The 144,179-nt window shown below is 46.3% G+C and overlaps 3 protein-coding genes across 14 annotated transcripts in view; 2 read left to right on the top strand and 1 right to left on the bottom strand.

Moving 5' to 3' along the window:
- Positions 1 to 22,211, top strand: part of LOC123767971 (sulfotransferase 1C4) — a 53,653-nt gene extending 31,442 nt beyond the window's left edge. For all 10 annotated transcript variants that reach the window (XM_045758194.2, XM_069306550.1, XM_045758193.2 and 7 more), the window contains 4 exons: positions 5,552 to 5,678; positions 8,771 to 8,937; positions 11,139 to 11,259; positions 21,616 to 22,211. In XM_045758194.2, coding sequence (XP_045614150.1) covers positions 5,552 to 5,678; positions 8,771 to 8,937; positions 11,139 to 11,259; positions 21,616 to 21,737 — 537 coding nt within the window. In that variant the 3' untranslated portion in view covers positions 21,738 to 22,211. The remainder of the gene's footprint in view (positions 1 to 5,551; positions 5,679 to 8,770; positions 8,938 to 11,138; positions 11,260 to 21,615) is intronic.
- Positions 22,212 to 43,492: 21,281 nt separating this feature from the next.
- LOC138353517 (protein phosphatase 1 regulatory subunit 7-like) lies at positions 43,493 to 46,827 on the bottom strand. The gene is made up of 3 exons (XM_069306502.1): positions 46,739 to 46,827; positions 46,143 to 46,485; positions 43,493 to 43,708 (listed from the first exon to the last, which is right to left on the bottom strand). The coding sequence occupies exons 1-3, from the start codon at positions 46,825 to 46,827 to the stop codon at positions 43,493 to 43,495; spliced, it is 648 nt and encodes a 215-aa protein (XP_069162603.1).
- Positions 46,828 to 58,217: 11,390 nt separating this feature from the next.
- On the top strand, positions 58,218 to 143,554 carry LOC123767970 (sulfotransferase 1C4). Of its 3 annotated transcripts, none has more exons than XM_069306547.1 (8): positions 58,218 to 58,298; positions 81,597 to 81,798; positions 90,967 to 91,112; positions 98,190 to 98,391; positions 105,401 to 105,527; positions 127,652 to 127,818; positions 133,109 to 133,229; positions 138,542 to 143,554. In XM_069306547.1, the coding sequence occupies exons 2-8, from the start codon at positions 81,616 to 81,618 to the stop codon at positions 138,661 to 138,663; spliced, it is 1,068 nt and encodes a 355-aa protein (XP_069162648.1). In that variant the 5' UTR covers positions 58,218 to 58,298; positions 81,597 to 81,615; the 3' UTR covers positions 138,664 to 143,554. The 3 variants fall into 3 exon arrangements, with proteins under 3 accessions (XP_069162648.1, XP_069162649.1, XP_069162647.1); XM_069306548.1 differs by lacking the exon at positions 58,218 to 58,298 and adding an exon at positions 58,413 to 58,651; XM_069306546.1 differs by lacking the exon at positions 58,218 to 58,298 and adding an exon at positions 58,415 to 58,679.
- Positions 143,555 to 144,179: the final 625 nt, after the last annotated feature.

The raw sequence follows: 144,179 nt of genomic DNA, 5'->3' as shown, positions 1-144,179 counted from the left end.
CCCCACACTAGCATGGTCTGTCACCCCCCCACACTAGCATGGTCTGTCACCCCCACACTAGCATGGTCTGTCACCCCCACACTAGCATGGTCTGTCACCCCCCACACTAGCATGGTCTGTCACCCCCACACTAGCATGGTCTGTCACCCCCACACGAGCATGGTCTGTCACCCCCACACTAGCATGGTCTGTCACCCCCACACTAGCATGGTCTGTCACCCCCACACTAGCATGGTCTGTCACCCCCACACTAGCATGGTCTGTCACCCCCACACTAGCATGGTCTGTCACCCCCCACACTAGCATGGTCTGTCACCCCCCACACTAGCATGGTCTGTCACCCCCCACACTAGCATGGTCTGTCACCCCCCACACTAGCATGGTCTGTCGCCCCCCACACTAGCATGGTCTGTCACCCCCCACACTAGCATGGTCTGTCACCCCCCACACTAGCATGGTCTGTCACCCCCCCCCACACTAGCATGGTCAGTCACCCCCCCCCACACTAGCATGGTCTGTCACCCCCCACACTAGCATGGTCTGTCACCCCCACACTAGCATGGTCTGTCACCCCCCCCCCCACACTAGCATGGTCTGTCATCCCCACACTAGCATGGTCTGTCACCCCCCACACTAGCATGGTCTGTCACCCCCCCCCCACACTAGCATGGTCAGTCACCCCCCCCCCACACTAGCATGGTCTGTCACCCCCCACACTAGCATGGTCTGTCGCCCCCCACACTAGCATGGTCTGTCACCCCCCACACTAGCATGGTCTGTCACCCCCCACACTAGCATGGTCTGTCGCCCCCCACACTAGCATGGTCTGTCACCCCCCACACTAGCATGGTCTGTCACCCCCCACACTAGCATGGTCAGTCACCCCCCCCCACACTAGCATGGTCTGTCACCCCCCACACTAGCATGGTCTGTCACCCCCCACACTAGCATGGTCTGTCACCCCCCCCACACTAGCATGGTCAGTCACCCCCCCCCCCACACTAGCATGGTCTGTCACCCCCCACACTAGCATGGTCTGTCATCCCCACACTAGCATGGTCTGTCACCCCCCCCCACACTAGCATGGTCTGTCATCCCCACACTAGCATGGTCTGTCACCCCCCCCCACACTAGCATGGTCTGTCACCCCCACACTAGCATGGTCTGTCACCCCCACACTAGCATGGTCAGTCACCCCCCCCCCACACTAGCATGGTCAGTCACCCCCCCCCACACTAGCATGGTCTGTCACCCCCCCCCCACACTAGCATGGTCAGTCACCCCCCCCCCCACACTAGCATGGTCAGTCACCCCCCCCCCACACTAGCATGGTCTGTCATCCCCACACTAGCATGGTCTGTCATCCCCCACACTAGCATGGTCTGTCACCCCCCACACTAGCATGGTCTGTCACCCCCCACACTAGCATGGTCTGTCACCCCCCACACTAGCATGGTCTGTCACCCCCCACACTAGCATGGTCTGTCACCCCCCACACTAGCATGGTCTGTCACCCCCCACACTAGCATGGTCTGTCACCCCCCACACTAGCATGGTCTGTCACCCCCACACTAGCATGGTCTGTCACCCCCCACACTAGCATGGTCTGTCACCCCCCACACTAGCATGGTCTGTCACCCCCCCCCCCACACTAGCATGGTCTGTCATCCCCACACTAGCATGGTCTGTCACCCCCACACTAGCATGGTCTGTCATCCCCACACTAGCATGGTCAGTCACCCCCCCCACACTAGCATGGTCAGTCACCCCTCCCCCACACTAGCATGGTCTGTCACCCCCCCCCACACTAGCATGGTCTGTCACCCCCCACACTAGCATGGTCTGTCACCCCCCCCCACACTAGCATGGTCTGTCACCCCCCACACTAGCATGGTCTGTCACCCCCCCCCCACACTAGCATGGTCAGTCACCCCCCCCCCACACTAGCATGGTCTGTCACCCCCACACTAGCATGGTCTGTCATCCCCACACTAGCATGGTCAGTCACCCCCACACTAGCATGGTCTGTCACCCCCCACACTAGCATGGTCTGTCACCCCCACACTAGCATGGTCAGTCACCCCCCCCCACACTAGCATGGTCTGTCACCCCCCACACTAGCATGGTCTGTCACCCCCACACTAGCATGGTCAGTCACCCCCACACTAGCATGGTCTGTCACCCCCCCCCCCACACTAGCATGGTCTGTCACCCCCCACACTAGCATGGTCTGTCACCCCCCCCCCACACTAGCATGGTCAGTCACCCCCCCCCACACTAGCATGGTCTGTCACCCCCACACTAGCATGGTCTGTCATCCCCACACTAGCATGGTCAGTCACCCCCACACTAGCATGGTCTGTCACCCCCCACACTAGCATGGTCTGTCACCCCCACACTAGCATGGTCAGTCACCCCCCCCCACACTAGCATGGTCTGTCACCCCCCACACTAGCATGGTCTGTCACCCCCACACTAGCATGGTCAGTCACCCCCACACTAGCATGGTCTGTCACCCCCCACACTAGCATGGTCTGTCACCCCCACACTAGCATGGTCTGTCACCCCCACACTAGCATGGTCTGTCACCCCCCACACTAGCATGGTCTGTCACCCCCACACTAGCATGGTCTGTCACCCCCACACTAGCATGGTCTGTCACCCCCACACTAGCATGGTCTGTCATCCCCACACTAGCATGGTCAGTCACCCCCCCCCACACTAGCATGGTCTGTCACCCCCCACACTAGCATGGTCAGTCACCCCCCCCCCCACACTAGCATGGTCTGTCACCCCCCCCCACACTAGCATGGTCTGTCACCCCCACACTAGCATGGTCAGTCACCCCCCCCCCACACTAGCATGGTCTGTCACCCCCCCCCCACACTAGCATGGTCTGTCACCCCCACACTAGCATGGTCTGTCATCCCCACACTAGCATGGTCTGTCACCCCCACACTAGCATGGTCTGTCACCCCCCCCACACTAGCATGGTCTGTCACCCCCCCCCCACACTAGCATGGTCTGTCACCCCCACACTAGCATGGTCTGTCTCCCCCCACACTAGCATGGTCTGTCACCCCCACACTAGCATGGTCTGTCTCCCCCCACACTAGCATGGTCTGTCACCCCCACACTAGCATGGTCTGTCACCCCCACACTAGCATGGTCTGTCACCCCCCCCCCCCACACTAGCATGGTCTGTCACCCCCCACACTAGCATGGTCAGTCACCCCCCACACTAGCATGGTCTGTCACCCCCCACACTAGCATGGTCTGTCACCCCCCACACTAGCATGGTCTGTCACCCCCCACACTAGCATGGTCTGTCACCCCCCACACTAGCATGGTCTGTCACCCCCACACTAGCATGGTCTGTCACCCCCCACACTAGCATGGTCTGTCACCCCCCACACTAGCATGGTCTGTCACCCCCCACACTAGCATGGTCAGTCACCCCCACACTAGCATGGTCTGTCGGCAGGTATTCTTCATATGTGTGGCAGATATGCAGGTATACTGCCGTATATTCTATGATTATATCCTAGCAATTGATAATACTTCCTAATTAAAAAGAATAATGTTATCAGGGATGATAAATTCTATATCCTAGCTCCTGAAAATACTACTTAATTAAAGCGTATAATGTTGTCAGGGATAATAGATTAATGGATTGTAGACAGCCTAACTTCTGGCTATATTCTACTAATTATACTGGTTCGTAATTGATTACGAAGATCCCGGTTCAAAGAACCATAAAATATGTTGGGAAAATCTATCTCTAGTTTATATGCTAATAAAATAATGTTTAATTCTAATATGCTCGAAGGACCAGAATACTATTCTAAATGAGAGAACCAGTGGCTTATGGATCTCTATGATTAAATGCAATTCAATTCTAAAGATTCTATTATCATGCAATTAATGAACTGTAAATTGTATAAAATTCTAAGGGGCCTCGTAGCCTGGTAGATAGCGCGCAGGACTCGTAATTCTGTGGCGCGGGTTCGATTCCCGCACGAGGCAGAAACAAATGGGCAAAGTTTCTTTCACCCTGAATGTCCCTGTTACCTAGCAGTAAATAGGTACCTGGGAGTTAGTCAGCTGTCACGGGCTGCTTCCTGGGGTGTGTGTGTGTGTGTGGTGTGGAAAAAAAATAGTAGTTAGTAAACAGTTGATTGACAGTTGAGAGGCGGGCCGAAAGAGCAAAGCTCAACCCCCGCAAACACAACTAGGTGAATACATTTGGAGGGGGGGGGGGGGTTATTCTATAAGGTTAGTCTACGTAATGCATGTAATGTATAATAAATTGAATACGTGATAAAAATAAGAAATGCATGTATATAGATTATAAATCATAAATTATACAATGGTTAGTTAAATGCAATGTTTGTCTTCTAGAAACGAGAAAGACAGCTTATCTGTTGAGTAAGTATGACAGTGTGAGTCTCGCAAGTCGTATATCAAGTATGTTTATTGAGACAAGAAAAATATACATCTCAAAGGGATAAGAGTAGCTTAGGCTATATCTACCCCCCTAGAGGGAAACTTATTGTACAGCTACTGGAGGAACCACGTGATCGTGGAAGACGTTGCTGTCTCGCATGCAAATTCAAATTCAAATGTTTATTTAGGTAAAGTACATACATACAAGGGGTGATACAGATATTGATGGATTTATAGATAGAGCTAGTACATACAATGCCTAAAGCCACTATTACGCAAAGTGTTTCGGGCAGGAAAAACACATAAACATGCGTTGGTACTCCAGCTGAAATACAAATATTACGTAAATTCCACTCCAAACCCTAGAATCATTCATTTAATAGTCAATTCTAAATAGATTTGGCGATCTACAGTACACTTACGTAGGATTATATGTTGTCAAACGTCGTCACGACAGGGAAATAACCTAATTAAATTTTAAAGGCCTGTAAAATCACTTAAGGATACTTCTCTTCCCTGCCGAACGTGGTGTCCGTAAATAATTGAAGTTGCAGAATCAGTCTGGAGCCTGTAGGTAGCCAGATGCTCCAAATTTAGACCGATGTCATATACGCCAACTTCAGAACACCTATACAATGGCGGTTCTCGTGCGTCTCTCTCCTTCCTCCTCGGGTGGCGCATGCGCAACAGCTCCCAAAGCTGGGATCCCGAGTATAATAATATGAAGGAAATGGAGTATGACGACTATTTACGTCATAAATAAATGTTTTATACGGCAACAATTATTTTCTCGTAATGCAGTCAATTAATTTAGACGATATTAAATGAACGAAAAAGGATTTAAAGTGGAGATACGGTTTATCATTCTATTCACTAGTACAGTTAATCGTGGCTCTATAAATTAATTAAATTGAAAGTTTAAGTTTTGAAAATCAAAGTGATTGGACTTGTAGTAAAGATTAAGAACCAAAAATCTAGAGTATGGCATATTTCAGTGGAACTATCATAGCATATTAAGAAGCTATGTTGTTCCGTAGAGGTGTTTGCAACCATATTTATTCCTTGATAACCATTTTTCTTGACCAATATGTGGTCCATGCTGCAGGTGGTGTATGTGGCCAGGAACCCCAAGGATGTCTGCATGTCTTACTATCACCACAGTCGTATATTTAACGCCCATGGCTTCGTGGGCTCCTTCAACCAGTTCGTCCAGTTCCTGATTGATGATGACTGTGAGTTCTGTCACCAGTTTATTGTTCTCAGACATGTATTATTTTATTCACATTCATACATGAAACACATTGGACTTTATTATAATGTTTTTGACTTCATAAATCAAGACAGGGTTCAAACTTTATTTATAATTCATATTAGAACTACAATATAGTAACCAGATTAATTCAACCAAAAGTCACAACCTTGATTATCACAACTCAACAGATACATATATATTATACAATCAATATCAAATGATGGAAAGTTCCTCGGCCTATACTTAGACAAGAGACTCAACTTCAGCACCCACATACAACACATAGCCAAGAAAGTCTCAACAACAGTTCGTATACTCTCTAAAATCAGATATTATGTACCTAACTCTGCTCTCCTCTCACTATACTACGAGCTAATCTATCCCTACCTTACATATGGTATCTGTGCATGGGGCTCAACCACTGCAAACTACCTCAAGTCCATCATCACCCAGCAAAAAACTGCTATCAGAACAACAACAAACTCGCTTTTCAGACAACACTCAGCTCCCTTGTTTGTTTAACTCCCTAAACATGATAAACATAACCTCACTTCACACATTCTCTTGTGTCAACTACATTTACAAAACCCTTTTCTTAGCTGCAAACCCTGTTCTGAAACTCTCCTTGGACAGATGTAATAGGACCCATTATCACCACACCAGAAATAAATATCTCTTTGATATCCCCAGAGTCAAACTTAATCTGTGTAAACATTCTTTGCAAATAAAGGGACCCAGTCTATGGAACTCACTCCCTAATGAATTGAAAAGCTGTCAAACATTTGCCTTATTCAAAAATAAAACCAAACTGTTCCTAATTTCATCTTCATACTTTCCTACCTTGTGCTTGAAAGTCGCACTGTATCTAGTGCTACCCAATCCCCCAATATATGTACCAATGCCATACAACTTCACCATTGTAATCATTGTTGTTATCTTATATCATGTTATACACATAGTTTGTTACATTATATCTTACAATAATCCTCAAATTATGCTAAAATGTACCTGTGGAGAATCCTTAAATTTACTTTAATGTTCCTACTTTTTTCTGTCAAATTTCATATATGATGTATTTTTTTATACTTTCTTACAATGAACCTGTAAACATTTTTATAATTTTGCTAGAAATTACCTCCTTAAAACTATATTTTAGATTAAGGACCTGCCCGAAACGCTACGAGTTCTATACAAGAATGTATAACTTCAAGTCTCTGTACTCTCATGAACCCAATGTACCTTCTTGTATATAAATAAATAAATCAGTAAATAAATCAGTAAATAAATAAATAAATAAATAAATAAAAACTTACATATAGGCTGATAATAAACTAAAATAGTCTAATACAAGACACTAACATACAATGACTCAATATGCTTGAAAATGTCCAGAATTTCAGAATGATCAGAAATCTTACTTTCCCAACATTCCGTTAGTGTTAAATGTCCGTTGATGTCCTTGGCAAATCTGATGCCTTTGACATCGCTCATCTTAAATTCAAATTCATATTAAAGTTCAAATGTTTATTTAGGTCACCTGAATAAAATTCAGTTCAGGTACATACATTGAAAATGAGGTGCAAACATAATGTTGGATTTATATATAGAGCTAGTCCATAGAATACCTAAATACTCATAGCGTTTCGGGCAAGGTGTGGGGAAAATAACCCCCTCTTAGACTAAAACTTGATACTAATTGAGATTAAAGTATAAATTTAGTTGAAAAAGGTAAAAAAAAAAAAGGGGGGGGGGAGAAATGGCAGAAATCAGCAATTATACAAGTTGGTCAACAAACAGTATTGTTTGAAAACAGCAAGATTTTGGTTGACATTTAGGGGTAAGGTAGGTTACATGGAGTTAATTAGATAGTACTTAGTTTTTCTCTTAAACTGGTTAAGAGAGGTACAGCCTTTGACATGATTGGGAAGGTCATTCCACATTCTGGGTCCCTTGATTTGTAGAGCATTTCTAGTTTGATTAAGTCGTACTCTTGGAATATCAAATAGGTATTTGTTTGTGGTGTGGTGCCCATGGGTTCTGTTACAACCTTTTAGGAAGCTTTTAAGGTCAGGATTGGCATTACAGTTCAGAGTTTTAAATATATAGAGTACACAGGAGAGAATGTGCAGTGACTTAATATCTAACATATTCAAAGATTTAAGTAGGGGTACCGAGTGATGTCTGGGGCCAGAGTTAGATATTGTCCTAATAGCAGCTTTGTGTTGAGTAATTAGAGGCCGTAAATGATCTTGGGTAGTAGAACCCCAAGCACAAATACCATAGTTGAGATATGGATAGATGAGAGAGTAATAGAGCGTCACCAGGGCAGGGCGGGGTACATAATATCTGATCTTAGAAAGCCAACAGTTTTAGAAACTTTTTTTGCTATATTTAGAATGTGTCCCTGGAAATTCAGCTTGTTATCGATGAGGACACCAAGGAATTTACCATCTACTTTGCTACTAATTTGTATAGTGTTTATTCTTAGGTTAATTTGATTTGAGGATTTATTACCAAACAAAATATAGAAAGTTTTGTCAATGTTAAGGGTGAGTTTGTTAGCAGTTAGCCAAAGATGGACTTTATTTAGTTCAGTATTCACTGTGACATTTAGAGCAAGCGGGTCAGGACTGGAGAAAATGAAAGTTGTATCATCGGCAAATATAATTAGTTTGAGGTGTTGGAAGACATTTGGAAATCATTAATGTAGATTAATGATTCACTTCCAACATGTTTTCAAATACTTGTTCAATTGTCACTTGCTCCCGGTGGTAACTCATAATTTTCTCTATCTTCCTTATTCTTGGTAGACACTAGCATCGGTGTTGCTAGTGAGTTCCCTCCCCCCTGCCCTTGTTGACATAGTAGTGTGAAGCCTCATAAAGTGTTTGTCTGCCGTGTCAACCAATTTTACTCGCACATTTCGTTTCTATCATTGGAGGGAAGAGGGGGATCTTTTGTTGCCAAAATATTTTGCTGAGATTGAGATCATGTAATATTAGGAGCTTAGTTGATGTTGTACATGCTCTGGTGTGTGTCACAATGGTTTACTTTGTTTACTGTTCCTTCCAGTGTTGTACGGTCCATACTTGGAGCACGTACGGGAGGCCTGGGTGAAGCGAGAGCATCCCAACATGCTCTTCCTGTTCTACGAGGACCTCAAGACAGACATTATGGGACAACTGCACAAACTGAACAATTTCCTTGGTACCTCACTCACCCAACACCAGCTACAGCAGGTACGTCACCTCCCTACAGACACCCACTGTCACCTACAGACACCCACTGTCACCTACAGACACCCACTGTCACCTACAGACACCCACTGTCACCTACAGCATCAGTGGGTCTGGGTCTGAATCAGACCCAGAGCATCGGTTGCATCACTACATTGCTCTACAATAAATCACTTGAACTCCAAACCTCTCCTGATATTCTGAAAAAGGCGAGAGTAACCCCAGGGAGGGGGCGCCTCGCCTCACTAAACTAAAGTCGTTCGTCGACTGAAGCTCAATGGGGCTGACGTCTATTCTGGCCTCGATTTCCTGTCAGGATTTTACCCCCGTGGTTATGCCTGCTATGTGTTGGGGCGTTGGCAGGAGTACCAGTACTTCGGGATGCATGCACTTAGGGGTTATCTTCCCTAGGCGCCCAGTAAGTACTTCCCTTGGGTCTCAGGATTATCTTCCCTGGGGCTTTCGGGTTTTCACTTCCGTTTTAAGTGAGTTTAAGTGAAGGGTTACAGCCTTCACTTAAGTTTACAGCCCGCTCGAATGCCCCGGGGCTGCACCGTTTTGGTTTTAGGGACCCGGACTTAGGGGCGTTGGTCGCTTTGACCTTGGTTCAAATGCACCCCCCTGAGTCCTTCCCTTTTTGATGTGGTTCACCCTGTTCCTCCCACCCCCGGCTGCCGGCTCCCAAACGTCTGAGGGTTTCGGAGTCGGAGCGAGGTTATGCTGGAGATGAGACTCGGGGGCAGGAGAGAGATGAAACTTTAGTTGGAGACTGAGATGAATGGGGCAGCTCCAGAGGCTGCCTCATTCGATGAGGGGATGGAGGCCTTACAGCCTGCTTCTCCTACCGAGGCTTCTGGGTCTTACCAGCAGGCTCCCTTCTTTGATGCCTTTCCCTTGGACTCTGGCTTTTGTTCTAGGGTGGAGAACAGCTCTGCCATGGAGTCTGGTTTAGAGTATTCTTGGGCATGGGGGGAGTCTGCTTGGGGCGTTTGGGGCTCCATTCGATCCCTAATTTGATGAAGGAACATTCGAAACAGTTTCAATGGTCCCCCCCCCCCCCCTCCACGTGTTTATTTCCAGGTTCCTTTGGGTTTCACGGCTTCAACTTTCCAGAGGGTTTTCACCTCTCAGATTTTCCCTGCGAGGTTTGGGAGACCCTGGGGACGTACCTGCTGCAAGACTCGGACTTTGCCTCTGTGATGGACCCGGTCTCTTTTTGAGTTCGGTTCCTCTTCTCCGTATTAGGTACATTGTGATGTTCCTGCGTCTTCCTGGCTTGCAGACTGCCACTTCTTTTTGCTTGGGACGTGGCACAGGTTCTGTCATACCCGCACGCTGGATTGGCTGAAGGTTACTACGATATTGCAGGTTTACCTGGAGGGTGCTTTTGAGCACCTCAATGTGTGCCTTTACGCCCCTGTGCTTCCTTGTGAGGTTGACTTGCTCCAGTTGCACGCTCAGGTCCCTTCCCTTTCGGCTGCCTTGGTTGTGGAGGATCTTCGCGCTCGCGTGCATCTGGCTTCGGTCCTGCACTTATTTTCCCTTCTTGAGCTGTCATCGGACTGGCTTGTGGAGGATGTGGAGGCACCGAGTGTCGGGCTATCGTCTGGGACGTTGGCCTCGGCTGCTAGGGCATTGGCGGCATTACTGAAACTGTATGCGTCTATAATCCGGGATGAGGCGTCTCTGTTTTTTGCCTATCGCCTCGCATGTCGACAAGCCGTCTTCACTCTCTTTTGATTCGGCTTGGGCCCTGGCTCTTAGTTTTAGTCTACTTTCTGTCCATTATTATTCTTGGACTCGGATGTTTTTAGAAGGTAGATCCAAAGTGGTGAACGGTATTCATTACAATGAATAAGTAGCTAGGAAACCTAATAGTAAATCAGGTCTTATCTCCTCTAGGGCTTCCAGAGAAAATGAACAATATAATAATATTGTATAATACATTCGAACAGTTAGTCATATTATTCAAGGCAGAAAAGGTTTCATCTTAATGTAAGAAGCTATAGTGATAAAGGTGAGAGTGAAAATAATGGAAGACCAGACAATAATGTGATGAATGTAATAGAGGTGAACCTGCAAGATATAACGTCGTGAAATACAAGAGAGCGTATTAAAGTCTTAATAATCTCATAAGGTTACTTTCACCATTGTATTATTTGTTTGATAATAATTATAACTGGATTATTGCTCGGGCTCCACAGGTAGCTGACTACACAAGCTTCCCAGAGATGCGGAAGAGAGAGGAGAGAAACATAATCAAGGACTTCTCAGAAGAAATCAACATGGAACTGGTTAAAAAACATGGAGGATTCTTCAGGAAGGGTAAGATACAACTTGAACTGGGCGTCATGAAGGTACAAAATAAAGATGAAACAAACTCGAAGTAAATAAAGTTGAGCACTTTTCGGGAAACTTAATAGATTCTTAAGTGACCAGACCTTGCCACTACCTACACCAGGTAACCTGACCTTGCCACTACCTACACCAGGTGACCAGACCCTGCCCCTACCTACACCAGGTGACCAGACCTTGCCACTACCTACACCAGGTGACCTGACCTTGCCTCTACCTACACCAGGCGACCAGACCTTGCCCCTACCTACACCAGGTGACCTGACCCTGCCCCTACCTACACCAGGTGACCAGACCTTGCCACTACCTACACCAGGTGACCTGACCTTGCCACTACCTACACCAGGTGACCTGACCTTGCCACTACCTACACCAGGTGACCAGACCTTGCCACTACCTACACCAGGTGACCTGACCTTGCCCCTACCTACACCAGGTGACCTGACCTTGCCCCTACCTACACCAGGTGACCAGACCTTGCCACTACCTACACCAGGTGACCAGACCCTGCCACTACCTACACCAGGTGACCTGACCTTGCCACTACCTACACCAGGTGACCTGACCTTGCCACTACCTACACCAGGTGACCTGACCTTGCCACTACCTACACCAGGTGACCAGACCCTGCCCCTACCTACACCAGGTGACCAGACCCTGCCACTACCTACACCAGGTGACCTGACCTTGCCACTACCTACACCAGGTGACCTGACCTTGCCACTACCTACACCAGGTGACCTGACCCTGCCACTACCTACACCAGGTGACCTGACCCTGCCACTACCTACACCAGGTGACCAGACCTTGCCACTACCTACACCAGGTGACCTGACCTTGCCACTACCTACACCAGGTGACCTGACCTTGCCACTACCTACACCAGGTGACCTGACCTTGCCACTACCTACACCAGGTGACCTGACCTTGCCACTACCTACACCAGGTGACCTGACCCTGCCACTACCTACACCAGGTGACCTGACCTTGCCCCTACCTACACCAGGTGACCTGACCTTGCCACTACCTACACCAGGTGGCCTGACCTTGCCACTACCTACACCAGGTGACCTGACCTTGCCCCTACCTACACCAGGTGACCTGACCTTGCCACTACCTACACCAGGTGACCTGACCTTGCCCCTACCTACACCAGGTGACCTGACCTTGCCACTACCTACACCAGGTGACCAGACCCTGCCACTACCTACACCAGGTGACCTGACCTTGCCACTACCTACACCAGGTGACCAGACCCTGCCACTACCTACACCAGGTGACCTGACCTTGCCACTACCTACACCAGGTGACCAGACCCTGCCACTACCTACACCAGGTGACCTGACCTTGCCACTACCTACACCAGGTGACCTGACCTTGCCACTACCTACACCAGGTGACCTGACCTTGCCACTACCTACACCAGGTGACCTGACCTTGCCACTACCTACACCAGGTGACTAGACCTTGCCACTACCCAGACCAGGTGACCTGACCTTGCCACTACCTACACCAGGTGACTAGACCTTGCCACTACCTACACCAGGTGACTAGACCTTGCCACTACCTACACCAGGTGACTAGACCTTGCCACTACCCAGACCAGGTGACCTGACCTTGCCACTACCCACACCAGGTGACTAGACCTTGCCACTACCCACACCAGGTGACCAGACCTTGCCACTACCTACACCAGGTGACCTGACCCTGCCACTACCTACACCAGGTGACCTGACCTTGCCAGTACCTACACCAGGTGACTAGACCCTGCCACTACCTACACCAGGTGACCTGACCCTGCCCCTACCTACACCAGGTGACCTGACCCTGCCACTTCCTACACCAGGTGACCTGACCCTGCCCCTACCTACACCAGGTGACCTGACCCAGACGCTGTACTCGAACAGCGCCTAATTCGAACGCTGTTCGAATAATTGGAAATTGTTTGTTCGGCGCTCATAAACACACGTCCCTGAAAAATCAGTGTCCTCGTAAAGTTGAGAGATCTTGAGATGATTTCGGGACTTAGCGTCCTCGCGGCCCGGTCCTCGACCAAGCCTTCCTTTTGTTACACACCCCGAGGAAGCAGCCCGTAGCAGCTGTCTAACTCCCAGGTACCTATTTACTGCTAAGTGAACAGGGGCATGAAGGGTGAAAGAAACTCTGCCCATTTGTTTCCGCCTTCACCGGGAATCGAACCCGGAATCTCAGGACTACGAATCCGAGGCGTTGTCCACTCAGCTGTCAGGCCCCTAGTAGCTATTGTTCAGTACACAACACCACTAGACTTCTGTAAACTTTCTTGTGATTTCATGGATATTATTGTGGGGGAGCCCCGTCGGGTCTGTGAAGCTATCGGACTCATATTAGCTACATCAGTCTGGGGCTTCAGTCATGTGGAGTTCTTATGCCTACCGGGAACCACGAGCCAGAACCTGGTTCCCTCAGAGGCGAAGGGTGCAATGATCTATGAAAACTCCACTCTGAGCGTATATTCATGTTTGTAGGGAGTAGTTTGTCGCTGGAGCGCACGGTGCTGCGTAGCTCACATACCAGCGGCGGCCGTCTCTCTCTCTGGTCTTTTTTCTTCTTTTTTTTTTTGAGATATATACAAGAGTTGTTACATTCTTGTAGAGCCACTAGTACGCGTAGCGTTTCGGGCAGGTCCCTGGAATACGATCCCCGCCGCGAAGAATCGTTTTTTCATCCAAGTACACATTTTACTGTTGCGTTAAACAGAGGCTACAGTTAAGGATTTGCGCCGAGTAAATCCTCCCCGGCCAGGATACGAACCCATGACATAGCGCTCGCGGAACGCCAGGCGAGTGTCTTACCACTACACCACGGAGACTATACTAGTCTTCTGTTGTTGTGGTGCAGTTTCAGGGGTTCTTTTCAATCTTTTTACCTTTTTCCTGCCTGGTGGACGGCTACCGGACTTCCCATTGGGTACGCTTATGTTGGTAGTCCTCCACTCGGCCCACGAGGCTGTTCCTGTCTGACTGAGTTCGAAACCACAAGTCAAAGGCAAGTTTGACTTGAGGTTTACGTTGTGAATATGGTGGCTCGTGTTCTCCCTGGTAACGCAATTGACTGATGAAAAACGAATTCTGATCTCTTACCATAGCGGGTGTCCTTGGGAGGTCGAGATGCTGGCGATAAGCTCCCTATTTTCCATCTCTTTTTAAGGATCAGCGTGGTCAAGCGGTCAGCGTACTAGTTATGCACAGCTGCGCGAACACCTGTGCTCTCTGGGTTCGAGTCTCTTGCAGGGGTTGAGTTCAATGTTTGTTTGTTTATATATATATATATATATATATATATATATATATATATATATATATATATATGTATATATATATATATATATATATATATATATATATATATATATATATATATATATATATGTATATATATATATATATATATATATATATATATATATATATATATATATATATATATTATTTATATGTATATATATATATATATATATATATATATATATATATATATATATATATATATATATATATATTATATATATATATGTCAGATTCAGATTCAGATGTTTATTCAGGTAAGGTATATACATACAAGTGATGTTACATTAATGGATTGATATATAGATAGAGCTAGTACATACAATGCCTAAAGCCACTATTACGCAATGCGTTTCGGGCAAGAAAAACATTAATATCTAGAACTTAATACTAATTGAGCATAAAGAATAAAAAGTGTTGAGAACAAATACAAATAAAGATAAAAAAAAGGGGGGAACATGACTGAAAAAGCAGCACAAATACAATAGGTTGACAAACAGTGTTGATTAAAAAAAAAAAAGAAAATAACAGACATGGGTTGACAATAGAGGAGTGAGGTGGATTACAGGGAATTTATTAGGTAGTGTTTAGTTTTTATCTTAAACTGGTTGAGAGAGGTACAGTCTTTAACATGGTTGGGAAGGTCATTCCACATTCTGGGCCCCTTGATTTGTAGAGCATTTCTAGTTTGATTAAGACGTACTCTAGGAATATCAAAACTGTATTTATTTCTGGTGTGGTGCTCATGGGTTCTGTTACAACCTTCTATGAAGCTTTTAAGATCAGGATTGGCATTATAGTTTAGCGTTTTATATATGTATAATACACATGAGAGAATGTGCAGTGACTTAATATCTAACATATTCAGAGATTTGAGTAGGGGTACCGAGTGATGTCTGGGGCCAGAGTTGGATATTGTTCTAATAGCAGCTTTGTGTTGGGTAATTAGAGGACGTAAGTGATTTTGGGTAGTAGAACCCCAAGCACAAATACCATAGTTGAGATAAGGATAGATAAGGGAGTAATAGAGAGTCACCAGGGCAGGGCGTGGTACATAATATCTGATCTTAGAAAGAATGCCAACAGTTTTTGAAACTTTTTTTGATATATTTAGAATGTGTCCCTGGAAATTCAGCTTGTGGTCAATGAGAATGCCAAGGAATTTGCCATCTAATTTGTTACAAATTTGGGTATTGTTTATTTTGAGATTTATATGACTAGAGGATTTATTGCCAAACAGAATATAGAAAGTTTTGTCAATGTTAAGGGTGAGTTTGTTGGCAGTTAGCCAAAGATGGACTTTATTTAGCTCAGTATTTACTGTGGCATTTAGAGCAAGAGGGTCAGGACTGGAGTAAATGAAGGTTGTGTCGTCAGCAAATAGAATTGGTTTGAGGTGTTGGGAGGCATTTGGAAGGTCATTAATGTAGATGAGAAAGAGGAGAGGGCCAAGTATGCTGCCCTGAGGAACACCAATGTTGATGGGTAGGGTGGGAGAAATTGTATTATTCACAGAAACATATTGGAGCCTGTCAGTAAGGTAGGACTCGAGGTATTGTAGGGAGTGTCCTCTGACTCCATAATGATGTAATTTAAGAAGAAGGTTATGGTGGTTGACAGTATCAAAAGCTTTACGCAGGTCCACAAATAACCCAACAGGGAACTCCTTTTTATCAAGAGCTGTATGAATCGAGTTAAGCATACTAATAAGTGCATCGTTAGTGCTTTTTTTGGGTCTGAAGCCATATTGGCAAGGGCTAAGTATATTGAGTTTGGCTAGATATGAGTAAAGCTGCTTATATATAAGTTTTTCAAAAATTTTTGACAAGTTTGGCAGGATTGATATAGGTCTGTAGTTGTTAACATCTGTGGGGTCACCACATTTGTGGACAGGCGTTACTCTCGCTTTTTTTAGAATATCTGGAAAGGTTTGGAGTTCAAGTGACTTGTTGAAGAGCAATGCAATAGCAGGGGCTAAAGATCTGGAGGCTTTTTTGTAAATTAAAGTTGGTATCTCCTCAAGGGCACCAGACTTGGTTTTAAGGGAAAGGATTATCTCATTGACGTCAATGGAGTTAATAGGCTTTAGGTACAGAGACTGTGGATAGTTACCTGTAAGATAGTCCTTAATGTCAGTACTGGAAGATGGAATATCATTTGCAAGGGATGAACCAATGGAAGAGAAGAACCTATTGAACTCAATAGCAGAATCAGAGGCTGAAAGCTGACCATCGTTATTAGACAGGAGAGTCGGTTTGTTATTTAAAGATTTCTTTGATCCCAATATTTGTGAAATTGTGCTCCAAGTTTGTTTAATGTTGCTCTTTATTTGAGTAAATTTATCTTCGTAGTATTTAGTTTTGGCTCGTCTAATTATCTTAGATAGCAATAATGAGTAATTCTTTGAGAATTCTTTGGAGACAATTCCTAACCTATACTTCTTCTCAAGGTCGTGTTTTTTGTTAATGGATTTCAGTATTCCCTTTGTAAGCCAAGGATTGTTAAGCCTTTTGCTTGTGACTTGTTTTGTAAGCCTAGGACAGTGGGTGTTATAAAGGCTAAGAGTTGTTTGTAGAAAAGATTGCACTGCTAGGTTGATGTCCCCTATGTTACCTAACTCGGACTCCCAGTTGACATTATCAGCAGCAGTTATAAAATTGTTTATAGCAGTTTCATTGTGCAGCCTAAAGCTTAACTCCCTTGTTTCTAGAGGTGGTTTGTTAATGTTAGTTAAGAGAAATGTGGGGTAATGGTCTGTAGTGCTATCGGTGATTATACCTGAAGTAAGCGGAGAGGTTATGTTGGTCCAGATGTGATCTAGAGTCGTGGCAGTGCTATCAGTGATTCTAGTAGGTCTAGTGATTAAGGGTATGAGGAAGCAGGAATTCATACAGTTGAGGAAGCTAACAGCAGTAGGGTGTTCGGGCTCGCAGAGGTCAATATTAAAGTCCCCTGCGATAATTAGGTGGTTTTTGTTCAGTCTGTTATCAAGTATTAGATTTCTAAGGTTTGAGTTGAATTCAGACACATCAGTGTTGGGAATTCTATAGACTGCACCCACAGACAGGACAGACTCGGCACCCTTGACTCTGAAGCTGGCGAAGATATACTCCCCATAGCAGTCTCTAGTTCTAATTTCTTTTAAGCATGTTAGTTCTTGGTGGTAGTAAAGAGCAGTGCCACCACCTCTTTGAAGTTGACGACAGTTGTGAATTGCTGAGTAGTTAGGCATGTTAAAGAGCTGAGTAGTATCCTCTTTCAACCATGTTTCAGTAAGTATAATAAAAGAGAATTTGTTGCCAATAGTTTCAATCAAGGCACTAACATCATCGAAGTGTTTACCTAGGGATCTAACGTTCAAATTGATTACAGAGATATTGTGATTATGAGTTAATACATTGTTTACATCATGTGCTGCAAAATATCTGCAATTTAGATCATTAAAGTGATTATTGTCATAGATAGTGGATAAGAGGTTAAGTTCTGGGTCTATACTTGTCTGCATAAAAAAAGCTGATTGTAGAATCAGAAATAAGTAGAAATAAGCTATAAAATAGGGAAAAATATATACACAATACTGTACAAAACAAACACAAAAGGGGCTTACAGGGGTACAATGGAGTAAGGGAGTATGGCTAGGCTAGGCAACCTAGGCAATTAATGAGATTAAAGAAAAAACATGTAAACATGGACTATACAAAACACAAGATATAGAAATACAAAACAAAAAATATAAGCAAGACTAAGCAATACAAAAAAAACAAATTGAGCAAAAATGATAAAAAAAGAAAAAATGAGGTAGATTGCTTACGAGTACTCTCAGGTACACTAAGTAACAATTTGCAATTTGAGATGCAGGCAAAGCCAGGGGTACAATGGAGTAAGGGAGCATGGCGAGGCTAGGCAACCTTGGTAATAAATGAAATCAAAGAAAAGTTGAATAATAAACATAGGCAAATTTAAGCTAATGATTAATAACTATAGATAGTTCAGTAATGACTGTATAATTAAAAAGACCTGAAGAACTACTTAATACACTCAATGAAATAATTTCGGTAAATGACTAGGTAAGAGTAAGTTAAAAATTAAGTCAGAAAATGAACCAAGGAGACTTAGGATACCTAGCCCCACTAGTTGACAGGGGGTTAATTAAGTTAATTCATTGGGAGTGATAAGGTGAGACAAACCACATGTATGTATATATATAACTAAATACGCACGCGCGTATGTATATATATAACTAAATACGCACGCGCGTATGTATATATATAACTAAATACGCACGCGCGTATGTATATATATATATATATATTATTATATATATTTTATATATATATATAATATGCACACAAACTTGCCTAAACTCATAAGTAAAGTTAACACAACAACTTTTAGACACCACCCGCAGGTAGACTCGAACCTTGACAGCACAGTTGCTTTCCAACAACTGCCATACCTAGTACGCCAATACATGTTGTTGTTGTTGTTGTTTCAGACTTAGCTACTCAGAAGGAAGTGTCCATGTAGCACGGGCTATGGTGAGCCCGTAATTGAGTTTGGTTATACGTGATAACCTTTTTCCTGTGATATTTGGGTCTAAGTTTAAAATGGAGGAGAGGACTTCTCCTTTTTCCCTGCTTATTTATCGCTTCCGTTTTATTGCACTGGTTTTAATCTTGTTTTATTAACATTATCTTGGTGGCGGATGTAGATGCAGAATGCTCACTAATGAGTCCCATTCCTCAACGGCTTTTCTAATCATTGTAGTCGCAGTGGAATGTGCATGTAATGCAGGTGCTGCCGTTGGATTAATGTTGAGTTTGATGCTCAGGGCTTCAGTAGCTTCACATTCCAGTAAGTAGTGCAATAGTGGCGCCTCTGCTTCTGTTTCACAGATGTGACACTCTTTAACTATTGGGTTCATTACCTCCCAGCAGCACTTGTATCCAAGTCTGAGTCTGTGTATGGCTACTGCAATGTCTCTGGATATCTTTTTGCCAGGCTTGAAAGAGTAGTAGCCAGTGGCTTGTTCGTACCATATCGCAGTGGATCTTCCTTCCGCTACTTTGGCTCTGTGGCGACTTTTGATAGTTGGGAATATTTTCTTCTTGATTTGCTCCTTTATCTGTGAGAAACTTGGAGGTATTTGAGCCTGTACAACAGGTAGAGCAGTGGCAGTTTTTGCTAGTGAGTCTGCCTTTTCATTACCATCTATGCCAATGTGACTTGGTATCCAATTTAGGGTGATTAACAGCCCTAGATTATGGGCATCTTTTCCTATATGTTGAATTTCTGTGAGGAGTTGTATATTATCTCTGTGCTGACTGGATAACAATGCCTGGAGCGAAGATTTAGAGTCTGTATGAATGATGACATCATGTAAATTATTCTCAATTGTATAGTTTATTGCCTCCTTCAAGGCACATAATTCTGTTTGCAATGTTGAGCACCCACTATTCATGCTCCAGTAAGCTTCATGGTTGGTAGTGTAAACTGCTGCCCCAGCAGAACCTTTTTCTTGATCAACTGATCCGTCTGTGAAGATGTGAGTCGTTGTCGGTCTTGAGATGGTTTCCATTTGTTGTTCTATTACTTCCTTGAGCCTCTGAGGGTCACATGCTGATTTTTTAACTGGAAATCTTTCAATGATTATCTTTAGATTCGATTCTTCCCATGGAGGAGGCTGTCGAAAGTGTTGATATGGTCTATCTTCCCCTTTGTTTTTAATGGTCCATTTCAGGTCCATTTTCTCTAAAATCTTGACCAGATTATCCATCCATGAGCTTGTTCTATACTGTAGGCTTTTCTGAAAGGATCTCTGTATGCTGTCTTTGACTGACAGTCTGGCGGTTGTTCCAGTAAGTTTTCCTATTATGGCGGCTATCCTTTGTTTCATCCTGTTTTCTAAAGCTGGTAAATTTGTTTCCATTCTAAGGTTCTCTCTACGCGTCCATACAGGTGCTCCCAGCATTGTTCTCAGAGCTTCATTTTGAGATACTTCCAGTGTTTCAAAATGATGCGTTATAATTGTATAATTGTAATAATAGTTATAATTGCGTTAGGTATATACCAGTACGGGGTATAACCTTTCACGGGGTCAGGTGAAAAAATAAGTAAAATAAAGGAAAAAGCAAGGGGTAAATAGGAGACGAAGCACATACAATGATTAATTAGGTGTAATAGGCCTATTATGTTGAACGGTGCCTTCTATGTTGGCATCGTACATATACGGTGCCTTCTATGTTGGCATCGTACATATACGGTGCTTCTATGTTGGCATCGTACATATACGGTGCCTTCTATGTTGGCATCGTACATATACGGTGCCTTCTATGTTGGCATCGTACATATACGGTGCCTTCTATGTTGGCATCGTATACTACACATAAGGGGCATAACTGGCCGACCCTTCACAGTGTTCAAGAGAGAACTGGATAAGCACCTCCAAAGGATACCTGATCAACCAGGCTGTGACTCATACGTCAGGCTGCGAGCAGCCGCGTCTAACAGCCTGGTTGATCAGTCCAGCAACCAGGAGGCCTGGTCGACGACCGGGCCGCGGGGACACTAAGCCCCGGAAGCACCTCAAGGTAACCTCAAGGTAAGGTATCGTTATGTTCCGGACTTGTCCTTACTCTCATGGTGGGTAGAGTAAATAGTTCCGTAATTTGGGTGTTCATGGTAGGTTGTCCTATTTTTATGTGGATTGCTTCAAGAATTTGTAATCTTGCATCTTAGGTTCTGTCTATTATACAAGTTTTTTTATTCAGCATTTCTCTAGTTAGGGTGATGTCATGGGCTTGTCTCATGTGATATCTAGGGGCACCGGATTGAAGATAACAGGTCAAACGCCTCGTCAGCTTGGTCGACGTCATACCTCGACCAAGTATGACGTATATTATACATTCAGATGTATAATATACGTCATATTATCAATCTGAATATTAAAATGTTTACTCAGATTGTCCTGAAGATGAGACCTAATAGTTGTGTGTTACAGGTGAAGTGGGCAACTGGAAGGAACACCTCACAAGTACTCAAGAAGCCAAGATTGATCTGTGGACCATGAAAAATATCCTTAACTTAGGTCTCAAGTTCAAGTACTCAGGCAGCAAAGTTTGATATGTGGACCAGGAAGAACACACTCATTTTGGGCGTGAGGGTGAACAAACATAGATATAAAATTTTATTATTTAAATAAGTAAAATATTTGTAACTACAAGTTTCATGGAATTTATTGCAACTTCGCGGTTGCTAGTAAGATTGTTCTCGGTGTACAGTAGTGCTGGACTGTACAATGTGTGCTGGAACACGGTGATCTACATGTGTGTGTTCTCAAGGCTCATAAATATGGGTCTTGGCGCTGTGTCGAAGCCCCGGAGCCTTTGGAAACAACAGTCGATTTTACTCTATCCGCCAAGAAGCCTGGGACGCATTTATTTTCAGAAATTTGGACAAATACCATGATTGCTAAAAATTTGTTTAAATCTAAATTTATTCATTCATTTATATTTATTTATATTAAAGTGAAGTTATTTAAAATTATTTAGGAATTAACATAAATTGTAGAGTGAACAAAATACATTATACTATTAACAGTATGAGTAATTATACCAATTATCATAATGAAAGGTGGAAATTAAATTTAAAATGGAATTATCAATATTGTAAACTGATTAATATTCAATGTAAATAACAGTAAAATAATGGATACCAAATGTTGATGTAAATTAAAGTTAAATGTAGATGAACATAAATGGAGTTATTCATGAATTGTAGCTTACATAATGAACATTATAACTTTTACAGACTAGCAAATGTTAGAACTTAATTACTTATACTAAATATGACAAAATCAGTTGGCGTTAACATAAGTTGGAAATTGAATAATACGCAATATAGTATAAATGTACAGCAAATGATACCCAATAGGAATATGGGCCAAATGCTGTTTAAGATTCACTACTGGAACAAAAACTTCCAAGTGAGCCCATAGTGATGAAGAAAAATAAACTAAGGCAGTTAACATTATTTACAAATCCACACGAGTCAAATAATAGTGCATGAAACATACATGGAACTTGTTCTAATATCTACAGTACAAATGTGAGCAATGGAAACAAGAATGCTGGAATGAGGAGAGGTCCAGTGGAGCCTCTCCCAGCCAAGCTGACACAGAACCACCATCCCGGCAGGACAGGCAGGAAGCCTAGTGTGAAGGCGGCAGAGTTATGAATTCTTGTTTATTTATTGATTTATTTATATTCATGAAGGTGGGTTGTGAGAGTACACAATATCGGTGTTCTTACATTCTTACAAAGCCACTATTGCTCATAGTGTTTCGGGCAGATCCTTAAGCTAACAAATAAAGGTAAGATTATTAATGGGAACATTGTAGCACAATTTAAGTTTACCATAATTACTACAATATAAGTTGATGTGAGTGATGACACTGGTGAAGTTGCATATCTTAAATAATACTATTGTGGGAGTGGGTAGCACAAAATACAGCGAGAGCTTGAAGCACAAGGTAGGAAACTTAAGAGGATAAAAGTAGGTACTTTTTGTTTTGTTTAATAAACCACGTTAGACAATTTTGTAATTCATTAGGATGCGAGTTCCATAATATGAGTCCTTTTATTTGTATGGAATGTTTGCCTAGATTTACCCCCTCCCTGTCCGGCCGTTGTCGTGGTGAGGGGGCCTTGGTGGGCGGCTGCCGGGGTGTGATACTCTTCGGGGACAGTCCTCTGTCCTCTTGAAGCCTTATGCTCCTGCTGCCGTCTTCACTAATTGTGCTGGATGACTGTTCCCTCTTCCTTATGTTTCATTTTCCTCCCCACCTCTTCTCCTTTCTGATTATTATTTCTCGCCGACTTTTTGCCATTCTTAATCATTCTTTCAGATATCTTCTGTTTTGACGCCTGGTGCTTGGGGAGGCGCACTTTCTCACCCGTAGTACTGTGGTACCCAACGTCGCGAGAGAGGGGACGCTTTTATTGTCAATCTTTGGCTTCGTTGCTGAGCCTGATCTCGACGGACTGACGGATCTTAAGGTTATGATTGCTGAGCGTGTATTCGCGATACACTCCTGGGTGGCCCCGTCTTGTTGGGTGTCCTATCCTTTAAAACACTTTAGCGCCCCGGGGTCGTAAATAAACGACTGGTAAATACAGGTATGTCTATCACAAGGTGAAGTAGCGTCGTAAATTTACGCGCGATTAAAAAATATTTGTATAAAATCCAATTCTCATTCGATTGACTTGGGGATAGTATGAAAATGTTTGCTATTAAATTTCCGTTTTCTCTATTAGGCACATGGCCTATTTGGGAGAGCGGCATTGTACTGTAACTTAGTGGAAAGACTATTGTATTGTTGACACGACGAGTGTAATCGCCCACTTCACACACTCTTGGTGTGAGCCGTGATGATGATTGTACATTTATATGCATATGTCCGTGTAGGGAATTTAATTGCAATCACAGTGATATCAAATTTAACGCTGTAGGACAAGTGTGGAGTTGACAACCCTGAAAAGAATAGAAACATTTCGTCGCTGTTTGGAGCTCACGGCTAGTGATCTATGTAGTTCTTTAGTTTTTGTGCGATTTAACTCATGCTTTGGTGACATATAGATATGTTCTTATAGATCATTCTATTGCGAACACTTTGGTACACAAATGAAATCTGTACATTGAAAATTAAGGTCAGGACAGCGAAAAGAGTATATACTTTTCAGTGTTGCCGCTCGATAACCGGAAAACGTAAAATAAAAAAATAAATAAATAAATTAAAAAAAAAAAAAAAAAAAAAAAATAATAAAAAAAAAAAAAAAAAAAAAAAAAAAATATATAAATAAATAAAACACCTACAAAAAAAATATAAAACCAAAAAACCATTTGTCGTGGCGGCAGAAGTGTAACTACCCTGATGTTTCTAAGATTAGCCTCCTTCAGCCAACTCCATCGGCTCTAGTGCTTTAGGACACCAACAAGGTCACAAACACTAGCCCCCCCAGCCAATGTACTGACAACCCAACATAACACATACGCAAACAAACAACACATACAAAAATGTCAACCCATGGTGGACAGGCCACCGAACTTTCAAACCTCCTCTCTCTCTACACCCGCATCCTCTTCCTGAATTTCATCTCCCCATCCCTCTACCTCCCCCATCCTTTCCATTCCCTATGGACATCAATCCAATCCGGAAAACGTCGAATTCACCTCGCGAAAGTCGAAGTCCGTCCAGTCCAGTGCGTGGAGAGCATGAAAGTGATTTATTAATTGTGGCTCCATGGTGGGTATGGGGGCTTATTCATGGATGAAATTCTTACCTGTTCGTTTATATGCTGATATCTGACCCTCTTTTAACTTCTCAGACTCGTGGGGTGGGCGACCAGACCCCTGAGTCGGACTGTGTTGGAGGGCTGGACTTTTTAGCCCCCGCTACATTGGGCCCAGACCAAGCTGCTTCTCTGACTCTCCCGACTACCCCTCTCTGCTCCCCTTCCATTTCTGTGGCAGGGTTGAGCCCTAAGTCCGCAGTGGTGACCACCTCATCACCTGGAGAGGCTCCTTCTCTCATTGTAACAACTGCACCCTTTACCTCCCCTCTTACTGAGGGTGCTCGACACCATCACCTCCTAGGTTGCATGCGCTCGATTCCTTCCAGTTCTAATATATTACAAGCTTTACTTGGTCCCGCTATATGGACTAAGTATTTTGATCTCAGACCTGTTGATTCTACACGTCCTGATGATTTATTCATCCATAAACACCTAGATGATTCGATGGATACGTTTGTCACTTTTAACCCCCACCCGTACTGGTACACGTGTCGTTGCAGCTCTTTCTCAGGAAGAAGCTGACTGCTTAGCCTCGCTGTCCTGCACTGGGGAGACCCCTGTTCGGATCTCCAAAAATGCCCGATTATAATGCCAGCATTGGCACAGTTATTCTCCCACACCATGTTGCGACTGGTGACAGGGAACTGAAAGACGGCCTTGAGAATATTAAACGTATCCTTGAGGTCCAAGGCCATTCTATACTCTAGATTGATATGGTCTCTCGACCCCCTCGTGGTCGTCATCAGCTTCTTTGCGAAATGAAGATTACTTTTGACAGTAGGTCTCTTCCATCTTCCGTAATTCTTTCTAATGCCAGATGCTCCGTTCCGGAGTACTTCCCCCTCTCCTCACCTCTGCAATAGATGCTGGAGATTTGGGCATAGTCCCTTTAAATGCACAAGTGAGGTGCCTCTATGAGCTTGTGTGGAGACTCAGGTCACTCTAAGACAGAGTGCTCTTCTTCCCAAGCTCACTACATCAATGGAAGTGGCCCTACCTTCTCCCCACCCTGCCTTCTCCCGCGCATGTGTGCACTACAAACTTGAGGAAGCCATCCTCAATTTGAAACATCACGATTATTTATCTTTTCCTGAGGCGAGACGCCAAGTACGCCGTCTTTCCTCTTTCTCTGTCATGTCTTATGCTCATGCATTGCGTTCCACTTCTCGCCCTCTCCCACTTTCTCAGTTTCGCAACCGTTTCCAGGCCTTGGACCTGGACACCTCCACCTCATCTTCTCCTTTGCGTTCTGAGCCAGTGGGACTTCCTACTGGTTCTCCGTCTGGTGTTTCCTTCCTTCCTTCCCAGACTTATGTCCTCTTTTCCTTCTTGCCCAATCCTTATTCTCAGCCTTTCTCCCTGTCTTTCGGCCTTCCACACCGCCTGTCCGATGTGTCCATCCTCTTCCCAGCCATCTTCATGTTGACCGCTTCCGTTCTCCTTCTCCTGTTGAGACTGTCGCCCAGTACATTGTTGCTGGTACATCTGTCTTTTTACGTCCGAAGTTTTTACGTTACAGATTTTATGTCTGTAAGCCTGGCTCCTCTCCTTCTTCCTCCATAGCGGGTAAGAAGGCATCACTCTCTTCCTCACCTTCCAACTCAGACTCTATCTTTGTATTCCCTTCCATTTCAGTGGCAGAGTCCCCTGTCCCGGCTATGGAGGTTCCCTTGGTAACTCTCTCTCGGATGCTGCCCTTCTCTGTTTCTGTCCCCCTCCCCATTATTCCCTTGACCGCCCCTCTCTGATCCCTTCTCCCACTCCGGACTCAGTCCGCCTCTGGTCCGTCCTACTGCTCCCTTGACTCCATCGTCCTTGCTAGATTTACCTATGTCCCATGACCTCAATTTCACTGATCCTGATCCTACTTAGTACACTGTGTTCTTCTTTGCCCTTGTTTCTCCCTTGTTCTCTGTTTCTGTTCTCTCTATTCTTGACAATGTCTATTCTTCAATGGAATATTCGTGGATTTCATGTCAACTTCCACGAACTCCAACTTCGGATAACACAGTTGTCACCACTTTGTGTCTATCTCCAGGAGCCGATGCTTGGCACTCGTCCTGGTCACTTTCCTGGTTATTCCTTTTTCTCACCCCCCCCACACCATGCCGGCTTTTGCTCGGGCCCATAACTCTATTGCTCTCTTGATCCGTCATGATATTCCCTTCGTCCCCCTACTTTTTTCAGTCGCACATTCTGTGTTCTGCGGCCCGTATCTTTGTGAGTAAATGGTATACAGTCTGTTCCATTTTCTTACTCCCAAATGTCCCACTTTCTCTTCCTGATCTTAAACACCTTTTGAACTCCTTACCAGAGCCTGTGCTTCTTTTGGGTGATTTTAACAGTATACACACCCTCCGGGGTGATGCTCTGACAAACACCCGAGGCCGTCTTCTCGAATCAATTGTCCTTTTCTTCTGTCTCTTTTCAATTCTGGTGAAGCCACTCATGTTGACTCCTGTACTCGTACCCTCTCCTGTCTTGATCTTTCTCTCTCCTCGTCTTCTCGTTATTTAGATTTCGCCTGGCGGGTTCTTGATGACCTCCATAACACTGATCATTTCCCCATCCTTGTCACCTTTTTCTCTTTTCATCCTCCCCTCTCCTCTCCTTCCCTAGATGGCGGTTTGCCAAGACTGACTGGAATCTATTCACCCTCCTTGCTACTCTTTCCGACCTTTCCGATGTGCCGCTCCCTCGAACCCTCCACCTTTTTCATGATACCATGTTAGACGCTGCCCTCCTCTGTGTTCCTCGCTCTACCTCCCGGGGCGCGCGGAAGTGCGTTCCCTGGTGGAATACAGACTGTGCTCGAGTTGTCCGCTGTAAGCGTCCAGCCTGGAAGAAACACCGACGCCGAAGGGCGACTGCTTTTTTGTTTTGTTTCGGGAGGCGAGTTTGGAATCACAGGACCACCGTGATCACTACTGTCTTCGCCACCTTGCGCGGTCCCTACAACACCCTCACTCTCGCTTATGCCGTTCTTTGACCTTTACCCTTCCTGTGGGCCCTGTTCTCTCTCACCTCCTACCTCTCTCTGTACGGTTGTCTTGCTTGCTGCGTTCTCTTTCGGTTTGTGTTGCCAATATTTCTCGTGTCGTTCCATCCTTGCCCCCGTGGAAGGCCCCCCTTCCTAAGTTTTGTAAAACCTTGACCCACATGACTAAAGCTTTTACCCCTCCTACAGTTCTAAAATGCCTTTCCCGTGCACACATTTTTTCACACTCCCGCTCCATTTCCGTCTTCACAGATGGGTCCAAGTCTGCGGACGGTGTAGGCTTCTCTGTTTTTTCCTGATCACACCTATATGTGTCGCCTGCCTCGAGAGACTAGCATCTTCACGGCAGAACTGTATACTATTTTGTATGCTCCTTGTCAACTGCTATCTCGCTGTCAATCTTCCTTTGTTGTTGTCGTTGAATCTCGCCGTGCCCTCATGGCTTTGGAGTCCTTTAATCCGGTCCATCCTGTCGTAGTTGAAATTTAACATTGTCTGTTTCTTATCTCCAGCAGATTTAAGACAGTGAACTTTTGCCAGTCATGCTTGATCTGATATTTACCCTTAATGAGTGGGATATAAGGGAAGTTAAGATGGAAGCATCATTGGGAATGAGTGATCACAGTGTATTAAACTTTGATTACCTGGTAGAGCTAGGAATTATCTCCCACAAAAAGAACTAGAAAACAAAAGGCTGGCATACCGAAAGGGAAACTATGAGGAGATGAGAAGTTTCCTAAGGGATACCTTGGGATACAGACCTCAGAGCTAAGTCTGTACAAGACATGATGGACTATGTCACTAAAAGTGTCAGGAGGCAGTAAACAGGTTTATCCCCGCCCAAAAGGAAAAATCCGAGAAGCAAAGGAAGAATCCATGGGCATGTATGGAAGCAAAGGAGCTCAACAAAAGAGCGTGGAGGAACACCCGAAATAAAAGAACACCAGAAAGCAGAGAGAGAGAGAGAGATACCAGAGAACCAGGAACGAGTATGTTAGTGTGAGAAGAGAAGCTGAGAAAATGTATGAAAATGATATAGCTAATAAAGCCAAGACCGAACCAAAGCTACTACACAGTCACATCAGGAGGAAGACAACAGTGAAGGAACAGGTGATGAAACTTAGAACGGGTGAGGACAGGTACACAGACGACAAAGAGCAAAGAGGTGACGTCCTTTGTCCTCATCCTACACGGGTGAGGACAAAGAGGTGTGTGAAGAACTCAACAAGAGGTTCCAGGAGGTCTTCACAATAGAACAAGGTGAGGTCACTGTGCTAGGAGAAAGGGAAGTAAACCAGGCGACCTTGGAAGGGTTCGAAATTTAAAGAGATGAGGTCAAGAGACACCTGTTGGATCTGGACGTGAGAGAGGCTGTTGGCCCGGACGGAATCTCACCATGGGTACTGAAAGAGTGTGCAGAAGCACTTTACTTGCCACTCTCCATAGTGTATAGTAGGTCACTGGAGACGGGAGACCTACCAGAAATATGGAAGACGGATAATGTAGTCCCAATATACAAAAAGGGTGACAGGCAAGAGGGACTGAACTACAGGCCAGTGTCCTTGACTTGTATACCATGCAAGGTGATGGAGAAGATCGCGAGAAAAAACCTGGTAACTCATCTGGAGAGAAGGGACTTAGTGACAAATCGCCAACATGGGTTCAGGGAGGGTAAATCTTGCTTTACAGGCTTAATAGAATTCTACGATCAGGTGACAAAGATTAATCAAGAAAGAGAGGGCTGGGTGGACTGCATTTTCTTGGACTGTCGGAAAGCCTTTGACACAGTAACCCATAGGAGGCTGGTACATAAGCTGGAGAAACAGGCAGGAATAACTGGTAAGGTGCTCCAGTGGATAAGGGAGTACCTAAGAAATAGGAATCAGAGAGTTACAGTGAGGGGTGAGACCTCAAATAGGCGTGAAGTTACCAGTAGAGTCCCACAGGGCTCTGTACTCGGTCCTATCTTGTTTATGATATACGTAAATGATCTCCCAGAGGGTATAGACTCATTCCTCTCAATGTTTGCTGACGATGCCAAAATTATGAGAAGGATTAAGAAAGAGGAGGAGAGCTTGAGGCTTCAAGAAGACCTGGACAAGCTGCAGGAACGGTCGAACAAATAGTTGTTAGAGTTTAACCCAAGCAAATGTAATGTAATGAAGATAGATGTAGGGAGCAGGAGGCCAGATACAAGGTATCATTTGGGGAGATGAAATTCTTTAAGAGTCAGAGAGAGAGAAAGACCTGGGGGTTGATATCACACCAGACCTGTCCCCTGAAGCTCATATCAAGAGAATAACATCAGCGGCATATGCTAAGTTGGCCAACATACGAACGGCCTTTAGAAACTTGTGTAAGGAATCATTCAGAACTTTGTATACGACATGTCAGACCAATTCTGGAGTAGGCAGCTCCAGCATGGAGTCCATATTTAGTCAAGCATAAGACTAAACTGGAAAAGGTTCAAAGGTTTGCGACCAGACTAGTACCTGAACTGAGGGGGTATGAGCTACGAGGAGAGACTACGGGAATTAAACCTCACGTCGCTGGAAGACAGAAGAGTTAGGGGGGACATAATCACCACATACAAGATTCTCAAAGAAATTGATAGGGTAGATAAAGACAGGCTATTTAACACAAGGGGCACACACACTAGGGGACACAGGTGGAAATTGAGTGCCTAAATAGGCCACAGAGTTATTAGAAAGAACTTTTTTAGTGTGAGTAGTTGACAAATAGTATACATTAGGAAGTGAGGTGGTGGAGGCAGACCCTACATACAGTTTCAAGTGTAGATATGATAGATCCTAATAGGCTCAGGAACCTGTACATCAATTGATTGACAGTTGAGAGGCGGGACCAGAGAGCCAGAGCTCAACTCCCGCAAGCACAACTAGGTGAGTACTATGACATAACATTAGATGCTATGGAAGACAAACAAAACGCTGATGTAATTTACACAGATTTCGGAAAAGCCTTTGACAAATGTGACCATGGTGTTATTGCACATAAAATGCTCTCTAAATAAATTATTGGAAAAATAGGCAGATGGATCTACAATTTCCTGACTAACAGAACCCAATGTGTAATAGTCAACAAAATAAAATCCAGCCCATCAACCGTGAAGAGCTCAGTCCCCCAGGGTACTGTGCTTGCTCCAGTACTCAGTCCCCCAGGGTACTGTGCTTGCTCCAGTACTTTTTCTCATCCTCATATCGGACATAGACAAGAACACAACCTATAGCACTGTACCATCACAAGATGACACTAGGATCTTCATGAGAGTAGGCAACATAGAGGACACGGCAAACCTCCAATCAGATGTAGATCAGGTCTTTCTATGGGCTACAGAAAATAATATGGTGTTTAACGAAGATAAGTTCCAGCTCATGCGCTACGGAAAAAATGAAAATATAAAAACGGAAACTACGTAAAAATCGCAGTCAAATCATAACATAGAACGAAAAGGCAATGTAAAGGACCTGGGTGTACTCATGTCGGAAGACCTTACCTTTAAAGAACACAATAAAGTAGCCGTCACAACTGCAAGAAAAATGACAGGTTGGATAACAAGAACTTTTCACACTAGAGATGTTATACCGATGATGATACTTTTCAAAACGCTTGTGCTCTCTAGAGTGGAGTACTGCTGCACAATGACAGCCCCTTTCAAAGCTGGAGAAATTGCTGACCTGGAGAGCGTGCAGAGATCCTTTACTGCTAGAATCCACTCAGTAAAACATCTAAACTATTGGGACCGACTAAAGAGCCTAAATCTGTATTCTCTTGAGCGCAGGCGGGAGAGGTACATAATAATTTACACGTGGAAAATAGTAGAGGGGCTGGTCCCAAACCTGCACACAGAAATAACATCACATGAGACCAGAAGACATGGCAGGATGTGCCGAATACCGCCGTTGAAAAGCAGAGGCGCAACAGGTACTTTGAGAGAGAGCTCTATCAACATCAGAGGCCCGAGACTGTTCAACACGCTTCCACTACACATAAGGGACATAACTGGCCGACCCCTCACAGTGTTCAAGAGAGAACTATCAACATCAGAGGCCCGAGACTGTTCAACACGCTTCCACTACACATAAGGGACATAACTGGCAGACCCCTCACAGTGTTCAAGAGAGAACTATCAACATCAGAGGCCCGAGACTGTTCAACACGCTTCCACTACACATAAGGGACATAACTGGCCGACCCCTCACAGTGTTCAAGAGAGAACTATCAACATCAGAGGCCCGAGACTGTTCAACACGCTTCCACTACACATAAGGGACATAACTGGCAGACCCCTCACAGTGTTCAAGAGAGAACTATCAACATCAGAGGCCCGAGACTGTTCAACACGCTTCCACTACACATAAGGGACATAACTGGCCGACCCCTCACAGTGTTCAAGAGAGAACTATCAACATCAGAGGCCCGAGACTGTTCAACACGCTTCCACTACACATAAGGGACATAACTGGCAGACCCCTCACAGTGTTCAAGAGAGAACTATCAACATCAGAGGCCCGAGACTGTTCAACACGCTTCCACTACACGTAAGGGACATAACTGGCTGACCCCTCACAGTGTTCAAGAGAGAACTATCAACATCAGAGGCCCGAGACTGTTCAACACGCTTCCACTACACATAAGGGACATAACTGGCCGACCCCTCACAGTGTTCAAGAGAGAACTATCAACATCAGAGGCCCGAGACTGTTCAACACGCTTCCACTACACATAAGGGACATAACTGGCTGACCCCTCACAGTGTTCAATAATAATAATAATAATAATAATCCTGACAGGTACTGGCAGGTCCCCCCCAGCTGTCCTGGGGTACTGACAGGTCCCCCCAGCTGTCCTGGGGTACTGACAGGTCCCCCCAGCTGTCCTGGGGTACTGACAGGTCCCCCCAGCTGTCCTGGGGTACTGACAGGTCCCCCCCGCTGTCCTGGGGTACTGACAGGTCCCCCCAGCTGTCCTGGGGTACTGACAGGTCCCCCCCAGCTGTCCTGGGGTACAGACAGGTCCCTCCAGCTGTCCTGGGGTACTGGCAGGTCCCCCAGCTGTCCTGGGGTACTGGCAGGTCCCCCAGCTGTCCTGGGGTACTGGCAGGTCCCCCAGCTGTCCTGGGATACTGGCAGGTCCCCCAGTTGTCCTGGAGTACTGGGAGGTCTCCCCAGCTGTCCTGGGGTACTGACAGGTCCCTCCAGCTGTCCTGGGGTACTGGCAGGTCCCCCAGCTGTCCTGGGGTACTGGCAGGTCCCCCAGCTGTCCTGGGGTACTGGCAGGTCCCCCAGCTGTCCTGGGGTACTGGGAGGTCTCCCCAGCTGTCCTGGGGTACTGACAGGTCCCCCCAGCTGTCCTGAGGTACTGACAGGTCCCCCAGCTGTCCTGGGGTACTGACAGGTCCCCCAGCTGTCCTGGGGTACTGACAGGTCCCCCAGCTGTCCTGGGGTACTGACAGGTCCCCCAGCTGTCCTGGGGTACTGGCAGGTCCCCCAGCTGTCCTGGGAGGTGTCCCCAGCTGACCTGGGGTACTGACAGGTGTCCCCAGCTGTCCTGGGGTACTGACAGGTGTCCCCAGCTGTCCTGGGGTACTGACAGGTGTCCCCAGCTGTCCTGGGGTACTGACAGGTGTCCCCAGCTGTCCTGGGGTACTGACAGGTGTCCCCAGCTGTCCTGGGGTACTGACAGGTGTCCCCAGCTGACCTGGGGTACTGACAGGTGTCCCCAGCTGTCCTGGGGTACTGACAGGTCCCCCAGCTGTCCTGGGGTACTGGTAGGTCCCCCAGCTGTCCTGGGGTACTGACAGGTCCCCCCGCCTGTCCTGGGGTACTGGCAGGTCCCCCAGCTTTCCTGGGGTACTGACAGGTGTCCCCACCTGTCCCGGGGTACTGACAAGTCTCCCCAGCTGTCCTGGGGTACTGACAGGTCCCCCAGCTGTCCTGGGGTACTGACAGGTGTCCCCAGCTGTCCTGGGGTACTGACAGGTGTCCCCAGCTGTCCTGGGGTACTGACAGGTCCCCCAGCTGTCCTGGCGAACTGGCAGGTCTCCCCAGCTGTCCTGGGGTACTGACAGGTCCCCCAGCTGTCCTGGGGTACTGACAGGTCCCCCAGCTGTCCTGGGGTACTGACAGGTCTCCCCAGCTGTCCTGGGTTACTGACAGGTCCACCAGCTGTCCTGGGGTACTGACAGGTGTCCCCAGCTGTCCTGGGGTACTGACAGGTCCCCCAGCTGTCCTGGCGAACTGGCAAGTCTCCCCAGCTGTCCTGGGGTACTGACAGGTCCCCCAGCTGTCCTGGGGTACTGACAGGTCCCCCAGCTGTCCTGGGGTACTGGCAGATCCCCCAGCTGTCCAGGGGTACTGACAGGTCTTCCAGCTGTCCTGGGGTACTGACAGGTCCCTCAGCTGTCCAGGGGTACTGACAGGTCCCCCAGCTGTCCTGGGGTACTGACAGGTCCCTCAGCTGTCCTGGGGTACTGACAGGTCCCCCAGCTGTCCAGGGGTACTGACAGGTCCCCAAGCTGTCCTGGGGTACTGACAGGTCCCCCAGCTGTGCTGGGGTACTGGCAGGTCCCCCAGCTGTCCAGGGGTACTGACAGGTCCCCCAGCTGTCCTGGGGTACTGACAGGTCCCTCAGCTGTCCTGGGGTACTGACAGGTGTCCCCAGCTGTCCTGGGGTACTGACAGGTCCCCCAGCTGTCCTGGGGTATTGACAGGTCCCCCAGCTGTCCTGGGGTACTGACAGGTCCCCCAGCTGTCCTAGGGTACTGACAGGTCCCCCAGCTGTCCTGGGGTATTGACAGGTCCCCCAGCTGTCCTGGAGTACTGACAGGTCCCCCCAGCTGTCCTAGGGTACTGACAGGTCCCCCAGCTGTCCTAGGGTACTGACAGGTCCCCCCAGCTGTCCTGGGGTATTGACAGGTCCCCCAGCTGTCCTGACAGGTCCCCCAGCTGTCCTGGGGTATTGACAGGTCCCCCAGCTGTCCTGGGGTATTGACAGGTCCCCCAGCTGTCCTGGAGTACTGGCAGGTCCCCCAGCTGTCCTGGGGTACTGACAGGTCCCCCCAGCTGTCCTGGGGTACTGACAGGTCCCCCCAGCTGTCCTGGGTTACTGGCAGGTCCCCCAGCTGTCCTGGGGTACTGACACGTCCCCCCAGCTGTCCTGGGGTACTGGCAGGTCCCCCCAGCTGTCCTGGGGTACTGGCAGGTCTCCCCAGCTGTCCTGGGGTACTGACAGATCTCCCCAGCTGTCCTGGGGTACTGGCAGGTCTCCCCAGCTGTCCTGGGGTACTGACAGGTCCCCCAGCTGTCCTGGGGTACTGGCAGGTCCCCCAGCTGTCCTGGGGTACTGGCAGGTCCCCCAGCTGTCCTGGGGTACTGGCAGGTCCCCCCAGCTGTCCTAGGGATACTGACAGGTCCGCCAGCTGTCCTGGGGTACTCACAGGTCCCCCAGCTGTCCTGGGGTACTGACAGGTCCCCCAGCTGTCCTAGGGATACTGACAGGTCCCCCAGCTGTCCTGGGGATACTGACAGGTCCCCCAGCTGTCCTGGGGTACTGACAGGTCCCCCAGCTGTCCTGGGGTACTGACAGGTCCCCCAGCTGTCCTAGGGATACTGACAGGTCCCCCAGCTGTCCTGGGGATACTGACAGGTCCCCCAGCTGTCCTGGGGTACTGACAGGTCCCCCAGCTGTCCTGGGATACTGACAGGTCCCCCCAGCTATCCTGGGGTACAGGCAGGTCCCTCAGCTGTCCTGGGGTACTGACAGGTCCCCTCCAGCTGTCCTGGGGTACTGGCAGGTCCCCCAGCTGTCCTGGGGTACTGGCAGGTCGTCCAGCTGTCCTGGGGTACTGACAGGTGTCCCCAGCTGTCCTGGGGTACTAACAGGTCCCCCTCAGCTGTCCTGTGATACTGACAGGTTCCCCCAGCTGTCCTGTGGTATTGACATGTCCCCCCAGCTGTCCTGGGGTACTGACAGGTCCTCCAGCTGTCCTTGGGTACAGGTATGTCCCCCAGCTGTCCTGGGGTACTGACAGGTCCCTCAGCTGTCCTGGGGTACTGACAGGTCCCTCAGCTGTCCTGGGGTACTGGGAGGTTCCCCCAGCTGTCCAGGGGCACTGACAGGTCCCCCCAGCTGTCCTGGGGGTACTGACAAGTCCTCCCAGCTGTTCTGGGGTACTGACAGGTCCCCCCAGCTGACCTGGGGTACTGGCAGGTCCCCCAAGCTGTCCTGGGGGGCTGACAGGTCCTCTCAGCTGTCCAGGGGTACTGGCAGGTCTCAACAGCTGTCCTGGGGTACTGACAGGTCCCCCAGCTGTCCTGGGGTACTGACAGGTCCTCCCAGCTGTCCTGGGGTACTGACAGGTCCCCCAGGTGTCCTGGGGTACTGACTGGTCCCCCAGCTGTTCTGGGGTACTGACAGGTCCCCCCAGCTGTTCTGGGGTACTGACAGGTGTCCCCAGCTGTCCTGGGGTACTGACGGGTGTCCCCAGCTGTCCTGGGGTTCTGACAGGTCCCCCCAGCTGTCCTGGGGTACTGACAGGTGTCCCCAGCTGTCCTGGGGTACTGACAGGTGTCCCCAGCTGTCCTGGGGTACTGACAGATCCCCCAGCTGTCCTGGGGTACTGACAGGTGTCCCCAGCTGTCCTGGGGTACTGACAGGTGTCCCCAGCTGTCCTGGGGTACTGACAGATCCCCCAGCTGTCCTGGGGTACTGACAGGTCCCCCCAGCTGTCCTGGGGTACTGACAGGTGTCCCCCAGCTGTCCTGGGGTACTGACAGGTGTCCCCAGCTGTCCTGGGGTACTGACAGGTCCCCCAGCTGTTCTGGGGTACTGGCAGGTCTTCCCAGCTGTCCTGGGGTACTGGCAGGTCCCCCAGCTGTCCTGGGAGGTGTCCCCAGCTGACCTGGGGTACTGACAGGTGTCCCCAGCTGTCCTGGGGTACTGACAGGTGTCCCCAGCTGTCCTGGGGTACTGACAGGTGTCCCCAGCTGTCCTGGGGTACTGACAGGTGTCCCCAGCTGTCCTGGGGTACTGACAGGTGTCCCCAGCTGACCTGGGGTACTGACAGGTGTCCCCAGCTGTCCTGGGGTACTGACAGGTCCCCCAGCTGTCCTGGGGTACTGGTAGGTCCCCCAGCTGTCCTGGGGTACTGACAGGTCCCCCCGCCTGTCCTGGGGTACTGGCAGGTCCCCCAGCTTTCCTGGGGTACTGACAGGTGTCCCCACCTGTCCCGGGGTACTGACAAGTCTCCCCAGCTGTCCTGGGGTACTGACAGGTCCCCCAGCTGTCCTGGGGTACTGACAGGTGTCCCCAGCTGTCCTGGGGTACTGACAGGTGTCCCCAGCTGTCCTGGGGTACTGACAGGTCCCCCAGCTGTCCAGGCGAACTGGCAGGTCTCCCCAGCTGTCCTGGGGTACTGACAGGTCCCCCAGCTGTCCTGGGGTACTGACAGGTCCCCCAGCTGTCCTGGGGTACTGACAGGTCTCCCCAGCTGTCCTGGGTTACTGACAGGTTCACCAGCTGTCCTGGGGTACTGACAGGTGTCCCCAGCTGTCCTGGGGTACTGACAGGTCCCCCAGCTGTCCTGGCGAACTGGCAGGTCTCCCCAGCTGTCCTGGGGTACTGACAGGTCCCCCAGCTGTCCTGGGGTACTGACAGGTCCCCCAGCTGTCCTGGGGTACTGGCAGATCCCCCAGCTGTCCAGGGGTACTGACAGGTCTTCCAGCTGTCCTGGGGTACTGACAGGTCCCTCAGCTGTCCAGGGGTACTGACAGGTCCCCCAGCTGTCCTGGGGTACTGACAGGTCCCTCAGCTGTCCTGGGGTACTGACAGGTCTCCCAGCTGTCCAGGGGTACTGACAGGTCCCCCAGCTGTCCTGGGGTACTGACAGGTCCCCCAGCTGTGCTGGGGTACTGGCAGGTCCCCCAGCTGTCCAGGGGTACTGACAGGTCCCCCAGCTGTCCTGGGGTACTGACAGGTCCCTCAGCTGTCCTGGGGTACTGACAGGTGTCCCCAGCTGTCCTGGGGTACTGATAGGTCCCCCAGCTGTCCTGGGGTATTGACAGGTCCCCCAGCTCTCCTGGGGTACTGACAGGTCCCCCAGCTGTCCTAGGGTACTGACAGGTCCCCCAGCTGTCCTGGGGTATTGACAGGTCCCCCAGCTGTCCTGGAGTACTGACAGGTCCCCCCAGCTGTCCAGGGGTACTGACAGGTCCCCCAGCTGTCCTGGGGTATTGACAGGTCCCTCAGCTGTCCTAGGGTACTGACAGGTCCCCCAGCTGTCCTAGGGTACTGACAGGTCCCCCCAGCTGTCCTGGGGTATTGACAGGTCCCCCAGCTGTCCTGACAGGTCCCCCAGCTGTCCTGGGGTATTGACAGGTCCCCCAGCTGTCCTGGGGTATTGACAGGTCCCCCAGCTGTCCTGACAGGTCCCCCAGCTGTCCTGGGGTATTGACAGGTCCCCAGCTGTCCTGGAGTACTGGCAGGTCCCCCAGCTGTCCTGGGGTACTGACAGGTCCCCCCAGCTGTCCTGGGGTACTGACAGGTCCCCCCAGCTGTCCTGGGTTACTGGCAGGTCCCCCAGCTGTCCTGGGGTTCTGACACGTCCCCCCAGCTGTCCTGGGGTACTGGCAGGTCCCCCCAGCTGTCCTGGGGTACTGGCAGGTCTCCCCAGCTGTCCTGGGGTACTGACAGGTCCCCCAGCTGTCCTGGAGTACTGGCAGGTCCCCCAGCTGTCCTGGGGTACTGGCAGGTCTCCCCAGCTGTCCTGGGGTACTGACAGATCTCCCCAGCTGTCCTGGGGTACTGGCAGGTCTCCCCAGCTGTCCTGGGGTATTGACAGGTCCCCCAGCTGTCCTGGGGTACTGGCAGGTCCCCCAGCTGTCCTGGGGTACTGGCAGGTCCCCCAGCTGTCCTGGGGTACTGGCAGGTCCCCCAGCTGTCCTGGGGTACTGACAGGTCCCCCCAGCTGTCCTAGGGATACTGACAGGTCCGCCAGCTGTCCTGGGGTACTCACAGGTCCCCCAGCTGTCCTGGGGTACTGACAGGTCCCCCAGCTGTCCTAGGGATACTGACAGGTCCCCCAGCTGTCCTGGGGATACTGACAGGTCCCCCAGCTGTCCTGGGGTACTGACAGGTCCCCCAGCTGTCCTGGGGTACTGACAGGTCCCCCAGCTGTCCTAGGGATACTGACAGGTCCCCCAGCTGTCCTGGGGATACTGACAGGTCCCCCAGCTGTCCTGGGGTACTGACAGGTCCCCCAGCTGTCCTGGGATACTGACAGGTCCCCCCAGCTATCCTGGGGTACAGGCAGGTCCCTCAGCTGTCCTGGGGTACTGACAGGTCCCCTCCAGCTGTCCTGGGGTACTGGCAGGTCCCCCAGCTGTCCTGGGGTACTGGCAGGTCGTCCAGCTGTCCTGGGGTACTGACAGGTGTCCCCAGCTGTCCTGGGGTACTAACAGGTCCCCCTCAGCTGTCCTGTGATACTGACAGGTTCCCCCAGCTGTCCTGTGGTATTGACATGTCCCCCCAGCTGTCCTGGGGTACTGACAGGTCCTCCAGCTGTCCTTGGGTACAGGTATGTCCCCCAGCTGTCCTGGGGTACTGACAGGTCCCTCAGCTGTCCTGGGGTACTGACAGGTCCCTCAGCTGTCCTGGGGTACTGGGAGGTTCCCCCAGCTGTCCTGGGGCACTGACAGGTCCCCCAGCTGTCCTGGGGGTACTGACAAGTCCTCCCAGCTGTTCTGGGGTACTGACAGGTCCCCCCAGCTGACCTGGGGTACTGGCAGGTCCCCCAAGCTGTCCTGGGGGGCTGACAGGTCCTCTCAGCTGTCCAGGGGTACTGGCAGGTCTCAACAGCTGTCCTGGGGTACTGACAGGTCCCCCAGCTGTCCTGGGGTACTGACAGGTCCTCCCAGCTGTCCTGGGGTACTGACAGGTCCCCCAGGTGTCCTGGGGTACTGACTGGTCCCCCAGCTGTTCTGGGGTACTGACAGGTCCCCCCAGCTGTTCTGGGGTACTGACAGGTGTCCCCAGCTGTCCTGGGGTACTGACGGGTGTCCCCAGCTGTCCTGGGGTACTGACAGGTCCCCCCAGCTGTCCTGGGGTACTGACAGGTGTCCCCAGCTGTCCTGGGGTACTGACAGGTGTCCCCAGCTGTCCTGGGGTACTGACAGATCCCCCAGCTGTCCTGGGGTACTGACAGGTCCCCCCAGCTGTCCTGGGGTACTGACAGGTGTCCCCCAGCTGTCCTGGGGTACTGACAGGTGTCCCCAGCTGTCCTGGGGTACTGACAGGTCCCCCAGCTGTTCTGGGGTACTGGCAGGTCTTCCCAGCTGTCCTGGGGTACTGACAGGTGTCCCCCAGCTGTCCTGGGGTACTGACAGGTCCCCCAGCTGTTCTGGGGTACTGGCAGGTCTTCCCAGCTGTCCTGGGGTACTGACAGGTGTCCCCCAGCTGTCCTGGGGTACTGACAGATCCCCCAGCTGTCCTGGGGTACTGACAGGTCCCCCAGCTGTTCTGGGGTACTGGCAGGTCTTCCCAGCTGTCCTGGGGTACTGACAGGTGTCCCCCAGCTGTCCTGGGGTACTGACAGATCCCCCAGCTGTCCTGGGGTACTGACAGGTCCCCCCAGCTGTTCTGGGGTACTGACAGGTGTCCCCAGCTGTCCTGGGGTACTGACAGGGGACCCTAGCTGTCCTGGGGTACTGACAAGTGTCCCCAGCTGTCCTGGGGTACTGACAGGTGTCCCCAGCTGTCCTGGGGTACTGACAGGTGTCCCCAGCTGTCCTGGGGTACTGACAGGTCCCCCCAGCTGTCCTGGGGTACTGACAGGTGTCCCCAGCTGTCCTGGGGTACTGACAGGTGTCCCCAGCTGTCCTGGGGTACTGACAGGTGTCCCCAGCTGTCCTGGGGTACTGACAGGCCCCCCAGCTGTCCTGGGGTACTGGCAGGTCTCCCCAGCTGTCCTGGGGTACTGACAGGTCCCCCCAGCTGTTCTGGGGTACTGACAGGTCCCCCCAGCTGTCCTGGGGTACTGACAGGTGTCCCCAGCTGTCCTGGGGTACTGGCAGGTCTCCCCAGCTGTCCTGGGGGTACTGGCAGGTCTCCCCAGCTGTCCTGGGGTACTGACAGGTGTCCCCCAGCCAGAACAGAGAATGCTAATATGATGCAGGGATGCTGGGGCGATAGGCTGCCACCTGGCAACTCGGAGTAAACACCGAACAGCAGACGTGGGAGGAGCGGAGTGGCTAGAGATGGGAAAACGTCACCAGACTGAACAACACAGAAGGCGGGACAAGGGACCGTGTAAGGGGATGAACATTGTGAACTTTGCCTGGTGAACTAACTCATGATAACATGAGTGTTGGTAGCAAACAATGCAGTGGGATTTGTCGAATAAACGATTTCAAGTGCAATATTGTGAGAGTAACTTGGTATATTGAACCAAGTAACCAGTATATATATATATAATATATATGAGTTTATATCAAATATACAGTATACAAGTATATAACCAATAGTAGTAGGCATCCATCAGTCTCATGAGGCTATGGAGTTGTGCTCTGGTTGTCGGTCTGGAGTGGCCTCTCTAAGGCATGAAGCCAGGGTAGGGTGATACGGAGGAGAAGCTGTTACCCATGCAGCAGGTCCCTTAATCTCATCCAATATACTGTAGATAACCAAGGGTCCCGGTAGTACAGACGGGGGGCTCGTTTTCGAATGATAATCGAGAATTCCGTGTTCGAATCTTGGGCGGGACAGAAATGGTTGGTCACATTTTCTCCTAGCGTACCTGTTCACCTAACAGTGAGTAGGTACCCAGGAGATAGTCAGTTTGTGATTGTATCCTGGACGGGGTCAGTAATATGACCTTGGGCATGTTAGGCTTACTCGGTGTAAGCCTAACATGTATAAATAACCTAACTGCCTGTCCCCCGAACACAATGAATTATAATTATTAAATATGACTAACAATACACCGAAGAAAGATTATATCATACAAATTAAGTCGAAATCAAAATCAAAATCAAATGTTTATTCAGGTAAAGTACATACATACAAGGTAAGATACAAAAGTTGATGGATTTATAGATAGAGTTAGTACATACAATGCCTAAAGCCACTATTACGCAAAGCGTTTCGGGCAGGAAAAACACTAAGACTAAAACTTAATACTAATTGAGATTAAAGTATAAATTGTGTTGAGAAAATAAAAAAAGGGGGGGAACATGGCAGAAAAAGTAGCAAAAATACAATATATATACAATAAAAGTAGCCAAACAGAATATAGAAAGTTTTGTCAATGTTAAGGGTGAGTTTGTTGGCAGTTAGCCAAAGATGGACTTTATTTAGCTCAGTATTTACTGTGGCATTTAGAGCAAGGGGATCAGGACTGGAGTAAATGAAGGTTGTGTCGTCAGGAAATAGAATTGGTTTGAGGTGTTGGGAGGCATTTGGAAGGTCATTAATGTAGATGAGAAAGAGGAGAGGGCCAAGTATGCTGCCCTGAGGAACACCAATGTTGATGGGTAGGGTGGGAGAAATTGAATTATTCACAGAAACATACTGGAGCCTGTCAGTAAGGTAAGATTTGAGGTATTGCAGGGAGTGTCCTCTGACTCCATAATGATGTAATTTAAGAAAAAGGTTTTGGTGGTTGACAGTGTCAAAAGCCTTACGCAGGTCCACAAATAACCCAACAGGGAACTCATTTTTATCAAGAGCTGTATGAATCAAGTTAATCATACTAATAAGTGCATCGTTAGTGCTTTTATTGGGTCTGAAACCATATTGACAAGAGCTCAGTATATTGTGTTTGGCTAGATAAGAGTAAAGCTGCTTGTTGATTAGTTTTTCAAATATTTTAGACAAGTTAGGCAGAATTTATATCGGTCTGTAGTTGTTAACATCTGTGAGATCACCACATTTGTGGACATGGTAGTTGCACTGCGATGGTTATTTCCTTGTTAGATAACCGCTGGTACTGGAGTGGTGCCTTTATGATTACATGATAACGTGAGTGCTATCATAAGTGCCACCTTGATCACGATGACCTTCATGACATTTTTCTCATCTCATTTTTTTTCTTGCAATGTAACCGTAATCATTTTATTAATTCTGCTAGAATTTACCTACTTATAATTATCTGTTAGATTAAGGACCTGCCCGAAACGCTGCGCGTACTAGTGGCTTTACAAGAGTGTAATTACCATGCTATGTATTCTCACAAACCTAATGTACCTTCTTGTATATAAATAAATAAATGACTACTGACACTGCCAGTGGTCAGCCGGATCAGTGGGGGAGAGCCGGAAAACAAAGATTCCGCAGCCAGCATCCTTCACTGCCGGATGTGTCTGGCTGCTCCAGCTCTCTCTGGCTGCTCCAGCTCTCTCTGGCTGCTCCAGCTCTCTCTGGCTGCTCCAGCTCTCTCTGGCTGCTCCAGCTCTCTCTGGCTGCTCCAGCTCTCTCTGGCTGCTCCAACTCTCTCTCTCTCGCAGCGCTTCACTCTAGAAGGCGGGACCCCCACACTCCAAGCCTGGTGTTACGTACTGGGGAGAGTCGGTGGACCTTCTCCTGTGATGTGATCTGGCGATGTGAGCAGTGTCCAGACTGCTCCTGCTCCCACGACCATGAGCCACGAGCGCTACAAGCTCCGGGGCGCGTCCCTTCATGAGCATGTAATGGTCTGTGCTCAGGCCAAGCTTCTCCCTTCCCCCTTCCTTCTGTTGAGCCAGCCTCACCGGTCATAAAAGTGCCCGCAGGCAAGAGACTCTGCCCTTCCAGCGCCGGCCAATCCTTCTCCAATCGTACCCCAATCCTCTCTTATCCCCCCCCCATCCCAATTCGCCTTTCCAACAGTTTCCTCTCTCTCCCTTCTGTCCGCTATAGTCATTGACAGCCAGACCAGCTTGTTTCCCACAAGCCGGTTGTTACTTCTTATTGCCAGTTTCTGTGAGAGGCGCGCCTCCAGGGCAGATGTCATTGGCCAAGAGGAGGGACTTTTTGTTCATTGGTTAGTGGTGCCCAGGGTACTAGGCCCGGGGGCTCAAGTGATTGGATTAAGTCTCAAGAGGCGTAGTGCCAGACGTCCCATTGGCCAAAGGACCGGAACATCCAGCTTTGGTTTGATTTGATTAGCGCTCCTAGCCCGGAGCCGCTCCTAGCCCGGAGCCGCTCCTAGCCCGGAGCCGCTCCTAGCCCGGAGCCGCTCCTAGCCCGGAGCCGCTCCTAGCCCGGAGCCGCTCCTAGCCCGGAGCCGCTCCTAGCCCGGAGCCGCTCCTAGCCCGGAGCCGCTCCTAGCCCGGAGCCGCTCCTAGCCCGGAGCCGCTCCTAGCTCGGAGCCGCTCCTAGCCCGGAGCCGCTCCTAGCCCGGAGCCGCTCCTAGCCCGGAGCCGCTCCTAGCCCGGAGCCGCTCCTAGCCCGGAGCCGCTCCTAGCCCGGAGCCTCTCCTAGCCCGGAGCCGCTCCCAGCCCGGAGCCTCTCCTAGCCCGGAGCCGCTCCCAGCCCGGAGCCTCTCCTAGCCCGGAGCCTCTCCTAGCCCGGAGCCGCTCCCAGCCCGGAGCCGCTCCCAGCCCGGAGCCGCTCCTAGCCCGGAGCCTCTCCTAGCCCGGAGCCTCTCCTAGCCCGGAGCCTCTCCTAGCCCGGAGCCTCTCCTAGCCCGGAGCCAAGCTCGCGAGGAAAACAATAGGCCTCCCTGGGAGTAGTCAGGGAAAATTGTAGTCAGTGTGTCTTTGGGAGCGACTTGGGACAGGTCCCCATCAGGGCCTGGAGGGCAGACACTCTACATCTGATACCTGGTTCATACCTGGTTGATGGGGTTCTGGGAGTTCTTCTACTCCCCAAGCCTGGCCCGAGGCCAGGCTTGACTTGTGAGAGTTTGGTCCACCAGACTGTTGCTTGGAGCGGCCCGCAGGCCCACATATACCTGGTTGATGGGGTTCTGGGAGTTCTTCTACTCCCCAAGCCCGGCCCGAGGCCAGGCTTGACTTGTGAGAGTTTGGTCCACCAGGCTGTTGCTTGGAGCGGCCCGCAGGCCCACATATACCTGGTTGATGGGGTTCTGGGAGTTCTTCTACTCCCCAAGCCCGGCCCGAGGCCAGGCTTGACTTGTGAGAGTTTGGTCCACCAGGCTGTTACTTGGAGCGGCCCGCAGGCCCACATATACCTGGTTGATGGGGTTCTGGGAGTTCTACTGCCCAAGCCCGGCCCGAGGCCAGGCTTGACTTGTGAGAGTTTGGTCCACCAGGCTGTTGCTTGGAGCGGCCCGCAGGCCCACATATACCTGGTTGATGGGGTTCTGGGAGTTCTACTGCCCAAGCCCGGCCCGAGGCCAGGCTTGACTTGTGAGAGTTTGGTCCACCAGGCTGTTGCTTGGAGCGGCCAGCCGGTCTGGGGCCGGTCTGGGCCGGGTTGCAGGAGTAAGGTAATGTCTGTCTCAGTTTTGGTCCATCAAAGTAATTATTACTCTGATTATATCGCCTCCGATTATATTAGAGTAGGATATATCTCAATTTGATATAAATATTCATGTCAGTTAATAAATAAAGTGATTATTAATTAATTTTGTGGTTTAGTTATCTGTTCAACCCTTTGGTTATTAATGCTGAGTCATTTTTATATGTGGCTGAAATTGAAATAAGATTATTGAGGTAAAATACCCACAAAGGGATGAGGTAGCTCGAGCTATTCTCACCCCGTTCAGTACATCGTGTTAATACACACATAGACACACATCACAAGCAATAAATATATTACCGAACATTCTGAGAGATAAACATATACATTTCCTTATATGTGGTATTGGAAGCTCTTATATTCTCACTAAGTAAGGTAAAGAATTACATGTTAATCCCCCAAGCATTATTGCCAAGATTCCTACACCCTCTGAGTTCATGATTAGTGATCTCTGTCCTACCTGGGAGATCAGTAATAGACACACTCAGATGATGGTGGTGGCAGTGTTTTATTAAGTATTATTCATTGTTTTTAATTAATAAACCTTTCATTTGTTGCTCCCTCATTTAATACTTCAAATTTAATATTAGCTGGTAGTTCAGTGAGGTTCACAGTGATCTGCGAGCAGCGTTAAGCTGGGGCTATTGAGTGAAGGGAATAGCAGGTCTGGGTTATTACAAGCTTGCGTTCAGTAAGACCGACCTCCTGAAGCTTCTTGAGGACGTTGATGGAGTCACACTTATCAAGCTTGCGTTCAGTAAGACCGACCTCCTGAAGCTTCTTGAGGACGTTGATGGAGTCACACTTATCAAGCTTGCGTTCAGTAAGACCGACCTCCTGAAGCTTCTTGAGGACGTTGATGGAGTCACACTTATCAAGCTTGCGTTCAGTAAGACCGACCTCCTGAAGCTTCTTGAGGACGTTGATGGAGTCACACTTATCAAGCTTGCGTTCAGTAAGACCGACCTCCTGAAGCTTCTTGAGGACGTTGATGGAGTCACACTTATCGACATCGGCCAGGACGGCACTGACATCATATTCTATACTTCAAGGGTTTATTGAACAATCAACCACAGAAGGTGAACACATCTCTCACCCTGTCCATGGAGGACAGAAGAAAATGTATATATGCTGATTAGCATTGTAAATGTGTGGCCACGTCTGTGGTAGAAAATAATAATAATAATAATAATAAAATCACATTCTATTTCTCAAGCGAGGAGGACCTCGGCAAACTGCTGAGTTTCCATCCCGACTTTATCGAGGACCACCTTATGCTCAACTTCCCACGTCAGTACCTTGCTGCCCGCACTGTCTTCATTAGTGAACCCAGCCAGTGGATCATAGGACGGGACATGGCAGATGACTCAGCTTTTATGGACGACATCGAAGACTCAAACCAGTATTTGCAGTTCCATTAAGCTCTCTTCAACAACAACAACAACCCCACCTCGAAGCTCCCCTTCAAGAACGTAGCCTCGGCTGCTCTTGCTACCAGAAATGGGTAGCAAGGGCAGCTACTGGTCTCTACAGCTTCCTCATCCACATTCCGCCACTAACGATGCACTTATTAGTATGCTTAACTCGATTCATACAGCTCTTGATAAAAATGAGTTCCCTGTTGGGTTATTTGTGGACCTGCGTAAGGCTTTTGACACTGTCAACCACCAAAACCTTCTTCTTAAATTACATCATTATGGAGTCAGAGGACACTCCCTGCAATACCTCAAGTCTTACCTTACTGACAGGCTCCAGTACGTTTCTGTGAATAATTCAATTTCTCCCACCCTACCCATCAACATTGGTGTTCCTCAGGGCAGCATACTTGGCCCTCTCCTCTTTCTCATCTACATTAATGACCTTCCAAATGCCTCCCAACACCTCAAACCAATTCTATTTGCTGACGACACAACCTTCATTTACTCCAGTCCTGACCCCCTTGCTCTAAATGCCACAGTAAATACTGAGCTAAATAAAGTCCATCTTTGGCTAACTGCCAACAAACTCACCCTAAACATTGACAAAACTTTCTATATTCTGTTTGGCAATAAATCCTCTAATCAAATAAATCTCAAAATAAACAATACCCAAATTTGTAACAAATTAGATGGCAAATTCCTTGGCATTCTCATTGACCACAAGCTGAATTTCCAGGGACACATTCTAAATATATCAAAAAAAGTTTCAAAAACTGTTGGCATTCTTTCTAAGATCAGATATTATGTACCCCGCCCTGCCCTGGTGACTCTCTATTACTCCCTTATCTATCCATATCTCAACTACGGTATTTGTGCTTGGGGCTCTACTACCCAAAATCATTTACGTCCTCTAATTACTCAACACAAAGCTGCTATTAGGACAATATCCAACTCTGGCCCCAGACATCACTCGGTACACCTACTCAAATCTCTGAATATGTTAGACATTAAGTCACTGCACATTCTCTCATGTGTATTATACATATATAAAACGCTAAACTGTAATGCCAATCCTGACCTCAAAAGCTTCATAGAAGGTTGTAACAGAACCCATGAGCACCACACCAGAAATAAATACAGTTTTGATATTCCTAGAGTACGACTTAATCAAACTAGAAATGCTCTACAAATCAAGGGACCCAGATTGTGGAATGACCTTCCCAACCATGTTAAAGACTGTACCTCTCTCAACCAGTTTAAGATAAAAACGAAGCTATACCTAATAAATTCCCTGTAACCTACCTTACCCCTCTATTGTCAACCAATGTCTGTTTTTTTTAAAGAGCGCTGTTTGTCGACAGAATTGTATTTCTGCTGCTTTTTCAGCTATGTTTTCATTCCATGTTTTCATTTTACTCTTTATACTCAATTAGTATTAAGCTTTAGTCATTTAAGTTTTTCCTGCCCGAAACGCTTTGCGTAATAGTGGCTTTAGGCATTGTATGTACTAGCCCTAACTATAAATCCATCACTCTTTGTAAAATCTCTTGTATGTATGTACCTTACCTAAATAAACATTTGATTTGATTTGATTTGATTTTATTCTTGCTTATTTTTTAGAATATCTGGAAAGGTTTGGAGTTCAAGTGACTTGTTGAAGAACAATGCAATAGCAGGAGCTAAAGATCTGGAGGCTTTTTTGTAAATTAAAGTTGGTATCTCCTCAAGGGCATTAGACTTGGTTTTAAGGGAAAGGATTATCTCATTGACGTCAGTGGAATTAATAGGCTTTAGGTACAGAGACTGTGGATAGTTACCTGTAAGATAGTCCTGAACATCAGTACTGGAAGATGGAATATCATTAGCAAGGGATGACCCAATGGAAGAGAAGAACCTATTGAATTCAATAGCAGAATCAGAGGCTGAAAGCTGACCAACGTGGACAGGAGTGTTGGTTTGTTATTTAAACTCTTCTTTGATACCAATATTTGTGAAATTGTGCTCCAAGTTTTCTTAATGTTTCCCTTTGTTTGGGTTAATATATCTTCATAGTATTTAATTTTGGCTCTCCTAATTATTTTAGATAGCAATAACGAGTAATTCTTTTAAAATTCTTTGGAGACGGTTCCTAACCTATACTTCTTCTCAAGGTCATGTTTTTTATTAATGGATTTTAGTATCCCCTTTGTAAGCCAAGGATTGTTAGCCTTTTAGTTGTGACTTGTTTCGTTAGCATAGAGGGAGTCTCCCTGTCGGCCCCCCGAGGAGAAGACAGCTACACAACTACTGGTGCTGGCCTGGTTACTCGTGACAGGTGTGCTGCCTCTTACTGACCTCCATGGTGTACATGTTGGTGTACATGGTAGTGGAACAAATGGAGAAAACTCGTCGAGGTGGCAACACTGAAAGTCGGGCAGCACAGGCGGGATTCTGGCGGCTGAGTCGACAGCGCTCGGCTATCGTAGTCTTAACGGTCTAGGTTCGATCCCCGGCGGCTGCGCAAGCAAATCAGCATAGGTTCTTTCACCCTGATGCCTCTGTTCACCTACCAGTATATAGGTACCTGGAAGTTAGATAGCTGTTATGGGCTGCTTCCTCTGTGTGTTTGTACTCACCTAGTTGTGTTTGCGGTGGTTGAGCTCTGGTTCTTTGGTCCCGCCTCTCAACCGTCAATCAACAGGTGTACAGGTTCCTGAGCCTATTGGGCTCTATCATATCTACACTTGAAACTGTGTATGGAGTCAGCCTCCACCACATCACTTCCTAGTGCATTCCATTTGTCAACCACTCTGACACTAAAAAAGTTCTTTCTAATATCTCTGTGGCTCATTTGGGCGCTCAGTTTCCACCTGTGTCCCCTTGTGCGTGTGCCCCTTGTGTTAAATAGCCTGTCTTTATCTACCCTATCAATTCCCTTGAGAATCTTGAATGTAGTGATCATGTCCCCCCTAACTTTTTTTTTTTTTTGAGATATATACAAGAGTTTTTACATTCTTGTACAGCTACTAGTACGCGTAGCGTTTCGGGCAGGTCCCTGGAATACGATCCCCGCCGCGAAGAATCGTTGTTACAACCAAGTACACATTTTACTGTTGCGTTAAACAGAGGCTACAGTTAAGGAATTGCGCCCAGTAAATCCTCCCCGGCCAGGATACGAACCCATGACATAGCGCTCGCGGAACGCCAGGCGAGTGTCTTACCACTACACCACGGAGACTGTAAGATCTTCTGTCTTGACTGGAACTCTTCTGTCTTCCAGCGAAGTGAGGTTTAATTCCCGTAGTCTCTCCTCGTAGCTCATACCTCTCAGCTCGGGTACTAGTCTGGTGGCAAACCGTTGAACCTTTTCCAGTTTAGTCTTATCCTTAACTAGATATGAACTCCATGCCGGAGCTGCATACTCCAGGATTGGCCTGACATATGTGGTATACAAAGTTCTGAATGATTTTTTACACAAGTTTCTGAATGCCGTTCGTATGTTGGCCAGCCTGGCATATGCCGCTGATGTTATTCTCTTGATATGTGCTGCAGGAGACAGGTCTGGCGTGATATCAACCCCAAGTCTTTTTCTTTCTCTGACTCCTGAAGAATTTCCACTCCCAGATGATACCTTGTATCTGGCCTCCTGCTCCCTACACCTATCTTCATTACATTACATTTGGTTGGATTAAACTCTAACAACCTTTTGTTTGACCATTCCTTCAGCTTGTCTAGGTCTTCTTGAAGCCTCAAACAGTCCTCTTCTGTTTTAATCCTTCTCATAATTTTGGCATCGACCGCAAACATTGAGAAAAATGAATCGATACCCTCCGGGAGATCATTTACATATATCAGAAACAAGATAGGACCGAGTACAGAGCCCTGTGGGACTCCACTGGTGACTTCACGCCAATCAGAGGTCTCACTCCTCATTGTAACTCTCTGCTTCCTATTGCTTAGGTACTCCCTTATCCACTGGAGCACCTTACCAGCTACACCTGCCTGTCTCTCCAGCTTATGTACCAGCCTCTTATGCGGAACTGTGTCAAAGGCTTTCAAACAATCCAAGAAAATGCAGTCCGCCCAGCCCTCTCTTTCTTGCTTAATCTTTGTCACCTGGTCGTAGAATTCTATTAAGCCAGTCAGGCAAGATTTACCCTCCCTGAACCCATGTTGGTGATTTGTCACGAAGTCCCTTCTCTCCAGATGTGTTACCAGGTTTTTTTCTCACGATCTTCTCCATCACCTTGCATGGTATACAAGTTAAGGACACTGGCCTGTAGTTCAGTGCCTCTTGTCTGTCGCCCTTTTTGTATATTGGGACCACATTCGCCGTCATCCATATTTCTGGTAGGTCTCCCGTCTCTAGTGACTTACTATACACTATGGAGAGTGGCAAGCAAAGTCTCTCTGCACACTCTTTCAGTACCCATGGTGAGATCCCGTCTGGACCAACAGCCTTTCTAACATCCAGATCCAGCAGGTGTCTCTTGACCTCCTCTCTCGTAATTTCGAACCCTTCCAAGGCCGCCTGGTTTACCTCCCTTTCTAATAGCACAGTGACGTCACCTTGTTCTATTGTGAAGACCTCCTGGAACCTCTTGTTGAGTTCTTCACACACCTCTTTGTCATTCTCTGTATACCTGTCCTCGCCTGTTCTAAGTTTCAATACCTGTTCTTTCACTTGTTTTCCTTCTGATGTGACTGTGGAGTAGCTTTGGTTCGGTCTTGGCTTTGTTTGCTATATCATTTTCAAAACTTTTCTCTGCTTCTCTTCTCACCCTGACATACTCCTTCCTGGTTCTCTGGTATCTCTCTTTGCTTTCTGGTGTTCTGTTATTCCGGAAGTTCCTCCACGCCCTTTTGTTCAGTTTCTTCGCTTCCATACATGCCCTATTATACCATGGATTCTTCTGTTGCTTCTCGGATTTTTCCCTTTGGGCCGGGATGAACCTGTTTACTGCCTCCTGACACTTTTGGGTAACATAGTCCATCATACCCTGTACAGACTTGTCTCTGAGGTCTGTGTCCCAAGGTATTTCACTTAGGAAACTTCTCATCTGTTCATAATTCCCCTTTCGGTATGCCAGCCTTTTGATTTCTAGTTCTTTTTTGGGGGAGATAATTCCTAGCTCTACCAGGTACTCAAAGTTCAATACACTGTGGTCACTCATTCCCAAGGGCGCTTCCACCGTAACTTCCCTTATATCCCACTCATTTAGGGTAAATATCAGATCAAGCATTGCTGGTTCATCTTCTCTCATTCTTGTTGGTTCTTCGATGTGCTGGCTTAGAAAGTTTCTTGTTGCCACGTCCAGCAGCTTAGCTCCCCATGTTTCTGGTCCTCCATGCGGGTCTCCGTTCTTCCAATCTATCTTCCCATGGTTGAAGTCTCTCATAATTAGTAGTCCAGATCCATTCCTGCTAGCAACAGAAGCTGCTCTTTCTGTTATGTTAATGGTGGCCATGTTGTTTCTATCATATTCCTGTCTGGATCTTCTATCATTTGGTTTGTGTGTGTGTGTGTGGGTGTGTGTGTAAAACAAAAATGAGTTGAAGGACAGTTGAAAGGCGGGCCCAAAGAGCCAGAGCGCAATCCCCTCAAGCACAACTAGGCGAGTACACTTCCTCCAGGGAACAACATGTTGGTGAAGTGTAGATGGGATTTTATGGATTGATCTAATCGTTAGTATCAATCACGCAACCCATCCTCCGAATTGACAGTACGATTAAATACTAAGTGTAATAAGTACATTTTCTTACTGTCATAAACAGTGTATAATTACACTTATGGCGATGTTACATTTACCAAACTCCCTCCCCCAATTTAATTCTCCTCGTTTTCTGTTAGGACACTCAGAATTTTAGGATGAAGTTTTCAAGTTCAATTTGCTATACACAAGTTTTAAATATCAGGAATTTCTTTTTCAGGTTTATTAAACAATACAGATTTTATACAAAATTTTAAAATATCTTGAGTTTCTTTACAATTTATTGATATATTTTAGTTTTGTTTTAATAGTTGTATAAAACTGTAATATCAATATAGCTATAGGTTAAGTACTAATTGTAATTAAGAAGCAATAAAATTATCTTCAAAAACTAAGACGGTTAAGTGAGGTTGTGGTTTTCTATTCAGTTTTTCAGGTAAACTCAAATATTCACACTATATTTGACAGTACGATTTAATACTAAGTGAAAATAAGTACAATTCCTAACTGCTATGAATAGTACATAATTGCAGTTATTTGTCTTCTTACATTTGCCACTCCATTTTTGGAGGACGGGCTGCAATCACATTAGGGTCACTGTGTACGTAGTGGCCTTGTAGAGATGCAACATCATCCGTGGGCCGGTGCGGACTGAAGGACCAGCTGATTAACTTGGAGGAGCGTCAGAGTCGTTATGTCAGAACAACAACAACAACAGATAATGGTATGATAGCATGTGAGGGTATGAAGTCATGTTTGTTTATTTATTTATATTTATTCAAGAAGGTACATTGGGTTTATGAGAGTACATTGCATTGATGTTTTTACATTCTTGTAAAACCACTAACACGCATAGTGTTTCGGGCGGGTCCTTCATATAATGCATAATTTTAAGAATATAATTTCTAGCAAAATAGATTTTTTTAACAAGTACATTGAAGAAAATTTAACAAAAATTAGTAGGTACATTAAAGTAAAATTTGAGGGTTATCAACAGGTATATTGTAGCATAATTTTAGGATTATTGCAAGGTATACTGCAGTAAAATATGCGCTCAATATAACAATCATGATAAAAGATGATAGCAGTGATTACAATGGTGAAGTTGTATGGCTTAGGCCATACAACTTAGGCCATATTGGGCGGATTGGGTAGCACTAGTTACAGTGTGAGTTACACTATAGGTAGGAAACTATGAAGATGAAATTAGGTACTTTTTGGTTTTATTTTTTAACTACCTGAACCCGGCCATGTGTTGTTGTGGCACAGCAACACATGTGTGTTGTTGTGCCACAGCAACCTTACCCTGTCTCACACTCCTCCCACCATCCCCCCTCCCCCGTCCCCTCATCCTCCCAACTATTCCTAACTCCCCCATCCCCTTGTTCTCCCCACCATCCTCCCCCTACCCCGTCACCTCGCCCTCCCCACCATTCCCCACGCCCTCGTCCGATGCATTCCCAAATGATCTGATGTTCCCATCAGAAAATTGGGAACATCAAGTGATCTGATGTTCCCATCATTGAAATATAAGAAAAATAGTTTAAAAAACGGAATGAAAAACGATGAAAAAATAAACAAAATGAACTATACTCTCGAAATGAATGGAATGGAAAACAACACATCTCAATTCTAGCGCAATGACACACAAAATAATTAAATCAAAATGAAAATAAATCGAAATCAATGAAAATTCAAATTGTCAATGAAATCAAAAACATTGAAATGGAATCGTAACATATATAGTATAGCGTGTGTCGCTCTTACGTGCAACATATGGCACTCTTTCTTAAAGAAGAATGTTTTTACCTGTCACAGGTGTGGCATCTATACATATACTTACAAAATGAATGGTATGGTAAACAACACAGCTCAATTCAATGCAGTGTCACACAAAATAATTAAATCAAAATGAAAATAATTGAAATCTATAAAATGCAATTTTTCAATGCAATCGGAAACACTGAAATGGAATCATAACATACTTAGCATAGCGTGTGTTTCAATTACATGCAACAGATGGCGCTGTTTAAAATAAAATATGTTTTTACCTTTCTCAGGTGTGGCATCTATATAGTAGGTATATAAAAACATGCGCGTATTCGAATGGAACGTTGCGTGAAAATTTCAAAGCAATCGGTGAAGAACTTTCGGAGATTTACGATTTTGAGCAAACGAACATTTACATTTTTATTTATATACTAGTTGTACCCGGCCACGCGTTGCTGTGGCTCAGCAACACATGTTCGTTGCTGATCCACAGCAACCTTTCCCTGTCTCCCAGTCCTCCCCCCCCCATCCCCCCCTCTTCCTCTGTCCATCGTTCTCCCAACCATTCCTCACTCCCTCGTCCCCTTTTCCTCCCCAGCTTCCCCTCGCCCTCCTAACCATTCCCCACTCCACCGTCCCCTTGTCCTCCCCACTATCTCCCATTCCCCCGTCTCCTCGTCCTCCCTACCATTCCCCCCTCCACCGTCCCCTTGTCCTCCCCAATATCCCCCACTCCCCTGTCCCCTTGTCCTCCCTACCATTCCCAACTCCTCTGTCCCCTCGTCCTCCCCCACCATTTGCCCCTCATCCCCCCCAACATCCCCCTACTCCCGTCCCCTCGTCCTTCCCACCATTCCCCAATTCCTCATCTGATGATCAAATGATCTGATGTTCCCATCTGAAAATTGGGAACATCCAATGATCTGGGGCTAGATTCACGAAGAAGTTACGCAAACACTTACGAACCTGTACATCTTTTCTCAATCTTTGGCGACTTTGTTTACAATTATTAAACAGTTAATGAGCTCCGAAGCACCAGGAGGCTGTTTATAACAATAACAACAGTTGATTGGCAAGTTTTCATGCTTGTAAACTGCTTAATAAATGTAACCAAAGCCGTCAAAGATTGAGGAAAGATGTACACGTTCGTAAGTACTTCGTAATTGTTTCGTGAATCTGGCCCCAGATTTTCCCATTGCTGAAATATAAGAAAAACAGTTCAAAAACGAAAGGACAACCAAAAAAAAAAAATAAAAAATAAACTATACTCATGAAATGAACGGTAAATGTATGGTAAACAACAGAGCTCAATTCCAACGCAATGTCACACAAAATAATTAAATCAAAATGAAAATGAATCGAAATCTATGAAAATTCAATATCAAAGAAATCGGAAACATTGAAATGGAATTGTAACTTATTTAGTATAGCGTGCATTGGTCTTAAGTGCAACAGATGGCGCTGTTTTTCAAAAAGGGCATGTTTTTACCTGTCACAGAGGAGGCATCTATATAGTAGGTATATAAAAACACGTGCGTATTTGAATGGAAAGTTGTGTCAAAATTTGAAAGGAATCGGTGAAGAACTTTTGGAGATTACAGCGTGTGTTGCTCTTACGTCCAACAGATGGCGCTGTTTTTCAAAAAAAGCATGTTTTTTCCTGTCACAGGTGAGGCATGTATATAGTAGGTACATAAAAAGATGCGCCTATTCGAATGCAACGTTGTGTCAAAATTTCAAAGCTATCGGTAAAGAGGTTTCCAAGATTTCCTTCACATGAAAAACACAGTTTTTCAAAAAAAGCATGTTTTTTTCCCGTCGCAGATGTGACATCTATATATTAAGTATATAAAAACCCGCTCAGATGCGAATGGAACGTTGAGTGAAAATTTCAAAGCAATCGGTGAAGAACTTTCAGAGATTATAGATTATGAACAAAGGAACATTTCCATTTTTATTTATATAGATATAAGGTAAAAGTTGGACAGCTTTTCAATTCGTTAGGGAGTGAGTTCCATAGACTGGGTCCCTTTATTTGTATAGAGTGTTTACACAGATTAAGTCTGACTCTGGGGATATCACAGAGATATATATTTCTGGTGTGGTGATAATGGGTCCTATTACATCTGTCCAGGGAGAGTTTCAGAGCAGGGTTCAGATCAAAGTTTCAATCAGATCTTCAGAACAGGATTTTGTAAATGTAAATGGCACAAGAGAATGTGTGGAGTGAGTTTATGTTTAGCATGTTAATTTAAGGGATTTAAACAGGGATCTGAGTGTTGTCTGAAAGCAGAGTTTTTTTTATTGTTCTGATAGCAGATTTTTGTTGGATGATGATGGACTTGAGGTAGTTTGGAGTGGTTGAACTCCATGCACAGATACCATAAGTAAGATAGGGATAGATTAGCTCATAGTATAGTGAGAGGAGAGAAGAGTTTGGTACATAATGTCTGATTTTAGAGAGTATACCAACCGTTGTTGAGACTTTCTTGGTTATGTGTTGTATGTGGGTGCTGAAGTTGAGTCTCTTGTCTAAGTATAGGCCAAGGAACTTTCCATAATTTTTATTGATGATGTTATTGTTCATCTGGAGTTGAATTGCATTTGTTCGTTTGCTTCCAAATAAGATGTAGTAGGTCTTTTCTATGTTTAGTGTGAGTTTGTTGGTTGACATCCACAAGTGGACTTTTTTAATTCATTATTCACAACATTATTTAATGTATGTGGGTTGGGGTCCGAGTAGATGAGGGTAGTATCGTCAGCAAATAGTATAGGTTTAAGACTGTTAGAGACATTAGGCAGATCATTAATGTATATAAGAAATAGAAGAGGTCCCAAGATGCTGCCCTGTGGCACTCCAACAGTTATTGGTAGAGTGGGAGAGATTATATTATTGATGGCTACACATTGGTGTCTATCACTAAGATAGGATTGGATATAGTCCAGTGTATGGCCTCGGATTCCATAATGATGGAGTTTACGTAAGAGGTAATTGTGATTAACAGTATCAAAGGCCTTTCTCAGGTCAATGAAGAGTCCAATCGGAAACTCATTTTTGTCAAGGGCTGAATAAATTACGTCAAGGAGACTAATAATTGCATCTTTAGTACTCTTTTGAGAGCAGAAGCTAAACTGACATGACAGTGGGTATGACAGGATGTGAGGGCATGGAGACAGGTGTCAGTGGGTATGACAGGATGTGAGGGCATGGAGACAGGTGTCAATGGGTATGACAGGATGTGAGGGCATGGAGACAGGTGTCAGTGGGTATGACAGGATGTGAGGGCATGGAGACAGGTGTCAGTGGGTATGACAGGATGTGAGGGCATGGCGACAGGTGTCAATGGGTATGACAGGTTGTGAGGGCATGGGGACAGGTGTCAATGGGTATGACAGGATGTGAGGGCATGGAGACAGGTGTCAGTGGGTATGACAGGATGTGAGGGCATGGCGACAGGTGTCAGTGGGTATGACAGGATGTGAGGGCATGGAGACAGGTGTCAGTGGGTATGACAGGATGTGAGGGCATGGAGACAGGTGTCAGTGGGTATGACAGGATGTGAGGGCATGGAGACAGGTGTCAGTGGGTATGACAGGATGTGAGGGCATGAAGACAGGTGTCAGTGGGTATGACAGGATGTGAGGGCATGGAGACAGGTGTCAGTGGGTATGACAGGATGTGAGGGGCATGAAGACAGGTGTCAGTGGGTATGACAGGATGTGAGGGCATGAAGACAGGTGTCAGTGGGTATGACAGGATGTGAGGGCATGAAGACAGGTGTCAGTGGGTATGACAGGATGTGAGGGCATGGAGACGATGCCAGTACACACACACACGAACACACCGTGTCCGAGCTCAATATAAGCCGTGACGCAGCAGACTCGCCCACCATATAATTCCCACCACGACTTCGAAGCTCTTGGAGGATATCACTGTCACACTCCCATATACTGCGTCTCCGAACTCCTCTCATTCCAACGTGAATATTTCATTTGATTTTGCCACACATATAACCCACACCTGAGGTATCACACCATGTTGCACGTGGACTGTGCAACATTATATCAATATGTACTTCCTGGGATATGTGCATACAACACACAGTCTGGCGTACAGGTATGAGTGAGAAGCTGAGCTACTGCGCTATGCACGCGGTGAGTTGAGAGCTGTATCAGGCGCAGTCAGCGGTGGACCGCGCGCCAGCGAGGCTGATCAGTACCTTGGTGGCTTGGGTAGCGAGTACCACAAGCATCTAAGGTCCACCTCTAAGTCCTCCTTAGGTTCGCTGACAAGCTTCACATCCAAGGTCCACCTCGAAGGTCCACCTCGAAGGTCCAGATTTATGTAAATTTGTTTAATTGTAAGTAGGTTATAATTCTGCCTTAGAGGGTTAGTTTAATGGGTAGCGTCACTCATCCTGTGAGTGGACACACCGCCATAGTGACAGTATTGGGCAGCGCCACTCATCCTGTGAGTGGACACGCCCCCATAGTGACAGTATTGGGCAGCGTCACTCATCCTGTGAGTAGACACACCCCCATAGTGACAGTATTGGGCAGCGTCACTCATCCTGTGAGTGGACACACCCCCCATAGTAACGGTATTGGGCAGCGCCACTCATCCTGTGAGTGGACACACCGCCATAGTGACAGTATTGGGCAGCGTCACTCATCCTGTGAGTGGACACACCCCCATAGTAACGGTATTGGGCAGCGCCACTCATCCTGTGAGTGGACACACCGCCATAGTGACAGTATTGGACAGCGTCACTCATCCTGTGAGTGGACACACCCCCATAGTAACGGTATTGGGCAGCCCCACTCATCCTGTGAGTGGACACACCGCCATAGTAACGGTATTGGGCAGCGCCACTCATCCTGTGAGTGGACACACCGCCATAGTGACAGTATTGGGCAGCGTCACTCATCCTGTGAGTGGACACACCCCCATAGTAACGGTATTGGGCAGCGTCACTCATCCTGTGAGTGAACACACCGCCATAGTAACGGTATTGGGCAGCGCTACTCATCCTGTGAGTGGACACACCCCCATAGTGACAGTATTGGGCAGCGTCACTCATCCTGTGAGTGGACACACCCCCATAGTAACGGTATTGGGCAGCCCCACTCATCCTGTGAGTGGACACACCGCCATAGTGACAGTATTGGGCAGCGCCACTCATCCTGTGAGTGGACACGCCCCCATAGTAACGGTATTGGGCAGCCCCACTCATCCTGTGAGTGGACACACCGCCATAGTGACAGTATTGGGCAGCGTCACTCATCCTGTGAGTGGACACGCCCCCATAGTAACGGTATTGGGCAGCGCCACTCATCCTGTGAGTGGACACACCGCAATAGTAACGGTATTGGGCAGCCCCACTCATCCTGTGAGTGGACACACCGCCATAGTGACAGTATTGGGCAGCGTCACTCATCCTGTGAGTGGACACACCCCCATAGTAACGGTATTGGGCAGCGTCACTCATCCTGTGAGTGAACACACCGCAATAGTAACGGTATTGGGCAGCGCCACTCATCCTGTGAGTGGACACACCGCCATAGTGACAGTATTGGGCAGCGCCACTCATCCTGTGAGTGGACACACCACCATAGTGACAGTATTGGGCAGCGCCACTCATCCTGTGAGTGGACACACCGCCATAGTGACAGTATTGGGCAGCGTCACTCATCCTGTGAGTGGACACACCGCCATAGTGACAGTATTGGGCAGCGTCACTCATCCTGTGAGTGGACACACCGCCATAGTGACAGTATTGGGCAGCGCCACTCATCCTGTGAGTGGACACACCGCCATAGTGACAGTATTGGGCAGCGCCATTCATCTTGTGAGTGGACACACCGCCATAGTGACAGTATTGGGCAGCGCCACTCATCCTGTGAGTGGACACCCCCCCCCCCCATTGTGACAGTATTAAGCAGCGTCACTCATCCTGTGAGTGGACACACCGCCATAGTGACAGTATTGAGCAGCGACACTCATCCTGTGAGTGAACACACCGCCATAGTAACAGTATTGGGTAGCGTCACATATCCTGTGAGTGGATACACCGCCATAGTGACAGTATTGGGCAGCGCCACTCATCCTGTGAGTGAACACACCTCCATAGTGACAGTATTAGGCAGCGCTACTCATCCTGAGAGTGGACACACCGCCATAGTGACAGTATTGGGCAGCGCCACTCATCCTGTGAGTGAACACACCGCCATAGTAACAGTATTGGGTAGCGTCACATATCCTGTGAGTGGATACACCGCCATAGTGACAGTATTGGGCAGCGTCACTCATCCTGTGAGTGGACACACCGCCATAGTGACAGTATTGGGCAGCGTCACTCATCCTGTGAGTGGACACACCGCCATAGTGACAGTATTGGGCAGCGCCACTCATCCTGTGAGTGGACACACCGCCATAGTGACAGTATTGGGCAGCGCCACTCATCCTGTGAGTGGACACACCGCCATAGTGACAGTATTGGGCAGCGCCACTCATCCTGTGAGTGAACACACCGCCATAGTGACAGTATTGGGCAGCGCCACTCATCCTGTGAGTGGACACACCGCCATAGTGACAGTATTGGGCAGCGCCACTCATCCTGTGAGTGGACACACCGCCATAGTGACAGTATTGGGCAGCGCCACTCATCCTGTGAGTGGACACACCGCCATAGTGACAGTATTGGGCAGCGCCACTCATCCTGTGAGTGGACACACCGCCATAGTGACAGTATTGGGCAGCGCCACTCATCCTGTGAGTGGACACACCGCCATAGTGACAGTATTGGGCAGCGTCACTCATCCTGTGAGTGGACACACCGCCATAGTGACAGTATTGGGCAGCGCCACTCATCCTGTGAGTGGACACACCGCCATAGTGACAGTATTGGGCAGCGCCACTCATCCTGTGAGTGGACACACCGCCATAGTGACAGTATTGGGCAGCGCCACTCATCCTGTGAGTGGACACACCGCCATAGTGACAGTATTGGGCAGCGCCACTCATCCTGTGAGTGGACACACCGCCATAGTGACAGTATTGGGCAGCGCCACTCATCTTGTGAGTGGACACACCGCCATAGTGACAGTATTGGGCAGCGCCACTCATCCTGTGAGTGGACACACCGCCATAGTGACAGTATTGGGCAGCGTCACTCATCCTGTGAGTGGACACACCGCCATAGTGACAGTATTGGGCAGCGTCACTCATCTTGTGAGTGAACACACCGCCATAGTGACAGTATTGGGCAGCGTCACTCATCCTGTGAGTGGACACACCGCCATAGTGACAGTATTGGGCAGCGTCACTCATCCTGTGAGTGGACACACCGCCATAGTGACAGTATTGGGCAGCGTCACTCATCTTGTGAGTGAACACACCGCCATAGTGACAGTATTGGGCAGCGTCACTCATCTTGTGAGTGAACACACCGCCATAGTGACAGTATTGGGCAGCGTCACTCATCCTGTGAGTGGACACACCGCCATAGTGACAGTATTGGGCAGCGTCACTCATCCTGTGAGTGGACACACCGCCATAGTGACAGTATTGGGCAGCGTCACTCATCTTGTGAGTGAACACACCGCCATAGTGACAGTATTGGGCAGCGTCACTCATCCTGTGAGTGGACACACCGCCATAGTGACAGTATTGGACAGCGTCACTCATCCTGTGAGTGGACACACCGCCATAGTGACAGTATTGGGCAGCGCCACTCATCCTGTGAGTGGACACACCGCCATAGTGACAGTATTGGGCAGCGTCACTCATCTTGTGAGTGAACACACCGCCATAGTGACAGTATTGGGCAGCGCCGCTCATCTTGTGAGTGAACACACCGTCATAGTTTTTTTTATTATTATTTTCTACCACAGACGTGGCCACACATTTACAATGCTAACCAGCATATATACATTTTCTTCTGTCCTCCATGGACAGGGTTAGAGAAGTGTTAAACATATAGTTCAAGGGTTTATTGAACACTCAACCACAGAAGGTGATTCGGTGCTTATAAAATGCTAAGTTAACCTACATACGTAAATACATATATACACAGATTTACGTATGCCCTACATAAAGTGTTTGATGTGTCTTTTACATTGTGTCATTAATGTGCATTTACAAATGTGAAATGTAATTCTGATCAGCTTCCATATATACTTTATACACATACATACACATACACACACACATATATACGTACATATACATATACATACATATATACACACACATGCATTCACATACATTTGTCTCTTACTCTGACAGGGTGAGATAGCTGATAGAGAAACTAGTGTGCAATTAAGCACTTAATCACTGAAGGTGATTAAGTCACTTAATCACTGAAGGTGATTAGATTAAGTCACTTAGGTCACTTAATCACTGAAGGTGATTAAGGTGCTTTTACAAGCTCAGGTTATATAGTTACATCACATACATACATTGTATAATTGATACATTACATGGTCAATCTTGGATACAAGTCCAATATATCATCAAGTGTTCCAGTACTCATATAGTAACTACAGAGTTCAGCATACCTTAGCCCAGGAGGGCGAAAGTCAGTCAGTATGGGACATTCTACAATATAATGTTCAAGAGAGTGCATGTTTTCTCTTTCACAAAGTTGACACATTGTGTACTCGACATTTGGGTTTTGAGAAAGCTGCCAGATACGTCTATATCCCAGGCGTATTCTGGCCACTATAACATCACATTGCCGGGTTCTTGTTCTATTAGTCCCATATGTGAATGTCTCCTCACGATATCTATCATAATATTTAATGCTACAACTTTCAGGTCTTTGTGACTGTTAGGTCGGTGAGATCTTCATTAGATATTTGTTTAAGTATTCTCTTTGTCACTGCTAATGAAACACCCATATCAATGTCTACCACTGGTTTTCTGCAGGCTGTCTTTGCAAGCATATCAACAGTGTCATGCCTTGAGATGCCAACATGTGATGGTAGCCATAGGAATATAATCTCAAATCTGTTTTCTTTAGCAGCAAAAACATTGATTCGAATATCACTGACTATTTTCTGGGTGTCACTACTATGTGCGTTCAATGCCAGGAGTGCACTCTGCGAGTCACAGTATATAAGTCCACTAGCTGCCTTTGTATACTGTGACTCGCAGAGTGCACTCCTAGCATTGAACAGCTATAGTGACAGTATTGGGCAGCGTCACTCATCCTGTAAGTGGACACACCGCCACAGTGACAGTATTGGGCAGCGTCACTCATCCTGCGAGTGGACACACCGCCATAGTGACAGTATTGGGCAGCGTCACTCATCCTGTGAGTGGACACACGGCCATAGTGAGAGCATTGGGCAGCGCCACTCATCCTATGAGTGGACACACCGCCATAGTGACAGTATTGGGCAGCACCACTCATCCTGTGAGTGGACACACCGCCATAGTGACAGTATTGGGCAGCATCACTCATCCTGTGAGTGGACACACCACCATAGTGACAGTATTGGGCAGCATCACTCATCCTGTGAGTGGACACACCGCCATAGTGACAATATTGGGCAGCGCCATTCATCCTGTGAGTGGACACACCTCCATAGTGACAGTATTGGGCAGCGCCACTCATCCTGTGAGTGAACACACCACCATAGTGACAGTATTGGGCAGCGCCACTCATCCTGTGAGTGAACACACCTCCATAGTGACAGTATTGGGCAGCGCCACTCATCCTGTGAGTGGACACACCTCCATAGTGACAGTATTGGGCAGGGTCACACATCCTGTGAGTGGACACACCACCATAGTGACAGTATTGGGCAGCGCCACTCATCCTGTGAGTGGACACACTGACATAGTGACAGTACTGGGCAGCGTCACTCATCCTGTTAGTGAACACACCACCATAGTGACAGTATTGGCCGCGTCACTCATCCTGTGAGTGAACACACCACCATAGTGACAGTATTGGGCAGCGCCACTCATCCAGTGAGTGGACACACCACCATAGTGACAGTATTGGGCAGCGCCACTCATCCTGTGAGTGGACACACCGCCATAGTGACAGTATTGGGCAGCGCCACTCATCCAGTGAGTGGACACACTGACATAGTGACAGTATTGGGCAGCGTCACTCATCCTGTGAGTGAACACACCACCATAGTGACAGTATTGGGCGGCGCCACTCATCCAGTGAGTGGACACACCACCATAGTGACAGTATTGGGCAGCGCCACTCATCCAGTGAGTGGACACACCACCATAGTGACAGTATTGGGCAGCGCCACTCATCCTGTGAGTGCACACACCGCCATAGTGACAGTATTCGGCAGCGCCACTCATCCTGTGAGTGGTCACACCGCCATAGTGACAGAATTGGACAGCGTCACTCATCCTGTGAGTGGACACGCCGCCATAGTGACAGTATTTGGCAGCGCCACTCATCCTGTGAGTGAACACACTTCCATAGTGACAGTATTGGGCAGCGTCAATCATCCTGTGAGTGGACACACCGCCATAGCGACAGTATTTGGCAGCGTCACTCATCCTGTGAATGAACACACCTCCATAGTGAGAGTATTTGGCAGCGTCACTCATCCTGTAAGTGGACACACTGACATAGTGACAGTACTGGCCAGCGTCACTCATCCTGTGAGCGGACACACCGACATAGTGATAGTATGGGGCAGCGCCACTCATCCTGTGAGTGTACACACCGCCATAGTGACAGTACTGGGCAGCGCCACTCATCCTGTGAGTGGACACACCACCATAGTGACAGTATTTGGCAGCGTCACTCATCCTGTGAGTGAACATACCTCCAGAGTGACAGTATTGAGCAGCACCACTCATCCTGTGAGTGAACACACCGCCATAGTGACAGTATTGGGCAGCACCACTCATCCTGTGAGTGAACACACCGCCATAGCGACAGTATTGGGCAGCGTTACTCATCCTGTGAGTGGACACATCACCATAGTGACAGTATTGTGTTGCGTCACTCATCCTGTGAGTGAACATGAAATAGGTATTTGTTTCTGGTGTGGTGCCCATGGGTTCTGTTACAACCTTCTATGAAGCTTTTGAGGTCAGAATTGGCATTACAGTTCAGCGTTTTATATATGTATAATACACATGAGAGAATGTGCAGTGACTTAATATCTAACATATTCAGAGATTTGAGTAGGTGTACCGAGTGATGTCTGGGGCCAGAGTTGGATAATGTCCTAATAGCAGCTTTGTGTTGAGTAATTAGAGGACGTAAATGGTTTTGGGTAGTAGAGCCCCAAGCACAAATACCGGAGTTGAGATATGGATAGATAAGGGAGTAATAGAGAGTCACCAGGGCAGGGCGGGGTACATAATATCTGATCTTAGAAAGAATGCCCACAGTTTTTGAAACTTTTTTTGATATATTTAGAATGTGTCCCTGGAAATTCAGCTTGTGGTCGATGAGAATGCCAAGAAATTTATCATCTACTTTACTATTGATTTGTATAATGTTCATTCTTAGAATAATTTCATTTGAGGATTTATTACCAAACAGAATATAGAAAGTTTTGTCAATGTTAAGGGTGAGTTTGTTAGCAGTTAGCCAGTGATGGACTTTATTTAGCTCAGTATTCACAGTGACATTTAGAGCAAGCGGGTCAGGACTGGAGAAGATGAAAGTTGTTTCATCAGCAAATTAGATTGGTTTGAGGTGTTGAGAGGCATTTGGAAGGTCATTAATGTAGATGAGAAAGAGGAGAGGGCCAAGTATGCTGCCCTGAGGAACACCAATGTTGATGGGTAGGGTGGGAGAAATTAAATTATTCACAGAAACATACTGGAGCCTGTCAGTAAGGTAGGATTTGAGGTATTGCAGGGAGTGTCCTCTGACTCCATAATGATGTAATTTAAGAAGAAGGTTTTGGTGGTTGACAGTGTCAAAAGCCTTACGCAGGTCCACAAATAACCCAACAGGGAACTCATTTTTATCAAGAGCTGCGTGAATCAAGTTAATCATTCTAATAAGTGCATCGTTAGTGCTTTTTTTGGTTCTGAAACCATATTGGCAAGAGCTAAGTATATTGTGTTTGGCTAAATAAGAGTAAAGCTGCTTATAGATTAGTCTTTCAAATATTTTTGACAAGTTAGGCAGGATTGATATAGGTCTGTAGTTGTTAACATCTGTGAGATTACCACATTTGTGGACAGGCGTTACTCTCACTTTTTTTTAGAATATCTGGAAAGGTTTGGAGTTCAAGTGACTTGTTGAAGAGCAATGCAATAGCAGGGGCTAAAGATCTGGAGGCTTTTTTGTAAATTAAAGTTGGTATCTCCTCAAGGGCGCTTGACTTAGTTTTATGGGAAAGGATTACCTCATTAACATCAGAGGACTTAGTGGGAGCTAAGTACAGAGACTGTGGATAGTTACCTGTGAGGTAGTCTTTAACATTAGTGAGTGAGGATGGAATATCATGAGCAAGGGATGTACCAAGGGATGAGAAGAACCTATTGAACTCAATAGCAGTGTCTGAGGCCGACAGCACACCATCGTCATTGGATAGGAGAATTGGTTTTTTATTCAAAATCTTTTTTAAACCTAATATCTGGGAGATAGTGATCCATGTTTTCTTAATGTTGCCCTTAATTTGGGTAAATTTATTTTCGTAGTATTTATTTTGGCTCTTAAATTTTTAAATTTAAATTTTTTAAAATTTTGCCCCGAGGGGCGAGTTTATTGGGCTCTTCTAATTATTGTAGACATAAAATTATTTTATAACAATAAGATTAATATTTTTTGCTTTTTTATTTTTTTTAAATAAATATTTAGTTTCTGTGAAATCTTGTCTATTTGTGGGTGCTGCTTCAAGAAAATAGATACAATTATAAACACAATTATTTTCTTTGTTATTAATTCGCACAACGCTAGTGGCCTCGACGAGGACAGGAAGCTAGCGGCTTGTCCGAGGTCTCTCCATTTTGCCCTGATGATCCTTTCGGCCCGTGTATTTTCTAAACCCCAGCAGAGTTTACTGGCTGTTTTTACAGGTTCGGCAGGTAGGCGGTTCCATAGGTTATTGTAACCTACCATGGGACATTTTTTATGCTGTCCCTTATTTCAACGGCTTAAGAAATACTGTTGCTGAGATAATAATGCTATAATTAAGCAGTCTCCGTGGTGCCGTGGTGTAGTGGTAAGACACTCGCCTGGCGTTCCGCGAGCGCTATGTCATGGGTTCGTATCCTGGCCGGGGAGGATTTACTGGGCGCAAATCCTTAACTGTAGCCTCTGTTTAACGCAACAGTAAAATGTGTACTTGGATGGAAAAACGATTCTTCGCGGCAGGGGATCGTATTCCAGGGACCATAGGATTAAGGACTTGCCCGAAACGCTACGCGTACTAGTGGCTGTACAAGAATGTAACAACTCTTGTATATATCTCAAAAAAAAAAATTAAACTTACAGAGTAATGGGGATATAATTTCAGATATATGTAGCTTGAGTGATTAATACTAATGACAGGAATGCCAAATGAATTCATCTTCTCACTCTAAAAGGTGGGGGGGGGGGCTCTAACATTTTTTAAAACCCTTCCTGCTTGATATCCCTTACTGGCATCAAAGGTGACTACTGACTGATGGATTCGACTTAAACATTTTTAGGCATGAAAGCAAAAAGCGTGCTATAGTAGTCGCGTTAGATGATTTATTGGGCCCCCCACCACAATACCTGTGATCTATTGTGGTGTTTTAAATATACAGTTTAATACAGAATATGCACAGATTTTAAAAATGTATTAGATTGATGCAGATTAAGCCACCCAAAAGGTGGCACGGGCATGAATAGCCCATAAGTGGTGGCCCTTTTGAGCCATTACCAGTATCAAGAGGTGATACTGGAGATCTGTGGAGGTGCGACTGCACCCTGCGTGACGGGAGATGTCTCCCGGAAATGTATTAAATTGTTTAAAACAAAAGTACTAAACTATACAGCCATTATTGTATACATCGTCTTTTGTATTCTATAAAATGGTGCAACAAATGCCAATGTTTTCAATATTTATTACAAAAGATAAGCATTTGTATGGTGCTATTTTCCATATTAAAAAATTAATTCAGGTCTCAGCAAATATATCTATTAAAAGCTTGGAATCATAGATATGCAGGATTTTTTTTTTCACAGGCATTTTTTCACAGGTTGATAGTGGTAAGGATTGCGATGTTGTATACCTTGACTTTAGCAAAGCTTTTGATACAGTGCCACATGAAAGACTGATTAAAAAAATAGTCTCATGGTATTGGGGGTGCTATATTAAGCTGGATTAGGGCATGGCTATACCAAAGGAAACAGAGAGTTAGTATAAATGGAATCAAGTCAGAGTGGGAAAATGTTGTAAGTGGAGTGCCTCAAGGCTCTGTCCTGGGACCTCTGTTGTTTATAATATATATAAATGATTTAGATTCAGGTTTGAGTAGCAACATTTGCAAATTTGCCGATGATACGAAAATCGGTAGGGAAATTAATTCGGAGGAGGACTCACTATCACTTCAAGTTGATCTAGATAGGGTTTTGAAATGGTCAAAGGATTGGCAGATGCAGTTTAATGCTGATAAATGTAAAGTTCTGAGGTTAGGTAATGATGATAGAGTTACAAGATACGAGCTAGATGGTGTTGTGATTGCGAAGTCGGATTGCGAAAGGGATCTGGGAGTTATGATTAGTAAGAATTTAAAACAAAAGGATCAATGCATAAATGTTCGTAATAAGGCAAATCGGACACTTGGATTTATTAATCGCAGCGTTAGTAACAAGACACCTGGTGTGGTTCTCAAGCTATATCTTGCTCTAGTTAGGCCCCATTTAGATTATGCAGTTCAGTTTTGGTCGCCATATTATAGAATGGATATAAATTCACTTGAACGTGTCCAGCGTAGGATGACTAAGTTAATTCCCCAAATTAGAAATCTTTCATATGAAGAAAGATTAACAAAGCTTAAGTTGCATTCACTGGAAAGGCGAAGAGTTAGGGGTGACATGATAGAGGTTTACAAGTGGATGAATGGACATAACCGGGGGGATATTAATAGGGTATTAAAAGTATCAACACAGGACAGAACACGAAACAATGGATATAAATTGGATAAGTTTAGATTTAAGAAAGACTTGGGTAAATACTGGTTCAGTAACAGGGTTGTTGATTTGTGGAACCAATTGCCGCGTAACATTGTGGAGGTGGGGTCCCTCGATTGTTTCAAGCACGGGTTGGACAAGTATATGAGTGGGATTGGGTGGTTATAGAATAGGAGCTGCCTCGTATGGGCCAATAGGCCTTCTGCAGTTACCTTTGTTCTTATGTTCTTATGTTCTTATTACCTGAATTCCACAGAAAATGGAATCTTTACTTTGGCTGCAGAAAACGGCACAAAATCTGAGGGGTAACTGGGGATAAACAGTTTCAACCTGACTCGCCCCACATATAAACATGTGTTTCTTGATTTCGGATGAATCTATAACAACAACAACAACAACGAATAATAACATTGCACCGCTCCTGTGCCAGGTAAGTCCACCACGGGCTCACCATAGCCCATGCTACTTGCCCCGCTCCTGTGCCAGGTAAGTTACGGGCTCACCATAGCCCGTGCTACTTGGAACTTGTTCCGAGTAGCTGAATCTATAACAACAACAACAACAATGATTTCGTTTTAAATTATATAGAGTACCGAAAGCTCATTTTCCATAGGAAATGTACTAAGGAACTCATTTTATTACTAGAACGAAAATTAGGACCCCTCATTCAGATTATATACACGAGAAATATTGACTGACCATTCATCCACCATCAAAACACATGGAATCTCTGAGGCTATTTAGACCTCTTGAAAACCTCCAATATGACCCCTCCTCACATGTAGAACCCTGTTCTATGGTTTATCCTTCATGTCAAAGAACCCCACAGTATCATGCAAATTCAAGATAAGGCTTACTACACCTAAATATCCAACTTGTTCTTTGTAAGGACCCTTAACCCCCCCCCCCAAACCCCCTACAGACATCCAGGGGGGGCCTGTATGCTCGACCTCACTGGGTCATTCGTAGGTATGGGGGCCCATATTGACCTCATACCAGGGGACGCAGAGTGAATTTTTCCCCTCGCAGCCCAATTGGTCAATGACCGCGGCCTCACACTCAAGCTATTAATGACCATTACAGAAAATGGAGCTCTGTGTTAAGGGCTCACTATACTATTCACTTAGCATTCACCCACCCTATACTCCATTCACATTTTTTACTTCAAATATTAACATATTATATCCCAAATACGTTCAATATACACACCCATTGAAATACACATTTGGGGGTATGGACTACCATCCACCCTACCATCCAGTCAGGCAATACCGAGCGACTCGTACCCTAACCTAACAGCTTAAATTTTTTTTCACTATTTTGCCCCTTCCCTGTGGGGTTCAATCCCTGAGCCCATTATGTTCCTCTGTAACCCTTTCCACTACCGCCCACAAGATGGGTATGGGGTGTATAATAAATGAACTAAGCTAACGGACCATGAATTGGGACGACAGTGCCCAATCGTTTCTGGAAACGAATTCCTTATTTGTCGCATTTTCCCCTACTCACTGCGGTCTTAAAGAATTTTTATAGAGAAAATAAACTCCAAAGCCTTATGCAGATATTTTAAAACGATCATCTGATGTTAGTTCTTGGACCTGGCTCTATTTATTTCTGAGTTTTAGTTCCTGCTACATAAAGAGAGAAAAATAAACTTTATGGACTTAAGTTTCCATTTTGAAAAAGTAATTCACAGTATCAGAAGTTAGTTCTTTGCTGGTCTAAGTACCATTGTATTAAGTTAATAGAAAATTTTTGCTTATTTTTACATGATGCCTAAGTTTATTAGTACTTAAAGTTGCACATGTTTTATTTTTTATTTTTTTTTTTTTTTTTTTGAGATATATACAAGAGTTGTTACATTCTTGTAGAGCCACTAGTACGCGTAGCGTTTCGGGCAAGTCCTTAATCCTATGGTCCCTGGAATACGATCCCCTGCCGCGAAGAATCGTTTTTTCATCCAAGTCTCTTTAGTTTGATATAACACTTAAAGTTGATTATGACTACATAATGCAGTGTCTTAGTAAGTTTAGCACAATCTAATGTTACAAAAACGATACTAGCGACTACTTATTTATTGAATGAAAAACAACGTTTGGTACAGTGAGAGTTTATTTAATGCACAAAGAAGTTCCAAAGACTAAAGTGGCATTAAAGAGTTTAAATGTTAATTAAATTATATCGGAACATATTATTGCAGTTTTGGAGACTTTCTTTAAAGCACGAAGATGTCTCGAAGAGTATTATTCTGACATAAATATAACACACACAGAGTATTTTAATGCTTAAAGAGTGTTCTTAATGTTATAGAGATTACCTTTGATGACTCTGAGAATAACGTTTGATGTGTGAAGATGTCTTGGAGAGATTCCGAATGTCTATAAGTGTAACCTTGATGACTCTGAGAATAACTTTGATGTCTCTGAGAATAACTTTGATGACTCTGAGAATAACTTTGATGTCTCTGAGAATAACTTTGATGACTCTGAGAATAACTTTGATATCTCCGAGAATAACTTTGATGTCTCTGAGAATAACTTTGATATCTCTGAGAATAACTTTGATGACTCTGAGAATAACTTTGATATTCTCCGAGAATAACTTTAATGTCTCTGAGAATAACTTTGATGTCTCTGAGAATAACTTTGATGTCTCTGAGAATAACTTTGATGTCTCTGAGAATAACTTTGATGTCTCTGAGAATAACTTTGATGTCTCTGAGAATAACTTTTGATGGCATGAATAGTATTTTTGAAGTCTTTGAGCGTGTCATTGGAGAATAAAGATGGCGTGAGAGTATTGTTTGATACACAAAGATGGCGTGAGAGTATTGTTTGATACACAAAGATGGTTTGGAGAGTTAATTTAGTTAAAAAGTTATTTAAAGAAATTACACGTGACTATTTTTTTCTTACTCAACGACGCGTAATCTTAGTTAAGAAACGGTTGAAAGATATTACATTTGGCTATTTTCAGTTGATTGATATAAAGATTTTAGTTAAAAAACGGTAGAAAAGAATGTCTTAGTAAATTTGTTACTATATAAAGTGCAGAATTGTTTAAGAACAGTACTGGTAAGAACTCTTATGTTGATAAAGAGACTTACAATGACATAGTTTTTGAAAATAAAACTCGGTGATTGACTAAATAAATAAATACTTTGAAGTAACTTGTTGTGAATTAGTAATTAATGTATATTAATCTTGTTTAATTATCTATTAATCTTGTCTATTAATTATGTCTATTAATTGTGTCTATTAATCTTGTTTAAATTACCAATCAAGCTGTCAATGTAATCAATCAGAGCTTTAATATACCAATGTGCTTTAATATACTTACTAATCTCTCTCATCTCACTTTTCTTTCTTGCAATGTATTTGTTATCATTTTATTAATTCTGATAGAATTTACCTACTTAAAATTATCTGTTAGATTAAGGACCTGCCCGAAACGCTGCGCGTACTAGTGGCTTTACAAGATTGTAAATACTATGCTATGTATTCTCACAAACCCAATGTACCTTCTTGTATATAAATAAATAAATTGATAAATAAATAAATAAATAAATAAATAATGTTGCGGTTGATAATATATGACAAAAAACTAGTTACTAAATGACAGAAACAATTGTACATTTTATTTTAAAGAACATGTAAGAGAATGCAATGAACACAGTGATCATGCGGGGAATATGGATTGAACTTGAAAAAGACATGAAAACATAAAAGAATATATAGAATATACGAAGAATAAACAAAGAACTTGTTAAGAGTATGCTAAGAACATTTTGAGAACATGACAAATAACACAGAAAACATGAAGGGAATTTGTAGAGAACATGAAAGAGAACATGCTGAGAACATGAATAATGCATAACAAGTTGTACAGTGATTATTTATTTATTTATATATATACAAGAAGGTACTGTAACATACGATTATGTTACGTTGTTGGGTAGATTAGATATACAGTGTTTAGTGAGTTTCATATTTATTTAGTAGTCCTGGATACAGCAGTGTCGTAGGCGTTGAGACGTGGAGCTCTTATGTGGGAGAGCGTGGTGGCTCAAGTGGGAATTGTGAGTGTCTGAACTCGGGGAGCGAGAGCATGGTGGCTCGATGCGGTCGTAGTCTGCTGTCTGCTCTGTGTCGAAGCTGTAGCGTCTTGGGTCGATTAGAACTGCACACTCCGAGTGCTACATTGTTGACTGGAAATTGCACTGTCGTCTATTCGATAGATTGACTGATGAAGATTAAGCCACCCAAAAGGTGGCACGGGCATGAATAGCCCGTAAGTGGTGGCCCTTTTGAGCCATTACCAGTATCAAGAGATGATACTGGAGATCTGTGGAGGTGCGACTACACCCTGCGTGACGGGAGATGTCTCTTCCTTATATCGCTTCCTTATATTTGGTGACTATATATACCTCTCACCTTTCTTTACTAGGATAGGGGATGTGAGAACTGTTGCCTGTAATTAGGGATAGGATTATAGCTTGTGTAGTTAGTACTAATTAGTTACGCCATTAATTTAAGATAATGGAGCGAGTATAAGGATTACTCGCTACAGTACATTGGGTTCGTGTGAGTACATACCATGATGTGTTTACATTCTTGCAAAGCCACTAGTACGCACAGCGTTTTGGCAGGTCCTTAATTTAACAGATAATTTTAAGTAGGTAAATTCTAGCAGAATTTATAAAATGATAACTCGTACATTGTAAATAAATTTGACAGAGATTAGTAGGCACATTAACACGGGTGACGGGTCAGTGGTGACTAAAACTGGCAAAAATTATCCCTAAAAAGGTGACGGGGTCAGCAGTGAGTCCTGATAGGTCCTCTACCTCTCTCAGAGTGACTGATCAGTGGTAAGTTTCCAGGTCTGAACCTGGGACCTCTCTCACAGTGACTGATCAGTGGTAAGTTTCCAGGTCTGAACCTGGGACCTCTCTCAGAGTGACTGATCAGTGGTAAGTTTCCAGGTCTGAACCTGGGACCTCTCTCACAGTGACTGATCAGTGGTAAGTTTTGCCCAAAACCAAAACTTACTGCTAACCTGTCATACACGAACACTACATTTCCGCCCTCAGGATGGGTATGGGGGTCCACTACCTGCCCTCAGGATGGGTATGGGGTCCACTACCTGCCCTCAGGATGGGTATGGGGTCCACTACCGCCCTCAGGATGGGTATGGGGTCCACTACCGCCCTCAGGATGGGTATGGGGTCCACTACCGCCCTCAGGATGGGTATGGGGTCCACTACCTGCCCTCAGGATGGGTATGGGGTCCACTACCGCCCTCAGGATGGGTATGGGGTTCACTACCGCCCTCAGGATGGGTATGGGGTCCACTACCGCCCTCAGGATGGGTATGGAGTCCACTACCACCCACAGGATGGGTATGGGGTCCACTACCGCCCTCAGGATGGGTATGGGGTCCACTACCACCCACAGGATGGGTATGGGGTCCACTACCGCCCTCAGGATGGGTATGGGGTCCACTACCGCCCTCAGGATGGGTATGGGGGTCCACTACCTGCCCACAGGATGGTATGGGGTCCACTACCTGCCCACAGGATGGGTATGGGGTCCACTACCGCCCTCAGGATGGGTATGGGGTCCACTACCACCCACAGGATGGGTATGGGGTCCACTACCGCCCCCACAGGATGGGTATGGGGTCCACTACCACCCTCAGGATGGGTATGGGGTTCACTACCGCCCTCAGGATGGGTATGGGGTCCACTACCGCCCTCAGGATGGGTATGGAGTCCACTACCACCCACAGGATGGGTATGGGGTCCACTACCGCCCTCAGGATGGGTATGGGGTCAACTACCACCCACAGGATGGGTATGGGGTCCACTACCGCCCTCAGGATGGGTATGGGGTCCACTACCGCCCTCAGGATGGGTATGGGGGTCCACTACCTGCCCACAGGATGGGTATGGGGTCCACTACCTGCCCACAGGATGGGTATGGGGTCCACTACCGCCCTCAGGATGGGTATGGGGTCCACTACCACCCACAGGATGGGTATGGGGTCCACTACCGCCCCACAGGATGGGTATGGGGTCCACTACCGCCCCACAGGATGGGTATGGGGTCCACTACCTGCCCTCAGGATGGGTATGGGGTCCACTACCGCCCACAGGATGGGTATGGGGGTCCACTACCTGCCCTCAGGATGGGTATGGGGTCCACTACCGCCCCACAGGATGGGTATGGGGTCCACTACCTGCCCTCAGCATGGATATGGAGTCCACTACCGCCCTCAGGATGGGTATGGGGTCCACTACCACCCACAGGATGGGTATGGGGTCCACTACCGCCCTCAGGATGGGTATGGGGTCCACTACCCCCCTCAGGATGGGTATGGGGTCCACTACCGCCCCACAGAATGGGTATGGGGTCCACTACCGCCCACAGGATGGGTATGGGGTCCACTACCGCCCACAGGATGGGTATGGGGTCCTCTACCGCCCTCAGGATGGGTATGGGGTCCACTACCGCCCTCAGGATGGGTATGGGGTCCACTACCTGCCCTCAGGATGGGTATGGGGTCCACTACCGCCCTCAGGATGGGTATGGGGTCCACTACCTGCCCTCAGGATGGGTATGGGTCCACTACCGCCCTCAGGATGGGTATGGGGTCCACTACCGCCCACAGGATGGGTATGGGGTCCACTACCGCCCCACAGGATGGGTATGGGGTCCACTACCACCCACAGGATGGGTATGGGGGTCCACTACCGCCCCTCAGGATGGGTATGGGGTCCACTACCACCCACAGGATGGGTATGGGGTCCACTACCGCCCCTCAGGATGGGTATGGGGTCCACTACCACCCACAGGATGGGTATGGGGTCCACTACCGCCCCTCAGGATGGGTATGGGGTCCACTACCGCCCTCAGGATGGGTATGGGGGTCCACTACCGCCCCACAGGATGGGTATGGGGTCCACTACCTGCCCACAGGATGGGTATGGGGTCCACTACCTGCCCACAGGATGGGTATGGGGTCCACTACCGCCCTCAGGATGGGTATGGGGTCCACTACCACCCTCAGGATGGGTATGGGGTCCACTACCGCCCACAGGATGGGTATGGGGTCCACTACCGCCCTCAGGATGGGTATGGGGTCCACTACCGCCCTCAGGATGGGTATGGGGGTCCACTACCGCCCACAGGATGGGTATGGGGTCCACTACCGCCCCTCAGGATGGGTATGGGGTCCACTACCGCCCTCAGGATGGGTATGGGGGTCCACTACCGCCCACAGGATGGGTATGGGGTCCACTACCGCCCCACAGGATGGGTATGGGGTTCACTATCGCCCCACAGGATGGGTATGGGGTCCACTACCACCCTCAGGATGGGTATGGGGTCCACTACCACCCACAGGATGGGTATGGGGTCCACTACCGCCCCACAGGATGGGTATGGGGTCCACTACCGCCCCACAGGATGGGTATGGGGTCCACTACCGCCCCACAGGATGGGTATGGGGTCCACTACCTGCCCTCAGGATGGGTATGGGGTCCACTACCGCCCTCAGGATGGGTATGGGGTCCACTACCACCCACAGGATGGGTATGGGGTGCACTACCACCCACAGGATGGGTATGGGGTCCACTACCACCCACAGGATGGGTATGGGGTCCACTACCGCCCCACAGGATGGGTATGGGGTCCACTACCACCCTCAGGATGGGTATGGGGTCCACTACCACCCACAGGATGGGTATGAGGTCCACTACCACCCCACAGGATGAGTATGGGGTCCACTACCACCCACAGGATGGGTATGGGGTCCACTACCACCCACAGGATGGGTATGGGGTCCACTACCGCCCCACAGGATGGGTATGGGGTCCACTACCGCCCACAGGATGGGTATGGGGTCCACTACCGCCCCACAGGATGGGTATGGGGTCCACTACCACCCACAGGATGGGTATGGGGTCCACTACCACCCACAGGATGGGTATGGGGTCCACTACCGCCCCTCAGGATGGGTATGGGGTCCACTACCGCCCTCAGGATGGGTATGGGGGTCCACTACCGCCCACAGGATGGGTATGGGGTCCACTACCGCCCCACAGGATGGGTATGGGGTCCACTACCACCCACAGGATGGGTATGGGGTCCACTACCGCCCCACAGGATGGGTATGGGGTCCACTACCACCCACAGGATGGGTATGGGGTCAACTACCGCCCCACAGGATGGGTATGGGGTTCACTACCGCCCACAGAATGGGTATGGGGTCCACTACCGCCCCACAGGATGGGTATGAGGCCACTACCACCCACAGGATGGGTATGGGGTGCACTACCTGCCCACAGGATGGGTATGAGGTCCACTACCGCCCACAGGATGGGTATGGGGTCCACTACCGCCCCACAGGATGGGTATGAGGTCCACTACCACCCACAGGATGGGTATGAGGTCCACTACCACCCACAGGATGGGTATGGGGTCCACTACCGCCCCACAGGATGGGTATGGGGTCCACTACCACCCACAGGATGGGTATGAGGTCCACTACCACCCACAGGATGGGTATGGGGTCCACTACCACCCACAGGATGGGTATGGGGTCCACTACCACCCACAGGATGGGTATGGGGTCCACTACCACCCACAGGATGGGTATGGGGTCCACTACCGCCCTCAGGATGGGTATGGGGTCCACTACCCCCCTCAGGATGGGTATGGGGTCCACTACCGCCCCACAGAATGGGTATGGGGTCCACTACCGCCCACAGGATGGGTATGGGGTCCACTACCGCCCACAGGATGGGTATGGGGTCCACTACCGCCCTCAGGATGGGTATGGGGTCCACTACCGCCCTCAGGATGGGTATGGGGTCCACTACCTGCCCTCAGGATGGGTATGGGGTCCACTACCGCCCTCAGGATGGGTATGGGGTCCACTACCTGCCCTCAGGATGGGTATGGGTCCACTACCGCCCTCAGGATGGGTATGGGGTCCACTACCGCCCACAGGATGGGTATGGGGTCCACTACCGCCCCACAGGATGGGTATGGGGTCCACTACCACCCACAGGATGGGTATGGGGGTCCACTACCGCCCCTCAGGATGGGTATGGGGTCCACTACCACCCACAGGATGGGTATGGGGTCCACTACCGCCCCTCAGGATGGGTATGGGGTCCACTACCACCCACAGGATGGGTATGGGGTCCACTACCGCCCCTCAGGATGGGTATGGGGTCCACTACCGCCCTTAGGATGGGTATGGGGGTCCACTACCGCCCCACAGGATGGGTATGGGGTCCACTACCTGCCCACAGGATGGGTATGGGGTCCACTACCTGCCCACAGGATGGGTATGGGGTCCACTACCGCCCTCAGGATGGGTATGGGGTCCACTACCACCCTCAGGATGGGTATGGGGTCCACTACCGCCCACAGGATGGGTATGGGGTCCACTACCGCCCTCAGGATGGGTATGGGGTCCACTACCGCCCTCAGGATGGGTATGGGGGTCCACTACCGCCCACAGGATGGGTATGGGGTCCACTACCGCCCCTCAGGATGGGTATGGGGTCCACTACCGCCCTCAGGATGGGTATGGGGGTCCACTACCGCCCACAGGATGGGTATGGGGTCCACTACCGCCCCACAGGATGGGTATGGGGTTCACTACCGCCCCACAGGATGGGTATGGGGTCCACTACCACCCTCAGGATGGGTATGGGGTCCACTACCACCCACAGGATGGGTATGGGGTCCACTACCGCCCCACAGGATGGGTATGGGGTCCACTACCGCCCCACAGGATGGGTATGGGGTCCACTACCGCCCCACAGGATGGGTATGGGGTCCACTACCTGCCCTCAGGATGGGTATGGGGTCCACTACCGCCCTCAGGATGGGTATGGGGTCCACTACCACCCACAGGATGGGTATGGGGTGCACTACCACCCACAGGATGGGTATGGGGTCCACTACCACCCACAGGATGGGTATGGGGTCCACTACCGCCCCACAGGATGGGTATGGGGTCCACTACCACCCTCAGGATGGGTATGGGGTCCACTACCACCCACAGGATGGGTATGAGGTCCACTACCACCCCACAGGATGAGTATGGGGTCCACTACCACCCACAGGATGGGTATGGGGTCCACTACCACCCACAGGATGGGTATAGGGTCCACTACCGCCCCACAGGATGGGTATGGGGTCCACTACCGCCCACAGGATGGGTATGGGGTCCACTACCGCCCCACAGGATGGGTATGGGGTCCACTACCACCCACAGGATGGGTATGGGGTCCACTACCACCCACAGGATGGGTATGGGGTCCACTACCGCCCCTCAGGATGGGTATGGGGTCCACTACCGCCCTCAGGATGGGTATGGGTGTCCACTACCGCCCACAGGATGGGTATGGGGTCCACTACCGCCCCACAGGATGGGTATGGGGTCCACTACCACCCACAGGATGGGTATGGGGTCCACTACCGCCCCACAGGATGGGTATGGGGTCCACTACCACCCACAGGATGGGTAAGGGGTCCACTACCGCCCCACAGGATGGGTATGGGGTCCACTACCACCCACAGGATGGGTATGGGGTGCACTACCTGCCCACAGGATGGGTATGGGGTTCACTACCGCCCACAGGATGGGTATGGGGTCCACTACCGCCCCACAGGATGGGTATGAGGCCACTACCACCCACAGGATGGGTATGTGGTGCACTACCTGCCCACAGGATGGGTATGAGGTCCACTACCGCCCACAGGATGGGTATGGGGTCCACTACCGCCCCACAGGATGGGTATGAGGTCCACTACCACCCACAGGATGGGTATGAGGTCCACTACCACCCACAGGATGGGTATGGGGTCCACTACCGCCCCACAGGATGGGTATGGGGTCCACTACCACCCACAGGATGGGTATGAGGTCCACTACCACCCACAGGATGGGTATGGGGTCCACTACCACCCACAGGATGGGTATATGGGGTCCACTACCACCCACAGGATGGGTATGGGGTCCACTACCACCCACAGGATGGGTATGAGGTCCACTACCACCCACAGGATGGGTATGGGGTCCACTACCACCCACAGGATGGGTATGGGGTCCACTACCGCCCACAGGATGGGTATGGGGTCCACTACCGCCCACAGGATGGGTTTGGGGTCCACTACCGCCCCACAGGATGGGTATGAGGTCCACTACCACCCACAGGATGGGTTTGGGGTCCACTACCGCCCCACAGGATGGGTATGGGGTCCACTACCACCCACAGGATGGGTATGGGGTCCACTACCACCCACAGGATGGGTATGGGGTCCACTACCACCCACAGGATGGGTATGGGGTCCACTACCACCCACAGGATGGGTATGGGGTCCACTACCGCCCACAGGATGGGTATGGGGTCCACTACCACCCACAGGATGGGTATGGGGTCCACTACCACCCACAGGATGGGTATGGGGTCCACTACCGCCCACAGGATGGGTATGGGGTCCACTACCACCCACAGGATGGGTATGGGGTCCACTACCACCCACAGGATGGGTATGGGGTCCACTACCACCCACAGGATGGGTATGGGGTCCACTACCACCCACAGGATGGGTATGGGGTCCACTACCGCCCACAGGATATTATGGGGTCCACTACCACCCACAGGATGGGTATGGGGTCCACTACCACCCACAGGATGGGTATGGGGTCCACTACCGCCCACAGGATGGGTATGGGGTCCACTACCACCCACAGGATGGGTATGGGGTCCACTACCGCCCACAGGATGGGTATGAGGTCCACTACCACTCACAGGATGGGTATGGGGTCCACTACCGCCCACAGGATGGGTATGGGGTCCACTACCACCCACAGGATGGGTTTGGGGTACATAATACTGAACTAAACTATCGCTCCCTTCTTGGGGGTATACAATTATAGAATATATATATTATAACTAGTGACTTACATTTCCTTAACCCTCGTCTGATAGATATAAAATAATAATAATAATAAAAATAATTAATATTTAATAATAAATTTTGTTGAGGGACAGGCAGCCAGTGTATATGTCAGGAAGGGCAAAAAAATGGAGTGTGCTTCTATGCATTATAGTATATAACAGGTGATGCTTCCATTGAGCAGGGTGAAGTAACTGGCCAGTATGAGTGAGGGGTTGCGACTAGCCAGCGGCCACACTGCCCTCAGCCTGGTGGGGGAGGAACTGGAGCAGCAGCAGAAGGCCTTCCTCGGCTACTCTCCAGTAGGTCTGGTCCGTCTCACCCCCGGCAGGTGGCTCTTCCCCGCGTCCTACACCAAATATGCCGACAAACTCTACAACACCAAGGTAAACTGCTCTTGTTTACAATTTGTTGAAGTAGATTAATCTTTATTGTTATGTAAAGAAACTATTACTAATCGAAAAACTCTTCCACGTGAAAGGATTCGAACCTTAGATAGCCTGGCGGTCCAGTATATAGTACTGTGACCAGTATATGGTGTGCTGGTCACTGACATGTTGGGGTCTGAGAGTATATAGGCAAGGTCACAATGTCTCTCGTACGGGAGACATCTCCCGTCACGCAGGGTGCAGTCGCACCTCCACAGATCTCCAGTATCATCTATTGATACTGGTAATGGCTCAAAAGGACCACCACTTAAGGGCTATTCATGCCCGTGCCACCTTTTGGGTGGCTTAATCTTCATCAATCAATCATCAGTCTCTCTCACGGGAGACATCTCCCGTCACGCAGGGTGCAGTCGCACCTCCACAGATCTCCAGTATCATCTATTGATACTGGTAATGGCTCAAAAGGACCACCACTTAAGGGCTATTCATGCCCGTGCCACCTTTTGGGTGGCTTAATCTTCATCAATCAATCAATCATGTCTCTCTCTAGACGATTAACAATGCACAAGCAACAGGGCTCCATCAAGGAACATATAATCTCCTCACACAACCAGACCATCACCAGAGACATCTTAACAAGCAACACTGAAATAATCAACAGGTTTAACGACAGCAGGAGACTCGACATCAGCGAGGCGCTACACATCAAAAAGTCAAGCCCAGCAGTCAACAACCAGTTAACACATTGACCAGACCACACACACTAGAAGGTGAAGGGACGACGACGTTTCGGTCCGTCCTGGAATATTCTTAAGTCGATTGTGACTTAAGAATGGTCCAGGACAGACCGAAACGTCGTCGTCCCTTCACTTTCTAGTATGTGGTTTTGTCAGCATATTTCAGCCACGTTATTGTGATTCCTCGTCTGCAACCAGTTAACATAGTTACATCCTACCCACTTCAAGACCCCGAGCCAACACAGAGACAGGGTCCAATGACCCTGTCTTAGAAACACAGGCAGCCACAAGAACATAACCTGCTTATATTGATGCATGTAATACCTTATCATTATCCCCAGTGCTATGCCATCCATACACTTCTTCTGTACCACCTCACCCAAAGAGAATATAAGCCTGTGCTTATATTCTCTTTGGAGAATATTCTACTTATATTCAATCTCTGGGTTCACCCATCTCCCAGTTGCATCTGTAACCTAGACGTAGTCTATATAACCTAACTGCTGTTTCCCTGTGGATTCCTTTTGGGATATTTGACTTGGATAATTTGGTGGCCTGAAGATACCATATTGCAGAGGGCGAACCTTCAGCTATTCTCTGGTGCAGGTAGGCTTTGTTGAGGTGTGAGAGTTTTTTGGTGAAGGTGTGTTACGGCCCTCTCGGGTCGCAACTGAGTTCGTACTCTGATGTTATTAGAGGAAGTTGTATCCGGCCCCAAGCCAGTAGTGGCTTTCAAGGGATGAGATCCGTGACGCAAGTAACTTAAAGGGGAAGGGAAATAAAGTTAAGAACTTAAGATTATAATTGTTACCATCACCAAATAAATAATATATAAAAGAGTGCACAGGGGGAGGGGTATTAACACTGTACAGGGGAAATACACAATCTTCTTCTCCTGAAGACTCTGGATCCAAACTCTCGGTGCCAAGTCCTCGGTGCTTTCGTGGCCTCACAACGAATCCTTTGAGAAGCTGAGTCTACCCTGGCCACAGGTCAGCCAAAACACAGTTCCACTGGGGGCACCGCCGTGGAGGCCGTCAACCACAAGTCCAGCAGGTCTGCTGGCAGGTTCCGGATCAGCAACGCTGGTCAGGCCACTCCACGAGCGATACTAGGGTAGCGCCCTAGTCAGGAGCCTCGTGTGATACCACAAATCACTCTCCTGTCCTCAATACCCCAGTGGTTAATCGTCTCCAGCAGTCGGTCCCGGGTACGACGATCCTTTCAACTGCCACTTCACTGGCAGGGTAACACCACAGTGTTCTTCCGGGAGACGACTCACAGCTGCTGCAGCAAAGCACAAGGTATGGAGACGGCTGCCTTGGGTAGACTGACTCAACTTCCATCACAGCAGTCCCAGGTCGACTCTGTAAGCAGACACGTCATCAATAACAGGGACACTAAAGCACCTCACTTACAGGCTCAGACACAAACGCCCGACATATCCACTCCATAGATGGCGCTGTTGTCTGAGCACCACCTCACCAGAGGTCAGCAGCGGCGGTGTTGTGTGCTGAACAGGACTGGAAACTGGCCCTTGTGGCCAGTACACCTTGTCCTCACCAGGTGTCTTCGTCCATTTGGAGGGGGTTTCGGGAGCTGACCCACAGATGGCGCGGTCGTCACTGCTCCGTGCTCGGACGCTGGATCCGGGTCCGTAACAAGGTGTTTATGTTCTCTAGGCTGGGTTGAACTCTTTGATGGTCACTGGATGACGAGTTGCCAATTTAGCAATTTCATCAGCTTTCTCATTTAATGGGATTCCAACATGGGATGGGATCCAGTTTAGGGTTATGTTGAGTCCTTTGCCTTTAGCGACTGCTCCAAGATAGAAAATGATGGTAATTATTTCCACATTATCTTTCCACTGTTTTTGTCCTAGTATTTGAAGTGCAGCTTTTGAGTCTGTGTGTATGATTGCATTTTGAGTGTTTTGTGAATCACATAAGCGAATGCCTGTTGTATGGCAAACAGCTCAGTTTGGGTTGATGATACTAGTCCTCCCAGTCTCCAGTATGCCTGTACGCTGGCCGTGCAAAGAGCAGCGCCAGCACTCTCATATTCTGTGTCCACCGATCCGTCTGTGAAGACATGGGTGGCTCCTGCTACTGCTATGCTATACATTTGCTCTTGTATTATGCGCCTTAGGATTGTCGGATCATAGGCAGCCTTTTTTTTTCATCGGAAGACCTTACATTACTATTTTAAAGGTAGGCTCCTCCCACGGTGGGGAACACGTGTAGTTTGGGTGTGGATGATCACCTCCTCTATCAAGGAACATGCTTTTTAACTGTAGTCTGTTTAGGACATTTCCTGCTCTAGCAGCCCAAGAGTTTCCGTTGTTTTGGCCAAGTCCAACCACCAAGGCCTGCTGTACTGGGACTGGATCACAGGAAACAATTATCTTACTGATTATCGTAGCTGTTCTTTGAGATATTCTTTCTTGTAGAGAGGACAAACCCGTCTCCAGTCTAAGAGTTTCAAGCCTGGTCCACATGGGGGCTCCCAGTGCGGCTCTCATAGCATTGTTTTGGGCAACTTCAAGCTTTTTCCACTGTTGGTGTGATAGACTTGTGAGTGCAGGTGCGGCATAGTCGATCACTGATCTGACTGCCTGTACATAGTATGTGCGAAGGACTTGCAGATTGGCTCCTCCAGAGAGGGAGGTTAGCGACCTGAGGTTTGCCGTCCGGGCCACAGTTCTCTCTCTCTCTCTCACTCTCTCTCTCTCTCACTCTCTCTCTCTCTCACTCTCTCTCTCTCTCTCACTCTCTCACTCTCTCTCTCTCTCACACTCTCTCTCTCTCTCTCTCTCTCTCTCTCTCTCTCTCTCTCTCTCTCTCTCTCTCTCTCTCTCTCTCTCTCTCCCTCTCTCTCTCTCTCTCTCTCTCTCTCTCTCTCTCCATCACGGTCGTGATGGTCGAGTGGTGAAGGTGTCCTGTATACCAGTTGCATAGTGCTCCTGGCAGTATGGGTTCGAGTCCCCCCTACATTTTTACTGAGTGATGATGGGCTTAAGGTAATTTGCAGTTGTTGAACCTCATACACAGACACCGTATGTAAGACAGGGATAGATTAGTGCGTAGTATGATGAGAGGAGAGCAGAGTGGGGAACATAATATCTGATTTTAGAAAGTATACCGTTTTTGAGCAGTAATGTGGTGGAGGCTGACTCCATGCACAGTTTCAAATGTAGATATGATAGAGCCCAGTAGGCTCAGGAATCTGTACACCAGTTGATTGTCGGTTGAGAGGCGGGATCAAAGAGCCAAAGCTCAACCCCCGCAAGCACAACTAGGTGAGTACAACTAGTTGAGTACAGCGTTTCAGGCGAGCTGAGGAATGTGAGTTGGTTGAGGTCGACTGCCCGGCCCAGGGAGTGGCTGCCCGGCCCAGGGAGCGGCTGCCCGGTCCAGGGAGCGGCTGCCCGGCCCAGGGAGCGGCTGCCCGGCCCAGGGAGCGGCTGCCCGGCCCAGGGAGCGGCTGCCCGGCCCAGGGAGCAGCTGCCGGGCCCAGGGAGCGGCTGTCCGGCCCAGGGAGCGGCTGCCCGGCCCAGGGAGCGGCTGTCCGACCCAGGGAGCGGCTGCCCGGCCCAGGGAGCGGCTGCCCGGCCCAGGGAGCGGCTGCCCAGCCCATGGAGCGGCTGCCCGGCCCAGGGAGCGGCTGCCCGGCCCAGGGAGCGGCTGCCCGGCCCAGGGAGCGGCTGCCCGGCCCAGGGAGCGGCTGCCCTTCCCAGGGAGCGGCTGCCCTTCCCAGGGAGCGGCTGCCCGGCCCAGGGAGCGGCTGCCCGGCCCAGGGAGCGGCTGCCCGGCCCAGGGAGCGGCTGCCCGGCCCAGGGAGCGGCTGCCCGGCCCAGGGAGCGGCTGCCCGGCCCAGGGAGCGGCTGCCCGGCCCAGGGAGCGGCTGCCCGGCCCAGGGAGCGGCTGTCCGGCCCAGGGAGCGGCTGCCCGGCCCAGGGAGCGGCTGCCCGGCCCAGGGAGCGGCTGCCCGGCCCAGGGAGCGGCTGCCCGGCCCAGGGAGCGGCTGCCCGGCCCAGGGAGCGGCTGCCCGGCCCAGGGAGCGGCTGCCCGGCCCAGGGAGCGGCTGCCCGGCCCAGGGAGCGGCTGCCCGGCCCAGGGAGCGGCTGCCCGGCCCAGGGAGCGGCTGCCCGGCCCAGGGAGCGGCTGCCCGGCCCAGGGAGCGGCTGCCCGGCCCGGGAAATAGCAAAGAGGGGTTGGGATCCCTAGACTCTCCTGACCACAGACTTTACAGACTCTCCAGGCCACAGACTTTACAGACTCTCCTGACCACAGACTTTACAGACTCTCCAGGCCACAGACTTTACAGACTCTCCTGACCACAGACTTTACAGACTCTCCTGACCACAGACTTTACAGACTCTCCAGGCCACAGACTTTACAGACTCTCCAGGCCACAGACTTTACAGACTCTCCAGGCCACAGACTTTACAGACTCTCCAGGCCACAGACTTTACAGACTCTCCAGGCCACAGACTTTACAGACTCTCCAGGCCACAGACTTTACAGACTCTCCAGGCCACAGACTTTACAGACTCTCCAGGTCACAGACTTTACAGACTCTCCAGGCCACAGACTTTACAGACTCTCCAGGCCACAGACTTTACAGACTCTCCAGGCCACAGACTTTACAGACTCTCCAGGCCACAGACTTTACAGACTCTCCAGGTCACAGACTTTACAGACTCTCCAGGTCACAGACTTTACAGACTCTCCAGGCCACAGACTTTACAGACTCTCCAGGCCACAGACTTTACAGACTCTCCAGGCCACAGACTTTACAGACTCTCCAGGCCACAGACTTTACAGACTCTCCAGGCCACAGACTTTACAGACTCTCCAGGCCACAGACTTTACAGACTCTCCTGACCACAGACTTTACAGACTCTCCAGGCCTGGGAGATGACGGGTGACGTGGACGGTATGGCGACGGATGTCATGACGGATGTCTTCGCCTCTCACACCTGCCCCGTCAACTCAGGTAAATACTATTATATATTTCCCAGCGATGGCTGACTAAACCCAGATCTTATGTCCGGCAGGAGTGACTGTACCTGGCAGACCAGACCTTGACTAAGGCAGGAGTGACTGTACCTGGCAGACCAGACCTTGACTAAGGCAGGGGTTACTGTACCTGGCAGACCAGACCTTGACTAAGGCAGGGGTTACTGTACCTGGCAGACCAGACCTTGACTAAGGCAGGGGTTACTGTACCTGGCAGACCAGACCTTGACTAAGGCAGGGGTTACTGTACCTGGCAGACCAGACCTTGACTAAGGCAGGAGTGACTGTACCTGGCAGACCAGACCTTGACTAAGGCAGGGGTTACTGTACCTGGCAGACCAGACCTTGACTAAGGCAGGAGTGACTGTACCTGGCAGACCAGACCTTGACTAAGACAGGGGTTACAGGACCTGGCTGGCCAGACCTTGACTAAGGCAGGAGTGACTGTACCTGGCAGACCAGACCTTGACTAAGGCAGGGGTTACTGTACCTGGCAGACCAGACCTTGACTAAGGCAGGAGTGACTGTACCTGGCAGACCAGACCTTGACTAAGGCAGGGGTTACTGTACCTGGCAGACCAGACCTTGACTAAGGCAGGGGTTACAGGGCCTGGCAGACCAGACCTTGACTAAGGCAGGGGTTACAGGGCCTGGCAGACCAGACCTTGACTAAGGCAGGGGTTACAGGGCCTGGCAGACCAGACCTTGACTAAGGCAGGGGTTACAGGGCCTGGCAGACCAGACCTTGACTAAGACAGGGGTTACAGGACCTGGCAGACCAGACCTTGACTAAGACAGGGGTTACAGGACCTGGCCTGACCAGACCTTGACTAAGACAGGGGTTACAGGACCTGGCTGACCAGACCTTGACTAAGGCAGGGGTTACAGGACCTGGCAGACCAGACCTTGACTAAGGCAGGGGTTACTGTACCTGGCAGACCAGACCTTGACTAAGGCAGGGGTTACAGGACCTGGCAGACCAGACCTTGACTAAGGCAGGGGTTACTGTACCTGGCAGACCAGACCTTGACTAAGGCAGGGGTTACTGTACCTGGCAGACCAGACCTTGACTAAGGCAGGGGTTACTGTACCTGGCAGACCAGACCTTGACTAAGGCAGGGGTTACTGTACCTGGCAGACCAGACCTTGACTAAGGCAGGGGTTACAGGGCCTGGCAGACCAGACCTTGACTAAGGCAGGGGTTACAGGGCCTGGCAGACCAGACCTTGACTAAGGCAGGGGTTACTGTACCTGGCAGACCAGACCTTGACTAAGGCAGGAGTGACTGTACCTGGCAGACCAGACCTTGACTAAGGCAGGGGTTACTGTACCTGGCAGACCAGACCTTGACTAAGGCAGGAGTGACTGTACCTGGCAGACCAGACCTTGACTAAGGCAGGAGTGACTGTACCTGGCAGACCAGACCTTGACTAAGGCAGGAGTGACTGTACCAGGCAGACCAGACCTTGACTAAGGCAGGGGTTACTGTACCTGGCAGACCAGACCTTGACTAAGGCAGGAGTGACTGTACCTGGCAGACCAGACCTTGACTAAGGCAGGAGTGACTGTACCTGGCAGACCAGACCTTGACTAAGGCAGGAGTGACTGTACCTGGCAGACCAGACCTTGACTAAGGCAGGGGTTACAGGACCTGGCTGGCCAGACCTTGACTAAGGCAGGGGTTACAGGACCTGGCAGACCAGACCTTGACTAAGACAGGGGTTACTGTACCTGGCAGACCAGACCTTGACTAAGACAGGGGTTACAGGACCTGGCTGGCCAGACCTTGACTCAGACAGGGGTTACAGGACCTGGCCTGACCAGACCTTGACTAAGGCAGGGGGTTACAGGACCTGGCTGTCCAGACCTTGACTCAGACAGGGGTTACAGGACCTGGCAGACCAGACCTTGACTAAGGCAGGGGTTACTGTACCTGGCAGACCAGACCTTGACTAAGACAGGGGTTACTGTACCTGGCAGACCAGACCTTGACTAAGGCAGGGGTTACTGTACCTGGCAGACCAGACCTTGACTAAGGCAGGGGTTACAGGGCCTGGCCTGACCAGACCTTGACTAAGACAGGGGGTTACAGGACCTGGCCTGACCAGACCTTGACTAAGACAGGGGGTTACAGGACCTGGCCTGACCAGACCTTGACTAAGACAGGGGGTTACAGGACCTGGCAGACCAGACCTTGACTAAGACAGGGGTTACAGGACCTGGCCTGACCAGACCTTGACTAAGACAGGGGTTACAGGACCTGGCTGACCAGACCTTGACTAAGACAGGGGTTACAGGACCTGGCTGACCAGACCTTGACTAAGGCAGGGGTTACAGGACCTGGCTGACCAGACCTTGACTAAGACAGGGGTTACAGGACCTGGCCTGACCAGACCTTGACTAAGGCAGGGGTTACAGGGCCTGGCCTGACCAGACCTTGACTAAGACAGGGGTTACAGGACCTGGCTGACCAGACCTTGACTAAGACAGGGGTTACAGGGCCTGGCTGACCAGACCTTGACTAAGGCAGGGGTTACAGGACCTGGCCTGACCAGACCTTGACTAAGGCAGGGGTTACAGGACCTGGCCTGACCAGACCTTGACTAAGACAGGGGTTACAGGACCTGGCTGACCAGACCTTGACTAAGGCAGGGGTTACAGGACCTGGCCTGACCAGACCTTGACTAAGACAGGGGTTACAGGACCTGGCTGACCAGACCTTGACTAAGGCAGGGGTTACAGGACCTGGCCTGACCAGACCTTGACTAAGACAGGGGTTACAGGACCTGGCTGACCAGACCTTGACTAAGGCAGGGGTTACAGGACCTGGCCTGACCAGACCTTGACTAAGACAGGGGTTACAGGACCTGGCTGACCAGACCTTGACTAAGGCAGGGGTTACAGGACCTGGCCTGACCAGACCTTGACTAAGACAGGGGTTACAGGACCTGGCCTGACCAGACCTTGACTAAGGCAGGGGTTACAGGACCTGGCCTGACCAGACCTTGACTAAGGCAGGGGTTACAGGACCTGGCCTGACCAGACCTTGACTAAGACAGGGGTTACAGGACCTGGCTGACCAGACCTTGACTAAGGCAGGGGTTACAGGACCTGGCCTGACCAGACCATGACTAAGACAGGGGTTACAGGACCTGGCTGACCAGACCTTGACTAAGGCAGGGGTTACAGGACCTGGCCTGACCAGACCTTGACTAAGACAGGGGTTACAGGACCTGGCCTGACCAGACCTTGACTAAGACAGGGGTTACAGGACCTGGCCTGACCAGACCTTGACTAAGACAGGGGTTACAGGACCTGGCCTGACCAGACCTTGACTAAGGCAGGGGTTACAGGACCTGGCTGACCAGACCTTGTGTCAGGGCGGTAAAGAAGTGTTTCTCTGGCAGTTCCGAGGGAGTGATGTTGTGGTGATGACGTACCCCAAGTGTGGCACCACCTGGATGCAGGAGATTGTATGGACCATGAGGAACAACCCGGACCTCACCCACCCCATGGCCCGTCTCCCCCTAAACGCCCGCAGCCCATATTTAGAGTGAGTAAATGACTTTTCCTTCACAGAGTGTGTAAGTGTTCCCTTTCAAGTTCAAGTAAGTTTATTGAGACAAGAAAAAAAATACATCTCAAAGGGATAGAGTAGCTTAGGCTATTTCTACCCGCCAGGCTTGATTCCCTGACTTGAGCCTGGAAGTGGCGGAACATGTCCTTACCTTGAGGTTACCTTGAGGTGCTTCCGGGGCTTAGCGTCCCCGCGGCCCGGTCGTCGACCAGGCCTCCTGGTTGCTGCACTGATCAACCAGGCTGTTGGACGCTGTTGCTCGCAGCCTGACGTATAAATCATAGCCTGGTGGATCAGGTATAGTGATTTATACGCCCAAAACTGTTGCACGATATCACCTCACCCAAATGCGAGTATAAGATTGAACGTATTTTGCGTGTTTTCAGGGTTACAGTTGTGTATGTAAACAAGTCTTTGAAAATGTAATAAGTTATTACGAAACGCGTTCAGGCGTCACGTCATGTCAATGGATTTTGATGCAGATTCAACTTATAACTCAATTAAATATTTTGTACTCCAGCACAGGAACATAGTATACAGTACTGTTCAAATTTATTAGATTGAATACTAATGTCAGAAAATGGATGACGGGACTAAAGATTCTTATTAAAATTATGAAACCTATATACTATACTGTATATGTTATATGTTGATTGAAAATTTGAAGGTTTCTAGAATAACAATTTATCGTATGAAAAACTGTCAAACCAAAAAAGAAGATTGAAGAAACAAAATAGGTACGGCTAGAAAGGCAAAAACAAAACCCAAATGGTTCGACTAGATATCGGCAGTCTCCGTGGTGTAGTGGTAAGACACTCGCCTGGCGTTCCGCGAGCGCTATGTCATGGGTTCGTATCCTGGCCGGGGAGGATTTACTGGGCGCAATTCCTTAACTGTAGCCTCTGTTTAACGCAACAGTAAAATGTGTACTTGGATGAAAAAACGATTCTTCGCGGCAGGGGATAGTATTCCAGGGACTTGCCCGAAACGCTACGCGTACTAGTGGCTCTACAACAATGTAACAACTCTTGTATATATCTCAAAAAAAAAAATATATCAAACAAAGACTTGGGAGAAGACTGGTCATCTGAAAAATAGGTCAAGTAACTGATGATGACAAAGAAATGAGTGACATTCTAAATAAATACTTTGTCTCGGCATTTACTGGGGAAACTTTATATTTTGTTAGATAGGCTCCCTGGCTTGGCGCCTTCTTCTGATAATTACTTTATATTCTGTTAACACTTGAACAAAAGTATGTAAGTAATGGAGACAGCAAGTTTAATTGTTTATCATTACCAGAGAAGACGTTATTAAAGAGAGAAATTCAAGCCAAACAAACCATTCAGAGGTGGGCTCTTAACTGTTCAATATTGGGGTCCATGATTTTTGTCCCCCACCACCCGTGAGCCAGTCTACAGTCTCTGCACACCACTGGGACACCCACTCTGCCCATCCTCTGTACCTCTGCTATGCCATAACCCACTTCTAGTGACTACTATAATTGCAATGACACTAAGAGGACTCGACATGTCCTGGCGCCACAGTATTGTCTCATCAGGCTACCATACCAGCCTCCATACTCAACCCATTCATATAGCTCATCCATAAATGCTTCTGCCAGCCTCATACTTTAAGACACTACAAAAATCATTGGTACTATTGCGAACGTGTTAAAGAACTCAACCATAGATTTAACAGCACAAGGAAGCTATACAAAAAGCAGCCAAGTGACCGCAACAGGACCTTACTTTGTGAGGTCAAGGAACATGTGCATTAAGAGACCAGACTAATAAAAGAACAAAAGTGGCTGGAATAGTGTTCACATCCGAATGAACACACCTCTCTCGGAGAGATGTGGCAGCAAATTCACCGAGCCAAAGGAAATACAACACCAAAAGTCCCACACACTATGGATCCTCAACAGGAAGCCGAAGTACTGGCAACCAGGTTTGCAGAGAGAGCAGCCAGCAATCAACTTCCACCAGATGTATTAGCAGTACAGACCGGACTAGAGGAAGAAAGGTGGCACAGAATCCTTACAGCATGTGAAGAAGTCTCTGACACTAATGCCCCCTTCACACTGGATGAGCTCAATCGGGCTAAGAAAAACTCCAAGGATACATCCCCTGGAGCCGACAAAATAACCTATAAAATTATTAGAAACCTCGGCCCAGAGGGAGACGCTGCATACCTAAGGTTAATTAATTTAGCCTGGACTTCTCAAACTAGACCTTCTGCTTGGAATAGAGCAGACATAGTGCCGATCCCAAAACCCAAAGATCCAGCTAATCCCAGGCCCATCTCTCTCCAAAGCTGTGCAGCCAAGACGGCTGACAGAATGGCACTCAACAGACTGGAGTGGAAAATGCCTAAACTGCACCATGATATGTATGCCTATAGAAGAGGGGTTGGCACAGTGGAATGTATTACAACTCTGTTAGCCCACTTGAATGACAGACCAGGAATGCTGATATTCCTGGACCTCGAAAAAGCCTTTGAACTGGCTAGCGCCCCAGCTATTCTCTGCTGCCTCATTGACAAAGAGGTCAGAGGCAACCTGCTCTCCTGGACCAAAAACTGTCTCATAAACAGAGAAGCAAGAGTAAAACTTCATGGCACAGTCTCTGAGTACAAAAGACATGAAAATGGTACACCGCAAGGAGGTATTCTCAGCCCTCTTCTCTTCAACTGTTTAATGGAAAGAATAATGAGGTTGAAACTTTCACATCACTGCAGGCTGCTAAACTACGCGGACGACTTTGTCATCATCATAAAAGGAAGGGATGCGGCGCGCCTTGCACCCAAATGCTTAGACTGCATCAGTAAAGAGGCAAAACAGATTGGGATCAAACTCAACCCCACCAAGACAAAAGCCATGCCCATAAAAATAGCGAAGCCCAACATCCGACTCACAGTACAGGGTCAACCAATTGAATGGGTCGACACCTATCAGTATCTAGGAATCATCCTGGACACACACATGAATTTTAATGCTGAGGTCACTTACTTAAGAGAGAGAACTGCGGCCCGGACGGCAATCCTCAGGTCGCTAACCTCCCTTTCTGGAGGAGCCAATCTGCAGGTCCTTCGCATATACTATGTACAGGCAGTCAGATCAGTGATCGACTATGCCGCACCTGCACTCACAAGTCTATCACACCAACAGTGGAAAAAAGCTTGAAGTTGCCCAAAACAATGCTATGGGAGCCGCACTGGGAGCCCCCATGTGGACCAGGCTTGAAACTCTTAGACTGGAGACGGGTTTGTCCTCTCTTCAAGAAAGGATTTCTCAAAGATCAAGATTCTCAAATTTCTCTACACTTATTAGTAAGATAATTGTTTCCTGTGATCCAGTCCCAGTACGGCAGGCCTTGGTGGTTGGACTTGGCCAAAACAACGGAAACTCTTGGGTAGCAAGAGCAGGAAATGTCCTAAACAGACTACAATTAAAAAGCATGTTCCTTGATAGAGGAGGTGATCAACCACACCCAAACTACACGTGTTCCCCACCGTGGGAGGAGCCTACCTTTAAAATAGTAATAGAAAGTCTTCCAATGAAAAAGGCTGCCTATGATCCAACAACCCTAAGGCGCATAATAGAAGAGCAAATGTATAGCATAGCAGTAGCAGGAGCCACCCACATCTTCACAGACGGATCGGTTGACACAGAATATGAGAGTGCTGGCGCTGCTCTTTGCACGGCCAGCGTACAGGCATATTGGAGACTGGGAGGACTAGTATCATGAACCCAAACTGAGCTGTTTGCCATACAACAGGCATTCACTTATGTGATTCACAAAACACTCAAAATGCAATCATACACGCAGACTCAAAAGCTGCACTTCAAATACTAGGACAAAAACAGTGGAAAGATAATGTGGAAATAATTACCACCATTTTGTATCTTGGAGCAGTCGCTAAAGGCAAAGGACTCAACATAACTTTAAACTGGATCCCATCCCTTATTGGAATCCCACTAAATAAGAAAACCAATGAAACTGCTAAATTGGCAACTCGTCATCCAGTGATACATAAAACAATTCAACCCAGCCTAGAGATCTTTTGATACTGGTAATGGCTCGAAAGGGCCACCACTTACGGGCTATTCATGCCCGTGCCACCTCTTGGGTGGCTTAATCTTCATCAATCATCAATCAATCGATTCTTCACACCATCTGGTCACCATTTGGTCCGGGAGACATCTCCCGTCACGCAGGGTGCAGTCGCACCTCCACAGATCTCCAGTATCATCTATTGATACTGGTGATGGCTCAAAAGGGCCACCACTTACGGGCTATTCATGCCCGTGCCACCTCTTGGGTGGCTTAATCTTCATCAATCAATCAATCAGCCTAGAGAACATAAAAACACCATCACCAAACACTCTCACACCTCAACAAAGCCTACCTATACCAGAGAGTAGCTGAAGGTTCGCCCTCTGCAACATGGTATCTTCAGGCAACCAAGTTATCCAAGTTAAATATCCCAAAAGGAATCCACAGGGAAATAGCAGTTAGGTTATATAGACTACGTCTAGGTTATAGATGCAACTGGGAGATTGGTGAACCCCGACAGAGAGAATGCATCTTCTGCCAAACTGTCACAGAAAAGCCATTACTTCACTATCTCCTGGAATGTGAAGCAACCAACGACCTTAGAAGAGCTTTAAGAGTCCCTGACTCTTGCAGTAACCACCCTGAAGCCATCAACAATGCCACTCTTCTGGTCTAGAAAGGTGTCCAGCAGCTGGAGACCCTCATAAAGACTGTCAAGCAGTATCCTCCCCCGCGATAACAGCTTGACGATTAAATGCGACCTCAGCACACTGTATAGATTTACTGAACAAAAATTTTACCACTTACGGGCTATTCATGCCCGTGCCGCCTCTTGGGTGGCTTAATCTTCATCAATCAATCAATCAATATGTCTCCTCACTTGAGAATGAGCCTTGTGGGGTTGAAATGTTGTGTAACTAATGATAAGTATAATACCTTCTACTGTTAATTTTTATTCTGTTTGTCAACCTTGAACATATATAACATTTGGAGAAATCCTCTTCCAATTAAAGCAAGATGCAAGAGCACTAGTCAGAGGGATAGAAGCCCTAAACAAGAAAATAATCAACACGGAATGTGCAGTCATATCCAATTAAACGTGTACATGAAAACCTGCTGCCAGTATACACCAATATAAACCCCACATTACCAGTTGATTGACAGTTGAGAGGCGGGACTAAAGAGCCAAAGCTCAACCCCCGCAAGCACAACTAGGTGAGTACATGACCCAGCAGTCTGTATATGTATATAGGTATGGATGTATAATATACACATATATAATACAATAATATACACATACATAATAATGTACATAAATATAAGACGAGAAAGTACACCTTCCTCCCCAAGCTCGGATGCCCACCCAGGCTCCTCAGCATCATCAGATCTTTCCATCTTCAGGTTATCTTGAGATGATTTCGGGGCTTTTTTTTTAGTGTCCCCGCGGCCCGGTCCTCGACCAGGCCTCCACCCCCAGGAAGCAGCCCGTGACAGCTGACTAACACCCAGGTACCTATTTTACTACTAAGTAACAGGGGCATAGGGTGAAAGAAACTCTGCCCATTGTTTCTCGCCGGCGCCCGGGATCGACCCCGGGACCACAGGATCACAAGTCCAGCGTGCTGTCCGCTCGGCCGACCGGCTCCATGAGAACATGAAGGGCACCGTGGTCTTTGATGGCCTAACATCAGACGCCTTCGACATCCGAAGTGCAGAAAAGCAGGGCTGCGTACTGGCTCCATCACTATTCGGGATTTTCTTCACAGTTATGCTGCGGCACGCCTTCGGATCTGCTATGGAAGGCACTTACCTCCGGACCAGGTTGGATGGAAAGCTCTTTAACCTCGCCAGGCTGAGTGCCAAGACAAAGGTTCGGCTGAGGTGTCTGCGCGACTTCCTTTTTGCCGACTACGCAGCAGTCACTGCCCACTCAGCTGAAGACCTCCAACGGCTCATGACCCGCTTCAGCGAGGCCTGTCAGATTTTCGGCCTCACCATCAGTCTGAAGAAAACACAAGTCATGGGACAAGGAGTGGACTCCCCATCTGACATCGGCATCTCTGATTACAAACTGGAAGTCGTTCACGACTTCGTGTACCTGGGCTCCACAATCTCTGACTCCCTCTCTCTTGATACGGAGCTAAACAAACGCATCGGTAAGTCCTCTACTACCATGTCCAGACTGACAAAGAGAGTGTGGGCCAACAGTAGGCTGACTGAGTATAAAGAGATTCAGGTTTACAGAGCCTGTGTCCTGAGCACTCTTCTTTATGGCAGTGAGTCTTGGACACTTCGCGCCCGTCAGGAAAGACGGCTGAATGCCTACCACATGCGCTGCCTTCGACACATCTTGGACATCACCTGGCAGGACAAGGTGACAAACAACAACGTCTTGGGGAGAGCAAGAATCACCAGCATGTACACAATGCTGAAACAGAGACGAATGCGCTGGCTCGGGCACGTTGTGCGAATGGGCGATGGCAGGATCCCCAAGGATCTCCTGTACGGAGAGCTGAGGCAGGGAAAGCGTCCAACAGGCAAGCCCCAGCTACGGTACAAAGACGTATGCAAGAGGGACCTGATAGCCATGGACGTCGATCTTGCTATGTGGGAGACAATGGCCGCAGACCGTTCAGCCTGGAGTCACTTGCCAAGAAATCGGAGGCAAAGTGACAGAGAAGGAAGGCCGGTAGCCTGGAAGACAGACCAGAATCAGACTTCGCTTGTGCTCAATGTGGGATGGACTGCCACTCTCGGATTGGCCTCATCAGTCACACCAGACGCTGCACCAGGATTGACAACCAGGGCGCAACTTCATATAATCTCCCGAGACTGAAGGATGCCTACTACTAATGCATACAAGGGCAACAGCTTTAAGCTCAACAAGCCACATTTTCATGTCTTATTACACATTCTCTACAGCTTATTAATTTATCAAAATATTGTCAGTATGTGACAACTTGTGTATATCTCTGTCTTCCTTTCTGGCCCTCAGATTGGACATGTTGTTGGAGCTCGGGAAACCAAGCCAGGAGTTCCGTGCTGTGCTGGAGGCCAAGCTGCGGAGGTTGGCTCCGGGGGTGGAGCCCCAGGAGGGCATAGTCATGCAGCTGGCGGAGGCCGCTCCTGATCCACGCACAATAAAGACCCACCTTCCACCCTCTCTCCTCACCCCAGACCTCCTCGACACTGCTAAGGTCAGTAACCTGTGCTGCATACACGTGTGTACCTTACTTTTCAATGTATATACTCTGGTGGTCAATTAGCTATTGTCAAGGCCCCCTTCTGATAAAGAAAGAGATCTGGGGGTGGTTCTAGATAGAAAACTATCACCTGAGGACCAGGCCTCGTAGCCTGGTGGAAGGGGCCTCGTAGCCTGGTGGATAGCGCGCAGGACTCGTAATTCTGTGGCGTGGGTTCGATTCCCGCACGAGGCAGAAACAAATGGGCAAAGTTTCTTTCACCCTAAGTGCCCCTGTTACCTAGCAGTAAATAGGTACCTGGGAGTTAGTCAGCTGTCACGGGCTGCTTCCTGGGGTGTGTGTGTGTGGTGTGGGGAAAAAAAAAAAAAAAAAAAAAGTAGTTAGTAAACAGTTGATTGACAGTTGAGAGGCGGGCCGAAAGAGCAAAGCTCAACCCCCGCAAAAACACAACTAGTAAACACATAAAGAACATCGTGAGAGGAGCCTATGCTACACTTTCTATCTTCAGAATGGCTTTTAAATTTATGGATGGCGAAATACTAAAGAAATTTTTCACGACTTTTGTTAGACCAAAGCTGGAATATGAAGCGGTTGTATGGTGTCTACATATTAAAAAGCCCATCAACATATTATAAAAAGTGCAAAGACATGCAGCTCAATGGCTCCCAGAACTCACAGACAAAAGCTACGAGAATAGGTTAGAGACAATAAACATCCCAAAGCTAGAAGATAGAAGAATAAGCGGCAATATGATCACTACATACAAAGTAGCAATGGTAACCGACAAAATTGATAAAGAAGAATTCTTGAGGTCATAGATTTAAGCTAACTAAAGAAAGCTACCAAAACACTTTGTGTACCTCTCATCCTGTTATAACACTTAGGTAGCTGTACTTGCTGCATTGGCCTTTGCAGCGTGAAAAGTGGGTTAGCGTTAACCCTTAAGGTGCTCAATACATACATAGGCGATGGGACATGTGACTTAGTTTCTGAAACTTGCTCAAACGCTTTCAAATTTGTTGTGCATAATCTACTAGCAAATTATCCAACTTTGTTTTAAATGATCATCAACGAAACTTGAAAAACAAAAACATTAAAAATAACTATAAAATTGAACATTGAAAACGTCAGATGTTGAAATCAGCTGCAAAATTATAAAATAACACCAATTGTTCATTTGGTGTTATTATGCTTTCAGAATAGCATATGATCTTTATTTTCATAGATTTAGAATATAGGTTTTTCAGCATGGTTTACTCTAAAAAAAATCGTCAATATTGCATTTGAAATATGCGCCAAATTTAGGAAAAAAAAAATATATATATATATATATATATATATATATATATATATATATATATATATATATATATATATATATATATATATATATATATATATATATATATATATATATATATATATATATATATATATATATATATTGTGACGGTAAAGCGTTGGTGTTCGGCTGTTTCAAAAGCTAGGGGCAGGGCCTCGTCACATAAAGAAAAAAAAAGAGAAAAGCTGGAACTTTCGTCTGTGGTAAGGTAATGGGAAGACACACAAAACACAAGTAAATTTAACAATGAAATTTTAATTACGTTAGAAAAACAAGACATGAATAAAATTGAGTATAAAATATAACAGACAAGTCAACAAACAAAATAATAAGAATAATCACTGGCAAATGAAAAGTTACGTTAAGACAAATGAGAAATAGCAAAGTAAATAAGAATGATGATGCCGGAATATTGGCTTCGAGCTGCCACCTCCCTTAGTACACGTAAGCCAAGGCTTAGTCTACCAATGAGACGTGTCAACTGCAAGGAGCACTGGGATATTCTGCCTTATCTGGGTCGCTGCAGCCCAGACATCAACTTGTGGCGGAGGGTGGTGGGGCAGGTGCGACTGGACACCAGCCAATCAGCGACAGGCAGGCGATGGACAAGCAGTTTGCCGGTTAACGGTGGCGGGGGCGAGCAGGTGTGCCGGTGTGCTGGATACGTTTTGCTCTCTGGGCAAAACGTTTTGGAGATACTTGTTGGATATTTCTTCTATATTATCTGTTGATGTAACGTACTTTGGAGGGAAGAGCAGGCTTAATCTCTCTTGAAAGAGATTATCGTCACAAAAAAAATATATATATATATATATATATATATATATATATATATATATATATATATATATATATATATATATATATATATATATATATATATATATATATATATATATATATATATATATATATATATGCGAACAAGCCTGAATGGTCCCCAGGACAATATGCAACTGAAAACTCACACCCCAGAAGTGACTCGAACCCATACTCCCAGAAGCAACACAACTGGTATGTACAAGACGCCTTAATCCACTTGACCATCACGACCGGACAAAATGAGGTGATAGCCGAGGCTATTTGAACCACCCCACCGCCGGCACTCGGATAGTTATCTTGGGCATAGCATTTTACCAAATCACCTCATTCTTTGGGGGACAAATCACCCCAAAGAATGAGGTGATTTGGTAAAATGCTATGCCCAAGATAACTATCCGAGTGCCGGCGGTGGGGTGGTTCAAATAGCCTCGGCTATCACCTCATTTTGTCCGGTCGTGATGGTCAAGTGGATTAAGGCGTCTTGTACATACCAGTTGTGTTGCTTCTGGGAGTATGGGTTCGAGTCACTTCTGGGGTGTGAGTTTTCAGTTATATATATATATATATCACACTGTTCACAGGTGTATTTGCGGCGAGGCAGATGCTGACGAATATGGATTGCATGGCCTGCACTGTGGAAAATCGGGTGGTTGGCACACTAGACACGACGAAGTCAACGACATCATTAAAAGAAGCCTTGCCTCTGCTCAGTGTCCAGCGGAGAGAGAGCCCCGCAACCTACTGAACCGTGACTCTGTTAGCTTTGCCGGCCGACCAGACGGAATCACACTGCGTCCATGGAAGGGTGGCAGGCAGTTAGCATGGGACTATACTTGCGTATCCACCCTGGCAACGACATACATCACCCTCTCTGCCGGCACGGCAGGAGCCGCAGCGACACACAGAGAAAAACAAAAGTCAGTCAAGTACAGGCAATTAGATCAAAGGTACAATTTCGTTCCAATAGGGTCTGAGACCCTAGGCCCATGGGGTGAGAGTGCAAGAAGGTTTCTTAAGGATCTTGGTACCAAGCTCATTGACACCACAAGAGACCCTAGAGCAGCAAGTTTTCTCTTTCAGCGCCTCAGTGTCGCGATCCAGAGGGGAAATGCCCGCTGCGTCCTCGGTTCCTGCCCGGCGTCGGAGGAGTTCGAGGAAATCTACAGCCTCTAGGAAGCGAACTTTTTCTTGTGTCCTCTTAATGTTCATTTTTTGTATAAAATCAGATATGTAACTGTATAACCTTGCATAATAAAGTGTACATCATAATAAAAAAAAAAGGGGGTGGTAGGAGAAGTGAACACTCTTTCGTATTCAGAGTTAAATGTCAAGTTTTTCCCTGAGTGCTATGTGTTCCCTTCTCTGAGGCTGTGGGTCCCTATAATTACACCAGTGGTGGTACCCCCCTATATATATATATATATATATATATATATATATATATATATATATATATATATATATATATATATATATATATATATATATATATATATATATATATATATATATATATAACAAAATAGATCATATTAACATAGTTATTCATTATTATTTGTGTTATTATGTATTACTCAGCAATGATATAAAGGCACCAACTGTATATCCACTTTGTGGACACTTCTTACTGCTATTGTTCTTCTTTGTGCGTCGGACAGGTGCTTGTATCTCTTTATTACTGCATAATCCTTCAGTTCTTGTTAATAGGAGCTGTTCTCCTTATCAACAAAAAGTTCTTCTTTAAAAAAAAAATCGTCTAAAATCATTTTCTGAAAATATTTTGATGAAACTTTCACGACGCTGAAGCCAATAACTTTGAGATTTGTTTCACATTTTACAGAAATTTTTACGTACTTCTAATATGTTTCGCCTTCCGGCCTCTTATTCTTAGCAGCCTAAGGGTTAAAGCAAACTTGGGGGCTTCAGATAGACATCAGTAATAAAAATGATGGAAAGTTCCTTGGCTTATCTTGAGATGATTTCGGGGCTTTAGTGTCCCCGCGGCCCGGTCCTCGACCAGGCCTCCACCCCCCAGGAAGCAGCCCGTGACAGCTGACTAACACCCCAGGTACCTATTTTACTGCTAGGTAACAGGGGCATAGGGTGAAAGAAACTCTGCCCAATGTTTCTCGCCGGCGCCTGGGATCGAACCCGGGACCACAGGTTCACAAGTCCAGCGTGCTGTCCGCTCGGCCGACCGGCTCCCTTATACTTCTTGAAAGTTCTTGAAAGTTCCTTGGCCTATATAGACATCAGTAATAAAAATGATGGAAAGTTCCTTGACCTTACTTCTAAATGTCATCCCACGTCTTACTATAAAAAAAAAAATGCTGTTTATTGACCAACTTGTATATTGGCTATTTTCTACCATGTTCCCCCTTTTTTTTAATCTTTTATTATTTTTTTTTCATTCAACTCAATTTATACTTTAAGCTCAATTACTATTAAGTTTTAGTCCAAGTATTTCCCCCCACCTCACCTTGCCCGACACACTATGCGTACTAGGCTGTAGGTATTGTATGTACTACCTCTATCTTTAAATCTAACAGAATGTTTGTACTGTAACTCTGCAACTATGTATGTACTGTTCCTAAATAAATTATTATTATTATTATTATATTTAGACAAGAGACTCAACTTCAGCACCCACATACAACACATAACCAAGAAAGTCTCAACAACAGTTGGTATACTCTCTAAAATCAGATATTGTGTTCCAAACTCTGCTCTCCTCTCACTATACTACACGCTAATTTATCCCTACCTTACATATGGTATCTATGCATTGGGTTCAACCTCTGCAAACCACCTCAAGCCCATCATCACCCAGCAAAAATCTGCTATCAGAACAATAACAAACTCTGCTTTCAGACAACACTCCGCCCATCTCTTTAAATCCCTAAACATACTAAACATAAATTCACTCCACACATTCTCTTGTGCAATTTACATGTATAAAACCCTTTTCTTAGCTGCAAACCCTGTTCTGAAACTCTCCCTGGACAGATGTAATAGGACCCATTATCACCACACCAGAAATAAATATATCTTTGATATCCCCAGAGTCAAACTTAATCTGTGTAAACACTCTTTGCAAATAAAGGGACCCAGTCTATGGAACTCACTCCCTAATGAATTGAAAAGCTGTCAAACATTTGCCTTATTCAAAAATAAAACCAAAAAGTACCTAATTTCATCTTCATAGTTTCCTACCTTGTGCTTGAAAGTCGCACTGTATCTAGTGCTACCCAATCCCCCAATATATGTACCTATGCCATACAACTTCACCATTGTAATCATTGCTATCATCTTTTATCATGGTTGTTACATTGAACGCATTTTTTTTTACTCCATAATACTTTAAAATAATCCTCAAATTATGCTACAATATACCTGTTGATAACCCTCAAATTTTATTTTAATATACCTACTAATCTTTGCCAAATTGTCTTACAATATACCTGTTAACATTTCTTCAATTTTGCTAGAAATTATCTACTTAAAATTACATTTTAGATTAAGGACCTGCCCGAAACGCTATGCGTGTTAGTGTTAGGCTTTACAAGAATGTAAAAACATCAATGCTATGTACGCTCATAAACCCAATGTACCTTCTTGTATATATATAATAGTGCGTAATAGTGGCTTTAGGCTCTGTATGTACTAGCGCTATCTATAAATTCATCAACATTTGTATCACACCCTGTATGTATGTACTTTGCCTGAATAAACATTTGAATTTGAATTTGACTATAAATACATAAAATAAATAAGGAGGTGACAAGGTAACTACTGCCGGTGAGGTGTTTGGGTGAAGGTGGAGAGAGAAGGGGGGGGGGGAAGGTGTTGTCTAAACCAACAGTGGCCAAATTTTAAATCAAATTTAAATTTTGCCCCGAGGGGCGAGTTTATCGGGCATCGCCGCTCATCCTGTGAGTGGACATACCGCCATAGCAGCATGTACAACACTCCCCAATAGGAAGAAAACCCAACCTTAATGCGCTTACGGATCACCAACTTCATAATTTTAAATCCGGCGGACCAACAAACAAGAAATGATAGTTATTAAAGTCAAACTGTTTGATGCCTTTAAATATAACAGTTACAGAAATTACAGTTGCACACAATATACACATAAAATTGTCAGGTGGAACCAGCAGTGGTCCGCGGAGCACCTGTTGACGGCCATTGGTCTAGACCACACGGGCTGGAACTCCAGAACACACGGGCTGGAACTCCAGAACACACGGGCTGGAACTCCAGAACACACGGGCTGGAACTCCATAACACACGGGCTGGAACTCCAGACCACACGGGCTGGAACTCCAGAACACACGGGCTGGAACTCTAGAACACACGGGCTGGAACTCCATAACACACGAACTCCAGACCACACGGGCTGGAACTCCAGAACACACGGGCTGGAACTCCAGAACACACGGGCTGGAACTCCAGAACACACGGGCTGGAACTCCAGAACACACGGGCTGGAACTCCAGAACACACGGGCTGGAACTCCAGAACACACGGGCTGGAACTCCAGAACACACGGGCTGGAACTCCAGACCACACGGGCTGGAACTCCAGAACACACGGGCTGGAACTCCAGAACACCCGGGCTGGAACTCCAGCAGAACACACGGGCTGGAACTCCAATAAAACACACGTATTTGTAGATGTGTATACGTGTTGGTGCTGAATGTTCGTGGTGACTAGGCTGTCAACGACGAAGGTGAGAGGGAAGAGGCAGTTTATACTCTGCTATTCAGGGGGAATTGTATAGCAATATTCATTCCTTGGTAACCATTATTCTTGACCAATATGTGGACCATGCTGCAGGTGGTGTATGTGGCCAGGAACCCCAAGGATGTCTGTGTGTCCTACCACCACCAGTGTCGTATAATGAACGCCCATGGCTTCGTGGGCTCCTTCAACCAGTTCGTCCAGTTCCTGATTGATGATGACTGTGAGTTCTGTCACCAGTTTATTGTTCTCAGACATGTATTATTTTATTAACATTCATACACAAAACACATTGGACTTTATTATAATGTGTTTGACTTCCTAAACTAGGACAGGGAGCAAACTTTATTTATAATACTCAACAGATTACATATATATTATAAAATCTGCTACTAATGTATGTCAACTTAATACTCAACAGATTACATATATATTATAAAATCTGCTACTAATGTATGTCAACTTACATATAGGCTGTTAGTGAAATATAATAGTCTTCTGCAAGACAACTAACATATGTACCTCCTTGTAAAATGTCCCGAATTTCAGAATTTTGTATTTGTAAGTGAGCAGCTGCTTGCTTGTCGAGAACAGGGCCCCCCCCCCCAGTTGATTGATTGATTGATGAAGATTAAGCCACCCAAGAGGTGGCACGGGCATGAATAGCCCGTAAGTGGTGGCCCTTTTGAGCCATTACCAGTATCATTTGCTGATACTGGAGATCTGTGGAGGTGCGACTGCACCCTGCATGACGGGAGATGTCTCCTTTGTGAATGTGTTAAGATGAAGATGAAGCCACCCAAAAGGTAGCACGGGCATGAATAGCTCGTAAGTGGTGGCCCTTTTGAGCCATTACCAGTATCAATAGAAGATACTGGAGATCTGTGGAGGCGCGACTGCACCCTGCGTGACGGGAGATGTCTCCCGTCCCCCCCCCCCCCCCAGTCTGCGGGCAGAGCTTATATAACATTGGCTCGTTGAGCGCAGCTTAATTGGGCGGTTAGACTCAGCGCCCAGACATTCGTTTTCTTCCCTCAGAAAACCCACAGCTTTTTTTGGGGGGAAAGCAGTGTTCTTTTCCCAACATTCCTTTAGTGTCACATGCCCGTTGATATCCTTGATGCATTTGACATTGCTCATCTTAAGTGTATTTTTTCTTGTATTGACATCCGGAATGATATCTAGGAACTTTTCAATATTTTATACAGAGTAAATAGTCTACCAGGCTTGGCGCCTTCTTTTGACATTACTTAATCTTCACCTGCTCACAAGAGCGCCTGACAGCTGGGTAGACAGCGCTTCAGATTCGTAGTCCTGAGGTTCCGGGTTCGATCCCTGGTGGAGGCGGAGACAAATGGGCAAAAATGTTTCTTTCATCCTGATGCCCCTGTTACTTAGCAGTAAATAGGTACCTGGGAGTTAGAACGCTGTCATGGGCTGCTTCCTGGGGGTGGAGGCCTGGTCGAGGACCGGGCCGCGGGGACGCTAAGCCCAGAAATCATCTCAAGATAGCCTCAAGACAGCATGACAACACTTATCTGCACCTCTTGAGTTCTCACTAACCACAAACAACAATAGTTAACTCGATCCGTGAGAGCCTTACAAGGACTTTGTTGTGGATTGTGTGAAGTCAATACAAATACAGTGTTAGGATTAAGATATTTTGTAGGATTGAGTACTACATAGGTTAGGCGTCTCATGTTCTGAGCCGAAGCTCTTGTTTATAGATCAAATTATCTGTCCGTTGAACAGTAATTAATCACTCAAGTTAATTAGGGGTAATTAACACCAGCTGTTCTGAGCGTTTTTGAGTTAATGGAATTAGTTTTGAATTAATTATCTGTACATTGGATAGTAGTTAATTACTTAAGTTAATTAGGGGTAATTAACGTCATCAAAGTCAATTCACAAGGTATTGATGAGCCTGTTGTGAGCAACAGCATTGAGTTAATGTAATTTGTTCTGAATTATCTGTCCATTTGATAGTAATTAATTACTCAAGTTAATTAAGGGTAATTAACGTCATCAAAGTGAACTGACATAGTTGTTATTGGCAAGCTGTCAAAAGTGACAGTGTCATGTTAATGGAATTCGTTCTCGATTAATTATCTATCCGTTTAACAGTAATTAATGTAATTATTCCCTGAATGTTTGATGGTCCAAGTGTTCGAGTAATTATGATTAGCAAATTGTTCTGTTTTGCTCGAGTGTCTGAGATATACGATTGTGATTAATAATAATAATAATAATAATAATAATAATAATAATAATATTATTATTATTATTATTATTATTCAGCGTTCGCGCAGCGTTTCTGCCCGAAACGCTGCGCGTGCTAGTGGCTTTACAAGACTGTAATTACCATATTTGTATCCTCACATTCCTTATGTACATTCTTGTATATGCATAAATAAATAAATAAATAAATAATAATAATAATAATAATAATAATAATAATATTTTATTTAGGAAAAGTACATACATAGATGCAGTTACAAACATTCTGATTGATATATAGATATATCTAGTACATACAATACCTAAAGCCACTAGTACGTATAGCGTTTCGGGCAAATTAACGCAGAATGCTTTGATGCTGACTGACAGTTGACAGTTAATTAACGTAATTAATCACTGAGATGAATTAGTGTAACTTGTATACTATTGTTTTGATTGTTGTCCTTGGAGACGAGAGTTAAAGTAACTTGGGGTTACCGGAGAGTTGTCTCTTGCCTTGTATTATTTATATTGTAATTTAATTGCAGATTGCTATAAGTGTTTTAATTGCAATTTGAATCCTAAGTGAGCACCCATATTGTTCTGTTAGTTCATTTCTCAACCCGAAGCGACAACAGACAGGAGTCTGTGTTAAACTAGGCTGTTGATTAGTTGTCTTAAAGGTGTCACTGTAGGACATTGATGTAACGTCAAGATTGTTGTTTTGTGTTAAACTTAGTTGTTTATGAGTAAATTGTTAGTGTTGCCAGAGAAACTGTCTTTATGTCAATACCTTTCAATATTATTGCCCCAGATATTCTGCAACATGTTTAACTGTTAATGCAATCTTTAATGAAGTGTCCAACTTCTGGATTCGAGCCCGATTCATAGCCGCACACATCAAATCAAATTTGGTGTGAGAACTCGAGAGCTGCCCTGAATATTGCACTGGCAATCGAGGAGCTCAACGACCTGGTGGATTAGGATTCCAATTGTTTGGAATAAGTTGGTGGAAGTTTGCCGACCTGGCCGCCAGGGGGCTCCGGCGTGTCTACCTCTGACCTGCCAGTTGTTGCTTGGAGTTGTGTGAGGGAGGCTGCTGTTTGGCGTGTCGGCGCCATGGGGACACTCCCTGCCCCCTGCTCGCCGGACGGAGACCGTTGGTTTGGAGTTTTCAGGACGTGCTTCATACCTTGCTCTTGAGGTCGTGTTATTGGACATGTTACGTGTTCGTGTGGACGAGGTGCACGGGCTCCAGCTCCTGACGACCCACTGAGCACTAGTGAAGTTTAACTCCGCGGCGGTATATAAGGAGTTCGTAGCCCGCTATGATGGACGAACATTGACCCTCCCTGGAGACGGCAATATGGTCGCCATTTCCGACCGCTGCTGCTCTGTTAACTATGTGGCATTGCATAATGTGTCCTTCGAGTTTTTGGAGGCCCTGCTTCGGAGATACTTTGGCCAATATGGTACGGTGGTATCTCTCCGTATGAACTCTGTCTCTTCCGGCAGGTGGCGTGGTGTCTCCTGTGGTACACGGACTCTCGCCTTGAGACTCGAGTCCCCGGGTTACCTTAAGAAGAAGAAGAAGAACATAAGAACAAAGGCAGCTGCAGAAGGCCTATTGGCCCATACGAGGCAGCTCCTATTTATAACCACCCAATCCCACTCATACATGTCCAACCCGCGCTTGAAACAATCGAGGGACCCCACCTCCACAATGTTACGCGGCAATTGGTTCCACAAATCAACAACCCTGTTACTGAACCAGTATTTACCCAAGTCTTTCCTAAATCTAAACTTATCAAATTTATACCCATTGTTTCGTGTTCTGTCTTGTGTTGATACTTTTAATACCCTATTAATATCCCCCCCTGTTATGTCCATTCATCCACTTGTAAACCTCTATCATGTCACCCCTAACTCTTCGCCTTTCCAGTGAATGCAACTTAAGCTTTCTTAATCTTTCTTCATATGAAAGATTTCTAATTTGGGGAATTAACTTAGTCATCCTACGCTGGACACGTTCATGTGAATTTATATCCATTCTATAATATGGCGACCAAAACTGAACTTCAAAATCTAAATGGGGCCTAACTAGAGCAAGATATAGATTGAGAACCACACCAGGTGTCTTGTTACTAACGCTGCGATTAAAAAATCCAAGTGTCCGATTTGCCTTATTACGAACATTTATGCATTGATCCTTTTGTTTTAAATTCTTACTAATCATAACTCCCAGATCCCTTTCGCAATCTCAACACCATCTAGCCCGCATCATGCATCTCTACCATCACCACCCAACTTCAGAACTTTACATTTATCAGCACCAAACCGCACCCGCCAATCCCCCGACCACCCCAAAACCCTATCTAGATCAACCCGAAGTGATAGTGAGCCCTCCCCCGAACCAATCCCCCCACCGATCCTCGTATCATCGGCAAACCTGCAAATGCTGCCACCCAAACCCGAATCCAAATCACCCATATATACCACAAACAACAGAGGTCCCAGGACAGAGCCCCGAGGCACTCCACCCACAACACCCTCCCACTCTGACTCGACTCCATCTATACCAACTCTCTGCTCCTTTGGTACAGCCACGCCCCAATCCAGTTTAATATAGCACCCCCAATACCACGAGCCTCCATCCCTCCAATCAGTCCTTCATGTGGCACTGCATCAAAAGCCTTGCCAAAGTCAAGGCACACAACATCACAATCCCCACCACCACCAACCGCCTCAACCACGCTAGAACAAAAAGATAACAAATTTGTTAAACATGAACGGCCATTTATAAAACCATGTTGATGTTGCGACTCAATTATTAATTTATGTTTTTCAAGATGAAGACGAATTTTATTTGCTATTATAGATTCGAGTACTATCCCACAATAGACGTTAGGCTAATTGGTCGATAGTTAGACGCAAGTGATCTATCTCCTTTCTTAACCCTTTCCAAAACTCTGGCACTCTGCCTGACTCTATTGATTTATTAAATATGGTTGACAGTGGGTCACAAACCTCCTCTTTGCATTCTTTAAGCACCCTAGCAAACACTTCATCCGGCCCTAGGGATTTGTTTGGTTTGAGTTTTACTATTTGTTTAAGAACATCCTCCCTGGTAACTGCTAAACTCGTCAACCTGTCCTCGTCCCCACCCACATAGACTTGTTCGGCTGAAGGCATATTGTTAAGTTCCTCTTTAGTAAATACAGATACAAAATATTTATTAAAAATACTACTCATCTCTTCATCACTATCTGTTATTTGACCTGTCTCAGTTTTTAATGGACCTATCCTTTCCCTAGTCTTAGTACGATATAACTGAAAAAACCCTTTAGGATTTGTCTTTGCTTGCCCTGCTATGCGAACTTCATAGTTTCTTTTTGCTTTCCTTATCTCTTTTTTAACATTTCTAACCAGTTGTACGAATTCCTGTTCTAAAGTGACCTCCCCATTTTTAATCCTTTTGTACCAAGCTCTCTTTTTACCTATAAGGTTCTTCAAATTCTTTGTTATCCACTTTGGGTCATTAGTATACGATCTATTCAATTTGTATGGTATACTACGTTCCTGTGCTTTGTTTAGAATATTCTTAAATAAGTTATATATTGAATCCACATCGAAATCCCCATTTAAGTCACCTATCGCTGGGTTCATGTCTCGCTCCAAGACCGGCCCACACCCCATACCCAAGCCTTTCCAATCAATTTGACCCAAAAAATTTCTTAGGCTATTAAAATCAGCTTTTCGAAAATCTGGCACTTTAACAGAATTTTCTCCTACTGGTCTATTCCATTCTATGCTAAATCTGATTTCTTTGTGATCACTGCTCCCTAGCTCACTCCCTATTTCGATGTCATTAATTTGCGTTTCCCTGTTAGTTAACACTAAATCTAAAATATTATTTTCCCGTGTTGGTTCCTTAATGTGTTGCGTAAGAAAGCAATCGTCAATTAATTCTAGAAAATCTTCTGCTTCACTATTCCCTGCTTTGTTCAACCAGTTTATTCCGCTAAAATTAAAGTCACCCATGACATAAATACTGTTAGATCTAGATGCTCTAGATATTTCATCCCATAGATGCTTTGCTTCCATTCTGTCTAAATTTGGTGGCCTATATATTACTCCTATTATAATATTATTAGCTTTTTCGTTTAATTCAATCCAAATAGTTTCTGTGTGTGGCTCTGTTTTGATTCCCTCTTTGAGACTACATTTCAAATTGTCCCTAACATATATGGCTACTCCACCTCCTCGTCTAATATATCTATCTGTGTGAAATATTTTAAATCCATATATTTGATATTCAGCTAATAGTTCTCTATTTTCTACATTCATCCACGTTTCGGTAAGTGCAATAATATCTATTTTTTCTGTGCAGACAAGAGCATTTAATTCGTTAATTTTATTTCTTAGACTTCTACTGTTAGTGTAATATACCCTAAGTGAATTGTTATTTTGCGGACCTTCTCTTTCCCTGATCGTTTTGCCAATTCCTTTCTCCCACAAACACATACTTTTATTACCTCCTTCCTCCAAATCAATTCCCATACCTCTATCTACTAACAGTTTAAACCCAAACAAACACCTCTAACCACTTCTTCTAGCGAGTTCGCAACAGCAACAACCCCAGCTCTCGATAGATGCACCCCATCACGAGCATACATTTCATTTCTTCCATAGAAGTGTTCCCAGTTGTCTATGAAAGATATTGCATTTGATTTGCAATATCTTTCCAGCCGGCAATTGACACCAAGTGCCCTCGATATCCATTCATTTCCCACTCCCTTTCTTGGAAGAATGCCACATATGATCGGGATTCCTCCCTTGCTCCTAACTAACTCTATGGCTGTTTTATACCTCTGAATCAGTTCCTCACTCCTGACTCGACCAACATCATTTCCTCCCACGCTAATGCAAATAATGGGATTGTTCCCATTACCAGCCATAATATCATTCATGTTGTTTATAATATCACCAATGCCAGCTCCGGGATAGCAAACCCTTAACCTGTTCCCCCTATCTCTAGCACAAAACGTTCTATCCAAATACCTTAAAGTGTGTACTTTAAATAATACCGCAGAGTGTACGCCTTGATGGCGTACACTCTGCGGCCATTCTATGCAGGGCAGCCACGCTCCTGTTTCCGTTGTCCTTGAGGGACACTTGGGAGCCCTTGCACTGGGGTCGTGCAAGCGGCTGCCAACTGAACTCCCTCCACTGTTAATCTGTTCTGGGAAGAAGATTTTCCCCCGTTGGTGGCGCAGGACCTGTCGCCTCGTTTTGCGGGCTCACCATAGCCCGTGATACTTGGAACTTTGTGTTCCAGGTAGCGAATCTTAAACATGTCGCCTCGTGATGGAGTGGGTGGGGAGGCTCCCCTGCCGCCTGCTGACCCGGTGGTGATTCTGAGTTCCTCGGCTGTTGGCCCGGCGTGTGTGGATGTACACGACGAGGTGGTGGTGTGTGCGGCTCCGCCCCCACAGTCTGTCTCTTCGCTTCCGACGGCTTCTGCACCTGTTTCCGCCTCTGTGCCTCTGTCACCTTTGACGTCCCTGCAGACTCCCTCACATAAGAACATAAGAACATAAGAACAAAGGCAACTGCAGAAGGCCTGTTGGCCCATACGAGGCAGCTCCTATTCTATAACCACCCAATCCCACTCATATACTTGTCCAACCCGTGCTTGAAACAATCGAGGGACCCCACCTCCACAATGTTACGCGGCAATTGGTTCCACAAATCAACAACCCTGTTACTGAACCAGTATTTACCCAAGTCTTTCCTAAATCTAAACTTATCCAATTTATACCCATTGTTTCGTGTTCTGTCCTGTGTTGATACTTTTAATACCCTATTAATATCCCCCCGGTTATGTCCATTCATCCACTTGTAAACCTCTATCATGTCACCCCTAACTCTTCGCCTTTCCAGTGAATGCAACTTAAGCTTTGTTAATCTTTCTTCATATGAAAGATTTCTAATTTGGGGAATTAACTTAGTCATCCTACGCTGGACACGTTCAAGTGAATTTATATCCATTCTATAATATGGCGACCAAAACTGAACTGCATAATCTAAATGGGGCCTAACTAGAGCAAGATATAGCTGAAGAACCACACCAGGTGTCTTGTTACTAACGCTGCGATTAATAAATCCAAGTGTCCGATTTGCCTTATTACGAACATTTATGCATTGATCCTTTTGTTTTAAATTCTTACTAATCATAACTCCCAGATCCCTTTCGCAATCCGACTTCGCAATCACAACACCATCTAGCTCGTATCTTGTAACTCTATCATCCTTACCTAACCTCAGAACTTTACATTTATCAGCATTAAACTGCATCTGCCAATCCTTTGACCATTTCAAAACCCTATCTAGATCAACTTGAAGTGATAGTGAGTCCTCCTCCGAATTAATTTCCCTACCGATTTTCGTATCATCGGCAAATTTGCAAATGTTGCTACTCAAACCTGAATCTAAATCATTTATATATATTATAAACAACAGAGGTCCCAGGACAGAGCCTTGAGGCACTCCACTTACAACATATTTCCACTCTGACTTGATTCCATTTATACTAACTCTCTGTTTCCTTTGGTATAGCCATGCCCTAATCCAGCTTAATATAGCACCCCCAATACCATGAGACTCTATCTTTTTAATCAGTCTTTCATGTGGCACTGTATCAAAAGCTTTGCTAAAGTCAAGGTATACAACATCGCAATCCTTACCACTATCAACTGCCTCAACAATGCTAGAATAAAAAGATAACAAATTTGTTAAACATGAACGGCCATTTATAAAACCATGTTGCGACTCAATTATTAATTTATGTTTTTCAAGATGAAGACGAATTTTATTTGCTATTATGGATTCGAGTAACTTTCCCACAATAGACGTTAGGCTAATTGGTCGATAGTTAGACGCAAGTGATCTATCTCCTTTCTTAAAAACTGGTATCACATTAGCAACTTTCCAAAACTCTGGCACTCTGCCTGACTCTATTGATTTATTAAATATGGTTGACAGTGGGTCACAAAGCTCCTCTTTGCATTCTTTAAGCACCCTGGCAAACACTTCATCCGGCCCTGGGGCTTTGTTTGGTTTGAGTTTTACTATTTGTTTAAGAACATCCTCCCTGGTAACTGTTAAACTCGTCAACCTGTCCTCGTCCCCACCCACATAGACTTGTTCGGCTGAAGGCATATTGTTAAGTTCCTCTTTAGTAAATACAGATACAAAATATTTATTAAAAATACTACTCATCTCTTCATCACTATCTGTTATTTGACCTGTCTCAGTTTTTAATGGACCTATCCTTTCCCTAGTCTTAGTACGATATAACTGAAAAAACCCTTTAGGATTTGTCTTTGCTTGCCCTGCTATGCGAACTTCATAGTTTCTTTTTGCTTTCCTTATCTCTTTTTTAACATTTCTAACCAGTTGTACGAATTCCTGTACTGATCCCTTCCCCTCTCCCGGCCGTGCCTGATCTTTCTCCTGTCTCCTCTGTGAACATAAGAACATAAGAACATAAGAACAAAGGTAACTGCAGAAGGCCTATTGGCCCATACGAGGCAGCTCCTATTCTATAACCACCCAATCCCACTCATATACTTGTCCAACCCGTGCTTGAAACAATCGAGGGACCCCACCTCCACAATGTTACGCGGCAATTGGTTCCACAAATCAACAACCCTGTTACTGAACCAGTATTTACCCAAGTCTTTCCTAAATCTAAACTTATCCAATTTATATCCATTGTTTCATGTTCTGTCCTGTGTTGATACTTTTAATACCCTATTAATATCCCCCCGGTTATGTCCATTCATCCACTTGTAAACCTCTATCATGTCACCCCTAACTCTTCGCCTTTCCAGTGAATGCAACTTAAGCTTTGTTAATCTTTCTTCATATGAAAGATTTCTAATTTGGGGAATTAACTTAGTCATCCTACGCTGGACACGTTCAAGTGAATTTATATCCATTCTATAATATGGCGACCAAAACTGAACTGCATAATCTAAATGGGGCCTAACTAGAGCAAGATATAGCTTGAGAACCACACCAGGTGTCTTGTTACTAACGCTGCGATTAATAAATCCAAGTGTCCGATTTGCCTTATTACGAACATTTATGCATTGATCCTTTTGTTTTAAATTCTTACTAATCATAACTCCCAGATCCCTTTCGCAATCCGACTTCGCAATCACAACACCATCTAGCTCGTATCTTGTAACTCTATCATCATTACCTAACCTCAGAACTTTACATTTATCAGCATTAAACTGCATCTGCCAATCCTTTGACCATTTCAAAACCCTATCTAGATCAACTTGAAGTGATAGTGAGTCCTCCTCCGAATTAATTTCCCTACCGATTTTCGTATCATCGGCAAATTTGCAAATGTTGCTACTCAAACCTGAATCTAAATCATTTATATATATTATAAACAACAGAGGTCCCAGGACAGAGCCTTGAGGCACTCCACTTACAACATTTTCCCACTCTGACTTGATTCCATTTATACTAACTCTCTGTTTCCTTTGGTATAGCCATGCCCTAATCCAGCTTAATATAGCACCCCCAATACCATGAGACTATTTTTTTAATCAGTCTTTCATGTGGCACTGTATCAAAAGCTTTGCTAAAGTCAAGGTATACAACATCGCAATCCTTACCACTATCAACTGCCTCAACAATGCTAGAATAAAAAGATAACAAATTTGTTAAACATGAACGGCCATTTATAAAACCATGTTGCGACTCAATTATTAATTTATGTTTTTCAAGATGAAGACGAATTTTATTTGCTATTATAGATTCGAGTAACTTTCCCACAATAGACGTTAGGCTAATTGGTCGATAGTTAGACGCAAGTGATCTATCTCCTTTCTTAAAAACTGGTATCACATTAGCAACTTTCCAAAACTCTGGCACTCTGCCTGACTCTATTGATTTTTTAAATATGGTTGACAGTGGGTCACAAAGCTCCTCTTTGCATTCTTTAAGCACCCTAGCAAACACTTCATCCGGCCCTGGGGATTTGTTTGGTTTGAGTTTTACTATTTGTTTAAGAACATCCTCCCTGGTAACTGCTAAACTCGTCAACCTGTCCTCGTCCCCACCCACATAGACTTGTTCGGCTGAAGGCATATTGTTAAGTTCCTCTTTAGTAAATACAGATACAAAATATTTATTAAAAATACTACTCATCTCTTCATCACTATCTGTTATTTGACCTGTCTCAGTTTTTAATGGACCTATCCTTTCCCTAGTCTTAGTACGATATAACTGAAAAAACCCTTTAGGATTTGTCTTTGCTTGCCCTGCTATGCGAACTTCATAGTTTCTTTTTGCTTTCCTTATCTCTTTTTTAACATTTCTAACCAGTTGTACGAATTCCTGTTCTAAAGTGACCTCCCCATTTTTAATCCTTTTGTACCAAGCTCTCTTTTTACCTATAAGGTTCTTCAAATTCTTTGTTATCCACTTTGGGTCATTAGTATACGATCTATTCAATTTGTATGGTATACTACGTTCCTGTGCTTTGTTTAGAATATTCTTAAATAAGTTATATATTGAATCCACATCGAAATCCCCATTTAAGTCACCTATCGCTGGGTTCATGTCTCGCTCCAAGACCGGCCCACACCCCATACCCAAGCCTTTCCAATCAATTTGACCCAAAAAATTTCTTAGGCTATTAAAATCAGCTTTTCGAAAATCTGGCACTTTAACAGAATTTTCTCCTACTGGTCTATTCCATTCTATGCTAAATCTGATTTCTTTGTGATCACTGCTCCCTAGCTCACTCCCTATTTCGATGTCATTAATTTGCGTTTCCCTGTTAGTTAACACTAAATCTAAAATATTATTTTCCCGTGTTGGTTCCTTAATGTGTTGCGTAAGAAAGCAATCGTCAATTAATTCTAGAAAATCTTCTGCTTCACTATTCCCTGTTTTGTTCAACCAGTTTATTCCGCTAAAATTAAAGTCACCCATGACATAAATACTGTTAGATCTAGATGCTCTAGATATTTCATCCCATAGATGCTTTGCTTCCATTCTGTCTAAATTTGGTGGCCTATATATTACTCCTATTATAATATTATTAGCTTTTTCGTTTAATTCAATCCAAATAGTTTCTGTGTGTGGCTCTGTTTTGATTCCCTCTTTGAGACTACATTTCAAATTGTCCCTAACATATATGGCTACTCCACCTCCTCGTCTAATATATCTATCTGTGTGAAATAGTTTAAATCCATATATTTGATATTCAGCTAATAGTTCTCTATTTTCTACATTCATCCACGTTTCGGTAAGTGCAATAATATCTATTTTTTCTGTGCAGACAAGAGCATTTAATTCGTTAATTTTATTTCTTAGACTTCTACTGTTAGTGTAATATACCCTAAGTGAATTGTTATTTTGCGGACCTTCTCTTTCCCTGATCGTTTTGCCAATTCCTTTCTCCCACAAACACATACTTTTATTACCTCCTTCCTCCAAATCAATTCCCATACCTCTATCTACTAACAGTTTAAACCCAAACAAACACCTCTAACCACTTCTTCTAGCGAGTTCGCAACAGCAACAACCCCAGCTCTCGATAGATGCACCCCATCACGAGCATACATTTCATTTCTTCCATAGAAGTGTTCCCAGTTGTCTATGAAAGATATTGCATTTGATTTGCAATATCTTTCCAGCCGGCAATTGACACCAAGTGCCCTCGATATCCATTCATTTCCCACTCCCTTTCTTGGAAGAATGCCACATATGATCGGGATTCCTCCCTTGCTCCTAACTAACTCTATGGCTGTTTTATACCTCTGAATCAGTTCCTCACTCCTGACTCGACCAACATCATTTCCTCCCACGCTAATGCAAATAATGGGATTGTTCCCATTACCAGCCATAATATCATTCATGTTGTTTATAATATCACCAATGCCAGCTCCGGGATAGCAAACCCTTAACCTGTTCCCCCTATCTCTAGCACAAAACGTTCTATCCAAATACCTTATCTGGGAATCTCCCACAACTAATGTTTGCTTAGGTACTTCCTTTACTTTCTGAGGGGCCTGCGCTTCCTTTCTCTTCGTTGCTTTCCCTTTTGCGCGATCCACAGTCTCTCCACAGCACTCGTCCTCCAAAACGTCAAATGAATTTGAAGTTGCTATGGCGTTTGAAGGCGGCTTTATCAAAGTCTTCTTAAGGCCCCTGTCTTTCGCAACTCTCCAAGACGAGGTCCCTTTACTGCTGGTCTCCTCCTTCGTTACTTCTCGTAGTTTTTTTAAGCTGACGCACCTCCTCCCGCAGAGAGTCCAACTCTGTCCTCAGGGCTCCCACTAGAGTCACCAGGTCCTTCACTACAACTTCCATATTGCTATGATAATATAACGGTCTCGGGCGGTCTCGTCCCCCGTGTCGTTGAGGCTGACATTCTGCGGGGTCGTGCTGCCCCGGTTGTGGGGCGGCCTGTCGTGGTGACAACTCCGATGACCAGCGGCCTGTCCAAGCGTTCACGTACGGATACTGGTGCTTCGCCGCCTCGTACGTGGACAGAGGAATGTGAGGATGCAGCGTGTGTTAATATTTCTGCGAGCTGTTCCTCTGTGGAGTGCGAGGATGGTACGTCTGGTGCTGGTGTGGCTCCTGCTGTAGGGGTGGGGGCCCTGGTGTGGCTCCTGCTGTAGGGGTGGGGGCCCTGGTGTGGCTCCTGCTGTAGGGGTGGGGGCCCTGGTGTGGCTCCTGCTGTAGGGGTGGGGGCCCTGGTGTGGCTCCTGCTGTAGGGGTGGAGGCCCTGGTGTGGCTCCTGCTGTAGGGGTGGGGGCCCTGGTGTGGCTCCTGCTGTAGGGGTGGGGGCCCTGGTGTGGCTCCTGCTGTAGGGGTGGAGGCCCTGGTGTGGCTCCTGCTGTAGGGGTGGGGGCCCTGGTGTGGCTCCTGCTGTAGGGGTGGGGGCCCTGGTGTGGCTCCTGCTGTAGGGGTGGAGGCCCTGGTGTGGCTCCTGCTGTAGGGGTGGGGGCCCTGGTGTGGCTCCTGCTGTAGGGGTGGGGGCCCTGGTGTGGCTCCTGCTGTAGGGGTGGGGGCCCTGGTGTGGCTCCTGCTGTAGGGGTGGAGGCCCTGGTGTGGCTCCTGCTGTAGGGGTGGAGGCCCTGGTGTGGCTCCTGCTGTAGGGGTGGGGGCCCTGGTGTGGCTCCTGCTGTAGGGGTGGGGGCCCTGGTGTGGCTCCTGCTGTAGGGGTGGGGGCCCTGGTGTGGCTCCTGCTGTAGGGGTGGAGGCCCTGGTGTGGCTCCTGCTGTAGGGGTGGGGGCCCTGGTGTGGCTCCTGCTGTAGGGGTGGAGGCCCTGGTGTGGCTCCTGCTGTAGGGGTGGGGGCCCTGGTGTGGCTCCTGCTGTAGGGGTGGGGGCCCTGGTGTGGCTCCTGCTGTAGGGGTGGGGGCCCTGGTGTGGCTCCTGCTGTAGGGGTGGAGGCCCTGGTGTGGCTCCTGCTGTAGGGGTGGGGGCCCTGGTGTGGCTCCTGCTGTAGGGGTGGGGGCCCTGGTGTGGCTCCTGCTGTAGGGGTGGGGGCCCTGGTGTGGGGTCGGTGGCTCTTGATTCGCGTGCGTCGCCCGCGTCGGATGGTTCCGGTTCCTCGTGGGGGGTGGTTCCCCCTTGCAAGGTTGAGTGCGTGGCGACCTGGTGTTGGTGCTGAAGAAAACTGCTTGCTCTGAGGGTTCCGTGGCCCCTCCCCTCACGTCTACGGCCATTTTTTGTCTCCTGCTTTGTCGGAGGCGGTGGTGCCGCCTCGGCAGCCTCTGCTCGGTGTTCCGGTATCTCCTGCTTCCACGGCGGCGGTGTTCCTGCCTCACCTGACTAATTCTTCGTCTTTGGTGTCCTCTAGTTGGAGGCGGTCGCTTCCGCCGGATTTGGTGGTCCCAGAGTATATGGCGCGCCCGCGGCGTCGTGAGGGCCGTTCCCCTACCGAACGGGAGTTTTTGATATGGGAGGCTTATAAGCGGAAGTATCCGTCGAGGAAGTTCCCTGAGAAATATCCTCCTCCATGATTACCGTGTGTTGTGGGGTTGCTTCCGCCTGGGTGCGTGGTTGTGGGGTGGGGTTGCGTGTGTGTGTCTGGGTTACCTTACCTTGAGGTGCTTCCGGGGCTTAGCGTCCCCGCGGCCCGGTCGTCGACCAGGCCTCCTGGTTGCTGGACTGATCAACCAGGCTGTTGGACGCGGCTGCTCGCAGCCTGACGTACGAGTCACAGCCTGGTTGATCAGGTATCCTTTGGAGGTGCTTATCCAGTTCTCTCTTGAACACTGTGAGGGGATTGCCAGTTATGCCCCTTATGTGTAGTGGAAGCGTGTTGAACAGTCTCGGGCCTCTGATGTTGATAGAGTTCTCTCTCAGAGTACCTGTTGCACCTCCGCTTTTCAACGGGGGTATTCTGCACATCCTGCCATGTCTTCTGGTCTCATGTGATGTTATTTCTGTGTGCAGGTTTGGGACCAGCCCCTCTAATATTTTCCATGTGTAAATTATTATGCATCTCTCCCGCCTGCGCTCAAGGGAGTACAGATTTAGGCTCTTTAGTCGGTCCCAATAGTTTAGGTGTTTTACTGAGTGGATTCTAGCAGTAAAGGATCTCTGCACGCTCTCCAGGTCAGCAATTTCTCCAGCTTTGAAAGGTGCTGTCATTGTGCAGCAGTACTCCACTCTAGATAGCACAAGCGTTTTGAAAAGTATCATCATCGGTATAGCATCTCTAGTGTGAAAAGTTCTTGTTATCCAACCTGTCATTTTTCTTGCAGTTGTGACGGCTACTTTATTGTGTTCTTTAAAGGTAAGGTCTTCCGACATGAGTACACCCAGATCCTTTACATTGCCTTTTCGTTCTATGTTATGATTTGAAACCCGCCCCACATGGGTGGGGCGGGTTTTTTTCCGGTTCCTGTGTGTTCAGTTTTGTTTGTGGGTTTGCTTCAAATCAAATCAATTCAAATGTTTATTCAGGTAAGGTACATACATACAAGAGATTTTACAAAGAGTGATGGATTTATAGATAGAGCTAGTACATACAATGCCTAAAGCCATTATTACGCAAAGCGTTTCGGACAGGAAAAACTTAAATGACTAAAGCTTAATACTAATTGAGCATAAAGAATAAAATGAGTTGAGAACAAATAAAAAGAGATAAAAAGGGGGGAACATGGCTGAAAAAGCAGCACAAATACAATTCTGTCGACAAACAGCGCTCTTTAAAAAAACAGACATGGGTTGACAATAGAGGGGTAAGGTAGGTTACAGGGAATGTATTAGGTAGTGCTTCGTTTTTCTCTTAAACTGGTTAAGAGAGGTACAGTCTTTAACATGATTGGGAAGGTCATTCCACATTCTGGGTCCCTTGATTTGTAGAGCATTTCTAGTATGATTAAGTCGTACTCTTGGAATATCAAAACTGTATTTATTTCTGGTGTGGTGCTCATGGGTTCTGTTACAACCTTCTATGAAGCTTTTGAGGTCAGGATTGGCATTACAGTTTAGCGTTTTATATATGTATAATACACATGAGAGAATGTGCAGTGACTTAATATCTAACATATTCAGAGATTTGAGTAGGGGTACCGAGTGATGTCTGGGGCCAGAGTTGGATATTGTCCTAATAGCAGCTTTGTGTTGAGTAATTAGAGGACGTAAATGATTTTGGGTTGTAGAACCCCAAGCACAAATACCATAGTTGAGATATGGATAGATGAGGGAGTAATAGAGAGTCACCAGGGCAGGGCGGGGTACATAATATCTGATCTTAGAAAGAATGCCAACAGTCTTTGAAACATTTTTTGATATATTTAGAATGTGTCCCTGTGTGGGAACCGACCTGTGAGATTTATATTTATTTAATTTATATGAATTTATATTTACGTTAATTTATATACTTCGATAGCAATTTGTATGATGTTAAGTGGACTGTATTTCTGCAATAGTCTCAATCTCACAAATCGATCCTCTACACATTAGGGGGGTTTATATTATTTATATATATATATATATGCAGCCAATCAAATTACAGTATTAATTACATACATTGAAAAGGTTCCTTATCTTATAGTACAGCAGGCCTTAGTCCAAACAGGTATAACTAGGATGTAGACACCAAATTATCCTCTTTGAGGTAGCTTCTGTAACGGTTCTATTGTTACGTAAAGTATGGTGACAATAAACACAGACACTAAGATACTATAAATATATTTGGTCGAATATACAGAAGTACACAGGTGATACCTTGGTGTGAGTTGAGCGCACTGAGCGTCGGTACAGTATCTCGCAAGTGTCTGCTCTAGACCACACTTGAAAGTAGACTCTGGATTAATATTTGCTATCCTGCTGCTTATATGCCCGGGCAACTCCTCACCGTATTGCTCGAGCAACGCCTCACCTCATTCACCTCCACAGGTTGACAGGAATATTAACAATGCATTTGGAGCGAGTATATTATTGGATAATCTACTCGCTACACTTCGATCACCCAGTACAACCCGTTCTCGCAAATTCGTAAAGTCAATATTGACTTATTAACTATGTGCATAGATGATATACTAAACATAATAGATACCCTTAAAAAGATTCATAGAAAACACCGACCTTACCTAACCTTGTTAGTATCTTAAGATAAGCATCTTATTGCTTCGTAATTACAATTATTACTTAACCTATACCTATTATAGGTTAGGTAATAATTGTAATTACGAAGCAATAAGATGCTTATCTTAAGATACTAACAAGGTTAGGTAAGGTCGGTGTTTTCTATGAATCTTTTTAAGGCTATCTATTATGTTAAGTATGTCACCTATGCACATATTTAATAAGTCAATATTGACTTATTAAATTTGCGAGAACGGGTTGCCCAGTAACTGGTGCACAAAGTCTTGCTTCCTCGTCTTGACCTGTCAAAAGGGCGCTAGCTATAAAGCCAGAATCCTATATATGACAGGTATATCAGAGAAAATACTGTACAAGGAACAATGAAGACCTGGGCTAATTACCTTTAATTTGAGGCTACCACGTGCTCTAACCGGGTCACCCTATATAATGACATTAATGGCCATAAATGAAAGATACATGGGTTTCGGAAAGAACACTTAACTTGATTTGTTGACAGCGTGTTGATAATGGTACACCTTTGGTTTCCATAACACTTCATCCAAGTAAAATTAACAGGAGCCGTATTTGCTCCTGTGAGCCTCTGGTCTAATAAACAATGGCAATGTCTAACACTCCATACTATTGACGCTACTGGCCTACATTGTCCAGATATGATAGGAGCCGAATTTGCTCCACGCGTCTCGGAGGTGACACAACAATGGCTGCCCCTCTTCCCCTGACGCCTGGCCTACATTGTCCAGATGACAAAGTGATAGAAGGGTCACATTTACTCTACTTTAATATTGATAATTAAGTTAATTTATATGAGATGTTTTTCTGATGGTAAAGTCCAAAGACTAATGTATTTAAGAATAATTCCCACCATAATAGGTGGTGAATATAATAGTATGTGGTGATGATATCCCGTTTTCTTTAGACGGTAATTCCATTACAAGTTACGTTTTCTATGGGTAACTTGTTTATACAATACAGCTATTATCTGTATGATTATTAAATGGTGTCGGATTTTCCGACACCCTGGATATTCAGCTTGCGGTCAATGAGAATGCCAAGGAATTTGCCATCTAATTAGTTACAAATTTGGGTATTGTTTATTTTGAGATTTATTTGATTACAGGATTTATTGCCAAGCAGAATATAGAAAGTTTTGTCAATGTTAAGGGTGAGTTTGTTGGCAGTTAGCCAAAGATGGACTTTATTTAGCTCAGTATTTACTGTGGCATTTAGAGCAAGGGGGTCAGGACTGGAGTAAATGAAGGTTGTGTCGTCAGCAAATAGAATTGGTTTGAGGTGTTGGGAGGCATTTGGAAGGCATTTGGAAGGTCATTAATGTAGATGAGAAAGAGGAGAGGGCCAAGTATGCTGCCCTGAGGAACACCAATGTTGATGGGTAGGGTGGGAGAAATTGAATTATTCACAGAAACATACTGGAGCCTGTCAGTAAGGTAAGACTTGAGGTATTGTAGGGAGTGTCCTCTGACTCCATAATGATGTAATTTAAGAAGAAGGTTTTGGTGGTTGACAGTGTCAAAAGCCTTACGCAGGTCCACAAATAACCCAACAGGGAACTCATTTTTATCAAGAGCTGCATGAATCAAGTTAATCATGCTAATAAGTGCATCGTTAGTGCTTTTTTGGGGTCTGAAGCCATATTGGCAAGAGCTAAGTATATTGTGTTTGGCTAGATAAGAGGAAAGCTGCTTGTAGATTAGTTTTTCAAAATTGTTTGACAAGTTAGGCAGGATTGATATAGATCTGTAGTTAACATCTGTGAGATCACCACATTTGTGGACAGGGGTTACTCTCGCTTTTTTTAGAATGTCTGGGAAGGTTTGGAGTTCAAGTGACTTGTTGAAGAGCAAAGCAATAGCAGGGGCTAAAGATCTGGAGGCTTTTTTGTAAATTAAAGTTGGTATCTCCTCAAGGGCACCAGACTTGGTTTTAAGGGAAAGGATTATCTCATTGACGTCAGTGGAATTCATAGGCTTTAGGTACAGAGACTGTGGATAGTTACCTGTAAGATAGTCCTTAACATCAGTACTGGAAGATGGAATATCATTTGCAAGGGATGACTCAATGTATGAGAAGAACCTATTGAACTCAATAGCAGAATCAGAGGCTGAAAGCTGACCATCGTTATTGGACAGGAGTGTTGGTTTGTTATTTAAAATCTTCTTTGATCCCAATATTTGTGAAATTGTGCTCCAAGTTTTTTTAATGTTTTTTAATGCTTACCTTGATTACCTTACCTTGAGGTGCTTCCGGGGCTTAGCGTCCCCGCGGCCCGGTCGTCGACCAGGCCTCCTGGTTGCCGGACTGATCAACCAGGCTGTTGGACGCGGCTGCTCGCAACCTGACGTATGAGTCACAGCCTGGTTGATCAGGTATCCTTTGGAGGTGCTTATCCAGTTCTCTCTTGAACACTGTGAGGGGTCGGCCAGTTATGCCCCTTATGTGTAGTGGAAGCGTGTTGAACAGTCTCGGGCCTCTGATGTTGATAGTTCTCTCTTGAACACTGTGAGGGGTCGGCCAGTTATGTCCCTTATGTGTAGTGGAAGCGTGTTGAACAGTCTCGGGCCTCTGATGTTGATAGTTCTCTCTTGAACACTGTGAGGGGTCGGCCAGTTATGTCCCTTATGTGTAGTGGAAGCGTGTTGAACAGTCTCGGGCCTCTGATGTTGATAGTTCTCTCTTGAACACTGTGAGGGGTCGGCCAGTTATGTCCCTTATGTGTAGTGGAAGCGTGTTGAACAGTCTCGGGCCTCTGATGTTGATAGTTCACTCTTGAACACTGTGAGGGGTCGGCCAGTTATGCCCCTATGTGTAGTGGAAGCGTGTTGAACAGTCTCGGGCCTCTGATGTTGACAGTTCTCTCTTGAACACTGTGAGGGGTCGGCCAGTTATGTCCCTTATGTGTAGTGGAAGCGTGTTGAACAGTCTCGGGCCTCTGATGTTGATAGTTCTCTCTCAGAGTACTGAGTACTCTTCTGTACTCTCAGTACAGCAGAGTACTCAGAACCCCACACAAGCACTGAGTACTCTCAGAGTACTCAGTACTTGTGTGGGGTTTACATGTGTGTCTGTGTCTTCCTGTATATGTTCTGTGTGGTTGGGTGTGGTTGTATACTTCCGGCTGTGTGTGTCTTATGTGTAGCTGGTTGCACTGCTGTGTGTGTGTGTTTGGTGTGGTGATAGTTTCTATTATGTACTTGTGTCCCCACGGCCTTCTGGTCGTTTGCATGTGTCTTTTTGTACTGTTTGTTTGTCCTTGTACTTACGGTTCTCTGTGTGGTTCTGTTTTCTGTTCTTAATGCTTTGTGTATCTTGTACTGGTTATGTGTCGTGTTCTGATTGTTCTGTATTATGTGTCCGTGTCGGGGGTTTGTTGTATGATTTGTATACTACAACAATACAATACAATTTTATTTAGGTAAGGTACATACATACAATAAATATTTATAAGGATTGTTTAACTTATAGGTATAGCTAGTACATACAATGCCTAAAGCCACTATTACGCAAAGCGTTTCGGGCATGTGTATTTCTACACATAATACATAATACATAATTTCTATATAGTGTATTTCCCTCTTGGTTCTTCTTGTGTTTAGGTTCTTTTCATGTTATATTACTGTATTCTGCGTGTCCTGTATGTACTCTTGGTTTCTACTTTTGAAGTTTTTGTACATTGTGGTTTCTTTTATAAATAACAAAAAATAGTTTGGAACCCTGGCGTTTACTTATTGACTATTTTCCTCTTATGGTATTAAGGTGCTCTGGCGCAGTCCTTTCTGACTGAGGACATTTTGTATTAATGTTCAGATCCTTTAAGTAAGGAAATAAAAGGAAAATCTCACACTTGGCTTTAAAATAGTAGTATACTGAGTAGTAAGGAATTGTTTACCAATAAATGCAACAAGAATGTAACAACTCTTGTATATATCTCAAAAAAAAAAAAAAGCTAAAAAAAGTTACTTAAATATTCCTAGGCCTACTATAGCACACATGTACTATATTAAGCCTCAGATATCATGTATTAGACCTAGGAAGGTTAGGTTAGCTTAGTTTATCAAAGCAACACGAGTAAAAAAAATAGCTTTCCGGTTTGTCAAACTCAATGGTTCCCATTTCGGCTTCTAATTTCGTTGTAAGTCGGCACATATATAAGCAATGGTCCTCGTCGTTACTATATGTACTACCAAAATAGGAGGACGGGCTGTGCTAGTGAGTTCCCTGCCCCCTGCCCTTGTTGACATAGTAATGTGAAGCCTCATCAAGTGTTTGTCTGCCGTGTCAACCAATTTTACTCGCACATTTCGTTTCTATCATTGGAGGGAAGAGGGGGATCTTTTGTTGCCAAAATATTTTGCTGAGATTGAGATCATGTAATATTAGGAGCTTAGTTGATGTTGTACATGCTCTGGTGTGTGTCACAATGGTTTACTTTGTTTACTGTTCCTTCCAGTGTTGTACGGTCCATACTTGGAGCACGTACGGGAGGCCTGGGTGAAGCGAGAGCATCCCAACATGCTCTTCCTGTTCTACGAGGACCTCAAGACAGACATTATGGGACAACTGCACAAACTGAACAATTTCCTTGGTACCTCACTCACCCAACACCAGCTACAGCAGGTACGTAACTTTCCTTACAGTCCCCTATCCCTACAGACACCCACTGTCACGTACAGCATGTCACTATTTATTTATTTATTTATTTATTTATTTATTTATTTATATATATACAAGAAGGTACATTGGGTTTGTGAGAATACATTGGATAGTACAGTATTAATCTAACAGATAATTTTAAGTAGGTAATTTCTATCAGAATTGATAAATGATAGATACATTGCAAGAGAAAAATGAGATGAGAGAGCTTAGTAAGTATATTAAAGCACATTGTTATATTAAAGCTCTGATTGATTACATTGACAGCTTGATTAGTAATTTAAACAAGATTAATAGACACCATACAGCAGATTGACAGCACATATAAGACAGCAATGATCACAATGGTAAAGATGTTCAGATTGGGTACATAAAGGTTGGGAGATTGGGTAGCAATAGATACAGTGCAATTTTAAGGCAAAAAGTGAAAAACTATGAAGATGAAATTAGGTACTTTTTAGTATTGATTTTGAATGATGTAAAAGTTGGACAACTTTTCAATTCAGTAGGGAGTGAGTTCCATAAACTAGGTCCCTTTATTTGCATAGAGTGTTTACACAGATTAAGTTTAACTCTGGGGATATCAGAGATATTTATTTCTGGTGTGGTGATAATGGATCCTATTACATCTGTCCAGGAAGAGTTTCAGACAAGGATTTGCATTTAAGAACAGGGTTTTGTAAATGTAGCTGACACAAGAGAATTTATGGAGTGAGATTATGTTTAGCATGTTTAGGGAGTTAAACAAGGGGGCTGTGTGTTGTCTGAAAGCAGAATTTGATATTATTCTGATAGCAGATTTTTGCTGGGTGATGATGGACTTGAGGTGGTTTGCAGTGGTTGAACCCCATGCACAGATACCATAGTTGAGATAGGGATAGATTAGTGCATAATATAGAGATGAGAGCAGAGTTAGGTACATAATATCTGATTTTGGAGAGTATACCAACTGTTTTAGATACTTTCTTAGTTATGTGTTGTATGTGGGTACTGAAGTTGAGTCTCTTGTCTAGGAATATGTCAAGAAACTTTCCATCATTTTTTATTGCTAATGTTTACATTGTCTATCTGAAGCTGAATTGCATTTGTATATTTTCTTCCAAATAGGATGTAGTAGGTCTTTTCTATGTTAAGTGTTAGTTTGTTGGTTGACATCCATAAGTGGACTTTTTTTTAGTTCATTATTAACAACATCATTTAGTGTATGTGGGTTGGGGTTGGAGTAGATGAGGGTAGTATCATCAGCAAACAAAATAGGTTTCAGAATGTTAGAGACATTAGGCAGATCATTGATGTATATAAGAAATAGAAGAGGTCCCAAGATGCTGCCCTGTGGCACTCCAACGGTTATAGGTAGAGTGGGAGAGGTTATATTATTGATGGCTACACATTGGTGTCTATCACTAAGATAGGATTGGATATAGTCCAGTGCATGGCCTCGGATTCCATAATGATGGAGTTTACATAAGAGGTAATCGTGATTAACAGTATCAAAGGCCTTTCTCAGTTTGATGTTTGATAACATTGTAGAACTGAAAGAGAGAGTTAGAGACAAGACGTGGAGCATGAGGTAATACAGGAGAGACTATTGGAGAGTTAGGGATTATCTGCAGGAAGATCAATGTGGAGCAAATGGAAGCCAAGTTAGCAAATGAGATCTGACTTATTATGTGAGCACTGTATCTAGTGCTACCCAATCTTTATGTACCTAATCCAAACAACTTTACCATTGTGATCATTGCTGTCGTCTTATATGTGCTATCAATATGCTGTATTGTGTCTATTAATCTTTGTTAAATTACGAATCAAGCTGTTCAATGCAGTCAATCAGTTACCAATGTGCTTTAATATACCTACTAATCTCTCTCATTTTTTTCTTACAATGTACCTGTTGACATTTTATAAATTTTACTAGAATTTGCCTACTTAGAATTATCTGTTAGATTAAGGACCTGCCCGCAACGCTGCGCGTACTAGTGGCTTTACAAGACTGTAAACACCAGGCTATGTATCACCACAAACCCAATGTACCTTCTTGTATTTGAATTAATAAATAAATAAGAAGTTGTTGGAACACCAACGTCCAACTGTTGTTAACCTTCTTGAGCGCCTTCTGTGCCGAAGCTTTTCTTCTTATGTCCCTCGAGGGCGCTTTGTTGGGTTGCTGCCTGTCCCACCCAGCCGCCACCAGTGTCTGGCTGGGGATGAGTCGCTTGGCTTCTGGTAGGGGCCCCTGAACCCCCCCCCCTCCCTCCCCCAGGGCGTCGTGGGGTTTTTCCATCAGTCCTAAGCGCTAGACGTGCTAGTACTCGCCTATTTTTACTCACATAGTTGTACTTGCGGGGGTTGAACTTTGGCTCTTTGGTTCCGCCTCTCAACTGTCAATCAACTGGTGTACAGGTTCCTGAGCCTACTGGGCTCTATCATATCTACATTTAAAACTGTGTATGGAGTCAACCTCCACCACATCACTGCCGAATACATTCCATCTGTTAACTACTGACACTGGAAAAAGTTCTTTCTAACGTCCCTGTGGCTCATTTCGGTACTCAGTCACCACCTGTGTCCCCTTGTTCTCGTACCACCAGTGTTAGTTTATCTTTATCTGCCCTGTCAATTTCTCTGAGAATTTTCTAGGTAAAGATCATGTCTCCCCTTACTCTTCTGTCTTCCAAGGTCGTGAGGTGCATTTCACGCAGTCTGTCCTTGTAACTCATGCCTCTTAGTTCTGGGACTAGCCTAGTGGCATACCTCTGAACTTTTTAAAGCTTCGTCTTGTGCTTGACAAGGTACGGGCTCCATTGTGGGGCCGCATGCTCCAGGATTGGTCTTACGTATGTGGTATACAAGGTTCTGAAGGATTCCTTGCACAGGTTCCTGAACGCTGTTCTGATGTTAGCCAGCCTTGTATACGCCGCAGATGTTATTATTTTTTATGTGGGCTTCAGGAGACAGGTTTGGTGTGAAATCAACTCCTAGATCTTTCTCTCTGTCCGTTTCATAAAGGACTTCATCTCCCATTCTGTATCCTGTGTCTGGCCTCCTGTTTCCACTGCCTAATTTCATTACCTTACATTTACTCGGGTTGAACTTTAGTAGCCATTTGTTGGACCATTCATTCAGTTTGTCTAGGTCATCTTGTAGCCTCATACTATCTTCCTTCGTCTTAATCTTCCTCATAATTTTTGCATCATCAGCAAACAATGAGAGGAACGATTCTATATCCTCTGGGAGATCATTTACATATATCGGAAACAGTATAGATCCAAAGACTGAACCCTGCGGGACTCCACTAGTGACGCCTTGCTACTCTGAGGCCTAACCCCTCACAGTGACTCGCTGTCTTCTGTTACTCAAGTACTCCCTTATCCAATGGAGTACCTTCCCTTTCACTCCTGCCTGCATCTCCAGCTTTACGCACTAGCCTCTTGTGTGGTACTGTGCCAAAGGCTTTCTGGCAATCCAAAAATATGCAGTCTGCCCACCCCCTCTCTTTCTTGCCTGATTCTTGTTGCCTGGTCGTAGAATTCAATTAATCCTGTGAAGCAGGACTTGCCATCCCTGAACCCATGTTGGTGTTGTTACAAAGTTCCTTCGCTCCAGATGTTCCACTAGCTTTTTTCGCACAATGTTCTCCATTAATTTGCATGGTACGTAAATCAGGGACACTGGTCTGTAGTTCAGTGTCTCCTGTCTATCCCCTTCTTGTACACAGAGTAGGGGAGGACGTCTGACCTGACAGTCCTGGACGCAGGAGAGGGACAGAACACCCCGACACCGCCGAGGTCCAAGTGAGAGAACCCGAACGTCCTCAACAATGGAACTTAGAAGGGATAGTCAAAAACCAGGTGAAGTGCTCCCCTTCCCCTTACTCCCTCACAGCACCTCACTCACAGCACATCCCTCCCAGCACCTCCCTCACAGCACCTCACTCACAGCACTTCCCTCACAGCACCAACAAAAGGAAACAGAAAGCCAAGATAGGGAAGATCAACGGCCAAGAACTTGACTCACCCGAGGACGTGTTCCTCACCAAAAACAGGCAACGCCACAACCCTTCTGGACCCCCCCCCCCCTTCCCCAGAAGATAGGCTGGGGTCCCGAAAATACAACATCCATTGAGAATGTCAGGCAATAGCAGAAGCCCAGAGAAAGTGCATGACAATACCCACATAAAAGAGAAGTAAAAATGGCAGACAAAAGGGTTAAGTACCAGGCCAAATAAAAAGCCTGGCCCAGCACAACCTGCCACCACGTGAGGAGCGCCGAGAAGAATGCTATCACTGCCTCCAGAGGGAGAAAGTTGAGTAATGCAGACAAGACAACTGAAGTCGGAACCACAAGCAGCATGGCCCCAGTACTCAGGACTGAGATTGATTGATGAAGATTTAAGCCACCCAAAAGGTGGCACGGGCACGAATAGCCCGTAAGTGGTGGCCCTTTTGAGCCATTGCCAGTATCAAGAGCTGATACTGGAGATCTGTGGAGGTGCGACTGCACCCTGCGTGACAGGAGATGTCTCCCGTGCAGGACTGAGGGAAGTGAGGCTATGCTACATGGAGTGGGACCACGACAAGCCACCACAACTTGCTAAAACACAAGACACGCAAAAGAAAACTTTCAGATATAATTTTGTCACCTTCGTTTCCTGAGCTTGACTGTGTGTCCTCTTGTTCGTGAAGTTGCTGGCTTTAGCAATTCCTCTTGATCAATTTGGTCGATTCATATTACTCACCAGAAAAGGTTTCATGCTAATGCGAGAAGTTATAAATAAATAAATAAATTCAGGTAAAGTACATACATACAAGGTAAGATACAAAGTTGATGGATTTATAGACAGAGCTAGTACATACAATGCCTAAAGCCACTATTACGCAAAGCGTTTCGGGCAGTAATTATGATGACAAAGGTGGGAGTGAAGATAATGGAAGACCAGACAATAATATGATGAATGTAATAGGGGTGAACCTGCAAGATATGCAAGTTTCGGGCAAGATTTGCCCGAAACGTTACACATACTAGTGGCTTCAGGTATTGTATGTACTACATCTATCTATAAATCCAACATTATGTTTGTAAATCAACTATGTATTTACTTTCCTGAATAAAATTTACTTACTAAACAACGTCGGGAAATAGAAGAGAGCGTATTGAAGTCTTGTTAATCTGATGAGGTTACTTTCACCATTGTATCATTTGTTTGATAATAATTACAACTGGATTACCATTTAACAGTATTGGTTGGGGTCCACAGGTCGCTCACTACACAAGCTTCCCAGAGATGCAGCGCAGAGAGGAGCAGAGCACAGCTAAGGACACCACAGTCAAACTGAACATGGAATTGGTAAAAAAACATGGAGGATTGTTTAGAAAGGGTAAGGCACAGGATTGTTTAGAAAGGGTAAGGCACAGGATTGTTTAGAAAGGGTAAGGCACAGAGGATTGTTTAGAAAGGGTAAGGCACAGGATTGTTTAGAAAGGGTAAGGCACAGAGGATTGTTTAGAAAGGGTAAGGCACAGAGGATTGTTTAGAAAGGGTAAGGCACAGAGGATTGTTTAGAAAGGGTAAGGCACAGAGGATTGTTTAGAAAGGGTAAGGCACAGAGGATTGTTTAGAAAGGGTAAGGCACAGAGGATTGTTTAGAAAGGGTAAGGCACAGAGGATTGTTTAGATAGAGTAAAGGTTATCTATATTGAAGTTATCGTGAGATGATTTCGGGGCCTAGCATCCCCGCGGCCCGGTCCTCGACCAGACCTCCTTTTTGTTACACACCCCCAGGAAGCAGCAGCCTGTAGCAGCTGTCTAACTCCCATGTACCTATTTACTGCGAGGTAACAGGGGCATCAGGGTGAAACATTTTGCCCATTTTTGTTTACGCCTCCACCGGGAATTGAACCAGGAACCTCGGGACTACAAATCCGAAGCGCTGTCCACTCAGCTGTCAGGCTAAGACTCAAAAACAATATTGTTTAGGAAGAGTAAGACTGACAGACAGTAATGTGATGAAGGAAATAAAAGATGAAAATAAACAATAATTGAAGTAAAAATACACGACACTTTTCAACCTTATGAGACGAGACCTTGCCTCTTCCTAGCTCAGGAGACGAGACCTTGCCTCTTGCTAGCTCAGGAGACGAGTCCTTGCCTCTTGCTAGCTCAGGAGACGAGACCTTGCCTCTTGCTAGATCAGGAGACGAGACCTTGCCTCTTCCTAGCTCAGGAGACGAGACCTTGCCTCTTGCTAGCTCAGGAGACGAGACCTTGCCTCTTGCTAGCTCAGGAGACGAGACCTTGCCTCTTCCTAGCTCAGGAGACGAGACCTTGCCTCTTCCTAGCTCAGGAGACGAGACCTTGCCTCTTCCTAGCTCAGGAGACGAGACCTTGCCTCTTCCTAGCTCAGGAGACGAGACCTTGCCTCTTCCTAGCTCAGGAGACGAGACCTTGCCTCTTCCTAGCTCAGGAGACGAGACCTTGCCTCTTCCTAGCTCAGGAGACGAGACCTTGCCTCTTGCTAGCTCAGGAGACGAGACCTTGCCTCTTGCTAGCTCATGAGACGAGACCTTGCCTCTTGCTAGCTCAGGAGACGAGACCTTGCCTCTTGCTAGCTCAGGAGACGAGACCTTGCCTCTTCCTAGCTCATGAGACGAGACCTTGCCTCTTGCTAGCTCAGGAGACGAGACCTTGCCTCTTGCTAGCTCAGGAGACGAGACCTTGCCTCTTCCTAGCTCAGGAGACGAGACCTTGCCTCTTGCTAGCTCAGGAGACGAGACCTTGCCTCTTGCTAGCTCAGGAGACGAGACCTTGCCTCTTGCTAGCTCAGGAGACGAGACCTTGCCTCTTGCTAGCTCAGGAGACGAGACCTTGCCTCTTGCTAGCTCAGGAGACGAGACCTTGCCTCTTGCTAGCTCAGGAGACGAGACCTTGCCAACTTGCTAGCTCAGGAGACGAGACCTTGCCTCTTCCTAGCTCAGGAGACGAGACCTTGCCTCTTGCTAGCTCAGGAGACGAGACCTTGCCTCTTGCTAGCTCAGGAGACGAGACCTTGCCTCTTGCTAGCTCAGGAGACGAGACCTTGCCTCTTGCTAGCTCAGGAGACGAGACCTTGCCTCTTGCTAGCTCAGGAGACGAGACCTTGCCTCTTGCTAGCTCAGGAGACGAGACCTTGCCTCTTCCTAGCTCAGGAGACGAGACCTTGCCTCTTGCTAGCTCATGAGACGAGACCTTGCCAACTTCCTAGCTCAGGAGACGAGACCTTGCCTCTTGCTAGCTCAGGAGACGAGACCTTGCCAACTTCCTAGCTCAGGAGACGAGACCTTGCCTCTTGCTAGCTCAGGAGACGAGACCTTGCCTCTTGCTAGCTCAGGAGACGAGACCTTGCCTCTTGCTAGCTCAGGAGACGAGACCTTGCCTCTTGCTAGCTCAGGAGACGAGACCTTGCCTCTTGCTAGCTCAGGAGACGAGACCTTGCCTCTTGCTAGCTCAGGAGACGAGACCTTGCCTCTTGCTAGCTCAGGAGACGAGACCTTGCCTCTTGCTAGCTCAGGAGACGAGACCTTGCCTCTTGCTAGCTCAGGAGACGAGACCTTGCCTCTTCCTAAACCATGTGAATCCAGGAGCTGCTGCCTTGTGTCCCACAACCCCAGGAACTGCTGCCTTGTGTCCCACAACCCAGGAGCTGCTGCCTTGTGTCCCACAACCCCAGGAACTGCTGCCTTGTGTCCCACAACACATACACATCCACAGTCTCTGTACCTAAAGCCTATTAATTCCACTGACGTCAATGAGATAATCCTTTCCCTTAAAACCAAGTCTGGTGCCCTTGAGGAGATACCAACTTTAATTTACAAAAAAGCCTCCAGATCTTTAGCCCCTGCTATTGCTTTGCTCTTCAACAAGTCACTTGAACTCCAAACCTTTCCAGATATTCTAAAAAAAGCGAGAGTAACGCCTGTCCACAAATGTGGTAATCTCACAGATGTTAACAACTACAGACCTATATCAATCCTGCCAAACTTGTCAAAAATTTTTGAAAAACTAATCTATAAGCAGCTTTACTCATATCTAGCCAAACTCAATATACTTAGCCCTTGCCAATATGGCTTCAGACCCAAAAAAAGCACTAACGATGCACTTATTAGTATGCTTAACTCGATTCATACAGCTCTTGATAAAAATGAGTTCTCTGTTGGGTTGTTTGTGGACCTGCGTAAAGCTTTTGACACTGTCAACCACCAAAACCTTCTTCTTAAATTACATCATTATGGAGTCAGAGGACACTCCCTACAATACCTCAAATCCTACCTTACTGACAGGCTCCAGTATGTTTCTGTGAATAATTCAATTTCTCCCACCCTACCCATCAACATTGGTGTTCCCCAGGGCAGCATACTTGGCCCTCTCCTCTTTCTCATCTACATTAATGACCTTCCAAATGCCTCCCAACACCTCAAACCAATTCTATTTGCTGACGACACAACCTTCATTTACTCCAGTCCTGATCCCCTTGCTCTAAATGCCACAGTAAATACTGAGCTAAATAAAGTCCATCTGTGGCTAACTGCCAACAAACTCACCCTTAACATTGACAAAACCTTTTATATTCTGTTTGGCAATAAATCCTCTAATCAAATAAATCTCAAAATAAACAATACCCAAATTTGTAACAAATTAGATGGCAAATTCCTTGGCATTCTCATTGACCACAAGCTTAATTTCCAGGGTCACATTCTAAACATATCAAAAAAAGTTTCAAAAACTGTGGGCATTCTTTCTAAGATCAGATATTATGTACCACGCCCTGCCCTGGTGACTCTCTATTACTCCCTTATCTATCCATATCTCAACTATGGTATTTGTGCTTGGGGCTCTACTACCCAAAATCACTTACGTCCTCTAATTACTCAACACAAAGCTGCTATTAGGACAATATCCAATTCTGGCCCCAGACACCACTCGGTACCCTTACTCAAATCTCTGAATATGTTAGACATTAAGTCACTGCACATTCTCTCATGTGTATTATACATATATAAAACGCTAAACTATAATGCCAATCCTGATCTCAAAAGCTTCATAGAAGGTTGTATCAGAACCCATGAGCATCACACCAGAAATAAATACAGTTTTGATATTCCTAGAGTACGACTTAATCAAACTAGAAATGCTCTACAAATCAAGGGGCCCAGAATGTGGAATGACCTTCCCAACCATGTTAAAGACTGTACCTCTCTCAACCAGTTTAAGTTAAAAACGAAGCTATACCTAATAAATTCCCTGTAACCTACCTTACCCTTCTATTGTCAACCAATGTCTGTTTTTTTCTTTAAAGAGCGCTGTTTGTCGACATAATTGTATTTGTGCTGCTTTTTCATCTATGTTTTCATTTCTTGTTTTCATTCTACTCATTATGCTCAATTAGTATTAAGCTTGTCATTTAAGTTTATCATGCCCGAAACGCTTTGCGTAATAGTGGCTTTAGGCATTGTATGTACTAGCTCTACCTATAAGTTAAACAATCCTTGTAAATATTTATTGTATGTATGTACCTTACCTAAATAAAATTGTATTGTATTGTATTGTATTGTATTGTATTGTATTGTATTGTATTGTATTGTATTGTACACACTGACCACAACACACCCTCACTGACCACAACACACCCTCACTGACCACAACACACCCTCACTGACCACAACACCACCTACACTGACCACAACACACCCTCACTGACCACAACACACCCTCACTGACCACAACACACCCTCACTGACCACAACCCCAGGTGATCACTAACAGCGCTCTGATGCACTATAATTCTACACAATTACAAGCAGAGAAATATAAAATAAATTCAACAAAATTACAACTACAATACAATACAATTTTATTTAGGTAAGGTACATACATACAATAAATATTTACAAGGATTGTTTGACTTATAGGTAGAGCTAGTACATACAATGCCTAAAGCCACTATTACGCAAAGCGTTTCGGGCATGATAAACTTAAATGACAAGCTTAATACTAATTGAGCATAATGAGTAGAATGAAAACAAGAAATGAAAACATAGATGAAAAAGCAGCACAAATACAATTATGTCGACAAACAGCGCTCTTTAAAGAAAAAAACAGACATTGGTTGACAATAGAAGGGCAAGGTAGGTTACAGGACACTAGCTAGGTCTACAAAGGACACACAAAGGACTACAAAGGACTACAAAGGAAACTAGGACACAAAGGTCACACCACTATTGAATTATAATACGTATCTCATTAAGCTCTTGGCACAAACAACAGGATATATATACTGAGACGTGCACCCAGCTTCTTGCTGTGTCTGACCAGAGTTAATGTTAGGCCTGGATTATACTCGGGGTATAATACTATAGTCGTATAGTATATAATCAAGTATACTCGATTATACTTGCTGGTTGGTCAGTAAACTCTTACGTGGTGGTCATAATAACCATTGCTTTGGATGTGTATGTATTCAATAGAAGTCAGTACACAACAAATTACTTAATTTGTATTGTTGATCTGTATATTGATTCAATCATGACAAATTATACATCTGAATATTAAAATGTTAGTCAGGTTGTCATGAAGTAATATGTAAGGCAATATTTGTGTGAGAGCAACACGTAAGTACAGTGTTGTGTGGTAAGACCTAATAGTTGTGTGTTACAGGTGAAGTGGGCAACTGGAAGGAACACCTCACAAGTACTCAAGAAGCTGAGATTGATCTATGGACCAAGAAAAATATCCTTAACTTAGGTCTTGAGTTCAAGTACTCAGGAAGCAAAGTTTGATATGTGGACCAGGAATAAACAGAAGCTCCCCTATGACTCTGTAATATCCCCATTGGCCAAACTATTATGTATTAACGATAAAACCTACCATTAATGTATGATGACTTACTGTAAATATGTAGCTCTTGTAATAGCACTTTCTCTGTAACTAGCTGACATTGTATCTATAAGGTGTGAAGGATTGAAGAAATTGTTTATGTAATAATCTAAGATGAGGTCTGATAAAGACCTATTGTGCCCTCTGTAATGCTTTTGCGCTACCGCTCACAGGATGAGTATGGGGTGCACAATAAACTAGCCGCCTTCGGCGGCAACAAATCAATCTTAGGCCTCAAGTATATGTTCTCAGTGTAAAGTACTGATGGGCTACTAGGGGCCAGATTCACGAAGCAGTTATGCAAGTACTTACGAACGTGTACATCTTTCCTCAATCTTTGACGGCTTTGGTTACATTTATTAAACAGTTTACAAGCATGAAAACTTCCCAGTCAACTGTTGTTATTCTTATAAACAGCCTCCTGGTGTTTCGGAGCTCATTAATTGTTTAATAATTGTAAACAAAGCCGCCAAAGATTGAGAAAAGATGTACAGGTTTCGTAAGTACTTGCGTAACTGCTTCGTGAATCTGGTCCCTGGACTGGCCAAGATGTGTTAGAACAGAAAATGCACAAAAAGGGAGGCAAACACTAGAAATTTCAAATAATTATACAAGCCAGTGCTTTGACTATTTGGTATTTTACGTGTAGAGAGAGAGAGTCGCCTCCTCCTAATATATGCTGTGTTAAAAGGTATTTTATGTACGATAAGAACTTGTTTGAAGTTTACGCTGGCACTATGATGTCGACAACAGTGAAGGAGGAAGTGTTCGAATGCTGTGGATGCAGAGTTCGTAGATGTCTGTCTTGTATTTAGAGCTGTGTGCTGCCAGTGTGGTGTGTCCCAGCCTTAATCTGGTCATTGTTATATCAATTCCTCTGGTTTTATACTATAGTATAGACACGAGCATAACGTTTTCCGTTTCATTACAAAATCTTGGGTGATGGTATCTTTGAAGGCTCCTTTACGTGCAACATGAGGTATTGGATGACGGGTAATGTGAGGTGTGTTGTGCATTGCTTTGGCTAGTTGGTCTACAAGTTCATTATGGAGAATACCACAATGCGCTGGGACCCATTGGATAGAGGTATCATAACCGTTCAATCGATGTTCATGAAGAAGTTGAAGACATGGGTAAACAAACTCCTTGCACGTTGTTGAAGAGTACGTAATGGCTTGAATCGCACTCTTGGAGTCACTGCAGATTGTATATGTCCCGACTGGTAATGTTGTGATTATTTGGAGAGCTTGATATAAGGCATATAATTCAGCTGTGAACACAGATAGTTGGTTTGGTAACCGCTATCCCTGCTTGAGATGGTATTCCGGTATCCATACAGCGCTAGTGACCGAGGGTACGTTGTTCATGATGAGAGATCCATCTGTATAAATCGCTGTGGTATTTGGGTAGCAATTTGTCATTGTTGAGACAAAGACTGAGGCTATGGCTGAGTTTGGTGCAGACTTTGGAATGTTGTTTTCCAGTTGTATTGCTGTATTAGGAGTTGTATAAAGCCAGGGTGGAATAGGGGGAACAGTAAGTTGGGTTTCCGAGTTTTGGAGTAAAGTGAGGTCTATATTGAGGTTATTTGTAGCCCGTGTGAGGAAAGGTTGCGAGTGGTTGGGAAGCGGGGGTTATGTGGGTTAACTGTTGGGTTAATGTTTGATCTGTATTTGTGTGTCTGGTGAGCAGTGGTACAGATAGTTGGCACACATTGTCTCGTCTGGCGGCTAGGCTTGTGAGGCCCGTTTCCCCGTAGAGTCCGAGAATTGGAGTTGAACGCATTGCGCCACATATAAGTCGCATGGCATTGTTTTGTATGACCTCGAGGCTCTGTAGGTTAGTAGGCGCAGCCGACGCATATGCTTGGCAACAATAGTCTAGTTGGCTGCGAATGTTGGTTGTATAGAAACGGAACAAGATTTTATGGTGTGCTCGCCAGGTGGTGCCAGTGAGGTCTACCACCAAGTGCTGTCGGGTCGTTGAGGATATAACCTCGGCTACCAATGACTTTTATATATTCACGGTGGTCGAGTGGTTAAAGAACCAGGCGCCAGATTCACGAAACAGTTACGCAAGTACTTACGAATGTGAACATCTTTCCTCAATCTTTGACGGCTTTATTTATAATTATTAAACAGTTAATGAGCTCCGAAGCACCAGGAAGCTGTTTATAACAATAACAACAGTTGATTGGGAAGTCTTCATGCTTGTAAAGTGTTTAATAAATGTAACCAAAGCCATCAAAGATTGAGGAAAGATGTACACGTTCGTAAGTACTTGCGTAACTGCTTCGTGAATCTGGCCCCAGGTACGCCATGATGCATAGTGCTCCTGGCTGGCTGGGTTCGAATCCTTCTGGGGAGTGGAGTTTTCAGTTGCATATTGGCTTGGGGACCATTCAAGCTTGTTCGCATATTTTGTGTGCGTGTGTGCGTGTCACATTAACTGACAGACCTTCCACGTGACAGCTTTGCTTGATTCTGCCTGATTTTGCAGGCAGATTTGCAGTAGATGGTGTTCCTACATCTTCCAGATACATCCTGGTGCATTTCCCCTTCCCCACCGGTTCAAGGCCTGGTTGGGGCTTCTTGGTGGGTTTGTGCTTTGGTAACTTTTTGTTGATTGACTGGTTTGGGCTCCATGTCACTCTGTGCACTTTCAAGACCAGGGGTTTGGTTTGGGGGTTTGTGATCGGCTTCTCTCTCTGCGCCGCCTGCAGCGAAGTTGCAGTCTAGTGTTGGGCTGGGCCCAGGTGGCTCAGCAGTTAGTCAAGAGGTTGTGCTGGAGCCCGAGCTTTGTCTGTGGGGTGTTTTCCCTGGGCTAGGTTCAGCTCCAAGTGTTGTGCTGGTTCCTTCGTTTCCACCCGTTTCACCAATGACGGCGGTCACATTAGGGACTTGCTTGCCCCTTGTCGGCTCAGTATCCCTCAGGCTTCCTCTTCGGGCTCAGATTCCATAGTGCCTACCTTCCCCCATTGTTTGATATATTCACAGGCACCTCAGCTCATGGTTGGGGTTTGTGCTCAGTGCTCACCAGGCCTCCCACAGCTGATGGTTGGGTTCACTCTTCAGGTGCACAAAAACTGATACAGGCCTGTTGAAGGATACTGGGCTCCATTCTGACTGCTCCCCAGTGGTTCAATATGGTTCATGTTTCCCTTTGGAGTTGAACTCTTCATGTAGCTAGACTTCTGGCTTTTCAGGGTCTGGTTCTCTGCACAGTTCATGTGTGGGGTGTCCACCCTTCTCACATATGGTTTATCTCGTCTCATTTCTATTACATGGACCGTCAATTCGTCCTTTCATACCATGTAACTATTCCTTGTGTGGCTCTCACTGTGGATTCATTTCAAGGGGACTGGTTGAGATGAATGTTCCTCTATCTCTTTCCCCTGGTTCACTTGCTGCTCTGAGTGGTGGTGTTGATGTGCTTGGGCAAGGTGATTCATCTGGCTTCTTAGTGACCAGTTCTGCCTTGGTTTCTTTTTTTATCTTGCTGCAGATCAGCCCGGTGAAATATTTTGCTGGTTTGACCTTCTCTGCTGATCTTTGTAGCTGGCATTTCTTATGCAGATTTACTATTGTACCATTTATATGGTGTGCTGAATTGTTGATGTCCCATCTGCATCTTTTGTCGGTACAACAGTATGAAGTTTCCTGCAGCTCCTTTTGCCTGCCTCTTCTCACTGTTTCTTCTGTATGTACGGATGGTTCTGATTTTTTTTTTGTCTTAGCTGTGCCTTTTATTGGTCGACTTCAGCAGAAGTGCTCTTGTTGGGAGCTCAGCGTTCATGTCTCCTCAGTGCCATTTTGCAAAGTTTTTTCAAGCCTCTAGTGGACAGCTACTTCCTTCGCAGCATTCGCCTTTTTTTTTCCCCCTGGCAGAAAATGAGTTGGTTGCCTTTTGAAAGGGCCCCTTAGTGATTGATGCTTGGCTTGTACGGCCAGAGGTGCATTATTTGTTGTACTGTTGTTCTGGTTCATTTCTACCTACATGCCACCCGCTCTGCTTCAGTGGACATTCTGTCGATCAAGTTTCCTCGGTTCTGTTCCAAAGTTTATCCCAGATTGTACACACTTTCATTAAATCTAGCCAGCTTGCGGTCTACCCTTGGGCCCATGATGTTCGCAGCTGTGGCTGGTACAGTGTTCAGGAACGTGTCATGGGCTTTCACTTGGGGTTTTGGAGGTCTAAATGGGTCCGGGTGGAGTGTTAGCTTGTTAATGTTCCTGGCTCCATTTGGCCCTGTGTTACCCCTTGGGTCTACTTGCAAGCAACTGATAATCTGCATACATTAGGTATACGACTAAAATGCTTTTGTAGCAAAATATTTATTTAATGCATTACACAATAAATATAATTACCATTATAAATAAGGGTAAACAATTTGATGTGTAAATGAAGTTATCACTTGGTGATAGAAGGAAACTTTATTCCTCAAATGGTCAAATTTCTCTTCAGTGTCTTAACCACTGCACTGCGCAAAGCGCCTTTAGGCGCTCAGAGTTGTGCTTTTTGTTTTTTAATTTGGCTATATTTTAATGTTTTTTAATGTTTTCATTACTATTTGTGTTTTGAAATGGAAATAGTTGACTTTGGAAACATTTTGACATTAAATTTACCTGAACATTTGTAAAAATAACAAAAATATGTCCTTGACAATTGCACCAAGACGTTTTTGCCGAAAATAGGTGAGCAGTGCAAGGGTTAAGGAACTCTTGCAATATAATGTACTGACAATAATGTATTCACATTATTTACTTGGACAATAAATATAAGCAATAACTCTTACACGGTATCAATTTTTATTATAATAAAGTGTCATTGCCGTCCTACTTTATCCACCAGATTTTATAATATTTTTAACTAATACAAATTCCATTAACTCGGTATTTTACTGCATCGTAGCCAGTTGTCTCTACTTGTTCTCATCTGTCAATGACAACAAGAGCCCCACACACACATATACAGTACAGTCAAAGCTGCATCCAGTAAACTAACATCCATTTAAATAATATACTCAATGCACTAACTATTTTTTTTACACAAACTTCCAATTGCCTCACGATTTTTATATTAGCATTATGGTGTATTAAACACTTGTGCACCATGGTGGCAACTGTAGCGGAGAGGAAAGACCACAGTTGGTTGAGGTTGGGGTCTCGTAGCCTGGTGGATAGCGCGCAGGACTCGTAATTCTGTGGCGCGGGTTCGATTCCCGCACAAGGCAGAAACAAATGGGCAAAGTTTCTTTCACCCTAAGTGCCCCTGTTACCTAGCAGTAAATAGGTACCTGGGAGTTAGTCAGCTGTCACGGGCTGCTTCCTGGGGTGTGTGTGTGGGGTGTGGGGGAAAAAAAAAAAAAAAAAAGTTAGTAAACAGTTGATTGACAGTTGAGAGGCGGGCCGAAAGAGCA

This window comes from Procambarus clarkii, chromosome 58 (assembly GCF_040958095.1).
Source record: "Procambarus clarkii isolate CNS0578487 chromosome 58, FALCON_Pclarkii_2.0, whole genome shotgun sequence".
NCBI classification, from domain to species: Eukaryota; Metazoa; Arthropoda; class Malacostraca; order Decapoda; family Cambaridae; genus Procambarus; species Procambarus clarkii.
Note: the sequence above shows the minus strand (reverse complement) of the source record. Positions and strands in the feature narration are given on the sequence as shown.

What these genes read in the sequence shown, in the direction of transcription:
- LOC138353517 (XM_069306502.1), bottom strand. Translation starts at nt 46,827, where the DNA reads ATGTCGTCCATAAAAGCTGAGTCATCTGCCATGTCCCGTCCTATGATC. An exon ending in AAGACAGTGCGGGCAGCAAG is followed by an intron (nt 46,486 to 46,738) that starts GTACTGACGTGG and finishes AAACCCTTGAAG; the next exon opens with TATAGAATATGATGTCAGTG. An exon ending in TCCTCAAGAAGCTTCAGGAG is followed by an intron (nt 43,709 to 46,142) that starts GTCGGTCTTACT and finishes CTGGCTCAACAG; the next exon opens with AAGGAAGGGGGAAGGGAGAA.
- LOC123767970 (XM_069306547.1), top strand. Translation starts at nt 81,616, where the DNA reads ATGAGTGAGGGGTTGCGACTAGCCAGCGGCCACACTGCCCTCAGCCTG. An exon ending in CCCAACACCAGCTACAGCAG is followed by an intron (nt 127,819 to 133,108) that starts GTACGTAACTTT and finishes TGGGGTCCACAG; the next exon opens with GTCGCTCACTACACAAGCTT. An exon ending in TGGAGGATTGTTTAGAAAGG is followed by an intron (nt 133,230 to 138,541) that starts GTAAGGCACAGG and finishes TGTGTGTTACAG; the next exon opens with GTGAAGTGGGCAACTGGAAG.